Here is a 117,151-nt window from a genome sequence, read left to right on the forward strand (position 1 = left end):
ATCTGAAGACAGTCTGTTTTTAGTCTCCTCAAGGTTTAAAATCTGGTCTCTATCCATATAGAAGCTATCAATAGTTTGAGTTCATTTTAATTTTTTGCTCATTTTGTCAAAGAAGAATCAAAGAAAACAAACTAACAACAACAACAACAACAAAAAAACCAAATGTAGTCTGCTTTTTTTGGGGGGGGGTGGGGGGCTGGATGGTATTACCAAGCTTCCTCTACAGACTGCAGGGGGCAGCAGCGAGGCACTAGCAGGACAGCAATGGCTGTGATGCATCTGTGCTTTGAGACTCTGAGAGTGTGCTAAGACACTCTGGGTGGGTGTGGACATGTCCCAAGACCCTTGCTTTTCAGGATTATATTCTTTACTCCCTGTGTTTTTAGCTTCTCTGCTTGTCTACTGGCTTGCTGCCAGGGCAAAGTAGCCAAGATTATTGTAAGGCTCTCCCCTAAGAAAGTTTGAGATCACACCCCCACCCCACTCCAGTCTGCTTAGCTGTGAGCTGCCTGCCTTACTCTGTCTGCTGTGTGCTGCCACTGCCTGCCTTCAATTCGTGCCCAATCTAGCCATTCCCACCCATGAATAAAAACAGATTTTTTCTGGTGAATTTTGAGGATATCTTCTCTTGGTAATTATTTGTGTTATTTTTTTCAGTCAAGCACTAATTCTGAGGCTTGTCATGAAATAAATTATTCTGAGAGAAAAGACGGAGCTTAAGTAGATGTGTGTGTCCTCTCCACCATCTTCACTGGAAGTCTCAAATTTATCTTTTAATGAGTTTTATGCTTTTTCCACTTCACTAGATATATTTTGTAATAAATTTTTTTCAGATCATTACTGTGTTGCCTTTTCCAGACCCTCTTGCAAAGTTCTCAGTTCCTTTCCCCATTTTTCTCCTAGCTCTCTTTTAAGATCCTTTTTAATTTCTTCTAGGAGAGCCTTGTGTGATGGAAGCCAGGTTATATCACCTTTTGGGGCTTCATATGGAGACAATCTGCCTTTAGTCTCCTCAGGATTTGAAATCTGTTCTTTTTTGTCATAAAAGCTATCAATTGTTAGGTTCTCTTTGCTTTTTTTTTACTCATATTTTTTAAAAAGTTAAAGTCTGAACTCTGAGATACCACTACACACCTGTCAGATTGGGTAAGATGACAGGAACAAATAATGATGAATGTTGGAGGGGATGTGGGAAAACTGGGACACTAATACATTGCTGGTGGAGTTGTGAAAGAATCCAGCCATTCTGGAGAGCAATTTGGAACTATGCCCAAAAAGTTATCAAACTGTGCATACCCTTTGACCCAGCCATACTACTACTGGGTTTATATCCCAAAGAAATACTAAAGAGTGGAAAGAGACCTGTATATGCCAAAATGTTTGTGGCAGCTCTTTTTGTTGTAGCTAGAAACTGGAAGATGAATGGATGTCCATCAGTTGGAGAATGGTTGGGTAAATTATGGTATATGAAGGTTATGGAATATTACTGCTCTGTAAGAAATGACCAGCAGGAGGAATACAGAGAGGCTTGGAGAGACTTACATCAACTGATGCTGAGTGAAATGAGCAGAACCAGAAGATCACTGTACACTTCAACAACAACACTGTATGAGGATGTATTCTGATGGAAGTGGAAATCTTCAACATAAAGAAGAGCCAACTCACTTCCAGTTGATCAATGATGGACAGAGGTAGCTACACCCAGAGAAGAAACAATGAGAAGTGAATGTAAATTATTAGCACTAATATCTGTCTGCCCAGGTTACTTATACCTTCGGAATCTAATGCTTATTGTGCAACAAGAAAATGGTATTTACATACATGTATTGTATCTAGGTTATATTGTAACACATGTAAAATGTATGGGACTGCCTGTCATCGGGGGGAGGGAGTAGAGGGAGGGGGGGATAATTTGGAAAAATGAATACAAAAGATAATATTATTAAAAAAAAAAGTTAAAGTCTGCATTTATGGTGGGGAAGGTTTTCCAAGCAGCCACAGCTGCACTGAGTCAGTGCTAATTCACTCCTGATTCTGGATGGGTGTGGCCAAGTCCTGTGAGATTCTGGTGTTTTGGGGTTCACTATTAATCTTTTGTGTTTGTGTTGGATGTTTCATAACTTCTCTGCCTATGTACTGGCTTACAACCAGAGAAGAGTGGCCAACACTGCTGTAGATTCTTCCCCATAGTTTCTCTGTCACACAGAGTCAGCTATGCCAGAGGAGTTAGCAACAAACACCCTGGGACTCTGCACTGTTTGTGGTCAGCTTTTTGTGTTAGACTGCATCCTTCCCATTTCCAATTGAAAAATACCTTTTCTGGTTTGTTTCCTCCTGTAGATTCTCTGCAATGCATAGTCAGCAATGCTGGTGGAGTCAGTAATGTCCTGGAATTCTGAGCTGTCTGTGCTGGAGATTGTTATCAGCTGTTTGTGTTAGGCTGCCTCTTTTCTATTTCCAATTGAAACAGACCTTTTCTGGTGATCCTTGAAATTATCTTCTGCTGATAATTTGTTGCACTCCCAATATTTGTGGGTTCTGTCTGTCCAGAGCTAATTTAGAAGCTGTATTCCATAATTATTGTGAGGGATGTAGAGAAAATCAGAGAGAAATGTATGTCATCTCCTCCATCTTGGCTTTGCACTTGGAAGTTGATTCCTTGACATTTTTTATCTTTCCTTTTTTCCAAATGATTTATTTTATTTTTTACTTCTATAAAATAAATTTTTTGGCAGCTTGGTATGGCACTGAATACGTTAGACTAATTTAGATAGAATTTCCATTTTTATTGCATTAGTTCAGCCAATTACACATATTTGATTTTATTGAAATGAAAAGTATTTTGTAGTTGTGTTTAAATAATTCTTGGGTTTTTCTTGGCACATAGATATCAAATATTGCATTCTGTCTACAGTTATTTTAAATGGAATTTCTCTTTCTCTCTCTTGCTGCTGTGTTTTGTTGTGTTAACACATAGAAATGCTATTGATTTACATGGATTTGTTTTATAACCTGCTACTTTGCCAAAGGTGTTCTTTATTTTGAGTAGGTTGTTTTTCTTGATTCTCTAGGATTCTCTAAGTATACCATCATATCATCTACAAAGATTAATAATTTTATTTCCTTGTGGCTTACTCTCATTCCTTCTATTTCTTTTATCTTTTATTATTGTTAGAGCCAGAATTTCTAGTATAATGTTGTATAATAATGGTAATAATGGGTACCTTTGTTTCACCCCTGATCTTATGGTAAATGCTTCTAGCTTTTTCCCTTTAGAAATAATATCTGGTTATGGTATTAGATAGCTGCTGTTTATCATTTTAAGGAAAATTCCATTTATTCTTAATCCTCTAGCATTTTTAATAGGAATGGGTATTGTATTTCCTCAAAAACTCCTTTTCTGCCTTTATTGAGATTATTACATGATTTCTATTAGTTTTATTATTGATATGCTCAATCATGCCAATAGTTTTTCTGATAATGAACCAGTCCTGAGTTCATGGTATGAATTCACCCTTGATCATAGTATATTATTCTGCTGATAAATTGTTGTAATATCTTAAATTTTTGCATCAATATTCAATAGGGGGATTGATCTATAATTTTCTTTCTGCTTTGGCTCTTCCTGGTTTAGGTCTCAGCACTATATTTATGTCACAGAAGGCCTGATAGAATTCCTGATAGAATTCACTTAAAACATTTGGTAGAATCCATTTGGCATTGGTTTTTTTCTTAGGGAGTTCATTGATGGTTTGTTCAATTTATTTTCATAAAATGGAGTTATTTAAGTATTTTATTTCCTCTTCTGTTAATCTGAGCAATTTATATTTCTGCAAATATTCATCTATTTCAATTAGGTTGTCAGACTTATTGGCATACAGCTGGGCAAAAAGTTCCTAAGTATTACACTAATTTCTCATAAATTAGGGTAAGTTCACCCTTTTCATTTTTGGTGCTGATTAAATTAGTTTTTTTTTTTCTTTCTTTTTCTAATCAAATTAATCAAAGGTTTATCTATTTTTTTCTTTTTTCATACTACCAACTCTTTGTTTTATTAATAAACTTATATATATATATTTTTTTATTTTCTATTTAATTAATCTTTTCCTTGATTTTCAGAATTTCTAATTTGGTATTTAATTGGGGAATTTTAAAGTTTTTTAGTTGTATATCTGACTCATCCACCTTCTTTCTTTTTTTATTCATGTAAGAATTTAAAGATATAAAATTTCCTCTATGAACTCCTTTGTCTACATCCTATTAATTTTGGTATGCTGTTTCATTATTGTCATTTTCTTGGAAGAAATTCTTTTTTTTTTTTTTTAATTCATTTTTCCAAATTATCCCCTCCCTCCCTCCACTCCCTCCCCCCAATGACAGGTAATCCCATACATTTTACATGTGTTACAATATAACCTAGATACAATATATGTGTGTAAATACCATTTTCTTATTGCACATTAATTATTAGCTTCCGAAGGTATAAGTAACCTGGGTAGATAGACAGTAGTGCTAACAATTTACATTCACTTCCCAGTGTTCCTTCTCTGGGTGTAGTTGTTTCTGTCCATCACTGATCAACTGGAAGTGAGTTGGATCTTCTTTATGTTGAAGATTTCCACTTCCATCAGAATACATCCTCATACAGTATTGTTGTTGAAGTGTATAGTGATCTTCTGGTTCTGCTCATTTCACTCAGCAACAGTTGATGTAAGTCTCTACAAGCCTCTCTGTATTCCTCCTGCTGGTCATTTCTTACAGAGCAATAATATTCCATAACCTTCATATACCATAATTTACCCAACCATTCTCCAATTGATGGACATCCATTCAACTTTGGAAGAAATTCTTGATCATTTCTATGATTTGTTCTTTGACCCACTCATTCTTTAGGATTATATTTTTCAGTTTCCAATTGATTTTTAATATATCTTTTCCTCACCCTTTATTGAATGTTAATTTTTTTTGCATTGTTATCTGAAAAGGATATATCTGCTATTTCTGCCATCCTGCATTCAATTGTGAGATTTTTATACCTTAATATATACTTAATTTTTGTGTAGATACCATGTGTTGCTGAGAAAAAAGTATATTTACCCAATTCGATTTTTCCAGAGTTCTATTATCTCCACATTTTCTAAGATTCTATTAACACCCCTAGGTTCTTTCTTGTGTATTCTGTGGTTAGATTGATCTAATTTTGAGAGAGGAAGGCTGAGGTCCCCCACTGATATAATTTTGCTGTCTACTTCTTCTTGTAGGTGGCTTGTATTCTCTAAGAATTTGGATGCTGTAACACCTGGTGCAAATATAGTTAGTATTTAATAAGACTTCTTTATTTATGACACCTTTTAGCAGAATGTAGTTTCCTCTAAGGCAATCCCAATAGACTTTAGATATAAAACACCATCTTCATCCAGAAAAAGAATTATGGAGATTGAATGTAAATCAACATATGTTTTTTTTTTTTTTCTCTCATGTGGTTTTTCCCTTTTGTTTTGGTTTTTCTCTTCCATCATGATTCATAAAGAATGTACTTTAAAGGATGTAGCTTTCTGTATTATCTCTTTAAATTTAGAACTACTTTTGCTTTTGTTTTGTCTGGGATCAGAATTGCTATTTGTTTGTTTTTGTTTCAGATGAAGCATGATATATTCTGCTCCAGCCTTTTACCATTATTCTATGTGTATTTATATATTTCAAATGTATTTTTTTAAACAACATATTCTAGGAGTAATTTTTACAAATCCACTCATCCATTTCCATTTTATATGGGAGTTCATCCCATTCACTTTTATAATTATTATTATCAGCTGTGCATTTCATTCCATCCTATTTTCTCCCCATATATACTTTCCCCTCTTTTTCCACCCTGTTCTTCATTAGTAGTCTTTTGTTTCTGACCAATCCCTCCCTTAAGCTGCCCTCCATTCTATCACACCTCCTTCCTTCACTTTTCTCCTTCTGCTTTGGCCCTCCTTTTTATCCAGCCTTTCCCTTTTCTTTCTCCTTTCTCCTCATACTTCTCTGTAGTGCAATATAAATGTCCATACCTGAGTGTTTATGTTATTCCTTCTTTGAGCCAAAACTGATGAGATTAAGATTCAGACAATGCTTATTCTCTTCCCCTCAACTGTTATAGATCTTTTGTGTCTCTTCTTGTAATCTAATTTATCCCAATTTACCTTTCCCCTTTTCAAATTCTTTTTTCCTCCCCTTAATGTCTTTTTTTTTAAATTTAATTTTTATTTTGTTTTATAATTATAACTTTTTTTTTGACAGTACATATGCATGGGTAATTTTTTTATAACATTATCCCTTGCACTTACTTCTGTTCAGATTTTTTCCCTTCCTCCCCCAACCCCCTCCCCCAGATGGCAGGCAGTCTTATACATGTTAAATATATTACAATATATTTTAGATACAATATATGTGTGTAGAACAAAATTTCTTGTTGTGCAGGAAGAATTGGATTCAGAAGGTAAAAATAACAGTTTACACTCATTTCCCAGTGTTCCTTTTCTGGATGTAGCTGATTCTGTCCATCATTAATCAATTGGAATTGGATTAGCTTTTCTCTATGTTGAAGATATCCACTTCCATCAGAATACATCCTCATACAGTATCATTGTTGAAGTGTATAATGATCTTCTGGTTCTGCTCGTTTCACTTAGCATCAGTTGATGTAAGTCTCTCCAAGCCTCTCTGTATTTCTCCTGTTGGTCATTTCTTACAGAACAATAATATTCCATAACATTCATATACCATAATTTACCCAACCATTCTCCAATTGATGGACATCCATTCATCTTCCAGCTTCTAGCCACTATGAAAAGGGCTGCCACAAACGTTTTGGCACATACAGGTCCCTTTCCCTTCTTTAGTATTTCCTTGGGATATAAGCCCAGTAGTAGTATGGCTGGGTCAAAGGGTATGTACATTTTGATAACTTTTTGGGCATAATTCCAGATTGCTCTCCAGAATGGTTGGATTCTTTCACAACTCCACCAACAATGTATCAGTGTCCCAGTTTTCCCACAGTCCCTCCAACATTCATCATTATTTGTTCCTGTCATCTTAGCCAATCTGACAGGTGTGTAATGATATCTCAGAGTTGTCTTAATTTGCATTTCTCTGATCAATAGTGATTTGGAACACTCTTTCATATGAGTGGAAATAGTTTTAATTTCATCATCTGAAAATTGTCTGTTCATATCCTTTGACCATTTATCAATTGGAGAATGGCTTGATTTCTTATAAATTAAAGTCAATTCTCTGTATATTTTGGAGATGAGGCCTTTATCAGAACCTTTAAATGTAAAAATGTTTTCCCAATTTGTTACTTCCCTTCTAATCTTGTTTGCATTAGTTTTGTTTGTGCAGAAACTTTTTAACTTGGTGTAATCAAAATTTCATATTTTGTGATCAATAATGGTCTCTAGTTCTCCCTTGGACACAAACTCCTTCCTCCTCCACAAATCTGAGAGGTAAACCATCCCCTGTTCCTGCAATTTATTTATGATTTCCTTCTTTATGCCTAAATCTTGGACCCATTTTGATCTAATCTTAATATGTGGTGTTAAATGTGGGTCCATGCCTAGTTTCTGCCACGCTAATTTCCAGTTTTCCCAGCAGTTTTTGTCAAATAATGAATTCTTATCCCAAAATTTGGGATCTGTGGGTTTGTCAAACACTAGATTGCTATTTTTATTCACTATCTTGCCCTGTAAACCTAACCTATGCCACTGATCAACTAGTCTATTTCTTAGTCAATACCAAATGGTTTGGTGACTGTTGCTTTATAATATAGCTTTAAATCAGGTACACTTAGACCACCTTCCTCTGACTTTTTTTTATTAGTTCCCTTGCAATTATCGACCTTTTATTCTTCCATATGAATTTTGTTGTTATTTTTTCTAGGTCATTAAAATAGTTTCTTGGGAGTCTGATTGGTATAGCACTAAATAAATAGATTAGTTTGGGGAGTATTGTCCTCTTTATTATATTCGCTCGGCCTATCCAAGAGCACTGAATGTCTTTCCAATTATTTAAATCTGACTTTATTTTTGTGGCAAGTGTTTTGTAATTTTGCTCATATAATTCCTGACTCTCCTTTGGTAGATATATTCCCAAATATTTTATACTATCAACCGTTATTTTGAATGGGATTTCTCTTTGTATCTCTTGCTGTTGGATTGTGTTGGTAATGTATAAAAATGCTGAGGATTTATGTGGATTTATTTTGTATCCTGCCACTTTGCTAAAATTCTGAATTATTTCTAATAGCTTTTTAGCAGAGTCTTTGGGGTTCTCTAAGTATACCATCATGTCATCTGTGAAAAGTGATAATTTGATTTCCTCATTTCCTACTCTAATTCCTTGAATCTCTTTCTCAGCTCTTATTGCTGAGGCTACAGTTTCTAGTACTATATTGAAAAGTAATGGTGATAGTGGGCAACCTTGTTTCACTCCTGATCTTACAGGGAAAGGTTCTAGTTTATCGCCATTACATATGATGTTTACTGAAGGTTTTAAATATATGCTCCTTATTATTTTAAGGAATAGTCCATTTATTCCTATACTCTCAAGCATTTTTAGTAGGAATGGATGTTGGATTTTATCAAATGCTTTTTCTGCATCTATTGAGATGATCATATGGTTTTTATTAATTTGATCATTAATATGGTCATTTTTACTAATAGTTTTCCTAATATTAAACCAGCCCTGCATTCCTGGTATAAATCCCACTTGGTCATAGTGTATTATCCTGGGGATGATTTTCTGAAGTCTATTTGCTAATATCTTATTTAAGATTTTAGCATCAATATTCATTAAGGAAATTGGTCTATAGTTTTCTTTCTCAGTTTTCGATCTACCTGGTTTAGGTATCAGTACCATGTCTGTGTCATAGAAGGAATTTGGTAGGACTCCTTCAATCCCTATTTTTTCAAACAGTTTACATAGCATTGGAGTTAGTTGTTCTTTAAATGTTTGGTAGAATTCACCTGTAAATCCATCTGGTCCTGGGGACTTTTTCTTAGGAAGTTGCTTAATAGTTTGGTCTATTTCTTTTTCTGAGATGGGACTATTTAGACTACTTACTTCTTCCTCTGTTAATCTGGGCAAGCTATATTTTTGAAGACATTCTTCCATTTCATTGAAATTATCGAATTTATCGGCATAAAGTTGAGCAAAGTAGTTCCTAACTATTGTTCTAATTTCCTCTTCATTAATGGTGAGTTCACCCTTTTCATTTTCAAGACTAACAATTTGCTTTTTCTCTTTCCTTTTTTTAATCAGGTTTACTAAGGGTTTGTCTATTTTGTTGGTTTTTTCATAGAACCAACTCTTTGTTTTATTAATTAATTCAATAGTTTTTTTACTTTCAATTTTATTAATCTCACCTTTTATTTTTTGAATTTCAAGTTTTGTGTTTGTCTGGGGGTTTTTAATTTGTTCCTTTTCTAGCAATTTGAGTTGTAAGCCCAATTCATTGGCCCTCTCTTTCTCTATTTTATGCAAGTAGGCCTGTAGAGATATAAAACTTCCCCTTATTACTGCTTTGGCTGTATCCCACAGATTTTGGTATGATGTCTCATTATTGTCATTCTCTTGGGTGAAGTTATTAATTATGCCTATGATTTGCTGTTTTACCCAATCATTCTTTAGTATAAGATTATTTAGTTTCCAATTATTTTTTGGTCTATTTTCCCCTGGCTTTTTATTAAATGTAATTTTGATTGCATTATGGTCTGAAAAAGATGCATTTACTATTTCTGCCTTACTGCATTTGAGTTTGATGTTTTTATGCCCTAGTATATGATCAGTTTTTGTATATGTTCCATGAACTGCTGAGAGACAGTATACTCCTTTCTGTCTCCATTTAGTTTTCGCCAAAGATCTATCATATCAAACTTTTCCTAGTATTCTATTTACCTCTTTGACTTCTTTCTTATTTATTTTGTGGTTTGATTTATCTAATTCTGAGAGTGCAAGGTTGAGATCTCCCACTATTATTGTTTTGCTGTCTATTTCTTCTTGTAGCTCTCTTAATTTATCTTTTAAGAATTTAGATGCTGCACCACTTGGTGCATAAATGTTTAATATTGATACTGCTTCATTATTGATGCTGCCCTTTAGCAGGATATAATGCCCTTCCTTATCTCTTTTAATTAGATCAATTTTTGTTTTTGCTTGATCTGAGATGAGGATGGCTACTCCTGCTTTTTTGGTTTTGCCTGAAGCATAATAGATTCTGCTCCACCCTTTTACTTTTAGTTTGAATGTCTCACCCTGTTTCAGGTGTGTTTCCTGTAAACAACATATAGTAGGATTCTGACTTTTAATCCAGTCTGCTAACTGCTTCCTCTTTATGAGGCAGTTTGCCCCATTCACATTTATGGTTAGAAGGACTAATTCTATATTGCTTGCCATCCTATTAACCCCTGCTTATGCTTTTCCCCTTTCCTTCCCTCTTACCCTCCTACCCAGTATTAAACTTATGAACAGCCCTCCCTTTTTAGGATCCCTCCCCCACCTTAAAGTTCCTCCCCTTATTTTACCCCTTTTCCTCCAAATTTCTGTATTCCCTTCCCCTTAGTTTACTCTTTCCCTTTCACTTTTCAATGAAGTGGAAGAAGTTTCACCATAAATCGAATATGTCTATTGATACACACTATGTTCATCTCCCTCCTTTCTTTCTCTTAGATACAATAGGTTACCTTTGCCTCTTCATGAGATGTAGTACCACCACTTTACACTTTTTTATGATATAATTTCCTTTGCACCTCTAATTTCTAAGACAAATTGTACATATGCTCTTTACATATTTTTTTGGCAGAAGTATAGTTCTCAAGATTTCTTTTTTACTTTTTTAGAAATCTCTTGAGTTCTGTATTTGAAGATCAAACATTTTATGTAGTTCTGGTTTTTTCATCAAGAATAGATGGAATTAATTTATTTCGTTAAATGTTCATCTTCTTCCTTGGAAAACGATGCTCATTCTTGCTGGGTAAGTTATTCTTGGCTGCATACCAAGTTCCTTAGCCTTTCGGAATATCATGTTCCAGGCCCTTCATTCTTTTAATGTGGACGCTGCTAGATCCTGGGTTATCCTTATTGTGGATCCTCTATATCTGTATTGCTTTTTTCTAGCAGCTTCCAATATCTTTTCCTTTGTCTGATGGTTCTTGAACTTGGCCACTATATTTCTTGGCGTTTTGATTTTAGGGTCCCTTTCAGTAGGTGATCAATGAATTTTTTCAATGTCTATTTTACCCTCTGTTTCCAGAATGTCTGGGCAGTTCTCTTTGATAATTTCCTTGAAAATAGTGTCCAAGCTCTTTTTTTCCTCACATTTTTCAGGGAGTCCGATTATTCTCAAATTGTCTCTCCTGGATCTGTTTTCCAGGTCTGTTGTCTTTCTGATAAGGTACTTGACATTCTTTTCAATTGTTTCATTTCTCTGGTTTTGCTTGATTACCTCCTGGTTTCTCCTTGAGTTATTCATTTCTACTTGTTCCAGTCTAATTTTCAATGATATATTTTCTTCACTCACTGTTTTTATATCTCTTTGTAATTGTCCAATTGAGTTTTTATCTTCTATGGAATTTTTTTCCATTTTATCCATTTTATTTTTTAGAGAGCTGTTTTCTTTTTCCAGCTCACTAATCTGTTTTCCTTGGAGTTGTTTACCTTTTCCAGCTCACTAATCTTGTTTCTCAATGATTTGATTTCTTTATCCACTCTGTCTTTGAATGCATGGGATGACTTCTCCAGTCTCTCTTGCCAAGCTTCCCTTTCCTTTTCCCATTTCTCTTCCAGCTCTCTTGTGAGAGTCTTTTTGATTTCCTCTATGAGATTCTTTTGTATTGAGGAGCAGCTCATATCCCCCTTAGGGGATTCCTCTGGGAACAGTCTGTTTTTAGTCTCCTCAGTGTTTGAAGTTTGCTCTCTCTCCATACAAAAGCTGTCAATGGTTAGAACCCTTTTGAATTTTTTGTTCATTTTGTCAGAGTAGGAATCGAAGAAAACAAATTGACAAGCGAAACAATAATTCTGTTTTTTGGGGAATGGGCTGAATGGTATTAATGAGCTTCCTTTACAGACTGGGGGTAGGGCAGCAGAGAGCCACTAACAGAACAGCAACGACTGTACTGAGTCTGTACTCTGAGGCTCTGAGAACTTGCTGAGTCAGTCCAGGTGGGGGTTGGGTGTGGCCGGGTTCTGAGAGACGCTGGCTTTCTAGGGTTGGTGTTTACACCCTCTCTGCTGCTCCTAGCTTGCTGCCAAGACGGAGTATCCACACTGGGGAAAAAGTCTTTTTGCAGAAAAGGCAGAGATCGTACCCCTCCCCCTCCAGTCTGAGCTGTGTGAGCTGCCTGTCTTGATCTGGCTTGCCTGCCCTCAGTCTGCGCCCAGTCTGATTGACCCTCCCCCGAGCAAACACAGACCTTTTCTGGCAACTTTCAAGGATGTCTTCTCTTGGTGATTATTTGTGGATTTCTTTCTGGGTCAAGCATTAAGTCTGAGGCTTGTAATGAAGTAAGTTCTGAGAGAAAATGAGGAGCTCAAGCAGCTGTCTGCCTCCACGCAGCCATTTTGGCCGGAAGTCCCCCTTAATGTCTTATTCTTTTCACATTAGAGTCAATTTATACCTATCCACTCTATGTATGCCTCCTCTAACTGCCCTAATAAAAGAAATAGTTCTCAATAATTACAAGTATCATTTTCCTATGTAGGGATGTAAACAGTTTAAGCCTTTAAATATTGTTTTTTCTTTTCCCATTTACCTTTTTATGCTTTTTTTTGAATGTTCTGTTTGTAGATAGAATTTTCTGTTTAGATCTGGTCTTTTCAATAGAAATGATTGAAAGTTCTCTACTTCACTGAAGCTCCATCTTCTCCCCTGAAAGATAATGTTTAGTCTTGTGGGAAAGTTGATTATTTTTTGTAATATCTCTCTCTCTTTCTCTCTCTCTCTCTCTCTCTCTCTCTCTCTCTCTCTCTCTCTCTCTCTCCTCTTTTTCTGAGTTGTGACTTGCCCAGGGTCACACAGCTAGAAAGCATTAAGTGTCTGAGAGCAGATTTGAATTCAGGTCCTCCTGACTTCAGGGATAGTGCTCTATCCACTGAACCACCCAGCTTCTCCCTTGTGTATTGTAATATAAAGTCATTTTCCTTCCAGATATTATATTCCAAACCCTCCAATATTTTATTGTGGATGTTGCCAAATCCTGACTAATCCTGACTGTGACTCCTCAATATTTGAATTATTTATTTTTTTTCTGGTAAGTTCCAGTATTTTTTTCCTTGAGAGTTTTGTAGTGATGCAAATTATATTTCTTGGAGTTTTCCTTGTGAGATATCTTTCCAGAGGTCATTGATGAGATCTTTCAGTGACTGTTTTCACCTCTGGTTCTTGTATATCAGTAAAGTTTTCCTTAAAGATCTCTTGAAGAATGCTATCCAGGATCTTCTTTTGGTTGTGAACTTTAGGTAGTCAAATAATTTTTAAATTGTCTCTTGGATCTATTTTCTAGATCCAAGATGTTTGTCCAACAAAGTATTTTACATTTTCTTCCCTATTTTTCATTCTTTTTAGTTTGACTGATTCTTGATATCTCAATCATTTGCTGTCATTTGTCCATTTCTAGTTTTTAAATGTATGATTTTAAGTTAGCATTTGTATCTCCTTTTCCAATTTATTAATTCTACTTTTCAAGGTATTTTCTTCAGGGGATTTTTTTTTATTTTATTTTTTATTTTTTATTTTTTTTTGCATTTGGACAATTGTATTTTTTAAGGATTTGTTTTCTTCAGTCAATTTTTGTTTGTCCTTTTTCCAATTTATTGTCTCTCTCTTGCATCTTCTCTTTCCCCCCCTCTTTTATTAGAATTTTAAAATCCTTTAAGAGTTCTTCTAAGAAGTTTTTTTGGGCTTGGGACAAATTAATATTATCCTATGAGGTTTTACATGTAGGTATTTTGTCTTTTTCTGAGTTGGTGTTTTGATATTTCCTCTTACCATAGCAGCTTTCTATGGTTGTTTCCTTTCTGCTTCTTGCTCATTTTCTTCTCTTTCATCATTTTTGAAGTGAACTTTGCCCCCCTGGGACATGGGAGGCTCTGCCCCAAATTTCTTGTGTAGCTTTGAGCCTTGGCTTTAAGCACAGGGGTCTCCTGTGTTTGGTATCTTGCTCACAGTACTGGGGGTAGCTCAACATTATCTCACATTTTGTTGCCAGTTTGAATGGTAATATGCTTTCAGCGCTGGGACTGGAGGCTGCCTCATTGGTTTGTTCTGCTAATGTTTTATTGATCTAGGACTGAGGTTTTCATTTGTTGATACACTGTAATTAAGATCTTCCCATTGGCTTTTCTGCCCACTCTGAGCTGGACTGAGCATTCTTTACACCCCAGTGAGACTGAACTTTCTTGAAGTCTTTCCAACCTATCTTGAGCTGCAAAATTGTTTTGTTCCATCTCTTTGTTGCCTCTGCTGTTGCACACTTTCTTCAAAGGTTTGATTTCATATAGTTTTTGAAAGAAGCAGGGAAATCTCAGGCAGCTTTCTGGATTCTTGACTCTGCCTGTCCCAGCTTTTTTTTAGTCTCCCTGATACAAGTTTCTTCTCATGACCATTCTCTCCCCAACAACTATTTAAACTACCAATGTGATTTTTCTAAAATGTAAATTTCATCATGCCAAATGCCCATACTGTTGGTTCAGTACTGCCTTCAATATCAGTTACAAACTGGTCTGTTTTTCATTTAAAGCCATTTATAACCTGGCTTATTCCTACTTTTACAGGAATTTTATATTTCACTTGCCTCTCAGCTGCCTTGCTTCCTTGATTAGAAACTAAGTGTTTGAAGCAATATACTTTTCTTAGTTTTCATTTATTAAAAGTCTCAAAGATTATTAATTAAATATTTCATTTTCCATGAACTTCTGTCTTGTTATTAATTCCATGAAAATCATATCTTCATACCACTTAACCAATGGTTTACCATACTCCCTTTTTGTTTTTTTCTCCCCCTATTCACTGTAAACCACTTTAAGGCAGGGAATGTTGTTTTTTCTTATTTTTATTCCCAGAGCTTTAATAAATGCCTGGCAAATAGTAGGCACCTATCTTTGAATGATTTTATCCTAATGAAAGCTATAGTCTTACAATTCCACCCATTGGCAAATGGGCTGTTTGTCGGTTAAGAGAACAGCAGCATTTTCTTTTTGTTTCAAGAGCTGAAATATTTTTCTCTTTTAAATTGTGTCCCGAATTTCTATTTATTTGACTAATGCAACACATTAATTGAGAAAACCCTTAACCTCAAAATATTTATTAATTTCAAAATTACTTTCGGTGATTCATGATATGTGCACAATGTATCTTCATAATAATCAAAGAGCTATGCTGAAGCAAGGCATGTTCCACTACCCCATTTTTTTATTTAGATTTTGTGCCATTATCAGTTTTATATTTTTAGTCAATTAATATTCCATGAGATAAACATTTCAGAATTCTCAGGGAACAGAATTCAACACAACTGAGATTAAAAGAAGGGTGGTAACTGAAACAAAGAATCATAGCTTATATTCAGGTTTCTTGTCCTTCTGGATCTCATTAAAGGAAACAACATTGTGAATGAGAAACATGTAGCCTTTCTTAAATATGTGTTTCATTATCTACATTAGCAGAAAGTCCCAGGTGTTCATTACTGTTTAGAGGTTCTCTAAGGTTTAATTCATCCACATCCCCTCCTTCACTGTTAGAAGATCCAGTGTTATTTTCTTTATATTTTTTCTTTATAGCAATGAAGAAAAAGATTAAAAAGATATATGCTACTGCTCTCATTCCTAATATGAAGCCAAAGAACTTCTTTCTGTAAAAAGATAAAAAGTCATAAATTTTGAAATGCAGCAATTATGCAGTAATTATAAGATTAACAATGAATTGCTAACTTTGGAAATAATTCAAGTGTATATATGAAAAAATACAATTAGAGTCATGTTTTCCCCCTTCAAATGCAAATCTCACATCCATACTATAGTAATTGGATCCTCAAAAAGTGGTATTATAAATCAGTATGGTAATTTTTGATTGTATGAGTGTGCATGTGTAATAATAGCTAACATTTATACAGAAAATCCTAAAATCTGTGTTGCACTTTTCAGTTCTAATGTGTCTGATAGCTTAAAACTGCATTAAGATTTTTTTTACATACCCTTTAAATTGCTTTAAGGACTTCAAAGTGCTCTACATTTATTATCTTATGATTCTTACAACAATCTTATATGCTATTTTCTTCATTTTTATGTATCAGAGTTTGAAGCTCAACAAGAGTTAAATTACTCCTTCGGGACCATATACTGAGGTGGATTTCATACCCAGATCTTTCTGATTTAAAAAACAAACAAACATGTTCTATTCAATTTTTACCATTGTATATGTTTACATTTTCATACTAATTGCTATTAATTCAAGGAATTAAATCATTTTAATAATATTTCACCTCTTCTGGATATTGTAAAAGATGTGCTTACAAGAAGGAAATCAGCTTCACTGTGTTTGGTAGCTAAATAAATACATTTCCTTGGGTCTTCTGGTTGGTAGTATCAGCCAAAATAAGTAAAATAATTTTTCAAATTGTTTTTGGGATTTTTATGTAATTAACATCTCTGTCTCTGAGATGAGAATAACATGAATACCATTGAGATATTGGAGGATGAAATCCATGGATATTTCATGGGATGGTAGAGAATGACTTTATTACAAAAATTGTCTTATTGAATTAAAAGGTATGAGTTAAAGTTGCACTTCTTGGGTGAAGGTCATTCAAGGTTCTTTGAAGATACCCCAAACATTCAAAAATCCTACTTGTGTCTGAAGTGTAGCAGAACATTCTAAGCTCACATTATTCTGATCAGCCACATTCAGACACAATGTAACTCAATTCTAACATAGTGATGTCATTTTGGTTCTCATCAAGAGGAAAGGACAACAACCAACGAATCAACTGAATGCAGAAGATGAAAAAAAAATCAAGGTGGTTAAGTCAGGTGATTCATAACAAGGCCAGGACTAAAAGAGGGAAGGATAGATCCAACAATAGCTGGCAACTTCAACTCCTTCCCTAGTCCTAGTTGGGCTGCTTTTTATTGAATTACGAACAAAAGTTTAGCAACTTGCTAAACATAAAACAAACAAATGGGCTTGCTAAAGGTGGTTACATTAATAGATATATGCTTGTGCAGAAGATACTTGTTTACAAAGGCACTATTAATTCAGAATACATGTGATGGTTTGTTTATATAAGGAAAGATATTATATACATCTGGGACCCTTGAGGCTTATTTTATATACTACACTTTTTTAGGAGGAATAGAAACAATAACGGTGCAAATATGATCTAATCCACTTAGAAAGAAGAAATGTATAAAAATGAATATAACAGAAACCAAAGGTAGTAGGGGACAGAAGATTTCAATTATTTAGTCATTGGTCTAAGAACACTTCTAAGCATGAGAAAGTCAGTGAAAATACACAGTTCTAGAAGTAGAGAGTCTTGTGCAAGGAATAGGAAGTATTACTGAATCATAATATATTTATATATGCGTTGAAGAAGTAAGACTGAAAGGTTGTGGAGGATTTTAAAAGACAGAGTATTTACTACGGGTATAGAAATCTATCTAATCCTGCAGGAGAATTTTCAGTAAAGTGGGAGATCTATGTTTTCTTTCATAGCTAGACTTATGGAGATGCTTTGTATAGCTTCACAGGTGGTTGCTTATTGTGTGAGAATAAGGGAAAAATCCTAAGGCTCAAATTTTTTTTTAAAAAAGTAAAACTTGTTTTGAATGTAACTAGGGAAATAGTTTATAATAAATCAAATTTTAAAGAATAAAGACTTAAAGAAGGCCAAAAAAAAAGTATTTCATGTTTGTTGGGTATCCAATGGTCATCAATAAATAGAAAAGTAATAATGCTTGGATAAATAGAATTAGATATTATATAAACATATATTAGAAACTAGAAGTATAAAATAGATAATTAGAAAGTAGAAATATCAGAATGATAATTAAGTGCAGGATAGAATAACAATAATATAGGAGAGAAGTGATGAAGAAGTTTAAAGGGTTGTACATGGGTTGGGAAGGTTCAGAGGAAAAGAGTTATCTGTTAAGACTTTTAAGACTAAGATTCCAATGATATATCTAGGAAATATTATATGAAGATATGTATCATTTGATAGTTTGTTGGGGACAAAAGGAATAGATATTTTAACTGGGGAAGAGAAAATTCAGGGGACATGATAGATGTATTCAGGATTTGGAGAAATGTCATTGTGAAAGAAGAATTATATTTGATCTGTCTGATCCCAAATGTAGAACTAGTAGCAACAATTAGAAATTTCAGAGTCAAATTTATATCTGATATTAGAAAAAAAAAGGCAAAAACTTTGCTTCATGACATAGCAACTTCCTCCTCTTTGGAAGACTTCAAACAGGGACTAGATGGTCATCACACTCATACTTAGAGCATAGACTTTTCATCTGTCAAACTCAGAGGAAAATGTTTGGATGAACATTCAGGGTTCACAACCTTTTTTACTCCTAGAATTCTTTGAGTTTCAGTTAAGGGGATTTACAATTTTTTTCTCTTCCAAGATAGAATTATCTATTGAAAATTTTATTCATTGCCTTTCAGGAATAAGTTCTGCAAATTTCTAGCCTATGTTTAGTTCTGTTGGATTTTGAGTTCTCAGTCTCCTATGATGAATTATTCTGTGTTGCTACCTCATTATGAACATTCACAGGGCTTTTTTTTTCTTTTTGCATTCCTTTGGAGGATCTTTTTCCATCCTCATATATTTCATGTAGATAACTACCAAAACTATACGTGTAAAATCTTAATTTCATTTCTGGACTCCAATCACATTAAGTCCTATATACAAAATTGTAAATACCCTTACTGAGCTGTGAAAACAGAAGGACATGAAACAACAGAACTCTTACATCTCTTTCCATCTAGCCACTAAAGTGAGCATAAATAAATATTAACAGCTGGAAAAATGAGCAACCAAAAATAAAAATATTGTATAGAACTACTATGGTGATAAGGAAGTTTAAGACACAGTTGCAGAAGATAATAATTTGAAAACATCTATAAAAATAGTCTCAAAGAAAAAAATGTAGATTGGACACAATCCAAGCAATAATTAATAAAACTATTTTTAAAATATTTTAAAAGAGGGAAAAGATGACAACTTAAACCAAATATGATACAGGAAAAATGGAAAAAGAAATGAGAACTATGTGAACAATATTGAAAAGAGAGTTGACATCTTTGTCACAACAATAAAGGAATGGAGGACTTGGGTTATAATTTCCCAGAATGCAAAGGATAGATAACATATATATATCTATCCAAAGATAACTGAGAGCCATTAAACCTGAGTATAATCCTACAGGGGAAAATGAATATTTAATGGAGCAGAAGACTTTTAATCACTGCTGATCAGCATTCTGATTGCAGGACCAAACTAAATAGAAAATGTGGAAGAACACTGGAAGAAAAGCATAAAAATAAAGATAAAGTAGATGTCATAAGAGACTAACCAATATTATGTGTTTTATATTCTTATATGGAACAGTGATACATGTAATCCCTCAGAAATTTTCCTTAGAGGGAGTATAATTAGATAAAGGACAGTGTTAAGATCCAATTATGTCAGTATTAACTCAAAAGAATGTAAGAGTGGAAAAGATCAATTAATTAATTAATTAACTGAATTGGAAAGAGGAATAAAGAAAATTGTCACACATAACTAAGGTGGGTAAGGAGAAGAAGTTTAAAAAGGAAAGAAAGAGGGAATAGAATTAAAAGAAAGGGGATGAAGAAATAGAAAAAATAATTCAACTTTTATTTGGTTTGGTTTTTAAAAACATATTTGAAACCAAAGTTGTAGACAGAGTTAAAATAAGAGGTTTGAGCAGAATCTATTATGCTTTAAGTGAAGTAAAAAATGAAAGACAAATGTGGCAATCATAATATCTGACAAAGCAAAAGCAAAAGTAGAGCTAATTTAAAAGAGAAAAGTAAGGAACACATGCACACACACTCACACACACACAATCAGAGAAGGAAAAAAACCCCCCACTAAACATTGCCATATGTACAACAGAACATAAAAGAGGATTCAAAATATAAAGAATACATTTCCATTTCAAGAAAGCCTGTATAATAACTAATATACATTGAACTGAGAGCTTTCCAATTTTTCTTTCTTCCTTGTAGATTTTCTTTTGTTCTCTACTGTGCACTTTTCATTATTTTCCCCCTTTCTTTCTCCCCCAAGCCAAGAAGGCTGCAATTAAAACACACACATTACATCTATTTTAACTTTAAGCTTGTCTCAGATCATGATTACTACCTTAATTATTTTTACAAAATAAATTCTATTCCTAATTTTTATTTTATGTTTGTGTGTATCTCTCATTTGTGTATTTCCTTAAAGCACTACCATTGTCAGTGGAGTAAGGTTTCAGCACTACCCAGTGTGCTCCTGAATTTTTTTTTTTTTTTGGTATCTATTTTTCATTTCTCCCCTCATTTGTATGAGATACTTAATCCTTTTTATCTCTCCCTATAGAGTATATATCTATCTGCTTATCTGAATGTATCTATCTATCTATTTTTCTATCAATTTATTATTTATGTATTAATATATATATATATATATATATATATATATATATATATAATTATTCCATCATACTCCATCATATTCATTTCAGGACAAGTCTTTTTTTTAAGTATCCAAATAAAAATGACAGTCATAAAAGAACTATTTTGTATTCACATATAAGAAGTAAATGATTTGAACTTATTGGTCAAATTGGTCCCTTATAACTGGTCCTGAATCTTTATGTCTTATCTCCCCTGGAAGTTATGTATTGAGTTTTCTCTTAAGTTCTGCTGTTTTTGTCCTAATGACAAAATGAGAAGTCTCTCATTTTGTTAAATATCCATTTTTTCCCCATTTAGGATTATGCTTAACTTTGCTAATTTATTCAGCCTTGAGTTTAACCTCATCTCTTTTACTTTACAAAATATAGTATTCTAAGACTTATGGTACTTTGACATAATAGCTGTTAGGTCTTATGTAATCATTATTGTATCTCCATGATATTAAATTGATTATTTTCATGTGACTTCCAATATTTTCTCCTTAAATTGGGAGTTTTGAAATTTGATTATGCTATTCCTGTTATGATTTTTATTAATGGATTTTTTCTACTTCTGCTTTTCATTCTCATTCTAGAGATTCAATGAAATTTCCTTTGTAATTTCTTGTAATATTGTATCGAGATGCTTTTAAAAGTATAATACTCAGGCACTCCAATCTTGTATTATTTCTCCTTGATCTGTTTTGTATTGAGTTGTATTTTTATGAAATGTTGAATATTCTCATTGTTTTGATTTTATTTTTATTTATTTCTTGTTGACTCTTGCTTCCTAGAGTTTAATTGATGTATTATTTTAAATTACTTGGAGAAGAAGGTTGTGAGAACATGACTGAATGTTTCCTCTACTCTGCAATCTTGACTCCACTTTCCAAAGTCCATTCAAAAAATTTCTGAAGATTTATTCAGTTCTGACCCCCAATACCTGTGTCCACAACATCTCATTGAAATCCTCCACTTCTAATAAGGCTCAAATCCAGTTATGCTACCTTCATGATGCCAAATATGTTCCCCTCAGCCAGAATGATCCCTACTTCCATGCCACTCTGATTCCTGTGCAATTTTAAAATTTTCATATTTAATTGTGACTATTCATATGTCTTACTTCTTACTCAGTCTATTTAAAGGGAAAGAACTTGCCATTTTTAACCTTTGTATCACCAGTATCTTGCATATATATGATACCCACTATATGTTTTTAACTAAATTTAGTTAATTTACAATGTTCTGAGGTATGTACAGGCAGTACATTTTCACATATGAAGAAAAAAATAGAGAGGTTAAGTACTTGTTCAAGTAGCTTTGTTTGAGCACAGACCAAAATTTTGATATTTTGATTCCTAGTATCTTTCTCATGATTTTTAATGAGATCATGTATATTTAAAAAATGATTTTGTATGGAATAAAGTAGAAAATAAATTTTGTTTTTATTTTTGCTGGAACATATTATTTCTTTGTTGGATAGAAAAAAACAAAACTATGCATCTTGTTCCTACTATGATAAAATGGCTTCAAGCAATAAATGTGAAAATGGACCTCTCTGTTACCATTATTTTTGTCCTTTTATCTATCATCCCTGGACACAATGGAAACTAGACTGAATTGTGGCCTTATCATTTCTTCAAAACAAGATATAACCTATTAATCATATCCAACATAAAATGATGAGATTGCATTCTTCTGAAAGGTGTATAGCTTAACAGAAAAAATAGTTTATGAAATCGCTTTATGGCAACTTACCTAAATGATATGTGGTCATATATTCTGCAAGATCCTTGATCTTCACAATTACTAGTTGCCCATTTTAGGCATGTTAAATCTATAATAGCTCCAAAATAAATAGGGGTTAACAATCCTCCTGCAATATGAAACAACCAAATGTCAAACTGAAGCAGGGATTCTTAACTCTTTCTTCTGTAATTGTCCCCTTTAGCTTCCTAGTGAAACCTATGAATTTCTTTTCAGATTTTTTGAAAACATAAAATAAAAAAATAGGATTACAAAGGAAAGAAATAAGATTGAAAAATGATTATTACAATATTGAAAAACATTCACAGATCCCAAGTTAATCATTAAATTTGTTCACTACAAGTGGGACTAATAGTCCTCTTATTCCATGCTTAGTAAGACCATCTGTGCAATATGATGATCACAGCTAGGTACTTCTGCATGAAGTCATATAATTCATTCATGCCTTTCTGAAAATGTACATATAATACAGCATGATGTATATAGTCTGACTAGAAGAAAATATAGAGTTTGTCTGTTATTCTAGAAACAGTAGCGCCCCCCCCCCCCTGAAACTGAACTACAGATACTGGAACAAGAAGTTGGATATCATAGCTGCTTATGTAATGAGGGGCAATAAGTAGGGGTATTCCAAGAAGTTACAGCTCTGCTCTCTCATCAGAGCCAAACTAATAAGGAAGACATTATATATCTTTGTTTGCATCATCTTCTCTTACTTTTCTATTCTTTTTAATACCTTCCATCTTTATTGCTTGATGATTCCAGTACTCATAAAATGCCATAAAGCTGAGAAATCTTAATCAGATGATGAGATTCTAACATTTCTGCATCTTTGATGTTAAACAAATTATCCTTCTGGATAGTTTTCCTTCTTTGAGTTTTTATGACATTTACTCTTGCTTTGTTTTCTATGACCATTTGTGTGGTCCATTATGTGACCATTTGTCAGTTTAATTTTTGAGAGTTTATCTCCTTTTTCTTGAGTGGATCCAAAGCTCCATTCTGGGTTTCTTTTCTTTCTACAGTTTTCTCATAGTAACATTTCTTATAGGGTTAATTATTACCCTTAATCAAATAAATCTCAAGATGTGTATTTTTTGACCAAGGTTATCTCCTGAGTGCCTTCTGTACAATTTAATCAGAGCATTCTAGAGATATTTCTGACTAAATGTGTGCAAAACAGAAGTCATTATTATCCTCTTAAATTCCCCAATATCTGAACTTTGGCATTTTTGCTGAATAAACTTTTATCTTTCCAGTAAGCTAGATTTGCAATCTCAGAGTCAACTCTGATTTCTCATTTTCCATATATCTGAGCAGTTGCTAAATTTTGTCTGTTTTGCTGCTACAATATCTCATGTGTCCCAATTCCTCTTCTTCACTCACACAGCAACAATCTTACATGAGGAGCTCCTAAAGTATTATAACAAGCTTCTAACTGATCTTCCTTGACTAGATTCACACAACTGCCAAAGTAATATATTGATCATATTACTCTCTCCACTGAATAAATTGTATTAATATTTGATTCTAGACATATATATACATATATATATATACAATATAATATAATATATTTATATTACATGTATTTATGTATTTATTATTACATGTATTAATGTAAGATAAATAATATATTTATCTTACATTAATCTTACATGAGGACTCACCTAAAGTATTATAACAACCTTCTAACTGATCTTCCTTGACTAGATTCACACAACTGCCAAAGTAATATATTGATCATATTACTCTCTCCACTGAATAAATTGTATTAATATTTGATTCTAGACATATATATACAATATAATATAATATAATATAATATAATATAATATATAATATAATATAATATAATATAATATAATATAATATAACATAACATAACATAACATAACATAACATAACATAACATAACATAACATAACATAACATAACATAACATAATATAATATAATATAATATGATATAATATAATATAATATAATATAATATAATATAATTAATATATAGTATAAACTACCCTTAAATATTTAGGACATTTTAAAATCTGACCTCAACTTACTTTCCCCTTTCTATTACATATTACGCTCTGTCACGCACTCTATGATTCAAACAAAATTCACCTCCTTCTTATTACTTGTTATCATACTTTTATCAACTCCATGTCCTTAAGCAGATTTTTCCCATTCCTGGAAGACATTCTCTCTCCCTTTCCTTCTCCCTTTCCCTCTCCCTCCTTCCCCCCTCTCTCTTTATCTCCTTCTAGTTCTTATATCCTGAGAGTTTTAAAAATTTCAGCTTATATGAAATTTCTCATGTAAAACCGTTTCCAATATTCCTAGAAGTTATAGTTGTACCTTTTGAAATATAATTGTATTTATTTTGTTTCCCCTTTTTATTTATCTATGTGCATCCATTTATTTAACATTCATTCAAAGAATTTTGATTCCCAAATTTTATGTCATCCTCCTTCCACTCATCTACACATTGGAAAAGCAAGCAATTATACATTTTTAATAATACAAAATATATTGTCATTTTAGCCATATTGAAAAAAAACACTAAAAATGAAGAAAAAAAAGTTTAAAAATAAATTTCCATCTGTACTGTCATCTTTCATCATAAACTTTTGAAATTGTTTTAGATTTCTATCTTTTCTACCTATATTTGTCTTGCAAGTAGGCTCCCCTGGTTTTTTTTTAAAATAATATCTACACTTATTTTAAATGAATTTTCTCATAATATCTTTAATTTTTATACTTTGGTGATATTAAAAATGGTAATGATCTTTGTGGTTTTATTTTATATTCTGCTATATTACTAATGGTAATCATTTTAATGGATTTCTAGTTGATTTTTCTAGAATTATCTTAGCATACTATTCTATTATCTTCAAAGAGAGATAGTATTGAGTCCTCATTACATATTTTCATTGTTTTCTTGTCATTTCTATAGCTAGCATTTTGTTGTCTTATTTCTATAGCTAGCATTTCCAGTACAATATTGAATAATTGTAAAGAAATTGAATACTTGCTTTATTGCTGATTTTGTTGGGAAGGCTTCTAATTTATATCCATTACAAATAACACTCGTTCTTGGTTTTAGATAGAGATATTTTATAATTTTAAGAATATTCAAACAATTTAAGAACATCTCCATTTATTTATATGCTTTCTAGAGTTTTAATAGGAATAGTTGTATTTTTTGAAGTTTTTCTTCATCTATTTTTCTTTTATTTTTAAAATTTTTGTTGAAGCTTTTTATTTTCAAAACATATGCAAGGATAATTGTTCACCATTAACCTTTGCAAAACCTTGTGTTCTAATTTCCTCCCTTTCCCCCTCATGTTTTCCCCTAGATGACAAGTATTCCAATAAATATGTTAAATATCTGATTGTTTGGAGAAATGGGGTGCTTCCTCTAAGCCTCCATCTTGCCTCTACTCACTGATACATTTTTATGTGCAATTTTGTACCTCTTTAAAATTAAATCATGAACCCTAAAATACAATTCTTCTGGAAAATGAGAATGAAGACCCTTGGATTTAAGACAGAAGTTCTATCTTAAAGAGAGAGTGGTATACTTCTCCTACTCTGGAAAAACCTAAAAGGAACTCAAGTGAAGTTGAATGTGTCAAGGACATATGAGTTGGAAAAATACATTGGTAGGCGATGTGAGATGTGACAGAGTGGAGAACATATTCACTGCTCCTATCATATTTAATTGTTAGATGTGAAAATCATGAAGAATAGAAGCAACAAAGATTGGCTAATCAAGGTTGTCCAATATGGTGGTGATGCTTTAAATGCTATCCTTTTCTTCTCTCCTCTGTTCCAAGAAGTTTAGGTTCTTGTCCAACGCTTGTCTCTATTTTTGTATTTGCATTTGTAATTTCTTTTTAATTGTTTGAGTGCCATCTAGATAAAATTGTATTGATAAAAACCAATCTTTTCTAATCTGTGGTGAAAGTGGGAGGGTGAGTTGAGAAGAATTCACACTGCATGAAAAAAAAATAGCAAATAAGGACACAAGTCCATACTTACTCTTATACATTGTGCTTATATTTCAAAAATTCTAGTCACTGAAGAAGGAATGGGTAGCTTTCTTCTTAGTGATATATGTCTGATCTATGTAGGTATTGAGTTACACATACATGCATTTATTATACCTATAATTTATGTGTATATGTTATACATACTTTCTTCTCCTATAGAATAGAAACATTTTGAGAGCATAGGCTGTTTTATTTTTGTCCTTTTAGCCATAGCAGTGATTACAGATCAAGTTGCATTAGATATAGAAGACAAGATTTTACAGGATACTATTGATAATGTAAGGGATTATGTAGATAAGATTATTATTATTTTTTATTCAGGAACAGACTGTAATTTTATGAAAGTAAAAATGATATTATGGCCATTAATTTTAATAGTGGAGGTAGAAATTCTATAGTGAATATATAGTTGTTTTGAAACTAGGAAGATTATGGCTCAATTCCTGCCTTTGATATATACTGACTGTGAGACTCTGGAAAAGTAATTTGACTATATAAAAAATTCAGGGAATATTTTACATATATATATATATGTATATATATATATATATATATATATGAATTGATGCAGAACAAGAAGAACAATTTATATTAAAAATTACCAAAACCATATAAAGGAAAAAGAAGATCTTGAAAGATGCTTAGACGCTCAAAATTTTGATAAATTCAGTGACCAGTCATGATTTAGGAACTTTAGTCTGGAGAAGAAAAGCCAGGTGATTGAAGGGAAAAGTATGAGAGCTATTGTTTTTCTTTGACTGTTGAGAGAAGAACTGAGAGCAAATGGAAGAAATTGCACAGATGTAATTTGAGGTTTGATATAAAATAATACTAGATTAGTGTTATCAAAGTTAAATAGAAAAGAATTCCTATAGGTAGAGTATTGACTTTAAAAAAATCACAAATTGACATTATATTACACTGTATATTTATTTTTCTAAACGTTTCCCAATTACATTTCACTTTCCTTCATGCCCTTTGGGCGGTTCTGTGTTAGGTAGGAACTAGAATTATCCAAAAGTGAAATGGGGGCCAATCATGCTTTTTCAGCTTCATTGGATATCTTCAATTAGATAATCACTTTTCAGGTATTTGTTAATAGGTTTTTTGGGTATGGGTATAGATTAGCTAAAGGACTATTGATTCAAACTTTGAAATTTTGTGATTCAATAAATGTATAACTACACATCTTCTTTCTCTTAGAAGAAAGATAATGGACTAAGGGTGCAAAAGGTTAATGCATAACTTGGCTTTGGTTGTCTTTGGTACAAGAGATGGTTTTATTTTGGAGCACTGGAGAGTTTTGGAAATATTAAAAATCAGAAAAATATTTATTTTAAAGTCATTATAGATACTGATCTAAATGATCTCTAAGCTCCATGGTCTGACATTTTGAAATTGCTTAATTCTACTCCCTTTTCACAATTTCATGTATTTGTTTGATGTTATAGTTATTCCCAATCATCCCATTTTGAAGCCCTTTCATTGTTGAATATTCCATCATCTTTCTTAGCTGTCAATGCTTATTGTTTTTAGCCACACATTTCTCATATTCATAATTTTTATCTTCACTCTCAGCAACAATCCAAGTTTAGAACTTCATTTTCTCAAACCTGGACTACCCCAATAATCTCCTAAATTTTCTTTTCTCCTCTGTCTTCATTCCTCAATCTATCCAATACAAAGTTGCCATAATAAACTTTTCAATGTATAGGTCTAACAATTTCACTCTTCTGCCCCCCCAAAAAGAAAATTCAGTGGATGTTTTTAAGAAAAATAATTAATACTAAGTCTAAATGTGAGGGCCTTCCATAATTTTACTTCAATCAAACTTTGTATCCTTGTTTATGCTGCCTTTGTTTGAACACTTTTTAAATTTAGCCAAGTTTGACACTTATTTGTCCACTAATTTTGCTCATATTTTTCCAAATCTGTTAAGATTCCATTTTTCCTGTTTAGATTATATGAATCACTCCTCAGTGTCAAACTTAAGAACTTCATGTAGGCAGAAACAAGAAGATTATATGATGATCACTTCTGATGAATATGGCTCTTTTCAACAATGAGATGATTTGGTAAAATTCCAATAGACTTGTAATGGAGAGAGCCATCTGCATCTAAAAAAAGGACTGCTGGGATTGAATGTGAATCACAACATAGTTTTTTCACCTTTTTAATTGTTTTGTTTGCTTTTTTCTAATTTTCTCCCTTTTTGATCTGATTCTTCTTGTATGGCATGATAAATATTCAAATATGTATAGAATTGTACATGTTTAAGCTATATTCAGTTACTTGATGTCTAGAGAAAGGGGTAGGAGAAGGGAGGGAGAAAAATTCAGAACACAGGTCTCTGCAAAGGTGAATGTTAAAATTATATTTACATGTATTTTGAAAATCAAAAAAGCTATTACTGAAAAAAACTTCATGTAAGCTTTATTAATTTCCCCACTCAAAAAGGATAACTTGCCACTTAAATTTTCCCAGGATACTTTGGATCAATTCATTATCCCTATCTCATTTTATTTTGTATGATATTTATGTAAATCTATTGCCTTTATCTTATTAGTTGGTATGCTTTTTAAAGGCATTTAATAATTTTTGCATTTAATTTCATAAACACAGTTTTGAGTTTGCAATAAAATTTTTTTCATACCTATTGATCGTAAAGCCAGTGAAAGAAAACCTATCGCAAGCGATTTCAATTGAGGTTCAACAGTCCTGCAATACAGATAAAGAACAGTAAGACATCTCCAGATTATCATCTTATGTAACAAACACAAATTGTGGTACACTTCACATGCTTGTAATACTGGTGAATCTTCTGATGATGTAATGTTTTGAAATTCTGATTCCCAATAGTATATGTAGGCAATGGTTCAAAATTCCTTAAACTTTGCACAAGGATTAAAATGTTCACTTTTAAAGGCAATTGAAAGTGATACTATATGGAACATGAAATTAGTGAATATTAATAAGTTGAAAAGCTTTTGAAGTTGGATCAAATAACACAATATCACATAAAGACTGAATTGACTGATTATAAATATGCTTGTCATCAGAAAATGAATTGAGAATATTTAGCAAGAGAAAGTACAAACAAGAACTGTTATATGAAATAAGGATTGGATCTATTCTATGTCATTTCCAATGGCAAAACATTAGATAGAAATCATAAAGGAGTAGAATTTATCTCAATTTAAAGAAATCTCCAATAATTGCAAGTTAAGTAAAATGGAATGAGTTTTTCCTGTATACAACAAAAGTGTTTATATACAGGTTATATCATTATCTGTCATGGACATAGTAATGGAGGGTTTGTTTCAAAATTTCTTAGAGATGCTTTATTGTTATAAACTACTCATTGTAATGTAGAGGTGAAAATATCCCAGAGATTTCCTCTATCAAAAGATAATGTTGCTCTGTTTGTGTAGAAGAGAGACAAAAGCAAATTTGTTTTAGAATATATTAAATGATTCACTATGACATTTCTAAAAATGACAGTAAGAAGAGCAGAGTGAAAAATGAACAAGAGAAAATAGCTTGAGGCCCAGCCAAGCAAAATCATTCTGACATTATTTGTTGCTGAAATAAGAAGCATTGGAAGATAACATATAGGCATTTCTATAATGACCCCTTCTCATCAGCAGCAATAGTGGAACCCCAGAACAATTTATTGTACTATTACAATATCTAACATGCCACATAAGAAAAGCATCACAGCATTTATGAAAATAAAATCTTGGACAATGTTAATCCCAAACTTCTCCTCTAGCTGTTTTGTGATTCTTTTCCCTCTCTCCTTTTCCCTCTCCTTCTCCCTATCCCTCTTCTTTTGCTTTTCTCTTTTTCTGTCATTCACTTTTTCCACATCCCTTCCTGCCTGTCTGACTCATCTTCAGTCTATTTTGTGAAATCTTCCTTCACTTTATAGAAATTAACTCTGAATATCCCCAAGGCTTTTAATCAAACAATTCTCTTCAGATTTTAGGACTATAATTGTCATTTATATGCAGATTATTTCAGAATCAATATTTTTTAAAGATTTAGTTTCTCCTCTGAGGTCTAGTCCTGCAGTATCAACTCCCTTGGAGACATTTAAATTTGGATCATTTAATTGGTCTCATATTCAATGTGTTCAAATATGAAATAATTTTCTTTACTCCAAACATTTTCCTTTTCTTAACTATTTTATTTCTATCGTGGGCTCATTATCTTTTTTGTTACCCAAGATTTGAATCTCATTGTCATCTTGGATTCCTTGCACTTACCCCACATAGCCAATCATTTGCCAAATTTTATAATTTCTTTTTGTGCTATATCTCTCACAAATAACTCCTTTCTACTCACATAAGTACCTAACATTAATTCAGGTCTAACTTGATTATCACAGCTCTTGACTGGATTGCTATAATATTATTCTAACTGACCTTCCTGCCTCTAATCTCTCCTCACTCAATTCATTCATCACTATGCTGCTAAAGGGATTTTCCTAAATTGTAAGTTTAATTATGTCATCCTCCTCCCATGCCCAGCTTTTTAAATTATAAATTCTGATGTCTCTCCATTATCTCCAAGATGAAATTTTGTTTGTTTAATATTTGCATTTCTTATAAAATCCTTATCATATTGTAATCTTTTGAATTCTACTATTCTCAATGCTCTCTATGATAAATCTATACTAGCCCATGTGCTGCTCTTCTTCCACAAAGTATCATTTTCCATCTTGAGGTCTTTAGAATGACTGTTCTTCAGGCCTAAAATTGGCTACCTTTTACTTCATACCTCTACTTTCCTTCAAAACTGAGCTGTACACACCATCTTTTCCAAAGAAATCTTTATTGGTTCCTTTTGTCTAGTATTATTTTCTATTTAATAACTCTCTCTCTCTCTCTCTCTCTCTCTCTCTCTCTCTCTCTCTCTCTCTCTCTCTCTTTTCATTCTCTATCTCTTTCTCTCTGTTTTGCTGTCTCTGTCCTTCTGCAATATGATCTATCTTGTCTTATCTCTGTCCTTCTGCAATATGATCTATCTTGTCGTTCTTATTTTAAATTGACCTCATTGAGGGCAAAGATTGTTTTTGCTTATTCTTTATATCTTCAGAGTTCTGAAACTTCTGGTATGTAATAAATGCCAAATAAGTATTTGCTAATTTATCAGTCCTCACATTTAAGCTGGAAATAATGTTTATCTTCATAAGCTATCAAGAATAATTTTATATAGATAGAATCACTAAGAACTGGAAAGCCTTCTAATATATAGGTAATTTTTTTTCTACAATATAGTCAATATGTGTAAAGAGAATATGGCAATTTCCTGGGTTCTCCAAATCTAGTTTTGTCCTTGTTATTCAGTATTTTTTTCAGTAATTTCAGTATTTCAGTGTTTCAGTAATGTTGTTTCAGTAATGTTTGACAGTTTGTGACCCCATTTGTAGTTTTCTTGGTAAAAATACTGGAATGGTTTGTCATTTCCTTCTTCAGTTTACAGATGAGGCAACTGAGGCAAACAGGGTTATGTTATTTGCCAAGAGTCACAACACTCTTAAGTGTCTGGGGTCAAATTAAAACTCAAGGAGATGAGTCTTCCAGCCCTAACACGCTATAAACTGTGCAACTAGCTGACTAAAAATTCACTTTCAAACAATTGTTCAAATCTGCCTCTGTGCCTCTGTGCCTCTGTGCCACTTTGTATCAATTGCTTTTAGTTTCATATTATGAGAGATAAGTAGTCTAATCAGTGTTCCATTTTATAAGCCTTCAAATACATGAAGAGAAGTTATAATGGCTTTCTCATTTGAAGAAACTCACAAATCAGTAATCAGACTTTTCCTTTCTGGGGCAGATAGGTGGTGCAGTGGATACAGCACCAGCCCTGAAGTCAGGAGGACCCGAGTTCAAATCTGACCTCAGATTTGATTTAATACTTCATAACTGTGTGACCCTACACAAATTACTTAATCTCACTTGCCTTATCAAAAAACAAAAAAAAACAAAAACAACAACAACAACCCCCCCCACACCAATTCTTAAGGATGTATTCCTCATTACATTCACAATTTATTTCTTGAAAAATTAATAATGTAAATAACCTTCTAGGTAGTCTTCATCTTTGGTCAGTTGCATTTCTTGAAGGAGATATGATATATCAGGAGGTGACATAACAAGACATCAACATTTTATTTCTTTAAAAAATATAAGCAATTATATCAGCTAAAGTTGACATCGGATTTTAGATATTTGCCATAATGAAAAAGAAATTGAAACAGAAAACAAGAATTGTAGTTTTTATGGAATAAACCAGCACATAACTCTTGGGAATAACATCTTATAAATTCAGCATTTCCCTATTTTTTATGAAACTAAAGAAAATCAGTGTTACCTTTTTAACTGTTTGATTCTTAATGAAATACTTACTTGGTAATTCATATACACCAAAGATTTTCATATTACTTACGTAAAAATTAGCATAGTTCCTGGGGAATATCCTAGTGCATAAAAACCGTAAGCCAGAAATTCTAATACCACAACATAAATAAGCTTTCTTGAACAATTATTTGTCCTTGAACATTCACCCAAATGAGCTGAGGAATTTTGGAACTGGAAATTATTAACTTCAACACAGCTACAGTTATGAAAAACCTAAAAAAAATTTGAATTATTATAGAATGCAATTTACAAAGCATAATGCAGAATACAAGAAAATCTTTGTATTTAATGAATGAAGCAACAAACAACTAAACAAAACATTGGAGAATTTTAAATATCTTTTATATGTCTTTCATTTGATCACACATATGTATATATATATATATATATATATGAATGTGTATATATATTCATATATATACACACATACACACACAAATAAGAACAATTAGGATCATTTTAAAATAACATATCCTCCAAACTCACCGAAACTTAATCATGTACTTATTCATTATTTATTCATATCTTTTTATCCACTATTATGAAAGAACATTAACTTACCATTTTGCATTTATTGTTCAAATAGTTATGAATGTGAATCAAGATTTAGTGAGCATTTTTATTAGTTTATAAATACATATATGTGCACACATATTTACATATTATATATGTATAAAAGTGAATGTGTGATATGACTGCATGCAAATGAGAATGGATATTTTATATTTCTATGTGTCATAACCTCCTACTTTCTCAAAATACTTTCTATTTATATTGTTTATATTTCTTATACAATTATAGGGATTAAATAAATTTAAAAAACAAAACAAATATAACAAACACTATAGTAAAGTTGGGGATAAAAATGTAAAACCAGCCCCGAACCCAAAGAATTTATATTCTATTTGTGCTTCACAACACATGTAAGATAGGAGTGGTATTTTGTTTTAGAAAATTATGGCGATTTTAAATAGAACCATATTGAAATAGATTGAAATTCCTTTTCATGGAACTAAGACAGAATTTATTTGATTACACTTCAATTTCTGGAAAAGGAGGGTGAGAGATATCTGGCAATGCAGAAAAGAGGACAATAATCAACATACATACCATGTCCTTTCCATAACCTGTTGAAGATTTACAACCAGCAAAACAGGGGGATATGTAAGTGAGTCCATCATCCCCACAAACAGGATCCCATAGATTAACATCACAATTACAATCTGAGTTACACTCCGAAAATGAGATGTTTTGAAGATCTCCCTCTGGGTCATTTCTGTAGTCAAAATGTAGACATTTATTTGATGAAGGTATATATATATATATATATATATATATATATATATATATATATATATATATAATTACCAATTGGGCAATACTCTATAAGAATATGCTTGGAAAATGGCCCTTCCCACTATTCTGTGCTGGCCCAATTGTTTGGTGTATACAGAGAACTGTAGGAGGGAATAGGGGGTGGAGTAAGACTAGCCAGGGTCACTTCTGGGAGGGAGATGAAGATGTGAGGTCACAGAGATCCTGCGCATCCATTCCCTTCACTTTTACCACTATAGATCAAGGACTTTTGCTTATCCTGACTCCAGCTGATTCTAAGGTATCCAGGGTACTAATGCAGTCATCACATATATGAAAGGAAAATATGAATTTATTATGTATATTAAAATAGGTGGCACTGCACCATATATGTAAACATATTAGATATAATTCTAAATTATATATCATTATTGTCATATTTAAATACTTAATAAAGTACCTGGCCCATTACAGGTACTCAATAAACATTTTCTTTCTTCCTAATATCATATCTCTAATAGCATTTGCAATACTTTAGAGTTGAAGTCTTTTATGAATATTGTCTCTTTTTATCCTTGTAGCATTGTGGGATATAAATATTGTTATTATTTTCATTTTGTACATTTGGACATTAAAGTAACTGGAAGTTTCATAGATTGATTGGTTTTCTTATGCTGGATTTGCTCTTCCTGATTCCAGATCAAGCTCTCTGTATCATATTGCTTCATCATATCAATCTTAAAAAATCAAGGATATTTATATGGAGCCAAATTTTTGTAAATAGCATGGTATAGGTCTATATGAGTTGATTCTCTTGATGTAGCATAATGCTATGCCTAATTTATACATTCTCAAAATAGTGGTGTTGCTATTCCTTTCTGAGTTGCAAAGAGAAAATAAGATGTCTTGTGGAAAATAACCCTGGGCTATTTCAGTAGTTAAGCTATCATTCATACATCCTGAAAAAGGAGTAGTTTTCACTGCAAGCATAAAGACAAACTGAATATTAATATCAATAAAAGTAGCCAATGATCTTTGTGGGAGAAGAGGGTAAATTTAAGAAAGTAAGTAAATATTAATATGGCAAGTTTAGGAGTTGAAATGGTTGGAATTTAAATGAAATTATTTTCTTCCTTTATTTTTAATCCCGGAAACTACCTGCTTTCCACAGAGGTCTTGTTCTACTTTTATGATTCTACTAACATTCAACTCACAGACTTGAATATTTTCATCTTCTATTGGACAATTTTCCACATATTTTCAAGAACAATTCATTCTAGTTTTTATTTTAGGGGCCAGAGAATAGGTTAGTGAATTCTACTCCTGCCATGGTGTGGGGAGTTCCAGGCTGTCAGAAGAATGCTTGAGGCAAATTAAATCTGCTTGTTTGAAGCAGAGACAAGAGTATTAGGATCATTTCACACACACACACACACACACACACACACACACACACACACACACATACACACACTCACAAACAAATGATTCAGCTTATGAAAGACAATACAGATTTGTAACTTAAAATGTTTTTAGATGTTTGCAGGGTAATTTTTACAGTATATTCTAAAAAGTCTTGGCACAGTTTTAAGCTTTAATAGTTCTTTTTAATTTTTTGAAAATCTTTAATAGCTTAAACTTCATCAAGACTTTTGGGACATCCTTAATAAATCATTTGAGATTAAATTATGTCTGAAGCATGATTTTAGACATTGCTTCAGATACCTACTAATTGTATGACCCTTGGTAAATCATTTAAACTCTCTCAGCCTCAGTTTCCTCATTTTTGAAATTCTGAAAATAATAGCAACTACTCATAAGATTGTTGTGAGAATAAAATAATATGAAATATTTAAAGTTATATGTAAACTTTAACATCCTATATAATTATTTAGGTTTCAAATTTTTTGGCTCCAAATAATGAAGGTTATTTTTATAAAACAAGTTGTTAAACATTAGAGTAGACTAAGAGTGAGACTATGGAATGTACTTATATGGACTTTCAAAATAACACAGTGATTCATATGATTGCAATGGTTTCTTGAAAGGAAAGTAATATAAGAAATGATTTTCAAACTTCTATCCATTTGTATAATTGAGTGTTTAAGCAATAGCATCTTTTAAAATCTAACTTAATTTAAAATGTTTAATGTAGAAAAATATTTCCCTTGATTGTTACATAGTATTTTGTAATGCAAAACTCATGTACAATTATACGGTTGATTAATAATAGACACATACCTATTGTAGGCTACTGTTAACCCAGCTACTGGTCTGCTTCCACAGTTTAATGTCAACATCAGTGTTTGTGCAACAAAGCCACAACAATGAGAAATGAGTAAAAATTTGACAGCTCCAATATTGTCCAATTTCAATTTTCTAGAAATATATCCTCCCAGGAAAAGTAAAATAGAAGTGAAAGGTAATATAATTAGTCCTGGAAAAGAAAAAAAGAAAAATAATTGAGTTTTTAATCTTACTTCATTGACAAATGTTGATCAATATCAACATTTCTTAATTGAAATACTGAAAACCACAGAGACAAGTTAGCATTCTTTATCCTATATTGCCTGCCTGGATCACCTATTTATCTATTTCTTGTACCATGGAAATTAAACAAGTTTGGTCTGTCTATTATTTGTCATTATTGTATTGTTTTGCTATCTTCTCTATCTATATTTGTGAGTAACCCAATTCTGACACAGTTTAAAACTGACAAAACTCTGATTTGAGTGGTCAGTAATCAATTTTGGGATTACTTATAGCATGACCTGGTCTGATTTAATTAAAATATTACAAATCAGACATAAATCTTAATTCTACATTGGGAAAGTTGGATGGCATTTTGGGGGGGGGGGAATCTCTTAGATTGCTGTTTGTTCATATTGGTCCAAATTACTATGTTGTGGACATTTAAAAAAAGGAAAAATTTTGGTCTGGTTTGAGATTGATATGAAAATTCATGGTCAAATGATTTCTTGAGGGATTACACAGACTATTAGGTAATTTTGATTTGGTAATTCAGAGATGACTTTTACATCTATTAATTTTTGTCTGGTTATTTCTGGTTTAAGTTATTCCCATTATGGGATCTGGTTATGCTACTCCTTCTAAAGACACCCTTTTGAGTTGTCTCCTGGTTAGACAGGGGAAAAAAAAACCAGCTGTTTTTTCAAGGTGGTCATTGAACTAACTTGGTTACTAAGTCATTCTGGTGTCCTTAAGCATTAGGAGAAAGAGCTGATAATTCTGGTTGCAACAATTATCTGTAGATTTGGAAGTTAAATTATTTCTAGTTGGATGTACTTCTGATTTTTTTAAAAGGTCTAGTATTGTTAATCTATGAAAAAATATGAATTGTAAAAATAGTTGAAATAAGATATCTGTTAGCCTAAGATGATTTTTTGAAATTAAAATCTTCTGCTGATTTAATTATTAAACCTTCATTGACTCCATTTTTTTTTGTGTTACTACATTTCTGATGCTTATCTGTAAAACAGAGATTTCCACTATTCCTATGACTGCTGATAAGTATGGTTAGAAGAAGAACTCATCAATGATTAAATATTTTAAGAATCATTATCTAATTACACATTGAAAATACAAATATCTCTTAAAGATGAAAATATTAATGGCTGAGGGGATAGGGAAAGTTAATACGTGATCTTTGAGCTGAATCTTTTGTTCATCTATGAAATCTTCAAGCAAAATATATTAGTAATAAAAAGGGTGTTGAAGAAAAGAAAATGTTGGAATATTGATTAAGGAATGAGAAAATCAGTTTTGTCTGAAAACTGAAACTATCTCTTTGAAACTTTGAATAGCTCTTCTAGCTAATAATTTATAAATAATTTGCCATTTGTGAATATTCCTTGAAATGCCAGATCAGGTGATTTTTCACAAATGTATCTCAAATTATTAGGAAAAAAATGCATTCATTAATTAAACTATTTGTAAGGTAGTTTGGGACAAATGCTGTTTTAAGGGAGCAAACATCTAACTGGTTAAATAGTTTCCTCAGATTGTGTATGTACATGCATGCATGTGTGTGTATATGCGAGAGAAAGATAATGAGATAGATACATCTTTTAAAAATTCTTCATTACCTATGTATAGAAGCTGCCTATTTTCAAAACATAATTTAGAAAGTGTTTGTTACTTCCCCCCCAAAAAAATTTTGTAAGTTTTGTCATAAACATACTAGTTCAATATATAAATTTTCAATTTTCTTGGATCTTTTCAAGTATATATCTATTTAAAAAGAAACATTTTATGCTTTTTTCTATTTACATGATCAAAACATATTTATTAAATTCCAATTATATGGCAGATAATGTATTAGTTACATAAATAGACAAAAATGCAAGAGTTCTTACCTTAAAAAGTTTGCATGCTATTAGAGAGACAATATAACTAAGTTAAACATACACAGAAACATATATTTTAAAAAAGAATGTTTTTTTGTTTTGTTTTATTTTATTTATCAGCAGCTGAAAGAATCAAAAAACATATTATGTAGGACATGGCATTTGACCTGAGTTTTGATAGAAACAAGAGATTCTGTGAGGTGAATATGTGGGGAAAGTACCTTCCAGACATAGGGTAAGGTATTAGTGTAGTAATAATGAGAATAAAAAGAAAGAGGGAGGTATAAGAGATACTGTAGTAGTAGAAATGAGACATTTTTGGCAATTAATTGGATATGTGGGGTGAAAGAAAGTGTGGAGTCAAGGATATGCCAAGGTTATGAATTTGAATAATGGGGATGATCTTGGCCTTAAAAAGTAATATATTATTGGAGTTCTCTGGGGTAAGTACAAGTTACTTGTCTGTTGGTCTTGTTTTGTTTCAGGTCCTTGGCAGACATCTAATTTGGAATTTCCATTTGGAATATCTCAAAATACACATGATACTCAGGAGAAAGACAAGGACTAGATATACAGGTCTGAAAGTTGTCTGCATAGAGATAAAAATTAAACCTGGGGACTTGGTGAAATCATTAGTAAAAACATATAGAGATAAGAGAACAGTGCCCAAAAGGCCTTTGATTATATTGACAGCTACAGGAATATATCAATAGTGAACCAGCAAAGATTGAAAAAGTGTTTGGTCATGTAGAAGGTGATAAAAGAAAGAATGTTTGAAGAATATCCATGCAGTGGGGATTTTCAAAAATTTCACATACTAATGAGAGGGTGAGAAAGATAAGAACAAAGAAAAAGTCATCTTATATGTCCATGAAAAACCACTGATCACTTTGAAGGGAACAATTTTGTTTGAGTGATGGAATCAGAAGGCAAATTACATAGAATTGAAGAAAAAGAAATGAAGAGTGGAAATGTTTGTTAAAAGAGTAGATAGCTTTTTTCCCCATTGATAGTTTGGTGGTGAAAGTGCTGAAAGATGATTTTGGTAAGGGGCTATTTACAAAATGTATGAATAACATTTTTTTTGTTATGCTCCAAGGAAGGAATCAGTAGATGTCATTTTTCAGTTATATTCAACTCTCCATGAACCCATTTTTGGTTTTCCATATTCTTCATCAATTTATTTAACAGATGAAGAAGGGAGTCAAACTGAATTAAGTGACTTGCCTAGAATCTTACAGCTATTAAGAGTCTGAGGTCAAATTTGAACTAATAAAGCAGTCTTTCTGGTTTCAATTCCAGTTCTCCATGTACTGAGAAAGGGGAATGATTTTGAAATTAATTAGTTGGAGAAGATGAGAGAAAAGATCATTTTGTAGTTCGTCAAGTCAATCAATATTTATTAAGTACCTAATATACAAAAAATACTCTGTAAGTGGTGGGAAAATAAACATTTAGGGAAATTTTAATTTCTTGTTTCATGAAGCTTAGACTCTCTCATGGAAATAGATAGCTATTCTGATTAATATCTTGTAAATTAATTAGAGAAGTATGAAGCAGAATAGTATATGAGATTGGAACTGAAAAGTAATTATTGACCAAGGAAATAAGACTTCTTACAAGGAATGGCACTTGAAATGGGACTATAAAGGATACTTTGGAATTCTTTACATTTAGAGGAGGAAAGAATATTATAGGCATTGGGAAGAGCTGGAGGCAAATGTGTAACTCAAGGCAATACAGGAAATGATAGTTGGGAAGAGAGTAATACATTTTGGCTAGAATTTAAACTTTTTGATGGTTAATAATGTAAAACGAGATCAGAAAGATAGTATATTATCCATTTTAGAAGACATTGAATACCAATAGAAATATTTTTAAATTTTAGTGAGAATTGCTCATTGTATCTGATATAGTAAAAGTCAAATAATAAGGCTTACCAAATATTAAGTTAGTTTTAGAAATTGACTGACCATATTCCTGTTCTAAATATTTTGGTAGATATATCAGATGACCAATTATGCAAATATATGTAAATAAAGAAAAAGTCAAATAGATGATGTACTCCCAGTTACCAAGAAGGCATTTCAAGGAATGAAAATAACCTAGAAGAAAAAATAAGTCTTTTTGAGAAAATATAATTCAACACATTCAAAATTATTTTTTCTTCCTCTATGAGTAAATATTACTAGACTTTTGGATTAAACAATTAATCATAGGATGTTAGAGTTTAAAACAAAGTAGTTTAATCTTCCAGAAGACAAAACTGAGGCCCAAAGAGATAATGTGAATTATCTTAGATCACAATACTAGCTTATGGTAGAATGGCTTTAAAATATTCATTTCTCTTGGCTCTCACCATGTTGTTTCATCAGATTTTTCTGTCATTTCTCAGGGATAGTTATTAAAATAGTGTCAATGTATTGGTAATTATACCAATTTACTTCTTTGATATTTCAATGAATCTATGATCTTATACATATTGATATTTCTGCCATCAATACAGAGCATAGTAGGGAAGGCTTTCTTATTGTATTAGCTTTTAATCATGCTCTTCCACAGCTTCTCTACAGAGTATTTAGCCAATAATACACTGCAGACTTTCTTCTGGGACATTTCCATTTTTTTGGAACTTAGTTAAGCATGTTTACTTTTCATGTGTTATTCATTGTTTTCACTATATGACTTGTTCCCTTTAGTTTTGGAATATATATTTCCTTGATGATATCTTTTATTCCACTTCTTAATTACTGGTACCAAAGAACAAGTATATTCATAATATAACTTTATTTTCATATGGCCACTCATTATTATCCTAATATTAAAAGAACCAGCTGGGGTCTTTTTATTTGCTAAATGTCACAAACGTAGTTATTAAGAACATGCATGTATGGGAGAAAGGAATAATGAGGAAAGGGAATAGTGGGAAGATAAAGGTCCATGGGATCATTACAATTGGGACAAAGTAGAGGGAGTTTGGGAATTTATTTTTAAATATATTGGTGTTTGAAAAAAATAGGGGGAAAGAGAAATAATTAATCATACTGAACAAATATATCTAGATATATTTAAATCTTTCTATTGACTATGGTAAAGGAAATGGATTGCAATTAATTAAGAGGGAATAAAGGAATATATTATATGAATGGCAAAGAGTATATATAAAAGTGTAGATTTATCAAGGCAGTATAAGAAGTATCAGTCAGGAAGAGAATAATATATTTTGGCTATTAAACTTTTTGGTGAGAAATAATTTGAGGTAAAGTTAGAGATAAGGTGGAACCAGCTTTAGAGGATCTTGAATATGAACCAAAAATATTTAGATTTTACTCAGCTAGTAGTAGTTTACTATATATAATATAATAAAAGTTATGTAGTAAGAGTTAATAAATATATATTCAGTTGTTGACTCACTATATTGCTGTTAAATTTTAACAAAATTACAACTAGGAATGAAGTTAAAATTATCCATAAATTTGATGTTAGAGGCGAGATTTGAATCCAGTTCTATTACAAATCACTTAATGTGACTTTGGACAAGTAACTTTAGTTCTCAGATCTTAAATTTCCTAATATGTAAAATTATGGGATAAGAATACTAAAATCTCTTTCTACTCTAAATCCTATGATGCATTAAATAGATAATATTCCTTATACATATTAAAACATAAATTCCATGGCATAGGTCAAACCTCTTATTAGTATGGAAGGCAATCTACAGACTCTGAGATAATGCTTCTTTTTTTTTTTTTTTTTTGTTTGTTTGTTTGTTGTTTCCCCCTCCCCCCCAGTAACCTTCATTTTGGAAAAACAAGATTATTTCTAGTCCTCCATTTGTTACTAATCTTGTGTGTCTGGAGAAACTATTTCAACCCTTTGGAACTCAGTTTTCTAATGTATACAATGAAAAGACTTTATTACATGATCTTTATATAACTTTCAGTTTTGTGATTTCATTTTCTAACATCTATCTAAGGATTATACACTTTATGACATCTATCTAAGGATTACACATTTAATATAATGGACTTTTTTAAACCTGACATTAATGATTGAAGTTTCACTGTCTCCTCCCCGCCATTATGCATGCACACTAAATTTAATAAGACTACAATGGAAGCCACTGGAGTCAGATGAAATGAGTGTGAAAAGCATTATTGAAATACAATTCCATTTAACAAAGATTACTGATTTTTATATTAGTTATAATTTGGAATTATCTTTTAAAATCCTTAATTTGCATAGATAAGTAAGTTAGACCCATTTATTAATTATTCACCTGATAATTTTTGAGGATCCTTTGTTTGCTCAGGATTTTTAAAATTCAGCTTTTGGCTACTTTTGTCATTTATATTGGATGTATCTAAAGATGCTGGAACTTTACTTTCCATTTTTGTTTTTTTCTGGAACTGAGGAATGAAAAAGAATGGCACTCCAGAAAGAATAATAAGAATACCTGCTATGATAAAACCAAGCCACCAAGCACCAACCCATCGGGAATCGGTTGGTGTTATTGAAATAATGCCTATAATAAAAACATATTTTTTAAAAATCTAATTAGAAATAAATTTCACAATGCAAACATATGATTGCAAAAATTGCTATCATTTTCTTTCATTGAAATTAAAATCATCGTATTTATCTTTAGACAATGACAAAATGCATTCATACTAGAAAAATAATATATAAGCAATAAGCAATAGATTAATGAGGGATACAACAAAGCACTGAGAAAATATTAATAGTTTAATATTTTTACTATACTTTAACATATCAAAACCATTTTGTAAAATAATGCATCATTCTATAACTGATATTAATTCAATAAAGCATAGTATAACAAAAATTTATTCTTGCCATATGCAAGGAACTGTACTATGATAATAAATTTTCAAATTTGGATATCTGAAGGTAAAATAAGAAACAGATCCTATCTTTAAGAGTTTGAATTTCAAGCTTGTTGGAAGTTAAACTATTAATCCCTAAAAATTGTTGGAAGCCAGAAAGAAGACATAGAAAGAGAAATCTAATTAAAATCAACTGCAGACAATATAAATGACTTCAGGATCTACTTGCTAAGAAAACTGGGAACTACACAAACAGAATTGCAATTTTTTTTTCTGAGGCAATTGGGGTTAAGTCACTTGCCCAGAGTCACACAGCTAGGAAGTGTTAAATGTCTGAGGCCAGATTTGAAATCAGGTTCTCCTGACTTCAGGGCTAGTGCTCTATCCACTGCACCACCTAGATGCCCCCCCAATACCACCTAGCTGCCCCCAATACCACCTAGCTTCCTCTGCAAAATGTTTTTTAACAAAAATAAACTTAGATCTAAGCAATCATAAAAATATATTAATTGCCCATAAATAGGTTGAGCTAATATAATAAAAATGAAAATTCCATCTCAATTTACTTATTTAGTGCCATACTAAACTCATCACAAATATTTTATAAGTGAGAGAAAACATTTTTTAAAAAATTCATCTGGGAGAAGAAAAGGTCAAGAATAGCAAAGAAATATATTTTTTTTAATGTGAAGGAAGGTATTACATTATATTACATTATAAGTTGGTAATTATCAAAACAATCTGTTACTGGATAATAAATAAAATGATAGATCAGTGGAATAGATTTGGCACATAGGGCATTGTAATAAATGTCAATGCTGATTTAATTAGTGATCAATAAATCCAAAGATTCAAGTATTTTAGATAAGTACTCATTATTTTACAAAAATGCTGGGATAATTGGAAAAAATGCATCATAATCTAGACAAACATCTCACACTATATCCCAAGATAAGGTAAAAATGGTTATGTGATTTAAACATAAAGGTAATATCATAGGCAAACTAGAGGAAAGCAAAATAGTTTGTTTACCTATCATATCTTTGGATAAGGGAAGAATTTAGGTCCAAATAAAAGATAAGAAGCATAACAAAATGTAAAATAAATAAAATTGATTATATTAAATTAAAATGCTTTGCATAAACAAAATTAGTGCAACACAGAATATAAAGAAAGCAGCAAACTGAAAAAAAAAATATGCTGCTTGATAAAGGCCTTATATTTCAAATATCTAGAAGTTAAATTTTTAAGAATGCCAATCATTCCCCATTTGATAAATAGTAAAAGGATATGAATAGGTCATTTTCAGATGAAGAAATAAAAGGCATATAGTCAAATAAAAACTGCTCTAAATCACTATTAATTACAGAAATGCAAATTAAAGTAAAGCAATTCTTAGGTACAATGTTGAGTCTATAATATTCATTGGTAGAATAGAAAAGCAAAATAATAAGTACTTGAGAAAATGTGTGAAAATTGGAAGAATAAAGCACCGTTTTGTTTTTTGCTGAGGCAATTGGGGTTGTGATTTGCCCAGGGTCATACAGCTAGAAAGTGTTAAGTGTCTGAGCCAGATTTGAACTCAGGTCCTCCTGATTTCAGGACTGGTGCTCTATCCACTGTGCCACCTAGGTGCCTGAGAATAAAGCACTGTTACTGGAACTGTGAATTAATCTAGTCATCCTGGAGAGCAATTTGAAGCTACGCCTATATATTATATTATAAAAGGGCTATACTTTGATCCATAAATATCAATACTAGGTCTGTATCCCAAAGAGAAAAAAAATATTAAGAATTGGAAAAGAACCATCTGTACCAGGATATATTATATTTTTATCATGGCAGAAAATTGAAAATTGAAGAGACATCCTCAATTATTGTTCAATTAGACAATAATTGAACAAGTTGTGGTTTATGATTAGAGTGGAATACTATTATACTATAAGAAATGAGAGGCAGGATTATTTTAGAAAAAAAAAAACCTAGAAAGATTCACATAAACTCTGAGAGGCACAGCCAAGATGGCAGAGAGAAGACAAGACTTTTTTTCGGAGCTCTCCCTAAGTCCCTCAAACTAACAGCAAATCTAACCTCTGAACTGGTTTTGGAGTGAAAGAATCCACAATTATTGGGAGTGAAACAAAATTCTAGCAGAAGATAATTTTGAAGATCTCCAGAAAAGATCTGTTTCAATTAGGCATGGAGTGAAGCAGGCCAAGTGCAGGTAGTCTGAGTGCAGGTGGATCAAGCACAGCTTGGCTGAGCACAGGCATTTAGGGCAGGCAGTGCACAGTCCCAGAATGGTGTGGGTTCCACAATTCAATTAAAAATTCAATTGGGGGGCAGCTAGATGGCGCAGTGGATAGAGCACCAGCCTTGAATTCAGGAGGACCCAAGTTCAAATCTGGTCTCAGACACTTAACACTTCCTAGCTGTGTGACCCTGGGCAAGTCACTTGACCCAATCCTCAGGGGGAAAAAAAATTCAATTGGCCAAATACAAAAAGAGCTAAAAAAGGTAACTGAAGAAAATAATTCACTACAAATTAGAAGTGAACAAATGGAAATAATTGACTGAATGAGGCATAAAGAATCAGTCAAATACATACACAACAACAAAAAATAGAAACAAATAGAAGAAAATGTAAAATATCTTATTTGAAAAACAACTGAACTGAAAAATAGATCTAGGAGAAACAATCTAAGGATTATAGAACTTCTTGAAAACTATGATGATAAAAAGAGCCTAGACATCATTTTTCAGGAAATCTTCAAGAAAAATTACTCTGGTGTCCTAGAACCAGAAGGTAATTGAAAGAATTTAACAATCACCTCCTAAAAGAGACCACAAAATGAAAACTTCTAGGAATATCATAGCTAAATTTCAAAAATGTTGCAAGCAGCCAGAAAAAATTCAAATATCAAAGAGCCAAAAATCAGGATTATCCAGGACCTAGAAGCTTCCACCTTAAAGGATGAAAGAGCCTGGAATATGATATTTCAAAAGGCAAAGGAACTTAGATTGCACCTAAGAATCAGCTATCCAGCTAACTTGAACATTATCTTTCAGGGAGGAAGATGGACATTCAATGATACAGGTGAATTTCATTTTTTTCTGCTGAAAAGACCAGAGCTGAACAAAAATATTTGATCTCCATATACAGAACTCAAGAGAAGCATAAAAAGGTAAAAAGGAAAAAAAAACTCCACATATGCTAGTTATAATATCATTACCATACAATATTATCCCCCTAAATGGGTTTTTTGTATGTATTCTATGAGACTGCATGCATTTTCACCAAAGCTTTAGGACTTTCTCACATTAGTAAACTCCTCCTGTAATTTCAAAAGGTAAATATCTTATGATATGTAATCAATACCATTTACTCTATACAATTCCTTCTCTTGTTTTTCAGGGCTGCTGACTCCTTCAGGGAGCTTTGCCCACCTGCTGAATGTGTAAATCTCATTAAAATACCTTTGCTTGGGTTGGAGACTGTCTGAGCCTGAATTCTTTCAGAGGCAATGCCAGTACCTATACCTACCAATGCAATAGGAATTTCAGGGTCAGAAGGGACCTTAAATGTTATCTAATGTAACTCTTGCTAGAGTACACAAAAGCCCAGAAATTGATTTGCCTAAATTGATATCTAGAATGGTAGATCATACCAAATATAGTAGAGTCCACATTTTTTAATGCATAGTTAAATGATCTTTTCTTATTCTACCATGGTAGAAATTGAAGAAAATTTCTAAAGAGTTAATTGTCATCATTAAATATTTGCTATAATTTCACTACTTGCTTTTGGATATTTATTTTATCATTTCTTTGAAACTATTACTTTGGTGGTTATTAATTGACTCTGGGAAGCAAAATTGACACTGAACCTATATAATATTTGAAGACTGCCTCACAATGTCAGGCATTCAGATTTAGTCATGTTCTAGTTAGTCATGGTGTCTCAGGACTTTTTCTAGCCATGTCAACTGTGGAAAATTCTACCAAGATAAAAAAAAAAACCAAAAAAAAAAAAAAAAAAAAAAAAACTAAAAGGATTTAAAGAAAGAGTTTATTGAAGAACTTCCTGTTTTCCATAGATCCACAAAGCCAATGAGGCCAGGATCAATGTCTTAGTTCAACTGTTTTATTTTTGTTTTAAACATTCATTTAAAAAATTTAAGTTTTAAAATCATCCCTCCTGCTCTTTTTGCATCTATTGAGAAGGTAAATAATGTATCAATTATATTTCTGAAGTTAGACAAAATATTTACATTTTATTCATGTTGCAAAAAAAGAAAGAAACATAAATAAAATTGTAAAGGGCTGAAACTCTTGAGTTGATGCACTGAGGTCGGACAACCAAGTACTTAAGGCTAATTACCAATTGGACAACACTCTATGCTTGGAAAATGGTTCTTTTCACTATTCTGTGCTGGCTGGATAATTGATGTATACAGAGAATTTTGAAATTGTCTTGGATCATTGACCTTGTTTTCATTGTCTTAATTATAATACAATGACATTCACAGGTAATGATTACAATATTTCTGTTACTGTGCTTGTTTTCTGTTTTTTTCTTATTTCATATAGATCTTTCCAAGTTTTTCTGAAACCATTCTATTCACCATGACTTATCCATGACAATCATATACTACAACTTGTTTAGCCCTTCTCCAATTAATAAGTCTTTCCACAATTTCCAATTTTTGACACTATAAAAAGGGCTGCCATAGATATTTTTTATTAAATAGGTCTTTTATCTTTTATCTTGATTTTTTTTTGGGATACAGACCTAGAAATGATTGATGGGTCAAAAGTGATGCACAGACATATCATCCTATATAGTAATTCAAAATTGCTCTCCAGAATTGTTGAATTCATATATAACTCCACTTACAGTGAATTAGTGTTTTGATTTTTTTCCACATCCTTTCCAACATTTGTCATTTTACTTTTCTGTTCACCAATCTGATAGGTATGAGTTGTCATCTCAGAGTTGTTTTAATTTGCATTTCTCTAAAAAGTAGTAATGTAGAGAACTAATGATAATTTTAGTTTCTTCTAAAAAGTTCCTGTTCATATCCTTTAACCATTGGACAACTCGGGAATGGCTATTATTTTTATAATTTTGATTCAGTTCCATATGTATTTGAGAAATGAGGTCTTTATTAGAGAAAGTAGTTCTAAAATATCATCTCACATCATTTTTCAGTTTTCCATTTAATTTTGGCAGCATTACTTTTGTCTAAAAGCATTTTAATTTCATGTAATTAGAAATTCCTATTTTACTTCTTATGATCTTATCTATTTGGTTATAGACTCTTCCCTTATCCATAGATCTGATGGATACACTTTTTCATATTCTCGCAATTTACTTTTTTGTGATATCACTTTTTGTGTTTTAATCATAAAACCATTTTGACCTTATTCTAGTATACTATATGAGATATTAGTCTATGCCTAGTTACTGCAAAACTACTTTTCAGTTTTCTCAGGAATTTTTTGTTAAATAGTGAATTTTTACCCCTGAAGCCTGGATTTGGGGGTTTATGAAAAACTAGATTAGTATAGTTATTTATTATTATGCATGTGTTTAGATAGATATGATTTATCCTTTTAAGAAAGACTCTATTGTTTCCATTGCTTGGTAGTGCTTTATTAAGGATGACTTGTATTTCATCAAAGGTTTTTTTCTTATATCTGTTGATAGAATCATATATTTTATTGTTGTTGCTACTGATTTGGTCAATAAATTTTGCTGTTTTCATAATATATAACCAACTCTGCATTGCTGGTACAAACCCTCCTCATAGTGAATTGCCATAATCTCCTTGCTAGTATTTTATTTAAAACTTCAAGGACAATTCTTCCAATGTTGTTTTACAGAGACACCATTGTGGAACTGCTTTCCAAGAAAAGCCCATACTGTGAAAGAGGGCTTTTGTGGAAAGGACTCTGGGAGTTAATTCTGAGTGTGACATTTAATAAAATATGATTCCTTTATGGTTTAAATAGATTCTATTCAAAATGAAGTTGTTTCATAAAGAACACCAGAGAAAGCAAGTATCCAAATAAGCTATAGCTGTATTGATTTGAATATGACTCCTGTGATTTTCCTTGAATAACTTCTGGAGAAAACTCTCCACAGAAATTTTAAAACATGAAACACATGTGCACCTGTCAATCAGCCCCAGATATTACTCAATGAGTGTTCACAGGAATGTTTAGATGGAAAAACATTTTCAAAACAGTTTTATTTATTCAATTTAGTCCTCCAGTTTCATAACACAATTATTAGATGATTACTTAAATGAAATATTTTGTTTATATTTTCAAATATTAAGTTAATATCTATATAATGATTTTCACTTTCATATTAGATTCTTCAAAAAGAACTATTTATATAAATTTCTGGTGAATTTGAGTTAGGAGAAGCTATCAAAACTAGTTATTTGGTAACATATGGAAATCCCAAATGATTATTTGAATGTATTATTTTCACTTGAATTTGTTAAACATATATATATGTATGTATATATACATACATATATATATATATATATATATATATATATATATATATATATATATATATATATATATATATATACAGAATCTAAAATTTATTTGTTGAGCATTCTCCATGCTTTTTATATTTGCAAAATGGGAAAATATAATTTCATCTTATTTTTCAATATAGAGATATTGTAAGTTTTAATCAGAAATTGATTGTTTCAAATGATTTACAGGGAATAAAATTCTTCAAATATACTTTTATTCTTTGTACTTACTTAGGTCTACATATCCAATATCCACATATATTCTTGTGCAAAGTGCTCCTAGGAGAAAGCCACTCATCGAACCAGTCAAACTTAATGCTTGGAAAAGACCTGAAATATAAAATAATTAAATCATTAAAATAAACAATATTTTATTGGTTTCAATTAAACCAACTTTAAAATTACAACTCAACATTTTTGGAGTTGAAGAACAAGAAAGATGAGCAAGATGAGATTTTTCCAGACTAAATAAAAAACCTCAGCAGGCTGGCAGGTCTGTGAAACCTGAATGCACATGATGGCAGTACTAGCAGCAGACCTTGGAAGCAGCTGTGATAGCAGCAATAGCTCAGGAGGGGCCCAGACACAGTAAGGGGTTTATACTACTGTTCAGAAAAGGATCATATGGAACCTTTTCTAACATTAGATGTATCTTCTTCTGATTGGCAATGTTATTGGCTATACAATCCCTTAGAATTGGTCTTGCAATTCCAGGGCAGAGAGAAATCTTTTTCATGAGTCACAAGGAAGTAAGGGGCTTGGTCAGAGTTTCAAGGCAAAGGGGAGAACTAGTACTTGCAGCTGAAAGAAAGTTAAAGACCTGGTCACAGCTTCAGTACCAAGAGGAGCACTAGCTCTCTGGGCTGCAGGAGAGCAGGGTTCTTTCTGGATAAAAAACAGAGTGCCCATCACAGATGAGTAGTTGCCTCTTCCCAGATCACACCACATTAGAAGCACTGAAAATTCACTTACTCCCATTGGGACATATAACTGTGAATGTGAATGGAATGAGCTCATTTATAAAATGGAAATAGCAGAAGGATTTAGGAATTTAAATCTAACAATATGTTGTTAACAAGAGAGGAGAGAGAAGTGAAACTATTTTGTTTCAGCTGAAGCAAAAAAGGCAGTGGTAGCAATCATATTTCAGACAAAGCAAAGGGAACAGAAATACTTGAAAGAGACAATCAAGGAAAATACATTTGATAAAGAATACCAGAGATAATGAGGGGATGTCCAAATTTTTTTTCACAACTTTCTTTGGCTCTGTTGTAAATTCATAAAAATAAAAGACATTTCCCAATAGATGAATTTTCTTTTTTTTTTTTTTCCTTTTTATTTATTTATTTATTTATTTGTTTATTTTTTTATTATATATATATTTTATAATATTATCCCTTGTATTCATTTTTCCAAATTACCCCCCCTTCCTCTATTCCCTCCCCCCGACGACAGGCAATATCATACATTTTACATGTGTTACAATATAGTCTAAGTACAATACATCAATAGATGAATTTTCAAGGAATAGGAACAAGCAGCTTTCAGGGGGAAAAAATCAAAGTGATCTATAATCACTCTTGGGCTAAATCACTATTGATTAAAGAAAGGCAAATTAAAATAACTCTGGGGTACCACTTTAGACCAATTAGAAATGACAAATGCTGGAAGGTATGCAGAAAAATATATAGCCAAAGAATTTTTGTTGGATTTTTTAACTCATCCAAACCATTTTTTGGAGAACAATTTGAAATTATGCCAAACAGTTTTAAAACTGTGCATTCTCTTTGACCCAGAAATATCATTACTAGCTCTGTACCCCAGAGAGCAAAGGAAAAGGGAAAGAATCAATGTGCACAAAAATATTTCCAGCAACTCTTTTTGTGGTCACAAACAATAGGTACTTGAGGAGAAACTTATCAATTGGGAAATTATTGAACAAGTTGTGGCACATGATTGAGATGGACTACTATCATGCTCTAAGAAATAACAAGGGTAATGGTTTTGGAAAAACATGAAAAGATCTCTATGGATTGATGCAAAGTGAAACAAACAGAGTTAGATTATTATATGCAATAATAACATCATCATAATGATGATCAAGTGTGAAAGACTTGGCTAATTCTAACAATGAAAATGTTTGACTACCACCAGAAAAATAATTTCTAAACTCTAAGTAGAAATTGAAGTAAATTTTCTCACTTTATTTTTCTTGCTTTTTGTGATATGGTTAATGTTGAAATGTTTTTCATGCTTTCATATGTGTAAGTAATACATATTGCTGTTCTTCTCCAGGAGTGGGGGACAGGTGGGTGGGAGAGAGAGAATATGGAACTTAAAATTTTTAAAAATAAATGATGAATTAAAAAATTGAGATGAGCTAAGCACAAAAATGGCTTCTGATGAGACAAGTCTATTTTTTTATTTTTAGAAAAAAGGAATGGGGTGAAAGGATAAAGCAAGTCCAAGGATCACAAAAGTACCTTACCTACATAAAAAGGAGAATGCCCTTCTTTAGCAAAGTTATCAATATATGTGATTCCCAGGGGTAACAATGGACTTTCTCCAATCCCACGCAGGATGTTGCCCATAATTATATATATCCACATGAGTGACCCAGATTCATTTTTGCAACCTTTAAACACAAGAAGTTAGGTTAATTTTCCCCCTTTTTTAGTTCTATCATTTCTTTTTTTTTTTTTTAACTTTTATTATTATAGCTTTTATTTACAAGATATATGCATAAGTAATTTTTCAGCATTGACAATTGCAAAACCTTTTGTTCCAATGTTTCCCCTTCTTGCCCCCACCCCCTCCCCCAGATAGCAGGTTGACCTATACATTTTAAATAGGTTAAAGTATAAGTTAAATAATATGTATATATACATGTCCACACAGTTATTTTGCTGTACAAAAAGACTTGGACTTTGAAATAGTGTACAATTAACCTGTGAATGAAATCCAAAAATGCAGGCAGACACAAATAGAGGGATTGGGAATTCTATGTAGTGGTTCATAGTCATCTCCAAGAGTTCTTTCGCTGGGTGTAGCTGGCTCAATTCATTACTGCTCTATTGGAACTGATTTGGTTCATCTCATTGTTGAAGAGGGCCACGGCCATCAGAATTGATCGTTATATAGTATTGTTGTTGAAGTATATACTGATCTCCTGGTCCTGCTCATTTTACTCAGCATCAGTTCATGTAAGTCTCTCCAGGCCTTTCTGAAATCATCCTAGTGGTCATTTCTTACAGAACAATAATATTCCATAATATTCTATAATACCACAAGCATCCACTCAGTTTCCAGTTTCTGGCCACTACAAAGAGGGTTGCCACAAATATTCTTGCACATACAGGTCCCTTTCCCTTCTTTAAGATCTCTTTGGGATATAAGCCCAGCAGTAACACTGCTTGATAAAAATGTATAAACAGTTTGATAACTTTTTGAGCATAGTTCCAAATTGCCCTCCAGAATGGCTGGATGTATTCAAAGTTAGATTATTTTAGCATAATATACTTAATTATGCATTTATATCATTTCTTTCATATAAATATATACTATTCATTATCTCTTTAATTTGACATTATTTTATTGGTTCAACTAGAAACCAGATGTAGTTTCATAATTTCACTAAATCCTTTACCTTGGAAAAAAGAAATGCTTCTCTTATTGTATATTTTCTTAGAGGGCTTTTTTTTTCATTAGAAAACAATGTTTAGTGCATGAACAATGATACTCACCCGATTCAAATAGTATTGATGATGTCTTATTTCTGGCTGAATGTTGATCAGTGGAGCAAGGAACTGTTGAGTTGTCAAATGACTTCATAATTACCGTTGGATCATATATGTAACTAGAATAATGTATTTGCAATAGCAAAATTATTTATAAAATCAAGTATTCATAATTTTACATATCCTCATCTTGTAGACCAATTTTATTTTACAATTTTCTCAGACTACAGTGGACTTTATTCCACTTGTTTGTCTCTTTCAGAATTAGTAGGTTATGATGGCTAAGAATACCTCTCAAGAATAACTATATAATCTTTCCCAAGTACTACCAGCAGCTAAAGGCTAAAGGAACTTTTAAGTACAGTTTCTCTCTGTAAAATTTGTATTTGTGTTCTTCTTATGTTCTTCTAACATAACATATGCAAAAATGAGTTCAAGGACATAGAGATCTGCAGATTAGTATATGAGTAGATTAGTTCCTATTTAACATCAAATTGATCAATTATTTAGTCTTTGGGGAAACAAAGCACTTTACCTGTGCAGAGATCACAAATAATCCAAACCTCTAAAACCTTAAAAAGAAAAGGGAAAATAGATGGTGCTTTCTCCAGAAGATAAGTTACTTTACTTGTTACAGGCGCATTGGATGTATGCCCTTTTATCTACAAAATGAGAAGGCACATGAAGAGTGAGAGATAATGTGACTGGATGTATATTTATGAGGGTTGCCCTCATTTGTTAATCAACACAAATTGATTAATTCATATTATACCTCAAGTCCTAGGAATAAAAAAAGCAAAAATGAAACAGTCTTTGACTTCAGGATTTAAAATGATTTTAGGAGAAGCAACATATATTCTTGTTAGACTAGCTAATTAGCATACTGGATAGAGTGTCAGTTCTGGAATCAGGAAAAGCTAAGTTCAAATTTACCCTCGGACATTCTGTGCCTCTGGTTAAGTCATTTAAACTTTGCATGTGTTTTCTCTTTAGTAAAATGGGAATATTAAAAGCCTCTCCTTTTCAGGGTTGTAAGGACCATATGGAATGATAATTACAAAGCACTTAGCACAGTACCTGGCACACAATAAGCACTATATATATATATATATATATATATATATATATATATATATATATATATATATATATATATACACACACATACCACATAAGTATTCAGTATTATACATTATTAGTATAGAATTTTCACCCTGGAAAAAATATGTATATACACACATATACATACATACATATAGAGTAATTGAAGAGTATGGAAGTGAGGCAATATCAGCTTTAATTCTATCAATTTTTGTCAAATCCCATACATACATGTAACTTTACTTCCACAAATCAGATCTAAGTGAAGAGTTGGAATAGCACTGAAGTAAAGATGTACACATCTTTTAATTTTTTAATGGGATTAAATGAATTGCTTAGTATCACAGCAATAGTTAAGTATTAAGTGTCTGAGATCAAATTTGAATTCAGGTCTTCCTGATTCTAGGATTATCAGTATTCTATTCACAATGCCATCTAGCTGCCCCCTTCTCTTACTCTTCTTATATGACTGCTAGAAAGTCTCCTATCAGTAAATGCTGTAGTTAGATCAACTAAGAGGGTTCTCTTAGGCCTTTAATGTTCTAAACCAGATTTACTCAGTCATCTTTCTTTTGATATATATATATATATATATATATATATATATATATATATATATATATATATTTATGTCAGACAGAGCACTAACTTCCCCCTGTTAATTTCACTGTCATTTATTTGGGCAAAATAGTGTCTAGTTATTTTATTTCTTCACTAGCTACAAATTAATCTATTTTTTTAAAAAAATTGACTGCTTCTTTTAAATCAAATTAAAGATTTATTTAATTTATTGCTTTTTAAAAAACCCTTGTTTTATTTATTATTTCAATAGAATTCAAGTTTTAATTTTGTTGATCTAATCTTTGATTTTCAGAATTCCTATTTTGTTGTTTAATTATGTGGTTTAATTTTAACTTTTTTTCCTTTTAGACTTCTAGAAATAAAGGCAAGATGGCAGAGTGATAGCCAGAAAGCTGCTCAAGCTCTCCCAATTTCCCCCGAAAATCACATGAAACCAAGTCTCTGAACAGTCTGATAGAATGAAACCACTCTTCAGTTCAAAATAGAATGGAAAAACTTTAAGAATGATCAATGTCATTGGGATGAAAAGGGCATTTAGCCCAGCTCAGACAGCTGGGAAAGTTGTCATTTCCAGTTATAGGGTGTTAATCACAGCAAATCAACAACTAAGACCCTTTTTCCTGGCTCATTAGAGGAGCAGATTAGTGGGGCAGCCTCCAGTTTCAGCTCAGAGAGCAAACTCTGGGAAGCCAGACTGTTTCCTAAAAAAAAAATCTCCATGCAAACACAAGGGCCCTCTATATTCAAAGCGAAGCCTCAGAGCTGCATAGAAAGCTTGGGACAGTATCTCTTTACTCCAGGAGCAGAGCTCAACCATAAAAGTAAAAAAAGAGGAACTACTTAAAGTAAAGAAAAGAAAATGAGCAAGAAATAGAAAAGAACTTTGACCATAGAAATCTACTATTGTGAAAGGAAGACCAAAATACCAACTCAAATGAGGACAAAATGTTCACAAAGGACATATCAAAGAGTGATATGAGTTAGTGTTAAGCCCAAAGAGGCTTCTTGGAAGTGCTCATAAAAGGCATTAAAAGGCTAATAAGAGAGTTAGAAGAAGAAATGAGAAAAGACATAAGAGATATGCAAGAGACAGTCAACAACTTGGAAAGGAAGGCATGTGATATCAAAGAAAAAGGTATAAAGAGGTAGGAAAAGGAAAATTATTACTACAATCTACCCATATCAATAACAAAACCAACGGAACGCATATGATAATCTCCATCAATGCAGAAAAAAGCTTTTTACAAAATACAACCTTCAATCCTATTAAAAACACTAGAGAACATAGGGAAAGAAATATCTATCTAAAATCCACAGCAATCATTATTTGTAATGGAGAGAAGCTGGACCAGTTCCCAATAACATCAGGAGGTGAAAAAAAGATGTCCTTTATAGCCATTATTATTCAACATTGTACTAGAAATGCTGGCTTCAGCAATAAGAAAAGAAAAAGAAATGAAAGGAACTAAAAAAGGCAACAAAGAATTAAAACTATCACTCTATCAGCAGATGATATGAAAATATATTTAGACAATCCTAGAAAATCATCTAAAAACCTACTTGAAACAATTAACAACTTTAGCAATGTTGTAGGATGTATTAAAAACAACCCCTTTTTTGGCTTTCTAGAATTTTTTGAATATATACTTAATTTGTTGATCTCTTTTATTAAGTGAATTGAGATAAATTTTCATCCTGTTGAATTAGCAACATTCCATAAATTTTAGTATTTTATGTTATATTAATTATTTCTATGATTTGTACCATGAACCATTATTATTTTAAATAAATGTTTGATTAGTATGTATCAATTACATATAAAATTTTTTGACATTTAAAAAAAAAACTGAGTTTCAGTTTCTCTTCTTTCATCACTTTATCTCTCTTATATGAGAATGCAGTAAATTTGATGTCAATTATAGATATGAAGTAATGAAAAACATATATCCATATTAATCATGTTACTAAAGAAAATACAAAAATAAGTAAAAGAAAAGAAATAAAAGTATGCTTTGATTGCCACGCAAAGTCCATAAATTCTTTTTCTGGAAGTGAATATCACTTTTCATTGTGGGTCCCTTAGAATTGTATTGGATAATTGTCTTGATGAAAGTAGTTGTCTTTCAAATTTGATCATCATTATAATATTGATTTCACTATATCTATGGCTTCCTTGGTCCTGCTCACTTCATTTTGTCTGACTTAATATTTCTTTATAGGACTATCTGAAACCATTCTGCTCATCATTCCTTATGACACAGTAGTATTGCATTACAATCATATATACAACTTGTTCATCCGTTCTCCATTCCAATTTCTAATTCTTTGTCATCACAAAAAATGTTATAAGAATTTTTGTATAACTAGGTGATTTTTCCTTTTTTTCTTCTTCTTTTCATCTCTTTTGGTATACAGACATTATTTTGGTTTTGATGAGTCAAAGGATATACAATATATATATATATATATGCATGTATATATATGTATGTGTGTATATATATGCATGTATATATATGTATGTGTGTATATATATGCATGTATATATATGTATGTGTATATATATATGCATGTATATATATATATATAGCTAAGATGTATGCTAATATATATGTATGTATATATATATATGCAATGTATATAATATATATATGTATAGTGTATATATATATATAGTATGTGTAATTATATATATACTAATAAATAATATACTTAATATATACTATATATATGTATAAATCCTTCGGACAAAAATCCATATTGGCCTCCATTAAGATTGCTTTAGTTCACAACTCTACAAACAATAAATTAAACTGTAATTTTTCCAAACCTTGTTATCATTTTTTATTTTCCTTTTCTGCAATGTTAGCCAATCTTTGGACATAACATCTCAGAGTTGTTTTAATTTGCATTTCTTTAATTTAATTAGGGCATTTTCATGTGACTTGATTACTTGATATCTTCTGTAAACTGCTTGTTCATATCATTTTAGAATTTATCAATTAGAGAATGACTTTTATTTGAATAAATTTGTGAGTTTTTTTCCTCTTGGAATATCTTTAGCAGAGAAATTATATATTTTTTAAGTTTTCTTCCATTTTGGTTGTATTGGTTATATTTGTGAAAAAGAGACTTCCTAAGTTAACACAATCAAAATTATCCATTTTATGTCCCATGAAGTTCTCTATCATGTATCTGGTCTTAAACTCTTCCTTTATCCAGATTTAGAAGGTACAATTTTCCTCATCTCTCCTAATTAACTTAGGATATCCCAGTTTAACTAAGTCATGAATAAACCCCTTTTGATTTAATTTAGTGTAAGATATAAAAATGTTGGTGTATACCCCACTGCTTTCAAGTTTTCTTTCTTTTTGTTGAATAGTGAGGCCTTGTCCTAGAAGTTTGGATGTTTGGATTTATCAAATATTAATTATTATGTTCATTTATATTTCTATAATGTGTGTCAAGTCAATTCCACTGATCCACCACTCTATTTCTTAGCTAATAACAGATTGTTTGATGATTAATCCTTTGTGACACATTTTGAAATCTGCTAAAACTAAAACACTTTCCTTCCCTTTAAAAAAATCAATTCCCTTGATATTCTTGATCTTTTTGTTCTTTTACATGGATTTTATTATTAGTTTTTCTAGAGCAATAATTTTTGGCAGTTTTTTTGATATAACAATGGACAAATAAATTAATTTAGGTAAAATTGTTATTTGTATTATGTTGGCTCAAGATGTCCATGAATAACTAATACTTTCCTAAATGTTTAGATATAACTTTATTTGTGCGAAATATTTTTTAGTTGTTGGTATAGTTTCTGGTTTAAATTTCCATAAAGATTCCCAACCAGTTTACATTGTCTGCAGTATTTAAATTTTTTAATATTTCCCTTTCTATCTTTTTCTTCTTTTTCTTGCTAATACATAGTATTATTATACAATATATATATTATAAAATATCATTTCATATATTTTATAAGTATTTATATTATGCAAATTCACTAAAGTTATTGTTTCAATTAGTATTTTTGTTGATTCTCTGGAGATCTTTAAGTATATTGTCATATCCTTAGCAAAGGAAGTAAAATTACTTCCTCATTTTTTTTTTTACTACTTCAGTTTCTTTCTTTTGTGCTATTCCCACAGCTAGAATTTTAGTATGACAATGAATAATAAATAATTATGATGAATATCCTTGCTTACCATTAGATCTTAGTTAGGAGTCTATCCATGTTGCAGATTATTTTAAATAGATACATCTTATAATTTTAAGAAAGACTCCATTGAAACCTAAGATTTTTAGTGTTTTCAGTAAAAATGGGTGTTGCATTTTCTCTAATGATTTTTTCCTACCTTCCTTCCTTCCTTCCCTCCCTCCCTCCCTCCCTCCCTCCCTTCCTTCCTTCCTTCCTTCCTTCCTTCCTTCCTTCCTTCCTTCCTTCCTTCCTTCCTTCCTTCCTTCCTTCCTTCCTTCCTTCCTTCCTTCTTTCCTTCCTTCTGTCTTCCTGCATGCCTTTCTTCTTTCTGGACTTAGCAAATGTGGGAATTTTTTTCATAACTATTTTTATGAAATTTGTTTTCTCTTTTCATTTCACGTGTAAAGAGAAAAGATAGGAGAACATTTAAAAGTGAAAAGAAATTGAATTTTAAAAATTAGTAATCATCTTTTAGTTGGCAAATATGATGTTTTCTCAGATCTCTTCAATCTTCAGCTATCTGTTTCATTCATTAGTATTAGCTATCTTTTCTTTGTGAACACGAGCTCCTCTGAGTATATTCATGAAATTCCTTTCTCCTGGGTCTGCCATCTGAGAAGTCCTTTTCCATCTTTTCTGATGTGATTATTATACATATGTCTTGATCTTTCTTTTTTTCCTTTTTCTATATTTTTTTATTGATGACTTCATTAGTTCTCAAGGATATAAGGTCAAAATGGATTCATGATTAAGCATAAAGAATGATATTATAAGCATATTAGAAGAACAAAGGATAGTCTACCTCTCAGATTCATGGAGAAGGAAAAAAAAAATTAGTCAAAGAAAGCTAGAGAACATTATGAAATGCAAAAATGGACAATTTTGATTATATTAAAAATGTTTTGTACAAACAAAACCAGTGTAGGCAAGATTAGAAAGGAAGCAGAAAACTGGGGGAAATTTTTATATCCAAGGATTTGGATAAAGACCTCCTATCTAAAATGTAGAATTAACTGAAATACATAAGAATACAATATATTCTCCAATTTGATAAATAGTCTAAGGATATGAACAATTTTCAAATGAAGAAATTAAAAGTATTTCTAGTCATATTTTTAAAATGTTCTAAATTCCTATTTATCAGAGAAATGCAAATTAAGACAATTCTGAGGTACCACTTAGATTGGTTAAGATGACAGAAGAAGTTTGGAGGGGATGTGAGAAAACTGAGACACTACTACATTATATGTTGGTGAAGTTGGGAATGATCCAACCATTCTGCAGAGCAATGTGGAACTATGCCCAAAGAGCTATCAAACTATGTATACCCTTTAATCTAATAATTTTTCTTCTGGGCATGTATCCCAAAGAGATCATAAAAATGGGAAAAGGACACACATATGCAAAAATATTTGTAGCAATCCTTTTTATAATGGCAAGGAACTAGAACCTAACTGGATGCCTGCCTATCTGTTGGGGCATTACTGAATAAATTATAGTATATGAATGTTATGGAATATTATTTTTCTATAAAAAAAAGAAGGATGATTTTAGAGAGGCCTGAAAAAACTTGCATGAGGTTATGAACAGTGAAGTGAGTAGAAACAAAGGATCATTGTACACAGCAACAAGATTATGTGATAATCAATTCTGATGGATGTGGGCTCTTTTCAACAATAAGATGATTCAGCCAATTCCATTAGATTTGTAATAGAGAGAGCCATTTGCATCCAGAAAGAGGACTGTTGGGACTGAATGTGGATCACAATGTAGTATTTTCACCTTTTTTGTTGTTTTCTTTCTTTTTATTTTATTTCTCATTTTTCCTTTTTGATCTGATTTTTTTCTTGTGAAGTATGATAAATGTAGAAATATGTGCAGAAGAGCTGCTCATGTGTAACATATTTTGGATTACTTGCTGCCTAGAGGAGGGATTGGGGGAAGGGAGTAAATTTTGGAACACAAGATTTTGAAAGGGCAAATTTGAAAACTATCTTCGCATATATTTTGAAAATAAAAAGCTATTTAAAAATAATATGTAGGAGGGGGGATGATGGAGAAGACACATGAGTCATTCTAAGCTCCCTTTATACCTTCACTACTAATTACCAAATTCAGCCTCACAAATAGTACTTGACTGATAAAATCCACAAATATTGGGAGTACCACAGATTACCCACAGAAGGTAATCTGGAAGATTGCTAGAAAAGGTTTGTCCTGATTGGTGGGAGCAGGCCAGAGCAGGCAGGAAGGGAGAATCAGAGGCTAGCACACTGAGTGGACTGGGGTGAAGGTGGTTTCCGTGTGTGGAAAATTTGCAGGGAGGACTCTACCACAGGTTGGCTGCTCTGCTATAGTAGCAAAGTAGTAGACCAGTAGAGAAGTTAAAGCCAAAAGTAGAGTATACTCCAAAAAACTCCAGAATCTAACAGGATCTGGCTATACCCACCCAACACCAAAAGTGACTCATCACAGATCATAGCCATGCAAAACCATTCTGCAGCACAGGTCTTTTGCTAAGGGAAGTCACACTTCTGATCATTAGAGAAGGCTCTGCCTGGAGCAACCACAGATCTGCACAGCAGGAGGGCTCGACACAGGGCAATAGAACTTCTTCAGCATGGCTATTGCTTCCCAGGACAGTGACACTTCCATTGTGGGGCTTTTCCCAGGGCACTTCCACAGCTTGGCTGCTTTTAGCAGCCCATTTGCAGGACAGCTACTGTTCATATATCTATCTCTGCTCTGCAGAGGAAGCTGGCAACCTCCTTACCATGAAGGCAGACCCTAAGGACTTTTAAAAAATGAGTAAAAAAGCCATGATATGCTTACCATTGATAGCTTCTATACAAAAAGAGAGCATATTTTCAACCCCAAGGAGACCAATAGCAGAAGGTCTCCAGACAAAAATGCCAAAGGTGGATGTAACCTAGTCCCCATCACACAAAGCTCTCCTAGAAGAAATTATGAAAAAATCTTAAAAGATAGCTAGAAGAAAAATGGGGAAAGAGAAGCTCTGCAAGAGAATATGGAAAAGGCTTATAATTCACTAAAAGAAAAATTTGATAAAGTGGAAAAAGAAAACAACTCCTGGAAAAGGTAAAGAACTCCCAAGGAGTGCAGGAAAACAGAATTTGTGAACTGGAAAAGATAAAGAACTCCCAGGAAAGAAAGATTTGTGAATTGGAAAAAGAAAATAACTCAGTTAAAAAAATTAGTGAAATGGAAAAAAAATTTCATAGAGCAAAACAACTCATTTAAAAACTCAATTGGACATATACAAAAAGAAGTAAAAAATGCCAATGAAGAAAATAACTCATTAAAAATCAGAACTGAACAAATAGAAATTAATGACTCATTGAGACATCAAGAATCAGTCAAGAAAACCAAAAAAAAAAAAAAAAAAAATGAAAAAATAGGGGAAAAAAAGTTAAATATCTACTTGGAAAAACAACAGACCTGGAAAATATATGTAGGAGAGATAATCTGAGGATTATTGGAGTTCCTGAAAATTATGATGAAAAAAAAAAAACTAGCATAGATGCTATTTTACAAGAAATCATCAAAGAGAACTGCTGAGATATAATAGAATTAAAAATTAAAATAGGAATTAAAAAAATTCATTGAACACCTTCTGAAAGAGACCCTAAAATAAAACTCCAAGGAATATTTGGCTAAATTTCAGAACTATCAGAATAAGGAAAAAATATTACAAGCAGCTGAGGAGGCATAATAAGGATTACTTAGGATGTAGCTGCTTCCACAATAAAGGATCAAAGAGACAGGAATCTGATATTCTGAAAGGCAAAAGAACTTGGAATGCAGCCAAGAATAAACTACCCAGCTAACCTGATCATTTACTTCCAGGGAAGAAGATGGACATTTAATGAAACAGGTGAATTCCATTTGTTTCTAATGAAAAAAACCATAACTAAACAAAAATTTGACCTCCAATTATAGGATTCAAGAGAATGAGAAAAAGGTAAAAAGAACTCTTGAGAACTATATTTTTGTTATGGACATACATAAAGAGTGCATGTATAATTTGATCTTAATGATATAATGTAAAAAAGGGAAGAAGAAATGGAAAGGGGATAGTATAAGAAAAAGAGAAAAGGGGAGATAGAAAAAGGTAGATAAAATGAAGGAAACTACATCCCACAAAGAGGCAAAGGAAATCTATCATATCTGAGGGAATTTAGGGAGGGGAGGAACATTGTGTGAATCTTACTCTCATCAGATTTGGCTCAAGAGAAAATAATTGACATATTTGGTTTACAGAGAAACTTCTTGCAACTCATTAAAAAGTGAGAGAGGAAAAGGGAAAAGAGTAATAAGGGAAAGGTATAAGAAAGGGGAAGGGATTCAAAGAGGGTAGGAGGGATTCTAAAGAGGGAGAGCTGTGTGAGGCAAGTGATGCCCATAAGTTTAATACTGGGGAAGGGAGAAAAAGAAAAACATAATTTGGGGAATAATAAGATGGCAGGAAATACAGAACTAGTAATTTCAACCATAAATGTGAATGGGATGAAATCTTCCATAAAGTGAGGCAGATAGCACACTGGATCAAAAGCCAGAACCCTACAATATGTTGTTTACAGGAAACACATTTAAAGCAGGGAGATACATACAGAATAAAGGTAAAAGACTGAAGCAGAATCTATTATGCTTCAGGTGAAGTAAAAAAAGCAGGGGTAGCCATCCTTTTCTCAGATCAAGCAAAAGCAAAAATTGATCTAATTAAAAGAGATAAGGAAGGAAACTATATCTTGCTAAAGGGTAGCATAGACAACAAGGCAATATCAATACTAAAAATATATGCACCAAGTGGTATAGCATCTAACTTCCTAAAGGAGAAGTTAAGAGCATTGAAAGAAGAAATAGACAGCAAAACTATAATAATGGGAGATTTCTACCTTGCACTCTCACAACTAGATAAATCAAACCACAAAACAAATAAGAAAGAAGTTAATGAGGTAAATAGAATATTACAAAAGTTAGGTATGATAGATATTTGGAGAAAACTGAATAGAGACAAAAAGGAGCACACTTTTTTTCTCAGCAGTTCATAGAACCTATACAAAAATGACCATATGTTAGAATATAAAGACTTCAAAATTAAATTCAGAAAGGCAGAAATAGTAAATGCATCCTTGTCAGATCACAATGCAATAAAATGCATTCAACAAAAAGCTAGGAGTAAATAGACCAAAAAGTAATTGGAAACTAAATAATCATATCCTCAAGAATGAATGGGTGAAACAGCAAATAATAGGCACAATTAATAATTTCACCCAGAGAATAACAGCAATGAGGCAACATACCAAAATTTGTGGGATGCAGCTAAAGTGGTAATAAGGGAAAATTTTATATCTCTAAAGGCTTACTTGAATAAAATAGAGAAAGAGAAAATCAATGAATTAGGCTTGCAACTCAAAAAGCTAAAAAAACAAACAACAAATTAAAAACCCTCAATCAAATCCTAAACTTGAAATTAAAAGGAGAAATTGCTAAAATTGAAAGTAAAAAAAAAACAACTATTGAATTAGTTAATAAAACTAAAAGTTGGTTTTATGAAAAAAACAATAAAATAGATAAACCTTTGATAAATCTGATTAGAAAAAGGAAAGAGCAAAATCAAATTGTTAGTCTTAAAAATGAAAAGGGGGAACTGTCCACCAATGAGGAGGAAATTAGAGAAACAATAAGGAGTTACTTTGCTCAACTTTATGCTAATAAATTTGATAACCTAAGTGAAATTGTTGACTGCCTTCAAAAATATAGGCTGCCCAGATTAACAGAGAAGGAAGTAAATTGCTGAAAAAGTCCCATTTTAGAAAAAGAAATAGAACACGCTATTAATCAAGTCCCTAAGAAAAAATCCTCAGGACCAGATGGATTTACATGTGAATTCTACCCAACATTTAAAGAACAATTAACTCCAATGTTATATAAACTATTTTTTAAAATAGGGAATGAAGGACTACTACCAAATTCCTTTTATGACACAGACATGGTCCTAGTACCTAAACCAGGTAGGTTGAAAACAGAGAAAGAGAATTATAGACTAATCTCCCTGATGAATATTGATGCTAAAATCTTAAATAAAATATTAGCAAAAAGATTACAGAAAATCATCCCCAGGATAATACAACATGACCAAGAAGGATTTATACCAGGAATGCAGTCCTGGTTCAATATTAGGAAAACTATTAGCATAATTGACTATATCAATAACCAAATTAACAAAAACCCTATGATCATCTCAACAGATGCAGAAAAAAGAAATTTTATAAAATCCAACATCCATTCTTATTAAAAACATTAAAGAATAAAGGAATAAATGAACTTTTTCTTAAGATAGTCAGTAGCATCTATTTAAAACTATCAGTAAGCACCATATGTAATGGATATAAACTAGAACCATTCCAAATAAGATCAATAAGATTGCCTACTATTAACATTACTATTCAATATTGTATTAGAAATGCTAGCTTCAGCAATAAAAGTTGAGAAAGAGATTAAAGGAATTAGAGTAGGTAATGGAGGAAACCAAATCATCACTCTTTGCAGATATGATGGTATACTTAGAGAAACCCAGAAATTTTAATAAAAAGCTATTAGAAATAATCCACAATTTTAGCAAAGTTGCAGGATCCAAAACAAACCCACAAAGTCATCAGCATTCTTCTATATCACTAACAAAATCTAACAGAGTTACAAAGAGAAATTCCATTTAAAGTAACTACTGATAGTATACACTATTTTGGAATCTATCTGCTAAGGGAAAGTCAGGAACTATATGAGAAATACCACAAAATACTTTCCACACAAATAAAGCCAGATCTAACCAATTGGAAAAATATTAAGTGCTCTTGGATAGTTTGAGCAAATATAATAAAGATGACAATGCTACCTAAACTAATCTGTTTATTTAGTTCTATATTAATCAGACTCACAAAAAAACAATTTTAATGACCTAGAAAAAATAACACCAAAATTCATCTGGAAGAACAAAAGATCAAGGGAACGAATGAAAAAAAATCAAATGAAGGTGACCTAGCTGTACCACATCTAAAACTATATTATAAAATAGCAGTCACGAAAAACATTTGGTATTGGCTAAGAACTAGATTAGTTGATCAATTGAATTGGTTAGGTTCACAAGACATAATAATAATATAGTAATCTAGTGTTTGACAAACCCAAAGATTTTATTTGAAAAAAACTGTTGGGAAAACTGGAAATTAATATGGCAGACATTAGGCATGGACTCACACTTAACACCATATATCAAGATAAGATAAAAAAAAGACCTTATTAAAACCTTCTGATGGAAGTGGATATCTTCAACATAGAGAAGAGCTAATCCAATTCCAACTGATCAATGATGGACAGAATCAGCTACACCCAGAAAAGGAACACTGGGAAATAAGTGTAAACTGTTTGCATTTTAATTTTTCTTCCTAGGTTATTTTTTGTCTTCTGAATCCAATTCTCCCTGTGCAACAAGAGAATTGTTCAATCCTACATACATTTATTGTATCTAGGATATACTATAACATATTTAACATGTATAAGACTGTTTGCCATCTAGGGAAGGGGATGGAGGCAGAGAAGTGAAAAGTCGGAACAGAAGTGAATGCAAATGATAATGTTGTAAAAAATTATCCAAGCCTATGTTCTGTCAATAAAAAGTTATAATAAAAAAAGAAGCCAGAAACCATGAAAAAATAAATTTGGGAAAATGGAAAAAGAAAAAAATTCCTTGAAAAACAGTATTGATGAAATGGAAAAAGAGAACAACTGTCTAAAAGTAGAATTGGCAAAATGGAAAAGGAAATCCAATGAATAAAACAACTCATTTAAAAGTTTAATCAGACAAATTCAAAATGAGATTAAAAAAGAGCTTACTGAAGAAAATAATTTAGTAATAATTAGAATTGAACAAATGGAAGTGAATGATTCAATGAGACATCAAGAATCAGTCAAACAAAACAAAAAGATGAAAAAATTGGGGAAAAGTGGGAAAATATTTCATTAGATAAACAAGTGAACTGAAAAATAGATTGAAGAGAGAGAATCTAAGAATTTTTGGGTTACCTGAAAACCACCACGAAAAAAAAGCCTAGATAATATCTTTGAAAAAATAACTCGAGTAAACTACCCTGATAATTCAGAATAAAGGGATAAAATAGTCATTGAAAGAACATATTGATTACCTCCTAAAAAAAAAAAACCCAAATTGCAAACTTCAAGGAATATTGTAGGTAAATTCCAGAATTATCCGATCAAGGAGAAAATACTACAAGCAACCAGAAAGAAACAATTTAGTTTGAGGAGCTACAACCAGGATTACTCAGGACCTAGCAGCTTCCACTTTAAAGGATTGAAAGGCCTGGAATATGATGTTTCAGAGGGCAAAGGAATTTGGAAGTCAGCCAAGCATCAGCTACCTAGTATAACTAAGCATTATTTTTTAGGGGAAAATATTAACATTCAATGAAATAGGAGATTTTCAATTATTTTTGATGAAAAGACCAGAGCTGAAGAGAAAAGTTGATTTTCAAATACAGAACTTAAGAGAAGCATAAAAAGGCAAAAAGGGAATAAAAACTATGTTTTTAAAGGTTAACATGTTTACATGCCTTTTTGGGAAGTTGATATGTATAAAACTTGAAATCTGTATCTTTGTTAGGCACATACTTAGAGAATATAAGTTTAATTTGACTTTATTGTGATAATATAAAAAAAGAAACTAAGGGTGGAAAAATGTAGAGGAAGAAGATTAAAAAGGAGGTGAAATCTGGTAAATGACATGACATGAAAAGGAAAAAAGATCTATTACAGCTGAGAGAAAGAAGGGAGAGGGTAAGCATTGTTTGAACCTTAATCTTGTTGGATTTGGCTCAAAGAGATAATATCATACAAATGTAGTTTTAGATAGGAAATTGTCTCACTTTATTGGGAAGTAGGAGGGAAAAGGGGAAATGAAAGGGGTAGGCTAATAGAGAGGAGAAAGGGGAAGGGGTGTAAAAAAGGGTGGGAAGGTTGAGGGAGATAGTGGTCAGAAGCAAAACATTGATGAGGTGGGAAGAGGGAAAGGAAAGAAAAAAGTAACTTGAGAAAATGAGGTGATGGAGAATACAGAATTAGTAATTTGAAATGTGAATGAGAATGGGATGAACTCTTCCATAAAATGGAAGCAGATAGCTGATTAGAATCCTACAATATATTGTTTACAAGAAACACATTTAAGGCAGAGTAAAGGTAAAAGGCCATGATAGAATCTAATAGGCTTCATCTGCATTAAAAAAAAATAAGGATAATGATCCTGATCTCATATCAGATCCTGATCAGAAATAGATCAAATTAAGAGGTAAGGAAGGTATACTTTGTTAAAGGATACCATAGATAATGAAATAATATCAATATTAAACATATATGCATCAAGTGGTATGGCATCCAAATTCCTAGAGGAGAAATTAAGAGAACTGCATGAAGAAATAGACAGCAAAACTATATTAGTGGAGGGATCTCAACTTTTCTCTCTTAGAACTAGATAAATCAAATGACAAAATAAGAAAGAAGTTAAGGAGGTAAACAGAATTTTGCAAAAGCTAGTTATGATATACCTGTGGAGAAAACTTTTCACTCAGTGATACATGGAACCTACACAAAAATTTACCATTAATTAGGGCATAAAAATATTGAAATCAAATGCAGAAAGGTAGAAATAATAAATTCATCATTTCCAAACTATGGTACAATAAATATCATATTTAATAAAGAACCAGAGAAAAATTGATAAAATTAATTGGAAACTAAATAATCTAAACCTAAAGAATGAGTGGATGAAGCAACAAATCAGACAATAGCTTCATCCAAGAGAATTACAATAATGAGAAAACATATTAAGATTAATAGGATGCAGCCAAAGCAAGTTTTAGGAGAAATTTTATATCTCTAGATACTTAATTGCATAAAATAAAAAAGAGGGGATCAATGAATTGGGCATTCAACTAAAAAAAGGTAGAAAAAAAAAACAAATTAAAAATCCCCAACTAAATACCAAATTTGAAATTCTGAAAATAAAAAGGGAGATTAAAATTGAAAGTAAAAAAACTGTTGAACTAATTCTGAAAATAAAAAGGGAGATTAAAATTGAAAGTAAAAAAACTGTTGAACTAATAAAGGAAACAGAGATGGTTTTATGAAAAAAACTCCACAAAATAGACACATTTTTAAATAATTTGATTAAAAAAAGAAAAAGGATAAAAGCAAATAGTATCAAAAGTGAAAACAGTGAACTTTCCATCAATTAAGAGGAAATTGAAAAAATAATTAAGAGCTATTTTGTTCAATTATATCATTAAATCTGATAACCTAGGTGAAATTAATGAACACTTACAAAATATAAATTGCTCACATTAACAGAGGAAAAAATAAATTTCTTAAAAAGAAGCATTTTAGAAAAAGAAATTGAACAAGCTATTAATCAACTCCCTAAGAAAAAATCTCCAGGGCCAGATGAATTTACAAATTCTACCAAATATTTTAAAGATTAATTGCAATACTATGTAAAAAATTTGGGGAAATAGGAAAAGAAGGAGTCCTATGAAATTCCTTTTATGACAAATATGGTTATGATATCTAAATCAGGTAGGGTCAAAACAGAGAAAGAAAATAATGAATCAATTTTCCAGATGAATATTGATGTAACAATCTTAAATAAAATATTTTAAACAATTACAGCAAATTATAAACAGGATAATATAGTATGATTAAGAATTAATACCAGGAATGCAGGAATGGTTTAATATTAGGAAAACTATTAGCGTAAATGCTACATCAATAACTGAACTAACAGAAATTAGATCATTGTCTCAAAAGATTCAGAAAAAACATTGCTGGTAAAATTGGAAAATAGCATAGGAGCAAAGAGGCATTGACTAACATCTAACAACTAACACCCTATATCAAAATAAGGTCTAAAATGGGTTCATGATTTAGATGTAATGGGTGATGCTATAAGCAAATTAGGAGAACAAGGGATAATCTGCTTCTCAGAACTGCAGAGAAGGAAGGAATTTATGTCCAAAAAATAGAAAATATTATGAAATGCAAAATGAAATAATTTGATTATATTACTTTAAAAAGTTTTTTGTACAAACAAAATCAAGAGAGGCAAGATTAGAAGGAAAACAGAAAACTGGGAAAACGTTTTTTATGTCCAAGGCTACTGATAAAGGCCTCATTTATAAAATATATAGAGAACTGACTGAAATTCATATGAATACATGCATTCTCCAGTTGATAATTGGTCAAAGGATATGAAAAGACAATGGTATTAATTTCCATTTCTTGTCATATAAAAATGCTCAAAATCAGTATTTATCAGAGAAATGAAAAGTAAGACAACTCTGAGGCTATTTAATAATAGCCTCAGAGTTGTCTTACTTTTCATTTCTCACCTCTCAGAATGACTAAGGTAATAGGAAAGGATAATGGTAAATATTGGAAAGAGTGTGAGAAAATCAAGACACTGGTACTTTTTAATGGAATTGTGAACTGATCCAACCATTAGGGAGACCAATTTGGAACTATGACCAAAGGGCTAGCAAACTCTGCATTCCCTTTGTTCCAGCAGCACTATTACTATTATTTAATGATCCCAAAGAGACCATTAAAAAGGGCAAAGAACAAACATATTCAAAAATGTTTGTAGCAGTCCTTTTTGTAATGGCAAGGAATTGGAAATTAAGTGGATGCTGATCAGTTGGGGAATGGTTAAATAAGTTATGTTATATAATTGTTTTGGAATATTATTTTTGTATAAGAAATGATTAGCAAGATGATTTTAGAAAGGCCTGAAGAGACCTACATGAGGCTTAGTGAAGTGAATAGAGCCAAAAGAACATTGTATACAGCAACAAGTTTATGTGATGATCAATTATAGTGGATATGGCTCTTTTCAACAATAGATGATTCAGGCCAGACTTGTGATGGAAATATCCATATACATCCAAAAATAGGACATCTGCATCCAGAATGTGGGTCCAAACATAGTGTTTTCACAATTTTTGTTGGGTTTATTTGTTTGTTTGTTTGTTTTTTCTCATTTGTTTTGCCTTTTTTTGATCTGATTTTTCTTGTGCAGCATGATAAATGTAGAAATATGTATAGAAGATTTGTACATGTGTAACATGTTTATTTGATTACTTATTGTCTAGAGGAGGCAGTGAGAGGAAGGAAAGGAAAAACATTTGGAACATAAGGTTTTGCAAGTGTGAATATTGAAAACTGCATATATTTTGAAAATAAAAAGCTATTATTTAAAAAAATAGTTCAGAATGAGTGGGGGACATAAGTTCTTACACATACAACATCTTTGATGTTTACCAAAAACTAGAAGATTAGAGAAATTATCACATATGTGGAATTGAACAAAAGATTAATGGGTAAAAAAGTTTCTCCACTTTATTGAATAAATAATATGGCCCCACAATTATTTTAGTAATATAAAGGGAAACATCTGAACTTACTCTTTGATTTTCTTAGAACACAAGGTAACAATAGATACATCAATAGAACAATAGATACAGTGTTGGGCCTGGCATCAGAAAGACTCATCTTTCTGAGGTGAAGTCTGATCTCAGACACTTACTGCCTGTATGACACTGGGCAAGTCACTTCACCCTGACTGCCTCAGTTTGAGGGAATTTCTTCATCAGAAATTTCCTGCTCTAATGACATTATATATTCTTTAAATTAAAATGTTTTAAAAATTGCTACATAAAAAATATTTAATTTGGAATTAAAAATATCCAGTATTAAGTCTGAACCTCAGCCATTTGCCTTTTGTACCAGATAACATATTCTAAGCTAAAGACAATACTCATTTAGTCAATTGACTTGGTTAACTGAAGGTTTCCCCCCCCCCACATTGACAGATTACTGGTTTCTAAATACTGAAAAGAAATATACATTAAGTAGAAAGTTATAAACACCTCTTTAGTTAATACATGGTCAAAGGATATGAACAGACAATTTTCAGGTGATGAAATTAAAGCCATTCATAGTCATTTAAAGAATGCTCTAAATCACTATTGATTAGAGAAAAATAAATTAAAGTAACTATGCAGTACCATGCCTCTCAGATTAGCTAAGATGACAGAAAAAGATAATGATGCATGTTGGAGTAGATGGGGGAAAATGGGTACCCTAATACATTGTTGGTGAATTGTGAAATAATTCAACCATTCTGAAGAGCAATTTGGAATTTTGCTTAAAAGGACTGTCAACCTGTGCATACCCTTTGACCCAGCACAGACACTATTGAGTCTGTATCCCAAGGATATCATAAAGAAAGGAAAAGGATGCACATGTTCAAAACTATTTGTGGCAGCTCTTTCTGTGAGGAAGGAATTGGAAAATGAATAGATACTCATCAGTTGGGGAATGGCTGAATAAGTTGTGGTATATGAAGGTATGGGCATATTACTGTTCTATAAAAACGATGAATGAGCTAATTTTAGAAAGGCCTGAAAAGATTTAGACAGAATAATGTATGAGTGAAATAAGCAGAACAAGGAATACATTGTACACAATAACAACAAAAATGTGTTATGATCAGCTAAGAAAGACTTGGTTCTTCTTAGTATTTCGGTGATCCAAAGCAATCTAATAGATTTTGGATAGAAAATGCCATCTGCATCCAGAAAAAAAAGAACTATGGGGAGATTGAATGCAAATTAACACATGATCTGTTTACTTTTTTTTTCCCTCTCTCTATCTCTCTCATGATTTTTCCCTTTTGTTATGATTTTTCTCTCCCAACATCATTCATAAAGCAATGTGTGTTAAAAATAAATACATTTGAAATTTTTAAAATAAGAAAGTTATAAATACCTAATTCACTTTTCTTCATAAGTTTATGTAAGCTCTAAAAACATGCAAATACCAAAAAAAAATCCTAATCTACCTTTTTTTTTTTTTACAAATTTAGCTTTTTTTTTTTCTTTTCTTTTTTTTTTTTTAAATAGAAAGTGCTTTGCAGTAAGCCTAAATAATTTGGAATCCTAAGGCTGTATATAAAGGCTATTTTTATAATTGCTTAATACTCACTAGTCCATGAAGAAATGAGGCAATGAGGATAAAATACTTCCAGTTCCCATAATGAAACACCCAATTCCAATTATTCTTGGTATATGGGATTTGGCTCCAAAATGACTCACAAATGTAATCAAAAGCAAATTGCCTAGAAGAAAGGTAATTGCATTTTAATGTAAGGCAATTCATGAAGTATAATATGTCTTGAAACCCTACTCAATGTAGGGCTGTTACTTTGGTGGGCACAAAAGGAGGACTGAAGAAATACAAATTATGGTGACTATTTTTTCCATCTACAAGTATTTCCTCATCTATTTGAGGATATAGAACTTACGTAGATGAAGCAAATCTCATTCTAAGTATAATAATATTGCATATAACCAAAGAGCAGATCAGGGAGAAATTATCAAGAAAATAAAATTGGAAAATATGAAACTTAAGAAGAAGGAAAGAAAATAAGCAAAGTTTCATGCAAAAAAGATAATATGAACAGGACATTACTTTTTTTGTAGGGGCCCAATAGTTCAACCAATTGAGATGAACAAGATATGGCTAGACAATAATCAGTCATATCTGGTTAAATTATGATGGGATAATACACAAAATCAGAGGTAGCAATGATGAACAATGGAATAATATATTGTTTAAAACAATTTCTTCAGTTTTTAGAGTAAAAATAAAACCCTCCTGAGGGATTTGAGTTTAGTCTTATTCATAGATCTGAGATAGCAGTTGCTTATTTGCATATAGGGAGCTATAAAAAGATCTGAGGAAGAGAAAAAAATCAGGAGAGGGAGGAAAAATGTGTAAGACACTATTCAAAACTAGACAACACATAATTGGTTAAAGTTTGCTTTCTTTTCCAGAACTGATAGGTCCTATCAATTTTAATTAAATCAAAATTACCTATTTCAAAGCTTCCATCAATTAAACCAGCTTTAGATGTTGTTATGCCAAATCTTCTTTCTATATGCATGATGGAACTTTTCAAGAAAGCTGCTATTAATGACTTGGAAAAAGAGCAGCAAATAAAGGCAACCATGAACATCTGTGCAAAGTATAAAATGGAAAGGAAAATAAGTTTGAATAAAAACTTAGAAGAGTTTCTGTGTTTGCATACATTAACTTATCTTTACCGCTCAAAATAATAGCATTCATTTTTAAGGCATGTTCACTGTTCTGGTCTACTCTCATTGTTACTCAGAAAAAGCCCCTGATGCCTTGGAACTACATTTGTTACTGCTAATCCCTTGTGATTATAAGCAATATTACTCCTTAGGTCCCTACGTGCTTATGAATTGCATGGACCTTTTCTTGTTCTTCTCTGCACTGGAATCTCTCTGTTTTGAGAGCTTCTGAAGCTGTTGTTGCTTCTGTAGCTCTAAGATTCACTGCCAGTGTTATACTCACAAGGGTTCTAGACTGACTCTTACCTCAGTGTCTCAGAAATCTTCTTCCAAGATTCTAAGTTTTCTTGGATTGATACAATGTCTCATCCTGGTCTTTTGTTATTTCTGTTATTACAGAATTTGAGATGATATTATTTTAAAATTGTTTGGAAGGAAATATCGGGAAAGTTCAATTGTACTGCTTCCTTTACTATGATATTATAGCTCTTCCTCCCCAAATCCACTAGATCAGTTATGAATTTTGTAACTCCATCACACTGCTCCTTCTAAAACTGCTCCTTTCCCTTCCCATATGGGATAGAACTCTGCCACTGATACCATATCTTCATTTCCTGTTGGACTTAATCCACTAAATTTTGTAACTCTTGCCTTGGGCTTGAGCTATCTTGTTTGATAACTGAAAGAAAACTCAACTAGTTCTCTCAATTTAGCTGACCCCAGACTAGATATAAAGTATTTTCTATCACATTCCACCATTCATCCTGCATAAAGTGTCTACCACCAGAATAGATTCCTTTCAGGGCACCCACCGCCTTGTATGTGTTGTTTGTAGTTATTAGTTCAGCTATGAGGACAGGGAATGTTTCTCTTTTATACTTATATCTCCACTAACTAGAATAGTTGCTGATACATAGTAAAGTGTTCATCACTTTTTTATTCATTCATTCCATTATTCACTTCATGAATGAATTGATTGATTCATATATGTATCTCAGTAAGATAGGAAGTTTGTTGTGTCTAGTCAATCTATAGATATCTTGGTACCCCTGAATAAGGAGTGAACATGAAAAAAATTTCTTATTTCTTCCTTGATCGGCTACTGATCTTTCATTTAATCCCACTTTGGAGTCTGTAACATTCTTCCTTGGAGAACAAAATTTCTTCTTTGTGAGATGATTCTGCTCCTATTAAGAAAATCTGAAGGATAATATGTATTGCATATTTTTTGATAAGATCAGTTTTTGCTTGAGTGAATAAAATTATCCAAAGACTTTTTCAACTTGATCTATTAAAATAAAAAGGATCTTGAATTTCTCCTCAAATGTCTTTTTTATTTTGTAAGTATCAGCATAAATGCTTAATTTCAACTTTATAATCTTAATCAACTCTAACTGTAGTCTAACCAAAGAATCATCAGTGAATGGTTTCTAAGCCTATCTAAAAGTTCTAAAACTTGTTATATTAAATTGAAATATGTTGGAGGATTTTGGAATTTGGGCACTTAGTTTAAATTAAGAATATACTGGAAAGTTCCATTCCCACTCTACCCACTCCTCAAACATAAGGTTTCACTACTATAAAAAGGTAGTCTGGTGACTCCTAATAATTCAATTAAATACTTTTTCCTGTAACTTAGTCTTAGAATTAATTTTATATGGTAACAAGAGGTTCAATAAATTGCCCAGGGTCCCATTGACAGGATTTTTCAGAGATCAGACTTGAACCTAGAGCTTCTGGACTTCCTACACTAACTTTCAATTCACTCTGCAATATGCTTCTCCCAGAAAGTATAATTCTCTTTAATTATAATTTTTATCTCAATTAAAATTACAGTATATTTATTTCTTTCCTGGAAGAATATAATCCATTGAACCTTAAAGCCATTGTTGCATTTCACTTTTTCCTTGATAGATGAATCCACATTTGTTTGCTTAGGTGAATTTTGACTTGAGCCTTTGCTGGAATCTGAGATACCTATTTCAGCTGCCATTTTTTCTTGTCTTAAAATTATTACCTGGAGAGAGAAGATACCATTTTATTATAATTTTAATGTGCGAAGGGACATTACCCAGCTTGTGATACACTTCCATATATAATAATAACAACAAATATGAGCACTGCATGGGATGTTTGACAACATCCAATCAAACTCTTTAATTTTATAAATGAAAAACTAAGACAGGTAAAGTGGCTTGAGGAGATCAGATAGATAATCTTACTAATATAACTGGAATGAAACACAGCTTTTCCCCTGTAGGTCCCACTTTGAAACAATTTGAGATACAGAATAAACAGTAGAAAAGAACTTTGGTTTCTATTCCCAAATTTGTCAATACTTGTTTAACCTTGTACCACACATAATGGTACTTGATATCTTTGGATCTGTTTCCTCATCTGAAAAAAGGATGACATTAGGTTAAATGAACTAATTCTAAAATCACTTTCATATAAAATATAAGTTCATTAGGGACAAGGTCACATTTTTTTTTCTTTAACCCCAGTACCAAACATGGTGCTTTTCACACAGGAGGCAGATAATAAATATTTGTTGAACAACATTGACTCCAGTTCTTGAATTTATCTATAGATTTAAAGAAACTATAAAATTGTATGTCTTTCCTAGAGTAATGTATAATGGATCTAAAAAGACCATATTCGTACACAAGAAACAACATAGAATTAGCACAAAAATGTATAATATCATATGTTGAGTTATGTAATGAAAGCTAGAATTCAGAGAAGGGGTGATCATTATTGGATAAAGTAGAGTTGATAGAGGAAATGGGACTTTAATTGGTCTTTGGGTAAGATTTGAATAATTAGAAAAGAGGGAGGACACTGTGAACATTCCTCAAAGGAAGACTGCACCGAAACTATATCTATAATAGGCCCAAAGTGAAGTCCAAATAAATGCTAGTAAATATTGGTTATTTTGACGCCCTTTATTTTCCAAGATTGCCAACCTTTTTTCAGACTGTATTGAACAGTTTTTTAATTTACATATTGTTCCTATGGATCACTAGTTTTGTGCCTATAATGTTGCCCCACCCCCCACCATATATACACTTTTCAACTTTTTTTAATTCCTCCTCAATTTTTAAAGTCCCAATTAAATATTCCCTCTCTTCCTTTCTGAAGCTCGAATTATCCCATTTACTAAGTAAGGATTTTGTCTTTTTAGAGTTCTTGAAACAATTTCCTTGCAATTCTCAAATGAACTTATTTATGTGTATACACACATACTAGATTGTGTCTATTATCAGAAACTATCATATCTAACTATCTCCTCGGCTTTATGTTTGGAAATTTGCAAGTTACAAAGTTTCATTAAATAATTATTAAATGGAATTTAATCAAATGTGTATTTGTATGTATGTCCATAATACTGTGACTTTGATGAAGTCTCTTGACTTCATTTCCCCTATTTATGAAATAAGGAGGTTAGACATGATGAACCCTCAAGTTCTACTTAATTCTTAAATTACATGATTATGCAACAAAGGTCAAATGAGGGAAGGAAATTGGAAATTATTGGAAGGAAATATTGAAAGATGAGCAAATTGAAGAATAGGGCAATTCAGAATTAGTCGTAGATAATCTCATAATTTGTGGATTTTTTTAGTTTTTATTTTCACTTATAAATTCTTTCCTCCATCTCCTCCCCAAAATATTGAGAAGGCAAAAAATATAATATCTATTTTATATATAAAATCACACAAAATATCCACAGAAGACATCATACAAGGACAATTAAAAAATAAGAAAAAACAAAATATGCTTCAGTTTTCAATCAGAGCCCCATCAGTTTTATATCAGGAATTTTTCATCATTAGAAATGTGATGGATCACCGTATTGATGAGAAATGGTAAACTGTTTAGAGTTGGTTATCATCACTATGATTACTTTTCACATTGTTCTCCTGCTTCTGAGCACCTCACTTTGAATCATTTTTATGTCTTTGCCTGAAAGATACTGAGGATAAAGAAAAGTGTGACTCTGTCCCTAATGAACTTACATTTTATATGAATGTGCCCTTAGAAAGAGGTCACTAGAAGTAGATTTTTATGAATCCATGCCCTTCATCATTTTTACAGCACAATTATCACAATCATATCCCTTAGTTTTTTCAGCTCTCCTCAAATTAATGGGTATTCATCAGTTTCTACTAGACATAATTTTCTAATTCTCTTTCACCACAAAAAAAAGATGCCATAGATTATTTTGTAAATATGGATCCTTTTCCTTTTCTTTGATCTCTTTGGGATACAGGTCAGAAATGGTATTGCTAGATCAACAGTTCCAAATTTTTCTCCCAAATTGTTGCAGCTGTTCACAGCTCTACCAAAGTCCCTTCCAACATTTCTCATGTTTCTTTTCTGTCATTATAGCCAAGCTACATTGGTTTTGTGCAAAATCTTTTTTTAAATTTTGTGTAATCAAAATATACATTTTTTTCTTCCTTTGAATATCTGTCTTTTATTTGGCTATAAATTCTTCCCCTTATTCATACATATAAATAATTTCTTCCATGCTGTAGTAATTCACTTATGATGGCACTCTTTATGTCTAAATCATGTATCCATTTTTGACATTGTCTTGGTATATTTGGTCTATATCTAGTTTCTGTCAAATTATTTTCCAGTTGTCACAGCAGGTTTTATTAAATAGTTAATTCTTGATCCATTGGCTGGAATCATTGGGTTTGTCAAACACTTTAATTTATTTTTTATTTAATAGTTTTTATTTATCAGATATATGCATGGGTAATTTTACAACATTGACAAATGCCAAACCTTTTGTTCTAATTTTTCCTGTCCTCCCCCCCCCCCCCAGATAGCAGGTTGACCAATACATGTTAAATATGTTAAAGTATAAATTAAATACAATATATGTATACAAGTCCAAACAGTTGTTTTGCTGTACAAAAAGAATTGGACTTTGAAATAGTGTACAATTAGCCTGTGAAGGAAATAAAAATTGGAGGCGGACAAAAATAGAGGGATTGGGAATTCTATGTAGTAGTTCATAGTCATCTTCCAGAGTTCCTTCACTGGGTGTAGCTGGTTCAGTTCATTACTGCTCTATTGGAACTGATTTGGTTCATCTCATTGTTGAAAATGGCTACGTTCATCAGAATTGATCATTATATAGTATTGTTGTTGAAGTATACAATGATCTCCTGGTCCTGCTTATTTCACTCAGCATTAGTTCATGTAAGTCTCTCCAAACCTTTCTGAAATCATCCTGTTGGTCATTCTTACAGAACAATATTCCATAATATTCATATACCACAATTTATTCAGCCATTCTCCAATTGATGGGCATCCACTCAGTTTCCAGTTTCTGGCCACTACAAAGAGGGCTGCCACAAACATTCTTGCACATACATGTTCCTTTCCCTTCTTTAAATGCTCTTTGGGATATAAGCCCAGTAGTAACACTGCTGGGTCAAAGAGTATGCACAGTTTGACAACTTTTTGAACATAGTCAAACACTTTAATTTAAAACAAACTAATTTACTGTCCTCATCTGCTTCTTCAAATTGTATGTCTAATCTAATTCACCATTTTTTCTAGAACCAAATTGTTTAGATGATTACTTCTTTGTAGTATAGCTTGAGATTTGCTATTAGACTCCATCCTCCACATTATTTCATTAAATACCTAAGTATTCTTGACCATTTGTCCTTCCAAATGAATTTTCCAATATTTTACTCAATAACTATAAAATAATTTTCAGTTTATTAAATTGCTTTGATTTACATGTTCATTAAAATTAAATCTCAGTTTCCTTGGTTTGTTCCTGATTTTCATTTATTTCATAATACATAATGTAATTTCATAGGCAATTACATTTTAAGATTAAAGTCTACATTTTAAAAGACAGATTACATTTATTAGATAAATAGTATGCAATATATACAATATATAAGAAGGAATGGATGGTTTGTGATCTGTTTAAATGCATCCCAATGAGATCACAGACAAAAGCAATGAAGCATTTAAATGTGTAAAAATAATTTTCTGTATGTATATTCACTTGTGTCTACTTTAATTTTTGGTCCAGACCTGTGAAATCACATCTGCCTATGTTGTCTAGTAAAAAAAAATCTATTAATATAGAAAGTTGTCGGGGAGCTAAGAGGTTAAACAACTTCCAGTGCCACATAGTCAGTGGGGATTAGAAATAGGACATGAACCCAGTGTTTCTTACTCCAAAGAAAGTATAGCCAGTGTACATTGTGGATTCCTAAAGTTCCTGAAGTGCATATATACAGATTGATAAATAGTAGTAAGTTGAAAGAGAGGCAGGAAAAGAGTTGGGCATAGATATTGTAGAAAGAATGATATACAATATAAATTTAATGGGCTAACATTCATGCATATACTTTCCAATATGTATGTATGTATGTATGTAAGTTTTACATATGTATATTTACATCTATTGATCAATTCATTATTTAATAAACACATACAAATGCTGGGAGGCATGCCAGATATTGAGATACAAACACTGAATACAGTCTTCATTTGAGGATTTTACACCCTATCTGCAAAAAAGAAGCATTGTGCTTCTTTTAAATCTTCTCTGCATTTTTTGTTTGTGTAAAACCTTTTTAATTTAATGTAATCAAAGTTGTCAAAGTTGTCTATTTTATATTTCATAATGTTCTCTAGTTTTTTGGGGGTTTGGGGCCATAAATTCTACCCTGCTCCAAAGATATGATAGGTAAACTATTGCTTGCTCTACTAATTTGCTTATAATATCACCCTTTCTGATCAAATCCTGTGCCAATTTTGACCTTATTTTTGTATGGGGTGTGACACATAGTTCCACACTGGGTTTCTTACATGTAATTTTCCAGTTTTCCCAGAATTTTTTTTATGAATTAGTGAACTTTTATCTCAGAAGCTGGGGTTTTACTGTTTATCAAACATTAGATTACTATAGATTATTGTGTCATGTATATTTAACCTATTCCCATGATATACCATTCTATTTCTTATTATCATATGTTTTTGATGACTGCTACTTTATAATAGAGTTTTAGAACTGGCACTGCTCTGCCACCATCCTTTTTGTTTTTGTTTTTTTCCCCCACTAATTTCTTTTATATTCTTGACCTTTTGTTCTTCCAGATGAATTTTGTATTATTTCACCTAGCTCTATAAAATAATTTTTGGCAGTTTGATTGTTATGGCACACAATAAGTAGACAAATGATTATTCAGGACTACCCTTGAACAAATGATATTTTTCTAATTGTTTAGAACTTACTTTACATTGTGGAAAAAAGTGTTATTTTAATCATGTTTATACAATTCCTGGATTTGTTTTGACATGTAGACATCCAAATGTTTTATTGTTTCTATAGTTATTTTAAATAGAACTTCTCTTTTTATCTCTTGCTGCTGGGCTTTGTTAGTAACATATAGAAATACTAATGATTTCTATGGGTTTATTTTATATTCTGCAACTCTGCTGAACCTATTATTGTTTCAAGTAGGTTTCTAGGATTTTCTAAGTATACCATCATATCATATGCAAAGAATGACAATTTTAAGTACCCATTGCCCATTCTACCTCATTTAATTTCTTTTTCTTTTCTTATTGCTAAAGTCCACATTTCTCATACAATGTTGAATAGTGGTGATAATGGGCATTCTTGTTCCAACCTTGATTTTATTGGGAAGGCATCTAACTTCTCCCTGTTATAATTAATACTTGCTGATGGTTTCAAATATATGTTGCTTATCATTTTAAGGAAAATCACCTTTATTCCTATATTCTCTAGTGTTTTTAATAAGAATGGGGACCATATTTTGCCAAAAGCTTTTTCTGCATCTATTGAGATTATCACATGATTTTTGTTTGTTTTGTTGTGAATATGGTCGATTATGCCAATAGTTTTTCTCATATTGAACCAGCACTGCATTTCTATTATAAATCCTACTTAGCCATAGTGTATTATATTAAAATTTTTATTCAATATTTAATCTTTGTTAATATTTTATTTTGAATTTTTGTATCAATATTCATTTGGGAGGTTATTATGTAATTTTCTTTTTCTGTTTTGACTTCCTAGTTAAGGTATAAGTACCATATTTGAGTCATAGAAGGAATTTTATAGGACTTTTATTTTATCTATCTTTCCAAACAGTTTGTATAATATTGGAATTGTTCTTTAAATGTTTGGTAGATTTCACTCATAAATCCATCTCATTCTGGAGATTTTTCTTAAGGAATCCATTAATAGCTTGTTCAATTTCTTTTTTTTTAAAAGAGGACTATTTACATAATTTATTTCCTCTTCTGTTAATCTGGGAAATTTGTATTTTTGTAAATATTCATACATTTCGATTATATTGCCAGATTTGTTGGCATACATTTGGACAAAATAGATCAAAATTATTGATTAAATTTCTTTTTTATTGGTGGTAAGTTCACTTTAAAATTTTTGATGCTCATAAGTTATCTTTTTTCTTTCCTTTTTCTAATCAAAGTAAACAAAGGCTTGTCTATTTTGTTATCTATTCTTTCATACAACCAATTAGTTCATTTTCTTACTTTCAATTTTATTAATCTCTCCTTAGAATTTTAGAATTTCTCATTTTTATTTATTTATTTTGTTAAAAATTGGTCTTTTACAATTTTTTTTAGTTTCAGGCCCAATTCATTGTTCTCCTCTTTCTCTACTTTATTCATATAACTATTTAGAGATATGCAATTTCCCCAAGAACTGCTTTGACTACATCCCATAGGTTTTGATATGTGGTTTCATTATTGTCATTACCTTAGATGAACTTATTGTTTCTTTGATTTTTTGTTTGATCCACTCGTTCTTTTTTTTTTTTTTAGAATTTTTTTTCCACAGTATATATGCATGAGTAATTTTTTTTATAACATTATCCCTTGTATTCATTTTTCCAAATTATCCCCTCCCTCCCTCCACTCCCTCCCCTAGATGACAGGCAATCCCATACATTTTACATATGTTACAATATAACCTAGATACAATATATGTGTGTAAATACCATTTTCTTGTTGCACATTAAGTATTAGATTCCGAAGGTATAAGTAACCTGGGTAGATAGACAGTAGTGCTAACAACTTACATTCACTTCCCAGTGTTCCTTCTCTGGGTGTAGTTATTTCTGTCCATCATTGATCAACTGGAAGTGAGTTGTGATCCACTCGTTCTTTAGAATTAGGTTATTGAAATTCCTTTTTTTTTTTTTTTTTTTTTTTAAAGTATAGCTCCCTGACTATTGAATGCAATTTTTATTGCATCATGATCTAAAAAGAATATCTCCATTTCTGCATCTGATTATGAGGTTTTTTTTATGCCTTAATCATGGTCAATTTTTGTGTAGGTGCCATGTACTGCTGTGCTTATTCCATTCTTTCTGGGCTTATTCCATCTTTTCCTTCGTATCTTTTTCCCTTTTTATATTTGATTAATTCTATTTTTCAAGGTGTTATTTCCTTCTATGGATTTCTTTTGCATTTGAATAATTGTGTTTTTTAAGGAATTAATTTCTTCAGTGTTTTTTTTTTTTAATTTGGTCAATTGTATTTTTAAAGGAATTGTTTACTTCAATTCATTTTTATCCTTCCCTTTCAAAGATATTGCCACTATCTTGAATACTTCTCATTTCTTTTCCCAGTTATCTTCTAACTCTATTATTTACCTTTTAAAATATTTTATGAGCACTTCCAAGAATCTTCTTTGGGCTTGAGACCAATTTATATCACTCTTTGAGATTTCCCCTTGGGCATTTTGTTCTAGTCTGAATTGGTATATATAAGTACTTACCACATATACATATACATAATACACACACACATGCACACACACACATTCTAAATGCCACAATAATAAGGAAATTTGAATGAATTACAAGTATAATTCAACCACGTAGGATGGTAAACAGGTAAACCTCACTGTACTGCTGAGGATAACTAATCATCACAGAACATTGCTATTACTTTGTACACAGTATATTTTTCTTTGCTTCAGTTCATAGAGAATTTCCCAGCCTCTCGTTCCTCTCTTCCCCTCCAATATAAAATCTTTTTCTTGCTTCATTTTAAGGCAATTAATTTATATCTTTCACTTCTGCCTTTCTCCCTTTACATTCCTCTCTCACCCCTTAATTTGAATTTTTTTAAGATATTGTTCCTTCATATTCAATTTATATTTGTGCATTATATATATATATGTGTGTGTATATATATATTCCTTCTAACTGCCACAATAATGAGAAAGTTCCTAAGACAAGTATCACCTTCCCATGTAGGAATGTAAACAAATAAATCTTATTAATTCCCTTATGATGTCACTTTACTGATTGTCTTCTTATGCTTCTCCATAGTTCTATATTTGAAAACCCAATTTTCTATTTAGTGCTATTTTTTTTCATCATGAATCCTTGAAAATCTTCTAATTCATTGAATAGTCACCTTTTCCAGTGAAGGATTACAGTCAGTTTTTCTGGGTAGGTGATTCTTGGTTTAAATCCTAGCTATATTGTTCTTGGGAGTCTCATATCCCAAGTCCTTAAGTGTTTTAATGTAGAAGATGCTAAATCTTGTGTTATCCTAATTGTGGCTCCAATATTTTGAATTCTTTCTTTCTGGATGCTTACACTATGAGAATTTGGCTATAATATTCCTAGGAGTTTTCATGTTGGGATCTCTTTCAGGAAGTGATTAGTGTATTCTTTCAATTTCTATTTTATCTTCTGCTCCTAGAATATTGGGACAGCTTGCCATGATAATTTCTTGAAAGATGATGTCCAGGCTCTTTTTTGATCATGACTTTCAATGGATCAATAATTTTAAAATTATCTCTCTTGGATCTATTTGCCAGGTCAATTGCTTTTCCAATGAAATATTTCACTTTTTTCCTCCTATTCTTTTTGGTTTGGCTTTATTTTGTCTTGCTTTCTCATAAAGTCATTCATTACCTTCCATTTAATCAATTCTATTTTTTAAGGAATTATTTTCCTCAGTGAGCTTTTGTACCTTCTTTGCCAATTGGCCAATTTTGCTTTTTATCCTCATTAACTTTTTTTTTTCTATTTCCTTTGGCACCACTCTCCATTCATTCCCTAATTTTTCCTATATCTCTCTTACTTGATTTTCAAAATCCCTTTTGAGCTGTTCCATGACCATAGACCTCTTCAACTTTATTATCTTCTGAGTATGTGTTTTGACTTCCTTGTCACCATAACAACTTTCAATTATCACAATTTTTTTTTTTGTTATCTGCTTATTTTCCTAGCCTATTGCTTCTCTTTTAAATCTTTGTTAAAGCAGGGTTCTGTTTTCAGGGTAGAAAGTTCACTGTCCCAAGCTTCAGGGGTTTTGTGCCTCTGTTTTCAGAGTTCTTTCTAATAACCTGATTACAAGTACTCTTTTCTGTCCTGGAACTTTTTGGCGTGTCCTTACTCCATTGTAGCAATATGATCTAGTGTGCTAAAGCAACCAAATCCTGTTTTGTTATCAGGGATCACTGGGATTGGTGCTGGAGATGTGCACAGGGACCACACACTGGACTCCCAGATGCTCTCTGCTGACTACACTGGTGTTTCTGGCATGAGTGGTTGAGAACCCTCCAGCACTGCTGGTGATCCAGAGGTCCCACCTCACTGATATTGGAGTCTGGGCTATGGCTGGGCTAGGGCTGGAACTGAGCTGACATGGCCTGTGTGGGGAGTATGCTGGGTTCCCAATCTGGTTCCATAGACTTCTTCTGCTGACCTTCCAGATACTCTTTGGTATCTCCGTAATTAGGAGTTTAGAAGCCACCAGTACTGTCACATTCAGAGGTCAAATTGGTGCCAGACTAAGGTAGGGTCAGGGTTAGGGATATGCTGGTACTGGCACCAGGAGCGCATGCTGGACTCCCCACCTGGTGTCAGGGATCTTCTAAGTTACCTTTGGCTGAAAAATATTCTACTCCATCTTTTTGGGTGTTCTGACACACACATACATACATTTATACATATATATGTATGTAAGTATATGTGTGTGTGTATGCACACATATATATGTATTTAGGTTATTTTTGTTTTTTTGTTTTTATCTTTTTGGGATACAGACCCTAGTTTTTGTTTTTTTTTCCTCTGTCATCATAGTAATTTTCAAAGTTCATGTTCTTTTTGTGTTTTGTTTTAGTTTTGCTCAATGTAGTTGTAGTGAAAGTAGAGTTAGTGGGAGAAGATTTGTCAATTGGAAAGTCATAGTACTTGATGGATCATCATTTTGTTTTGTTTTGTTTTGTTTTTGGTTCTCAAGAAAAGAGGGAGAATGAGCTGAGGAGACTGGTCAATAACTTTAATAGAGATTATGACAAAGTGATATATTAGAATATAATCAAAGTGGCAGTATTAATAATATATATATACCTATATATATTAAATATATATTATATAATATACATATTATATTATATATACACACACACACACACACATATATATATATATATGTATATAATCACCTTTCCTCCTAGACTAGTGTATCAGGGAGTTTGAGAAAAGATGCACTCAATACTAAAGAAGAAGAATAGGGAAGACATGAATTCTGGAAGTAGGAATATCATCCAGGTCCCTTTTAGTGCCAAAAGATGAGGTAAATATGAAAAGAAAATTCTAAGATAAAGCAAAGTTCATTTAAAATATAGATATGCATGTATAATTGGCATCTTCCTAAGTTAGAAGAGCTTTGAAAATAGATTTGAAAGCAAAAATATCTCTAGTTTGAAGATCAGTTCAGAAAGAGCAATTAATTAACAAGAATTTATTAAGTTCTTATTGTATTTAGATATTATGTTAAGCATTATTCTTAGGTACTATGTTAAGCACTAGGGAGTCAGTGAAAAAACAAAACCACTCCATGTTCCAAAAAACTTATAAACTCTTACATATCTAAATTATAACCTCCCTATTCCAATTCATTCTCTATTCAACCACTAATGGAATTTTCCTAAAATGCTGATCTTCATATGTCACACACACCTCTTAATTAACTCCAGTGGCTTCATCTTTCCTCTAACAGCAAATATACAATGTTCTATTTACCCTTTAAAGTTTTTTTATATCTTTACAGTATTTTTATACCTTACTCCCCAGCTTACCCTCTTCAGTCCAGTGACATGTCTCCTTACTTTTTCTTAAACAGCACACCCAATCTTTTGTCTTCAGGCATTTTCTCTGGCTATATTGCAAAGAGTGCATTGTTTCATAGGTTACTAGAGTAACATATAAAATGATTGTAAAAGTGCAAAGGGTCCAGGTGGGAGAGAGTTTTAAACTCCAAAGAAGGAAAAAAAAAAAGATTTTAAATCTATTCCTGAAAGGGATAGGAAGCCTCTGGAATTCATTGAGCAGAGTGGACATGATATAATCAGACCTACATTTTAGAAAAATTGCTTTAGCAGCTGAGTAGATTTCAGAGAAATTTGAAAGGAAGACCAAATAGAAGTCTGTTGCAATAGTAAGTCTGTTGCAATAGTTTTGGTGAAAGGTGATAAAGGTTGGGCTGTAGCTATTGGGGAGAAGGAGATACCAAATACATGGTGAGTGCAATAGCAGAAAGGAATAGCAGAAAACCTTACTGGCTATGGACACTCTTAGGTGAATGAGTCTCTGGTTTTATTTTCAGGGAAGAGAGGACAGATATAGTTTACAGATACCACAGGGAACCCAGGAAGTAAGATCACATGTTGAACAGCATGACAGGGGGTTCTTTCTCTGGCTTAGGAGTGGAGCTCCAAGATAGAGCTCCAAGACAGACCTCAAAAAATGACAGAAGAAAAGCCTGAGGCTTTGGGCATGATTTCTCATATCTTGAGACTAGAACATTATTACAATAATAATTACTAAAAATAAAGCAAAAATAAAAAATAAAAATAAGCAAGCAAAGTAAAAAATAACTAACCATATATAGCTATTATAGGGATAGAGAATATCAGATTTCATATTCAAAAGAAGACAATGGAGGTTTTTTTTTTTTAAAGTCCAAAAGAGAAAGTATTCCAAGTAGAAAAAAAACATTCAAATATCATGGAGTCACAATTAGGGTCACATAAGATTTAGCAATTACTATTAAAAAAAAAAAGAATCCTGAGAGTATGATATTCTAGAAGGCAAAAGAAATAGGATTACAATCAAGAATAGTTTATCAAGCAAAACTCAATATAGTTACTCAGGAAAACAAAAGGACAAGTAATGAAATAGACTACTTTCAATCATTTCTGAAGAAAAGACCTGAGGTAGAAATAGAAAATTTGTTTTTCAACTACAATACAGAGAAGCAAAAAAATTGGTAAACAGGAAAAGTAAAACATAATGGACTTATGGTTAAAATATTTACATTCCAAAATCGTAAAATGATAAAGATTAGAAAAGTGTAGGAGGAAAAGAAGTGGGGACATTGATTGAAGATGGTTTTTTCCAGGTTTTTGACTCAAAAGAAGATGAAAGATAAAATATCATCACAAGTAGGAATGGGAGGATTGTGGGAATATTTTAAGGATATTAAACCAGAAAACAAGACATTAGTAGAAGTGAATTATTTAATTTTTTTGATTATGCAAATAGTAAAAAAAAAGTCAAAGGGAAAGCAATTTACAATTAATTAAATATGGCTGTTTAATGAATTATGTCAAAATTCCCCAACATGATGTTTCAAAATAATTAAGTTATATTTTATTCAGAACCTTAACAAAGGGGGGGGCATATAAATTATTTAATTTCTTGTGTTAACAGCTGAGATGTTTAGTCTAGTAAAATTCATATTTGGTCTTTGAGCATATTGAAACAGCACCTATTTTAACTGATATTTTGTATATTTGAGAAATACATATTTTTATAGATATTTAAATTGGGTAAGATAGCAAATTAAAACAAATAAGACAAAGAAAACCACATGGAAATATTTCTTATAGATTCAGAGCTCACAAAGTTGACACCTAAGGCAAAGTAAAGGTAGGGACTTTCTTGAGTGCTCTCACAAATCCCTTCATATAATTTCAAATAATGAATCTAAACAAATTCTAGAAGGCCAGAATCCACACACACACACACACACACACACACACACACACAAATGGAATAAAACAATTTTGCATCTCCCAACAACTTAGAAAGGTTGGTAGGAATTTTTTTTTTTTTTTTTCTGCATCAGGGTGAGAGTGGAGTTCAGCCCTGCTCAGAAAATCAGGGGCAGGCCTTGAAATAATTGAATTAGTGGCAGAAGTGGTAATTTCCAGAACTCTAGTCTACATATGCCAAAAACAATTTGAAAGGTCAGCAGTAAATATGCATCACACAAAGGTGAGAGTGGACTATAGTCCAAAACAGATTATGCCATCATAACCCCAGTACCAGCAAACCAGGAGTAGGACTTGGAAGCCATTGAATCAATCAGCAGCAGAAGTAGCTGCTTCTGGAGCTCCCAAATCACAGATATTAAGTAGTTGGATCACTGTTCAAAGATCCCTTTTCCAGCACTCAGTTAGGACTCTGTTGCTTTGACCAAGTCTAAGTCCTAGGTGGAAGTTTCAGGGTGAGTATTAGTACACATTATCACCTTATAACCAAAGTGGAGTGGGGACCCTTCTCACAGCCTCAGGGAAATAAAGAGTGTTTGTGCTCATTCACAGACCAGAGCAAAATCCAGGAGTATAGAAAACCCCTCTCCTTAGATCATGCACCTTGGAAGAATTGAAAACTTACAGGTCCCCAGAAAAATCTCTGAAAATACATGCACAAAACCCTGGAAACCTGGGACCATGCATCTTTTGCTCTAGAAGCAGAGCAGTACTTTAACAAAGTGGAGTAAAAGAAAAGTAAAAGGTTGGGAAAATGAGAAAAAAAATGAGAAAAAAATATATATATATAAGTTTTATTGCTCAAATATATAGACAACTGAGTCACAATTATAAAAAAGACATCTCCCAATTGATAAATGATCAAAAGTTATGAAGTTTTCTGCTGAAGTTATCAAAATTAGTTATATCTACATGAAAATATGCTCTAACTCACTATTCATTAGATAAATGCAAATTAAAACAATACTCAAGCATTACTACTTACCTATTAAAATGGTTATAAAGAAATTATTAGCAGGATGCTTCATATAACCTGAAAAGAACGTACTTCCAGGAACTGATGCAAAATGAAATGTATTCTGTAAACAGCAGTATTATAAGGTGCTCAGATGTGTATGACTCAGCTATTCTCAGGAATACAATGATCTCAGATAACTCTGATAGACTTATCCTAAAAAGTACTCTTCACCCCAGAGAAAGATTTGATAGCATTTGATAGCATCTGAATACAGATTTTAAAGAAGACATTTATTTTTATTTTTTCAAATTTTCATTATTTTTCTTGAGGTTTCAAGTGGTTTTTTTTTTTGTCTTATGTTTTCTTTAACAATAGGAAACATGGAAATGGAAAAATGTTTTCATAACTATACATGTATATATTGTGAAGAATTACTTGCTTCTAAATGATGGGATTTGGAATGGAGGAAGGGAGAAAATTTGGAACTTCAAGTTTTAAAAATGATTGTTAAAATTGTTTCTAATGTAACTGGGGGAAAATACTAAATTTAATTTTAAAAAATTGAAGTGTGCAATTTAAATTGTAGAGCTAGGTAAGTACTTAGATGACATATCAAACATATTGATTCAAGGTGACAGGTTAAATGATTTTTCAAGTATGTATAGCTTTTTAGCAGCATAGCTTACACTATTACCTAGCAATTTCAATTCTTTTCCTTCAGTCTAAATACCTCTTCAGAAACATGCCATCTGTACATTTATACTCCCATATAAAAACTTTCTAAAACCCAAAGAGTAACTAGATGAAATTTGATTACAATGTTGAGAATCTTGCAAAGAAAATGCCCCAAATCTCTGGAAGATGAAGTGGATGGAAAAGAGATATCCTTACCTTTTGTCTGTTGTTTACTTTGAAATTTTAATTATTTTTAAATAATGCTCATATTAACTGCTGTTAAAATGAAAAAAAAAATTGCTTTCTCCCAGAAAAATGAGTACATGTTTTTCCTGCCATCTTTTTATCCTCACAATTACCTTAATACCAATTATTATCAATGCTTTTACTCCCTGAAATCTATTCAGATATGACATGGGATATTATCTCTGCCATAGGTGTACTTTTTATGAATAATTCAGCTGAATAAAATGTATGCATGTAGGAGATTACGGTTGGATGTATTAGGAATCATTTGCAAGGAGGGTGAGAATTAGTACTCAAAATAACTCTAAATTTTCTAATAAAGAACATACATAATACTTCTCACTTCAAAATTGATTCATATACAATTCTCAATTTTAAGGAAAAAAAAAAACAGAGTATAGAGGCATATCTAAAAAGCCTTAAGTATATGGGTAAATCCTTATAAAAGGAATATCAGGTACGTAAAATTAAACTTTTTCCATGATCATTTAAAGGGCTTGCCCAAAATTGTTGGATATAAATATATTTAGATTAACAAATACATAAGTTCTTACCTAGATTTAGAATTAAAATTTAGCAGCTCCACATCCATGCCTTTATCTATTTAGAGAATGTATTGTATTTAAAGAGTCAGCTTCCTTTCTGTCTTTTTTTCCCAGTATTCCAGTGATCATTAACTATTTGTCTGGTCATAGACCTAAATAAATATAAAGTGTCTCATTAATAAAATACTTTTGAAAATAAACATTTCTTTGTTTTCCAAATTTTTTGACTTATAATTTTTGTTAATAAAATTAAATTTAAAAATGTTAATAATAAAATTTTAAAGAATATTAAAATACAATGAAGTTTGGCACTTAAGATTTGCAATGACTGAAAGGCAATAAGCATTAAATAAAAGCTTGCTGAGTTGACTTTAGTGCTAAGAATTATTTGTAGAATACCACTAGTCAATTTTGGTGAGTTATATTATTTACCTTGTAATGCTATTCCAAGATATTATCTCTCTCAAATTCTGCTAATCATTTTGAGTTGTTCAATATAGAAAAGAATTTAATTTGGAAAAAATAGTCCCTCTACAAGTTCTTTTAGCTCTTAGAAAATATAATTGACTGTTTTTTCCTCTTAATATTCCCATTCAGATGTTGTGAAATTTTTTGTGTCAAAGATCACTTTGGAAATTTGGTGATACCCTATAAACCTCTTCTTAGAAAACTGCTTTAAATGCATAAAGCAAAACACATGAAATTGATGCAGGTTGTGGTCCCTTTAAGACTAGTCCTTTCAGATTGATTTATTCCTTTCTGATTCCCAGTCCTTCATAGCTGAAGAAACTAGGACTTTTGATTCACAAATGCTGGTCAAAAGCACCCCTTTGAATTCCAATAGGAGATATCCTGGGCTCTCACAACCCCATCAGATCTGAGCCAATGTGGGCTGTCCCAGCCCCCATTCTAATGATCTGCTCAGGTTTCCCAACCCCCACCAAGCAAATTCTAGCCCTCCCTGAAACCTAGGGAGGAACCAACTTGGGACTCTACCCATAGGCCCCTTAGCTAAATCTCCTTATAAAAGAACCAAGCTGGAGTCCTCTTTGCAGAGGGTTGAAACATGCCAACTCTCTGCCCACTGGAAGACTCTGGTGCTCTCTTCTCTTTACTTAACACCTTTTACTAACTAGATTTTAACTTTACTTCCAAACCCTAAAATAAACCTCTTTTATTAATCTAGACTTTCATGTCTATAAATTACTTTACAGGGGGACTCTTGTGCCACCACTAGACTTCTTTTAACTCTGTATCCTTGCACCGAATCCAAAGGGGTTGCAGGGGAGCTCCATTTGGCTCCCTATACCCCGAACATGCCACTAGACCTCAATTAACCCTAATTTCATTTAGTTACCCCATATCTAGATCTCATCAAAATGATAAAGTAAATGAAAAATACTAAAAACACTATCATCAAAATATTTTTAGAAAACAAACTCAATCTAATGCCTTCTGCAATTCTAAATGCCTTTAGGATACTGGTAAATACTTAGGTTGCTGATGAGAAATGTAATGAAGTTTACCCATGAGATAAGATCTCCAAGTAATCATAATGATATAAATTGTGTCCCTTTTGATCTTTGGGGGAAGGGTAGTCCTGAGTCTCAAACCTTCCCCAACTTTGGGAGGGGCCCCATCTTCCCAGATAGTAATCTCATTCAATTCAATTGGACATCTTGCTCTGTTCCATAATCACTACCCTCTATTGAGCTGAAAATTAGTCCCTCAAATTCATCTGGAGATTTGTCCCCAACTCCAAGCCAAAAAACACTCACCATAATCAAAGGCTGCATGCCCAAACCTTTGCAAAAAGTCCTAACAGTATTTTGTCTCTTGAGAAAGTTGTTTTCTCAGTGTATCAAATTGTGTTTTTGCCACAAACCTCACTTCATTCATTCAGGTTTGTGAATTCTTTCACAAAGCCTGTGACACTGGTCAGGGAACCCCAGTGCTGTTAGGGGATCTCTCAACCCTCATTTCTCATACCTCAACATTTGGTGGCTGATGGCCCACCCAACAATTCTGAATGCTCCCACTTGACCATGGAGCTCCCTAGTTGAAAGGTTAAGAAGGAGCCATAGAATATATCAAGAAAAGTAGGAGAAAAAATGATAGGAGCAAAATTGTCATCCTTGGTGTGGGAAAAAGGAAGGAAGGAGATTATGGTAAGAGAAAGGACACAGACAATTTCACCCTTCTTTCTCCAGAGTGTTTTCAGGGGTCCTGCGGAAGAGTAGCTTCAGGTCCTCTATGAATTCACAGGAATATTCTGAAATATCTGAGAAGTAAAAGCTGGATTATTGTCACTCTGCAAGGAGCTAGCAGGTTTAGGCAAGGTATGATCTCTTTTAGCAAGCACCTTGATACCTCCTGAGCCTCCTCAGTCCTGCAAGGAAAACTTTTATCCAATTAGTAAAGATGTCAGCAAAGACCAAAAGGAACTTGAAATCTCTGCAAGGGAGCATATGTGTAAAATGTATTTGTCAGTCTCCCCTGGGTATGTGCCCCTTCTCTGAACAGTTTTCAGGAGAGGGGAAGATTTAACAGCTCCTTCAGGATTTGCTTGGGCATAAATTGGACAGGCCTGGAAGACCTCTCTGATTGTTTCTCCCAGGTTGTGACCAGTAAAAATGTGTTTCACAAGGGATTAAAGAGCATTTCTTCCCAAGCGTGTAGCCTGATAAAGACCAAAAATAAGTTTCCACTGACTTGTCTCGGGGACTAAAATTGGTTTAAGGGTATTTGAAACATCCAAAAGGAAAAAGGATGAAAGGGTTATTCTTTCTTTTGCAAGGTTGGGGGATTAAAGTTGCCAAAGTCAGGGATGAATTGACAGTAGTTCCCAGCAGCTGAATCTACAAATCTATAAACATACAAACAAAATATGACTGAAACTTCTCTGGGTTTGTGGACAGCTTGTAGTAGCTTATAGTAACTGTTTAATAGGAGAATTCTTTGCTGTCAGAAGTCCCTTTTCTTTCCATATAGCTTCATGAGTATGCAAACTATGAAAAGCATATTTGGAATCAGCATAGATGTGTACTCTTATTCCCTTCCCCAGTTCCAAAGATCTGGTTAGGGCAGCGAGTTCAATTTTTGGGCAAAAGTTCTAGGGGCAATGGATTAGTTTCCAGGGTAAATATTGATGGAAGCCTCCCACTAGAAAGCCACTGATGCCCTTTGGCTTCTAAAATGCTCTGGTGCCCTAGGGCAAGTTTTGAGACTTCTTCAATTAAAAAGGTCATAGCAGCCACTGTTCTAAAGCAAGAAAGCCATTCTAGGGAAACTGAGTTCCTTTGAGAAGCAGGCAACCTGTCTGGCATAAGGTGCAAGGGCCTGAGTTAAGGTCCCTAGGGCCTGGCTCCACCTTTCATCTACAGGCAGAGTGAAAGTTCTAAATTAGATAGAGCCAGGGCAGGGCCAGAAGTCACTTTGGCTTTAGGTAAAATTAAGTGTTTTTATGGCTGCATCGAGGAAAGCTTCTTGAGTAGGGCTGCAGATCAAGGTCAGACTGCAGTTAAACAACTTCAAATCTCTTAACCCTTTAGTCAGTGCTAAAAATTTATGTTTAAGAAATTTCTCAATCCTGACTGAGGCTGGAGTAGTTTGCCCAGGTCCCAGACAGAGGAATCTAATTTCTCCCAGATTTCAGAGGGAATATGGGAGGGCTTTGAAAACAGCACAAAAAAACCACCTGGAGGTATGAGAAGAGAAAATTGGTTCCCCAATTTCATCATTAAATCACGCCCCAATAAGGGAACGGGATAGGAGGGAATAATAAGAAATGAGTGTTTAAATAACAGGCCATCAAACTGGCAAGGCATAGGGAAAGTCTCAAAACAGTTCTTAAGTTTCCCTTAAATCACCATTCCATGGGGGGAGGGGCATGTGAGACCAGTGTAGCATAGCAATACAGAAAGGAAAGTTCCTGTATCAAAAAGAAATTCAGCGGTCTTACTGGCCACATCTGGATGTTGGACTGTTGTGGTGGAGCAAGGTGGAGCTTGACTAAGACCCAAGTTCCTGATGGAGAGCAGGGCATTGGGGGGGAGGCAGCTTGTCCCCTGTAGGCAGTCTCTCCTCCAGTGCCCCACCTGGGGGAACTCAGGGCAAGGACTGGGGAGTTTCCTCGAGTGTGTTTTGGGTCCAATGGTCCTGTCTATGACACCTGAAGCATGAACCCCTATGTTTTCCTGAAATTTGGGACTGTTTTCTTTTTCTTGCTTTAATTTTGTTGTCTTTTTCCTCTGCTGCAGTTTGGTCCCTATCATTAAAGACTCCAAAAGCTGTTACTAAGAGCTGATTTGGAGAAGTTTGAGGGCCCAAAGCTGACTTCTGCAACTCCCTCCATATATCTGGGACAGATTGTTGAATATTAACATCTTCCTAGGAAAGGTCAAATTGAAAGGCATTGGCCATAGACCCTTCAATAAATTTAATGGGATTCTCAGAGTAATTGCCAAGTTTTTCCTTAGTCTGATAGATTTGACATTTTTGAAAGAGGCACCTCTACCCTGAATGTCCCTTCCTGAAAGTCTGCTGCTTCTCTCACGGGGCAGAGGTTAGAAAGGGTGGCTAAATCAGGGTCCAGAGGAGGAGAAAAAGGGGTCCCCTCTCCTTGTAGTAGAGATATTAAGGAGTGGGGGATGGGAAGTCTTAGGATCTGGTTCAGGAGAAAAGGAGGACAGAGTTAAAGAAATATTGTCACCTAATTTCTAGGAAACAGTGAATCAGTCCTTTAGGCTTTAGATAATCAAGCAGACAGTGGTCAAGCTAATAGACTGAATATGGATAAATGTCAAATACTGATAAATGTCATCAGCTCAGGTTAAGTGAGAATATGTTTGTAGCCAGCCAAGGCTCAAGTAAATATGGGACTGCACATATTATATTTATGCAGGTCATAGGGGAAAAGAAAAAAATGAAAATAAAATACAGAAAAAGAATTCACACATTCCTGTAAGTTCTTCACCTTATCTCTATATTCCACACAACAGTAAAAGATTAATATAACTGACGCATACATGAAAATTATTAAAACATAGTCACTGTATAATACCTGGACCCCACACTATAAAGGAAAGTGTTGGAAGTATCTTTACATGTTTTCTGTCAAAAGTTGTGCTTTATCTTCATAATTTTGCAAGTTCACTTTTTGATATTTTTATATGATTTTCTTTCCAGTTTTGTTATTGTGGTTATTTGTTTCTAGTGTTTTCTTTGTTTTTCTTACCTCATTATGTATTGGTTGAAGTAGAACTTTAAAGAAACAGTGGGAGAGAGAGAAAGAGAGGGAAAAAAGATACGCAAACCTACACACTTGAAAAGAGAGAGAAATATGACCAATATTAAAGTTGCATATTCATTTAATAGCTTTTTATTTACAAGATTTATGCATGGGTAATTTCACAGTACTGATGATTGCCAAGTCTTTTGTTCCTATTTTTCCCCTCCTTCTCTCCACCCGCCTCCCACAGATGGCAGGTTGACCAATACATGTTATATATGTTAAAGTATAAATTAAATACAATATATGTATACATGCCCAAACAATTATTTTGCTGTACAAAAAGAATCGGACTTTGAAATAGTGTACAATTAGCCTGTGAAGGAAATCAAAAAGTTGCATATTCATTTAGAACATAATGTGAAAAGTAGTATAAAGTATTGGTTTCACAGTTTCTGCTTCTCCCTTATTAGTTACATTGATTTCTATTATTAAGAAATATCGGATGCTTTTGATCAACATTGATATATTATATAGTTTGAGATGTGGAAATATCATTTTTTTCTAAATGTATTTGGACATTCTACAGAATTTCTTTTTTGGTTTCACGTAATCCAAGTCAAGTGTTTTTACTTTTGTAATTGACTATCTTTTGTGTGGTTAAGGCATCAAAATGTTTCTTGATACATTTGTCATAATAAAATGAATTTCTGTTCTAGACAGAAGGCAAAGGTTATCTCACTAAGGGTGCCATTTCCATCTAGCAATAAGACAGTATTTCTTTATGTTCATCAAGTTGTCAAGGTTTTTTAGGACAGCATATCTGGGGGTGTAAAAATACCATCTACATAAGGACATGAAGAGCTAGTAACAAACTTCTAACTACAGATTATGTTTCTCATGGTACCATTTGGGGCACTTTTCCACTTCACTCCACCCTTTTCTTGGGACCTTTTAGAAACTGGACTCATCAGAGGCCAGGGGAGAGTAAATGACCCTGGTGACAAACAACTTAACAGCTTGCATCCTTTTCCTGATATACATAGTAAAATAATTAATCAAACAAGGGACAATCAGTAGAGCTAGCAGAAATAGGGTAAGGGGCCTATCAGGGAGGTCACAAGAGAGATTACCCCTGGGGAAGCAATTGAAAAGTACCCAGACAGTGATTGGTGTTGAGCCTTCTCCTAGTCTTTGATCCACTCTCTAACTGTAGAGAGGGACTCTCTTATCACCCCAGAGTTGTTAGCATAGAAACAGCAAGCTTCCCCCAAGGCTGTATATACCCCTCCTTGCTTAAGCTAGAGAAAATCTAGGCCTCGATGATTCTGGAGGAGCACCTCTGCCAAGGAGTTTAGGGAGTTCTCCAAGAAGGATATTTAATTTTCCAGGTCCTTTAAATCCTGGTCCACCTGTGAACCCAAGGGTTAACAGCTGGCTGGCCCCATGGATCAGGGCGGTCCCCACAGCCATGGAGCCTCCTCTTCCTTGTCCCACTAGAAGGGGGACAAGAGTAGGAGCAGCCCTCCTTTTCCTATCCAACAGACCAAAATGTCCTTTGGCCCCTTCTTCAGAACACAGAGAGACCTAAGGGAGCATGTACACAAGCAGGCAAAGCTCAGGGGATTCATCCAAGGCTAAAGCGAATTCAAGGGTTTAGTCCTATGGTACATGCAAAAATAGAACTATGTTGGGGCCCATATTAGGGAGTTTACAGTATTCTTGTATGGGGGAACCTCAGTAATGGCTACACAGTGCTTTTTGTACAGGGAGCGTTCCAGATCATAGCCTTCTGGTTTGATGCATTGCACCTCACCCTCCACTCCTCCCAAAGTTAATCTGGGAACATGGGCAGTGCACTCTGGGGGCAGATTTTCAGCTGAGACTGAAAGATTCAGGATGGAGTAGGCCTCTATCCCTCAGGTGGCATTTAAGTCTATGCTCACAAAGTAGGAGGGGCCAGGTCCAGGCAGAGCCAACATCTTGTGGTGAGGGTGGGGATGTTTATTAGCTGGTATATTCCATTAAGGGCTGACATAAAGGTCTTATAGGGAGACAGTGGTTCTCCGGGGAGTGGAGGCTGAGGGAGTGTGGGGACAACTGTCATGGTTTCCCCTCCCAGATGAGAAGTGGTCATGGCTGATCTCAGGAGTAAATGAGGGGGATTAATAACTGCATTAGGGCCTATGTGGATGTTTTCTCATGGGGGGGGGGGGTCCTTCTTTGAATTGTGAACAGAGCTCCCAAATCTCTTCATATGTGAAAAAAAGCTTCATGTGAATGATGGATCCAAGACTTATGGTGGCCACCTTCACCTTCACTGGAGAGGATGACCTGGTATGGGCCAGTCCAGTGAGGTTCCAATGCAGAGCCATGAGGAAATTTTCTGATGAGGATCCAATCACCCGGTTGGAGGTCTGGCCCATCAGGCTGAGGCGGGGGAGGCTGGGCAGAGGCGCAATAGAGAGCCTTTACTTCTGTCCAGTAGTCCTGGAGAGACTGCAGGGACTTGAAAAGGGAATCATTAGTAACATCATAAGAGCCGTCCTGCCCCATGTGGGGAAGAATGGAGGTGGAGCACTGAATAGGCTCCTACTCAGGTCTCGCCAGTTCCCAACAGAGCTCAGAAATATGTTCCTTAAGTGTCCTGTTCATGCCTTCTACCTGACCCGAACTCTGTGGTCCATAGGGACAGTGCAGGCACCACTTGAACCCAAGGTCCTCTGCCAGGGACTTAACAATATTAGAAACAAAAGCTGGGCCATTGTCAGACCTGAGGAAGAAAGGGAGTCCGAACTGAAGGAAAATTTCAGTCACAAGTTTCTTGGTTAGGACCAAAGCAGATTCGGAGTTTACAGGAAAAGCTTCGGGCCATCCAGAGAAGTTGTCAACAAAAAGCAAAAGAAAACAATGTCCTTGAACCTGGATTTCCATGTCCATGAAATTGACTTCCCAGTGTTTTCACAGTATGAGTCCTCAGGGACACAGAGTAGGCACAGTGGGGGGATATGCAGGGCTCACTTTGGCACAGGTCAGTCCTTGGCAGGCAGCATTGTCTGTGAGGGATTCCATTCCAAGCAAGAAAAAGAAACAGCAAAACAGATCATATAAGGGAGTCCCCGGTAAGTGAATTAGAGAGTGTAGTTTTGAAACAAAGAATAGCTCAAGGCTTTTGGAATAATCACATGTCCTTCTGCAGGATGGTGCCAGCCCTGACCCTCAGCCGGGCCAGGAGGATCTTGAAGCCCATAGGAGGGTCGGTTGCCCATAGGTTTGTTGAACTCCTGCTTATCTGGAGTTGGCACATGTACAAGTAACTAGCCCTAAGTTATATCAGTTCTAATGAACAGGAGGGAGGGCTTGCAAACAGGGAAACTGAGGCAAATAAAGCAAAATAGAACTAGAAAAATGGAAAGACTTATATGGCAAGGGCAAGTCTCTCTTTGACAACCCCAGAGTTATCAGCTGTACAAAAACTCTCTGTTGCAAGCATGTCAGGTCCTCTGCAATTGAGGAGCATCTCAGCCAGAGAATCCAGTTTGAGATGGACAGTTCATTGTGAGTTAGATGGTCTGCAGTCATTTGTACACTTAACTCAGCCTCTACTTATATAGGGAGTAGCAGGGCTAGAGACAGTTGTACTGCCCATTCAGAGGGGCACTCCACCCCAGGGGAGAAAAGTGAGGCTTGGAGTAGCTCCACCTGTCCCCACCCAGAGGAACAGACAAGGTTGCTATTAGGATATAGATTTCTGAGCAGAACAATCAGAGTATGAACAGTTAGACCATTGAGGAAGGAAAACTCCGGACTTTTAGAAGCCTGATACCAAACTGTAGTGTCCTGTGAAAATGTTGCAACAATACTTATTAAGAAATTGGGGCTATAGGACTGGAGACTGCCATTTCCCAAGGTGCCTGATTTCTGGTTGTTTCAAAAAAAAATCCCAAAAACTGAGTCAACTCCAACAGAATAAGGGGTTTCAAAGTTAAAGCAGTCACAGTAGATTTAAGCAAGGAGTAAAAAAACCAAAAAGGACTGCTTAAAGGACTTCCAATTCAATCTGAGCTAGTGAGATAGGAGGTGGGGCAGAAATGCCTAGGGCAACAGGAAACTAGGGGTTCCTATTCTCCCAGATATTTTTGAGAAAAATCCATCAGTTTCCCCAATTTCTTATCTCTTCTTCTCTTCCTTTTTCTCTCAGGCAAATGGAATGATCCAAAAAAATAAAAATAGTCAAATAACCATCCCACAAATAAATCCCAAGAATGAATTACTATACATATCACAGAAGGTTTCCTTAAAAAACAAACCAACAAAGAAAAACAAAACAAAACAAAACAAAAACAAAAACAAAAACAAAAACACTCAAACATAACAGCAAGAGTTACACAACTTTAACCATTTCCATCCCAATCTCAAACACACAATAAAAAGTGACCCATTCAGGGTTTAACAGTCATTCATCAACCATTTTCCAATTCCCCATACCAGTCTATCAGGGGCAAGGGGTGAAGCATCTCATTCAAAAACTGCTTCATGCTGATAAGGGGGCAAAGACAGTCTGAAATAGAAAGAGTGGTCCACAAGGACTGCTGCAAGATGTGGGGCCAGCAGCTTGCCATGTAAAGAAACATGCTTGTCTCACAGGACAGGCAAATGACTGTCAGCTATAGTAATAAAAACAGTAGTTAGGTTTCACAGACCATTATTAATTAATAAATAAATTATTAATTGTTCTCTCATCATTTAGAAACCTTTAAAAACGTGAATATCTACAGATGCAAATATCTAGTAACAAATAGATGGCCAGGCTAAACATTCATTTACCTAAGTATTTAGGATACAATGATTACATAAAATCAGATTGGAAATAGCAAGGTATAACATAATTGAATTGCATTAACAAATTCTATTGTCCATTGGCTCTTATTAAGCACAGGAGAAAAAAATTTGCAGGAATATGACTATAACATAATATAAAAACTGATTCTTCAGCATATACAGAACACAGGATAAAGTAGCCATAATCAAGTTTTATACCAAGTAATTGTCCCACTAACTGTCAGAGGGTAGAGCTTTAAAACTCTCTATAAATATTAATTACAAGCCCAAGAAATTGTACTTCCAATAATAAATTTCGTTAACCAAAGTTTCAAATAAATCCAAAACAAGTACTTTCCTTGACCTTATATTGATAACAGTAAGAAATTTGTCCCAGAAAGTTCACAGCTTATCTTTCATATCTAAGTAGGCAGTTTCATAAGTTGAACATTATACAAATCATTTTGTTTTAAAATACCCAATACATAGAAAAATTCCAAGTTGCATATTACCCATAACAGAAACAATTTCCAAAGGACAAAGAAAAAAAAACCTATTATTTTCAGAAGCCTCCTAAATGATGGGCATATCCTCAGGATGATTGTAATACAATCAAATAAAACTATACAAAATATCCTAATACCGATGGTGGAATACAACATCCAACCATCCAGCCAGGGCACTCCAACAGCATCCTGTGGAGGCCAGTAGGTGTTAATATTGCTGCATCCAGTGTAATCACCTACTATCCCCAAGTACTCACCCAGAATGGACTATTCCCAGAAAGCTTGAAGCCAATTGAGTCAAATTTTTGTCTCCTCACGCAGTACACAAAAGTGGGTTACTGAGGTCTAAGGCTAAGAAATATCTCTCAGTGGCCATTCCCTAGAGATGGCAATCCCCTTTGCCCTCCAGGGAAAGGGGCTAGCTGTCAAACAGAGCTAAAGGCTATCTTGCTGGAGAGCCTCCAAATGGAAGTGCCCAAGTAAGGCAAAATAATGAAAGTTTTTAAGAACATTTATTACTGGCCAGGACTGATCCCCCAACACCAGGATGGGAGGGGTCAGTGAATGAGTTGTCTCAAGGCCACACATTTATAGAAAGAAGAGAGATACATCAAAATGTTTCTTGATACATTTGTCATTATAAAATAAATTTCTATTCTAAACAGATGGCAAAGATTATCACACTAAGGGTGCCATTCCCAGACAGCAATAAGACTATTTCTTTATGTTTATCAAGTTCTCAAGGTCTTAGGTTTTTTAGGTTTTTTGTGTAAAAATGCCATCTACATTAAGGTGTGAAGAGCTAGTAACAAACTTCTAACTGCAGAATTTCAAGATTATATTTCTCACGGTCTCATCTGGGGTGCTTTTCCACTTTAATCCAGCCATTCTAAAGAGCAATTTGGAATATTGCCCAAAGGGCTACTAAACTATGCAAATCCTTTGATCCATCAGTGTTTCTAGTGAGATTATATCATAAAGAGATCTTAAAGGCAGGAAAAGGACCCACATGTGCAAAAATGTTTGTGGCAGCCCTCTTTGTAGTGGCAAGGAACTAGAGACTGAGTGGATACCCATCGGTTGGAGAATGGCTGAATAAGTCATGTTGCATAAATGTTATGGAATATTATTGTTCTAAAGAAACAATCAGCAGGATAATTTCAGAGAAGTTTGGAGATACTTACATGAACTGATGCTAAGTGAAATGAGCAGAACCAGGAGATCATTGTACACAGCAACAGCAAGATTATACAATGATCAGTTCTGATGGACATGGATCTCCTCAATGAGATGATTCAGATGAATCCCAATGGTCCTGTGATGAAGAGAGCCATCTGCCTCCAGTGAGAGGACTATAGGAACTGAGTGTGATTCACAACATAGCATTTCACTCTTTGTTGTTGTTTACTTGCATCTTATTTTCTTGCTCATTTTTTTCCAGTTTCATTTGATTTTTATCAAAGTAATTGACTGTATTTTGAAGGCAGTTATTGATGTCTTGGTGTCACTTTGGAAGCAAGTTTCTAAGTAGCTAGCCCAGGAATCCATCTTTGTTCCTGTTGTGTTTGACATTTTATCAGTGACTTGGATAAGGATATATGACATGGTAAGTGTATCAAAATTTCACATTACACAGAACTGAGGTGGATAGACAAACTAGTAGAGCAAGAACACCACCTAGTTTATTAGGGATAGAGCATAGAATAGCATATGCAAATAGGAAGGACCATTCTGGTTTAATATGGGGAGATGTGTTTAGGGGGTTAGCTGGTGAAAAGTTATCTGGGTCTCCTAGTGAGTCTGGGGAGAATAGGGCTAAGGTGAGGAGAATTAGGAATAGGAGTATTAAGCCAAGAGCATCTTTAATAGTATAGTAGGGGTGGAATGGGATTTTATCTGAATCAGGGTTGATTCCTGAGGGATTGTTACAGCCTATTTTGTGAAGGAACAAGAGGTGTACAATAACTAGTGCTATAATAATGAAGGGTAAGGTGAAGTGGAATGCGAAGAATCAAGTAAGAGTGGCTTTATCAACTGAAAAGCCTCCTCAAATTCATTCTGTGAGTATAGTACCAATATAAGGAATAGCTGATAGAATGATATCTGGCCTCAGGGTAACACGTAATCTATGAATGCAGTGGCTATAACAGTACAACGACTCTGATATTTCAGGTTTCTTTATAAAGGTATGATCCATAATAAATTTCTCGGTCAATGTGTAAAAATAGGCATATAAAGAATGTAGAGGCTCCATTAGAGTGAAGTTTGTGGATCAGTCAACCATAGTTAACGTGGCAACAGATGTGAGCGACTGAAGAGAAGGCAGTTAGGGTATCAGAAGTATAGTGTATAGCGAGAAATAACCCTGTTAGGATTTGGATAATTAGACAGATGCCAAGTAAAGATCCAAAGTTTCATCAGGCAGAGATGTTAGAGGATGCAGGGAGGTCAATGAATGAATGATTAATAATTGTTATCATTGGTTGGGTTTTACGTAGTTTGGTCATTAGGTTTTTGTAGCTGAATTACAACAATGGTTTTTCATGCCATAGGTTATGGTTAGAGTCCATACTAAACTTATAATGGAAATGATAGTAATTTTTTTTATTATCTTTGTTACTGATTTTTGCGTTTGTTGCTTTTGTGTCTAAGCTATATCCAGTATATGGAGCTTTAGGTCTTATAGCTAGTGGGGGTGTTGGGTGTGTGATTGTTGTAAGTTTAAACAGTACTTTTTCAGGCTTAATTGTTTTTTTAATTTATTTGGGGGGTATGTTGGTGGTGTTTGGTTATACTGCAGCCATAGCTACAGAGGAGTATCCAGAAAGTTGAGTTGGAAATTCAGTGGCTTTTGGTATACTATTGCTTACTTTATTAATAGAGATAGTTTGGTTTATAATGTCTGGGGAGGTTGAGGTGGTTACAGAATTAGATTTGTTTGATTCGTTAGAAAATTATTGTGTAGGTGAGGATTGAAGTGGGGTATCTTTGTTGTATGGTTGTGGTGGATGTGCTATAGTATTGTTAGGCTGAGTTTTGTTTATTACTATTTTGGTTGTTTTAGAGATTGTTCAAGGTTTATAATTATATAATTATTAAGGTAAGTGCAATAGAGATTACAAAGGATAGGAAGTATATTTTAATGAATCCCTTTTGAATAGAAGTAGAGGTAGATGATACGGAGCTGTGGAAGTTGGCCTGACCTTTGGGTCCTGTTTTTTCGTAACAGCTTAAATCAATGAGTATGGTAGCAATGTGTTGGCCTATGTGTAAATTTGCTAGAGGGTTGTCAGTGGAAAATATGTGTGAAATACCCTAGCTTTTTGAGAAGTTATGAGTATGGATTAAGGATTTGTTTGGTATTTTGTTTGTTAACGAGCTAAGTTCAATGGCAATTAGAATTCCTAATACAGTTATGATTAGGGCAGAGAGTTTTGTGAAGGTGGGCATGGTTATAGGGATTATTGTGGTAGGGGGTAAATTTGATGTTAATAGGAACCCTGCAAAGATACTTCTTAATGCAAGATGCATGATGAGGTTGATTGGGCTGGGGTTATTTTCATTTAGTGGGCTCATAGGGAGGAATCACGGTTCTTTTAGGAGGTTAAAGTGGATTACTTATATGCTGTAGACAGCTGTGAGAGTGGTAACGATTAGTGTAATTAGTAGTGCTCAGGTATTTACATGTGAGGTATTTATAGCTTCAATGATTGAGTCTTTTGAATAGAAGCCCGCTAAAAAAGGTGTGCCTATTAGGGCAAAGCTACCTAAAATGATCACTGAAGAAGTGATGGGTAGAAGTATGAGCAAACCTCCTATTTTGTGAATATTTTGTTCATCATTGAGGCTGTGGATAATAAAGCCAGAGCATAGGAAGAGTATTGCTTTGAAGAAGGCATGTGTATAAATGTGGAGGAATGCTAGGTGTGGTTGATTAAGGCCTAGTGTGACTATTATTAGGCCTAATTGACTAGATGTAGAAAAAGCTACAATTTTTGAATATCATACAGCACAGATGGCTGTAAATAAAGTTGTAATGCTCCCTAAGCAAAGTATAATGGTGAGAGCTGTTTGGTTAGATACTATAACAGGGCTGAAGAGGATTAAGAGGAAGATGCCTGCTACAACTATTGTGCTAGAGTGGAGTAGGGCTGATACAGGGGTTGGGCCTTCTATGGCTGAGGGGAGTCAAGGGTGAAGGCCAAATTGGGCTGATTTACCGGTTGCTACAATGATAAGACCTAGTAATGCTAAAGTATCAATATTTGTTATAAGGATTTGTTGAATGTCTCAAGAATTGCTATTAAACATGAGTCAGGCTATGGTTAATATAAAGCCAATACCACTGATTTGGTTATGAAGAACGGCTTGTAGGGCAGCAGTGTTTGTGTCAGTTCATCCGAATCATCATCTGATAAGTAGGAAGGATATAATTCCAACTCCTTCTCATCCAATGAAGAGTTGAAAGAGATTGTTTGCAGAAACGAGAATAATCATAGTAAATAGCAATGTGATTAGGTATTTGAAAAAATCTGTGGATATTAGGGTCTGCATGTATATATCATGTTGAGAACTCTAAGATGGATCATGTGACACATAGTGCAATAGGGATAAAGATAATGGAGAAGTAGTCTAGTTTGAAACTCATTGTTAGATTGAAGGAGTTTATTGAAAATCATTGTCAGTTGCTGATTGTAGCTTCTTGCCCTGAGAAGATGAATAGGGTGAGTGGGAGGATGCTAGTAAAGAAATTGAGTTTAACTGTGTTTTTACATAGTGTGGGGAAGTTGTTGGTTTTTTTGTGGGAAAAGTAAGTATGGCAATGGATAGTAGTAATGAAGTATTTAATAGATAATTAATTACTTTTATTTGGAATTGCACCAAAATTTTTGGTTCCTAAGATCAATGGATGACTATTATCCTTTAAAAGTAAGAAAGCCATGGGTCTTAGGCATGGGTTCAAGAGTTAGCAGTTCTTGTAACTTTCTTGGGCATATAAGGAGGTTTGAACTCCTAAATTTAAATTCACAATCTAATGCTTTTGTTAAATTATATTTGCAATATGTGGGGCCGAAGATGAATTTAGGTGTAATGGAAATAATTAGTAGGGGTAGCAGTGCTATCAATATGTGCTCTCGGGTGAAGGTAGATTTGATAGGGTTTATATGGTGGGTAAACTTGCCTCGTTGAGAAGTGATTAGTATGAGGAGAGCATATAGGGCAGTAATAACTGTATTAATACCCAGGAGGATGATGGAGAAGTTAGTTCAGGAGAATGTGTTTATAATAACTATAAGTTCACCTAGCAAATTGATATAGGGGGATTGGGCTAGGTTTGCTAAGCTGGGAAGTAGTCATCAGGCACATATCAGTGGAAGTACTATTTGGAGGCCTCAAGTAAGGATTAAGGTTCAGCTGTGGACACATTTATAATTAGTATTGGCTAAGCAGAATAGTATAGAAGAGGTAAGTCCGTGGGCGATTATTAAGACAGTTGCTCCTATAAAACTAAGGGGGGGATTGTATTAGAGCTGCAACAATTACTAAATCTATGTGGCTTACAGAGGAGTAAGCAATGAGAGATTTTGGATCTGTCTGTGTCGTAGGCAAATAGAGCTTGTCATAATTATTCCTCATAGGGAGAGGATTATGAATGGGTAACATAAGTTTGTTGTTACTGGCTCAGTAAAGGCTGTGATTCATATAATACCGTAGCCTCCTAGTTTGAGTGGATGGCAGTTAAGACCATAGAGCCCGCAATAGGGGCCTTTACATGTGCTTTTGGAAGTCACAGGTGAAGGCTGTATAGTGGTATTTTTACTATGAATGCTGTTATACATGCATATCAGAGTAAGGTTGTTAATATAGAGGGTCAAGAGTTAGTGAAGCTAGCGACATGGTTAGTATATGGAGGGAGCCTAGGTTAGTATGAAGATGAAGGAGGGCGACTAGAAGTGGAAGGGATCCAATTAATGTATAGAAGAGGAAATATAGGCCTGCATTAAGTGGTTCATTCTGGCTTCCTCATCGTGTAATGATAATAAGGGTAGGGATTAGAGTTGTTTCAAATAGAATATAGAATATAATTAGCTCTGATGAAGTGAAGGCCATGATTAAGGATAATTGAAGGACAATTAATATAGTAAGATAGATTTTTTTTTTGTATCAAAGGTTCATGGGCTAGGTGGTTCTGGCTTGCAATTATTATTAGTGGGAGAAGCCAGCATGATAGGATTAGAAGTGGTCCTGATAAAGAGTCTACTATTACAGAAATAATATCCAAAATCATTTTTATGAACTGGTATTTTGGAACAAATAAAATGGAATCATTTAGCCTCAAATGATAAGCTTCATGGACAAAAATTGGGAAAACTATGAGTAGATAGCATTTTCCTGAAACAGATAGAAGAGTTTTTATATAGTATATGCTCAATAAGACTTAGCACTAACAAAAACCTCTTAAGTTTAGGCTGTACTAAAATAATATACACAACATCCAAAGGAATCACTTGTTAAGCTACATCTGTAGTTTTATGTTCATTGCTGGGTACTAGTTTTAGCAAGATTTTTAAGGACATCCAAAAGAAATTGACTAGAGTTCAGAAGAAACTTAAGATGAAGAATCTTATTAACATTTGTAAAAGAAACAATGTTTTCACCCTACTAAAAAGAAAGACTCAAGAGAGAGAGGGAAATTGTCATCAGTATTTAAAGGGTTGTCATGTTGGAAGAGGGATTTGATATGTTCTTCTTAGCTCCAGAAGAGAGAATCAGATTTTAAATAAGGTGAATAATGGTAAGCTTTGAAGTATGCCCAAATGTATTTATATGATCAATGATTCTGTACCCCCATCTCCCCTTCATGAAGGTCAAATGTGTTGCATTTAATTACTCCCTGTAGAATTCAACAGGGCCCTGAAATCCTGAGAAGGAATTGGCTCTATTTTAAATCATTGGCTAAAGACCCCACTGATTATGTTTCCTTAATTTTAAAGTAACAAGTAATGGTTACACTTAACAAAATAAGTCCAGTTAGCTTTTAGAAAGGTGACTCTCAGGCCTTGTTCTCCTTAACACATGATATTACCTGCTGTGAATAAATGAGCTTACACCTCTAAAAGCAGTCATGTAATTGTAAAGGCACAGCCGATTTTGGCCAAGTAGCCAATGTGAAAGATCCGCATTATTGACCAGTGTTTCTTCTATCTTCCAGAGTAGGTCCTCTCCATTTCTCACATAGATGATATAATTTCAGGTGGTCAGGACAACCACCAAAATCCTTTTACACTCTCTCTCTCTCTCACACACACACACACACACACACACACACACACACACACACACACACACAAACACACACATAATTTTCAAACATTACTCACTTAGGAGATCATTTCAATAGTTCTCATTATATTCTCTACTTTTAATGTTTCTACTTTCCAACACATCTTTCACACAGTCACCATACTAGCCTTAATCGTGAATGCTTTCATCAAATCACTATTTGGTTGAAAAATATTCAATTGCTTGTCATCAGCTTTCAAATAATAAAATATTGAATTACATGGGTAGATGGAGTTTCCTCATCTGGGCTTTGCCAATTCCAATGAAAATACAAGTCTAATCACTTATCCTTCCATATAGGATTCTTTTACAAATATTTTATATCTTTCTAGTTAAATGCAAACTTTTTTTTTGAACTTTGAGTTCCAAATTATCTCTTTTCTCTTCCTTCGTGCCTCCCTCCCTCTTGTTCCCCCTCACTGAAAAGACAAGCAATTTGATGTTACAATATGTAGTCAAATAAAATATATTTCTATATTAATCATGTATATAAAATAAAAAGACTCCCCCCCAAAAGGTCTTAAAATATGTTTGAAACTGCATTCAGACTCTAACATTTCTTTCTCTGGAGATAGCATTTTTTATCATGAGTTCTTCTGAATTGTGTGGAATAGAGAGATGAGGTGAAGAATTTACAGGAATGTATGAATTCTTTTTCTATATTTTATTTTCATTATTTCTGTGTTTCCCCTATGACCTATATATTATATGCAGGCCCATATTTACTTGGGTCTTGGCCACTATAAACATATTTACTTAACCTGAGCTGAGGACATTTATCAATATTTGACTTTTATTGATATTTGCTCTATTAGCTTGACCACTGTCTGTTTAATTATCTAAAAACCTGAAGGCCTGACTTTCTATTTTCTAGAAATCAGATGACTTCAGGTAAACATAAACCTTCCATTCCAATCTCTCCAGATAGCAACAACTAATTAGATGCCTTCCCCTCCCCTTCTCAATGTTCTCTTACTTGTGATATAATCTCTTGTATAAAAGCTGTGTATCTTTACTACTTCTTTAGCCCTCCTACCACAAGATTTCTCTTTCTTATCTCGTGATGAGATGTCTCATCCTCTAGAGGTTTTAATAAACAACATTTCTGCTTTCTACTGTATGATCTTTGAGTAGTCATTTTGGGTAAGGGTCTTCTACATTCCTCACAGAATTGTCTTAGATAATTTTATTTCTAAAAATAACAGTCTTTCACAGTTGATCTCTGTATATATTAACATTGGTGTGCATAATGTTTTTCCAATTCGGCTCATTTCATTTTGCATAATTTCATGTAAATCTTTCCAGGTTCTCCTGAAAGTATCCTGCTCATTATTTCTTTTAGCAAAATACTATTCCATCATAATCATATACTACAACTTTCTCCAATATAAACTAATTGATGGAATCCTCTCAATATCCAATTTCTTACCACCACAAAGAGAGCGAACATTTTTTTCATATATGTATTTTTCCTTTCTTTTATGATTTCTTTTAGATACAGATCCAGTAGTGACAATATTCTATCAAAAGGTATAGACAGTTTTACAGACCTTTAAACATAAATCCAAATGGCTCTCCAGAATCACTGTATCATTTCAGGACTCCACAATGTATTAGTGTCCCATTTTTCCAACATTCCCTCCAATAATTATCATTATCTCTTCCTGTCATTTTAGCCAATCTGAAATGTGTGTAGTTCCTTAAAGTTGCTCTAATTTGCTTTTCTTTAATCGATAGCATTTTTTTTTCACATGATAGTCTTAGTTTCTTCATCCAAAACCCAAGTCATATAGGGAGTTGATTGAGATTTAGAAAAAATAAGACATGCCTCAAAATTTATTTTTTATTAAAGCTTTTTATTTTTTAAAACATATTCATGGATAATTCTTTGACATTAATCTCTCTCTTCCCTCCACCCTCTCCCCAAGATGGCAAGTAGTCCAGTATTTGTTAAATGTGGTAAAAATATATGTTAAATTCAATATATATATACATACATATTTATACAATTATCTTGCTACATAAGAAAAATAAAACAAAACTGGAAAAAATGAGAAATAAAATAAGATACAAGTAAATAATAACAAAAAGAGTAAAATGCTATATTTTCAACTACACTCAGTTCCCACAGTCCTCTCACTGGGTATAGATTGGTTATTTTCATCACAAGACTATTGGGACTGGTCTGAATCATCTCATTGTTGATGAGTGCCATGTCCATCATAATTGACCATAAATAATCTTGTTGCTGTATATAGTGAAATCCTGGTTCTGCTCATTTCACTTAGCATCAGTTCATTTAAGTCTCTTCAGGCCTTTCTGAAATCATCCTGCTTATCATTTCTTACAGAACAATAATATTTCATAACCATAACTTATTCATCCATTCTCCAGCTGATGGTCATCCATTCAGTTTCCAGTTTCTTGACAGAACAGAAAGGTCTCCCACAAACATTTTTGCACATATGGGTATCTTTGTACCCTTTAAAATCTCTTTGATATATAGGCCCAATAGAAACACTGCTGCATCAAACAGTATGCACAGTTTGATAGTCCTTTAAGCATAATTCCAAATTGTTCTCCAGAATGATTGTATCTGTTCACAGTTCCACCAACAATATATTAGTTTCCCAGTTTTTCCACATCCCCTCCAACATTTGTCATTAACTTTTCCTGTCATCTTAACCAATCTGAGAGGTGTGTAGTACTGTCTCAGAGTTGTCTTAATTTTTATTTCTCTGATCAATAATGATTTAGAGCATCTTTTAATATGACAAGAAATGGTTTTAATTTCTCCATCTGAAAATTGTCTGTTCATACCTTTTGACCATTTATCTATTGGAGAATGCATGCCTCAAAATTTAAAACATTAATGGATATGAATAGGCAGTTCATAGCAAAAGAAATGCAAACCATCAACAATTATATGAAAAAGCTCCTAATATAAAAAGAAATGCATATTAAATAATTCTAATCTTCCACCTCATCTTCACCAGATTGGCAAAGATGAGCAAAAATGGCAATATTGTGTATGGTATGGGAGAACAGATGGGTAGATAAATGCATAGTTAGTAGAGTTGTGAACTTGTCCAATGATTCCAGAAAATACCCCAAAGTCACTAAACTGTCCACATATCCTTTGACCCAATGATACCAGTTTTACTAGACAAATCCATGATAGAACAAAGAAGGAAAATAACACATATATAAATGTATTTGTAGCAGTGAGAAAAAACTGTGTGAAGTGAGAATAATTAAGAGAACTATTCATAAAATAGCTGCAAAATTATAAAAGCAAACAATGGTTAAAAATATAAAACTATGATCAACCCAATGACCAAGCAGGATTCTAGCATATTAATGATCAATCATTCTTTTCACCTTTTAACAGAGAGGTAATAAATCTCTGTACAGAAAAAGATGACTGCACTCAGATGCAACTAATATGTGAATTGCTTTTGTGAGAATGTTTTTCATTATTTTTATTCAAGGAGATTTAGTATGGGATCATTTTAATGAACTTTATTTTTTATTATTAAAACTTTTTATTTTCAAAACATATGCACAGATAATTTTTTAACATTGATCCTTGCATAGTTTTGTGTTCCAAATTTTCCCCTCCTTCCTTCCACCCCCTCCCCTAGATGGCAAGCAATCCAATATATGCTACACATGTTAAAATATATATTAAATCCTATATATATATATATGTGCACATATATATGTATATATATATATATATAAACATTTATACAATAATCTTGCTGCACAAGAAAGATCATATCAAAAAAGAAAGAAAATGAATGAGAAAACAAAATGCAAACAAACAACAATAAAAAGAGTAAGAATGTTATGTTTCCACACTCAGTTCTTGCAGTCCTCTCTCTTGGTGTAGATGGCTCTTTTCATCATGAGATCACTGAAACTAGCCTCAATCACCTCATTGTTGGAAATAGTTGCATCCCTCAGAATTGATCATCATATAATATTGTCTCCAGTTTCTTGCCACTACAAAAAGGGTTGGCACAAACATTTTTGCACATGTGGGTCCCTTTCCCTCCTTTAAGATATTTTTGAGATATAAGCCCAGTAAAAACCACTTCTGGATCAAAGGATATGCACAGTTTGATAATGTTTTGAGCATAGTTTCAAATTGCTCTCCAGAATGGCTGGATCCATTCACAATTCTACCACCAACAATTAATGTTCCAGTTTTCCCACATCCTCTCCAACATTTATCATTCATTATGTGTTCCTGTCATCCTAGCCAATCTGAGATGTGTGTAGTAGTATTTCACAGTTGTCTTAATTTGCATTTCTCTTATCAATAATGATTTAGAACAACTTTTTATATGACTAGAAATGGCTTTAATTTCTTCATATGAAAATAGTCTGTTTATATCCTTTGACAATTTATCAATTGGAGAATGGCTGAAATTCTTATAAATTTGAGTCAATTCTCTTTATATTTTAGAAATGAGGCTTTATCAGAGTACTTACTTATAAAAATGTTTTTCCAATTTATTTTTTTCCCTTCTGATCTTTTCTGCATTAGTTTTTATTTGTACAAAACCTTTTTAACTTAATATAATCAAAATTACTAATATGGTGTTCAATTATGAGTTCCAATTCTTCTTTGGTCACAAATCCCTTCTTTCTCCACAGATCTGAGAAGTAAAGTATCCTATATTCTTCTAATTTGCTTATAATATCACTCTTTATCTAAATCATGAACCCATTTCAACCTTATCTTGATATATGGCTGTTAGGTGTGGATGAATGCCTAGTTTCCATACTATTTCCAATTTTCCCAGCAGTTTTTGTCAAATAGTGAATACTTATCCTAATGCTCATCCCAATATCTTTGGGTTTGTCAAACCCTAGATTGCTATAGCTATTGACTATTTTGGTCTGTTAACCTAACCTATTCCACTGATCAACTAGTCTATTTCTTAGCAAGTACCAAATGGTTTTGATGATTGCTTTTTTAGTTTTAGTTCTAGCAGTAAGTCCACCTTCATTGGCATTTTTTCATTAATTCCCTCGACATTCTTGACATTTTGTTTTTCCAGATGAACTTTGGTATTATTTTTTTCTAATTCTATAAAGTATTTTTGGGAGTTTGGTTGCTTTGGCTCTAAATAAGTAAATTAATTTAGGTAGTATTGTCATTTTTATTATATTCGTTTGGCCTACCCCATGAGCACTTGATATTTTTCCAACTTATTAGATCTGACTTTATTTGCGTGGAAAGCATTTTGTTGTGTTCATATAGTTCCTGACTTTCCCTTGGCAGATATATTCCTAAATATTTTATACTATTGGCAATTATTTTTAATGTAATTTCTCTTTGTATCTCATGCTACTGGACTTTGTTGGTAATATATTAAAATACTGATGATTTATGTGGATTTATTTTGTATTTTACAACTTTGCTAAAGTTGTTAATTATTTCTAGCACTTTTTAAATTGATTCTCTGGGCTTCTCTAAGTATACTATCATATCATCTGCAAAGAATAATAATTTGTTTTTCTCATTACCTATTCTAATTCCATCCATTACTTTTTCTTCTCTTATAGCCAAAGCTAATACTTCTAATATAATAATGAATAGTGATTGTGATAGTAGGCAACCTTATTTCAACCCTGATCTTATTGGGAATTGTTCTAGTTTGTCCCCATTACATATGATTGCTGATAGTTTTAAATACATGCTACTGATAATTTTAAAGAAAAATCCATTTATTCTTATACTCTCTAGTGTTTTTAATAGAAATGTGTTGGATTTTATCAAATACTTTTTCTGCATCTATTGAAATAATCATATGCTACTTCAATATCTTTGCCAAGAAAATCGCAAATAAGGTAGGTCACACTCAGAAATAACTAAACTTAAAAATTCCATCTTTGCTATAATTTCTTTACTATTTCTTAAATGATGGACAGTTGCTTAGTTATCTTTTTATTGTTATTGCTATTGTTGATTTTTAATTTGTTTGGTTTGGGAGTTTGTTTTGCTTTTCAATGGAGGAGAGAGGGATACGGATCTGAAAATAAAATAAAATTTAAATTTGAAAAAAAAATCATATAAATAATCTGTCTATTTTAGTAGAAAGGTCATTTTGTTTTTGATATTTTCCATGGCATAACTTAAAAATACTATCTACTTCTCAGACTTGGGCATAAAAATACTTGAATGGAAAGGGAGAAATGGATTATAGACACAGAATGTGTGTGTGTATATGTGTGTGTATTTATGTCTGTGTAAGAGAGAGAGAGACAGAGACCCAGAGCCAGAGACTGAGCCAGAGAGAAACAGCGAGAACAGTCAGAGAAAGAGACAAAGACAGAGAGATAGAGAGACAAAGAGACACAAAGAGACAAACAGAGATAGAAATAGAGACACAGATAGAGGGAAAGACAGAGAGAAGATGAGAATGATTTTTAAACTTTTAGAACTCTGATATGATTTTTTTTGTGTTTCATACTTTTAGCATCTGAATATAAATTTAATTATCTTTCAAAATCGTATTAATCATTATTATATAAAAAGAAAAAGACAAAATAACAGTTTATATAGTTTCAAAGCCAACTATATCTCAGAAGGAAATATATCATAGAAATAATAAAGTATAGGTTTCCATCTTCCAATGAAAATTGTTTTCTTAGTATTATACCTAATAGATCTATGTCTTTCCATTCCTATAGCAGAAGCCTTGGTGACAGTAATGAAAAGATAAAGAACTAAATGGAAAGAATGCTTAAGAACATTTTT

At 32.9% G+C, this 117,151-nt stretch overlaps 1 protein-coding gene across 5 annotated transcripts; it reads right to left on the reverse strand.

The window, feature by feature from the left end:
- Positions 1-15,325: 15,325 nt before the first annotated feature.
- On the reverse strand, positions 15,326-92,532 carry LOC141543515 (solute carrier organic anion transporter family member 1B1-like). Of its 5 annotated transcripts, none has more exons than XM_074268880.1 (15): positions 92,485-92,532; positions 76,804-76,944; positions 74,707-74,848; positions 73,816-73,948; positions 53,811-53,923; positions 52,556-52,702; positions 50,299-50,397; positions 42,940-43,185; positions 40,601-40,765; positions 36,535-36,730; positions 34,090-34,255; positions 33,008-33,192; positions 29,208-29,272; positions 22,489-22,606; positions 15,326-15,884 (listed from the first exon to the last, which is right to left on the reverse strand). In XM_074268880.1, the coding sequence occupies exons 2-15, from the start codon at positions 76,918-76,920 to the stop codon at positions 15,668-15,670; spliced, it is 2,109 nt and encodes a 702-aa protein (XP_074124981.1). In that variant the 5' UTR covers positions 76,921-76,944; positions 92,485-92,532; the 3' UTR covers positions 15,326-15,667. The 5 variants fall into 5 exon arrangements, with proteins under 5 accessions (XP_074124981.1, XP_074124984.1, XP_074124982.1 ...); XM_074268883.1 differs by lacking the exon at positions 92,485-92,532 and adding an exon at positions 88,075-88,373 and having other exon boundaries at positions 43,117-43,185; XM_074268881.1 differs by lacking the exon at positions 92,485-92,532 and adding an exon at positions 88,075-88,372.
- Between the last annotated feature and the right edge of the window lie 24,619 nt (positions 92,533-117,151).

This window comes from Sminthopsis crassicaudata, chromosome 5 (assembly GCF_048593235.1).
Source record: "Sminthopsis crassicaudata isolate SCR6 chromosome 5, ASM4859323v1, whole genome shotgun sequence".
In the NCBI taxonomy this organism is placed as follows: domain Eukaryota; kingdom Metazoa; phylum Chordata; class Mammalia; order Dasyuromorphia; family Dasyuridae; genus Sminthopsis; species Sminthopsis crassicaudata.

Excerpts from the sequence above, each read along its gene's own strand:
- LOC141543515 (XM_074268880.1), bottom strand. The coding sequence starts at position 76,920 with ATGGCAGCTGAAATAGGTATCTCAGATTCCAGCAAAGGCTCAAGTCAA. Across the intron at positions 33,193-34,089 it reads CAGGTTATGGAAAGGACATG|GTTTTTCATAACTGTAGCTG; the intron begins GTATGTATGTTG and ends AATTTTTTTTAG. Across the intron at positions 29,273-33,007 it reads GGAACTATGCTAATTTTTAC|GACTGTTGAACCTCAATTGA; the intron begins GTAAGTAATATG and ends TCTGTATTGCAG.